Below are 144,179 nucleotides of genomic sequence, written 5' to 3' on the forward strand. Positions count from 1 at the left end.
AGCGGGTGAATGTAAATACAGACGATGGACTTGAACATACCGACGACTAACTATTTTATTGAGCAAAAACTCCAAGAACTGGCGAGCAGATCGTCACACTCTACCTTCTCTTTTCACACACACACACACACACACACACACACACACACACACACACACACACACACACACACAAACACGCACACACACACACACACACACACACACATTACCCTCCTCCTCAGAGGACACAACACCAAAACATTCAAAACAGAGAATGCACTTTCGGGTTGAGGGCGGTGTGATCGCCTTTCGCTTAGAGCGCCAGTTCAGCTTGCTGGGTGCAATTTTGACAACTCACTTCGAACCTGAGCTGAACTATTTTGAAACTTGACCGTTGGACGTGTGTAGGAACAGCTGACGGTCTGTAAACAAAGCAGCACACGTCGCGTTTTCAACATGGCTTTACACGCAATATGAGAATATAGCGAGTTAACTTGAAACAACACACACGGTTACAAGTAACAAAACACAACTAAACACATCATTTGCAAGCTAGAATAAACGAGGCAACAATTTTAATCGCACGTACTGACACTTGAGAAATGGAGGAAGAAACTGATCCATGATGCAATGATCCATGTTCTGACAGTCTTTACTGATCCTTCTTTTAACAAACGGCCGATGAAGTCTTCTTTGTAAGCATGCAGTTTCCAGAAGCACAGCACAAGGCTGGGCTATAATGCTGATGTATTTTTGCAAAAATAAACCTCAACCACTGACTCTTCACAGTTTCAGCTTTGGGTAGAGTCTGTGAATACTTCTGTACATGTGATTTTTTTTTAGGTTTTTTGTTTTTAATAAATGTGCAACAATTTCAAAAACTCTTTTTTCACATTGTCATTCTGGGGTGTAGAATTTTGAGGGAATAAATTAATTTAATCCATTTTGGAATAATAATAATTCCTTACATTTATATAGCGCTTTTCTGGGCACTCAAAGCGCTTTACACAATAGGGGGGAATCAGCTCATCCACCACCAGTGTGCAGCATCCACCTGGATGACGCGACGGCAGCCATTTTGCGCCAGACCGCACACGACACACCAGCAGATTGGTGGAGAGGAGACAGAGTGATGAAGCCAATTGGAATATGGGGATGGTTAGGAGGCCATGATGGACAGAGGCCAGTAGGCAGATTTGGCCAGGATGCCGGGGTTAAACCCCTACTGTTTTTTGAAGGACATCCTGCGATTTTTAACGACCACAGAGAGTCGGGACCTCATTTTAATGTCTCATCCGAAAGATGGCGCTCACTGAGCAGTATAGCGTCCCCATCACTATACTGGGGCATTAGGACCCACACAGACCACAGGTTGGGCACCCCCCTGCTGGCCTCACTAACACCACTTCCGACAGCAACCTAGCTTTCCCATGTGGTCTCCCATCCAGGTACTGACCGGGCGCAGCCCTGCTTAGCTTCAGTGGGTGACCATGTGAGAGTTGCAGAGAGCTAGCTGCCGGTTTAAGGCTGTAATAAGGCTGTAACATAAAAAAAGTAGAAAATGTGAAGCGCTAGGAATACTTTCCAGATGCACTGTATATAATATTTGATATTTCTTCAAAATGTAAACATTTCCATTTAGTGCATTTTGCAGAAACTGTCAGATGTTCAGAATCACAAAGGTTTTTATTTTACTTTTAGTGTGACTAAATTACCAGGGTTATTCCACCGATTGCTTTCTAACATCTACTGAAGTAAAACTGTGTGATGAGATAGCCAGAATGATAACTAAGCAGAAGCTTCTCTCCTATCTGGTTCCCAGCATGTCCCATTTTCCTGTAAATCTGAGTCTTTTTCTCTCTTTGCTAGCGAGCGACTGACAGCATTGAGTCAATTAAAAGCACACATCTCTGGCAACGAGGGAGGGACTGAAGTTCCCTAGTGAGAAGACAATATGGCTGTACTGAGAGACACACTCCCTCTGTGACTCCCTCAGACGGGAGTACGACAGCTGCGACCAAACTCCAGCTTCAGTGGAGATAACAAGCCTTATTAGATGCTCAGCACCCCTCCCCCATCAGCACTGTCACAGCCACATACAAAACACACACACACATGTTGGGCTGCCATGTTTATTTTTTAGTTCGAGACTTTTTATAGACATGATTTTTATACTGTGCAATATATATATATATATATATAATATATATATATATATATATATATATATATATATATATATATATATATATATATATATATTATATTATATTATATATATATATATATATATATATATATATATATATATATATATATATATACACACACACACACACACACACACACACACACACACACACACACATATACACTATAGTATGTACTATACATGAACAAAATATCACATAAGTAGTAGTGATATGGCTGTATATCATCACTGGTGGGAGGCATGCATTGGCACAAGGCCACAGGTCGAGTGGCTCAGTGTCCCACCACTACCAGTGTCATGCAGTGAGGTTTGTGGGGTCGGTGCTGCCTCACCTCGCTTCCTACGCTGTAATTGAACAAGAGAATTGCAAAACACAGCAATTTTTATCATAAAAATTAATTAAATCATTTGAATAATCACAGAAATTGCATTTATAGCACGGATCAGTGGACAAATATTTATTTTATCATTAGTATACTTCTCATAATGGCAGGTGAGGATGATGACAGGTGAGGCCCTTCCTCCCCTTACCACACATCCCTGACTGTTACGAGTGTGATGGGTAGAACCACACGAAATCTGCGGGCGCTGAACTCTGCAGATTTTACGCAGATTTTTAGCCCTTCATTAATTCTGTTTATTTACTTGAGTAAATGTGTGTAAATCTATATTTATTCAGTTTTTAATTTAATTACAGTAATATTATTGACTAATGTGAAAATGTTCATCTGATTTACGTACAATGCAGTCTGTAAAGTAATATTTTCTGTCTTTTAGTAGATATGTTATATGAAAGACTTGCTTTGTGTAACCACATAAAGTGAATCTATTTGGATTTGTGTTTTAAAAGTTAAATAAAAGTGATTATTTTTTATTTCACATATTAAGGTTTTAGTTGTGATACTCCCAAAATAATTCCGCAGAAATCCGCAGATTTTTACCAAAATTCTCCGCAGAAATAGCAAAAAACATCAGCAGATTCTGTTTAGCCCTAGTGATGGGTTTATACAACAGTTAGACGGCATAATTGTGTTTATAAAAAAGACAATCAAAGACGGAGAGTATCAAAAAATCTTTTTGTACGAGGAACTACTTTCTTCCACCATTCTTTCACATCTGCAGCTGATGGTTAGAACAGCAGAAACCGTTGCAACTTCATAGACGTCACTTTAGGATTTGAATGATTCTCTAGTGTAATGTCTAAAGTGATGACAAAACAACTAATTTTACTCACATTTTAGGATTATAATGCATGATATGACATCAGTCTAAAGAGATTTCCCAGTATTTTTCTCTTGCAATCGGGAGATCACAATAATTAACCCTAAAAAACAGTAAAAGCAAACAGCAAACAGCAAAGCAAACACTGGCAGATTACTATGGTATAAATACAGCACTACAACATACAAAAGAAAGAGATCGACTTAGAACGTCACTTACCTGTTCTGTAATGCTTTTATCAGCTGTAATTTGAAAATTTTCCTCCCCAAAGGATGTGTTAAACGGCCTCTGTTGCCATCTTGTGGTGGAAAGTCAACCCTCTTTGCTCTGCTCAATGACAGGCTGATGGCCGCTAATGTGCTCATTCATTTTCTTTTCGGCTTAGTCCCTTTATTAATCTGGGGTCGGCACAGCAGAATGAACTGACAACTTATTAAGTGTTGGTTTTACGCATCGGATGCCCTTCCAGCTGCAACCCATCACTGGGAAATTGCTAAATCTTCAAATAGCCCCTATCCTTATAAATAAACTGCACAGTTGCAATCTAAACAAATACATTCTTGCCGGAAAAAGCCTCAAAAGTACATTGTGTTGTCCAACAGTTACAATATTTGTCAAACTGTAGTGAGCCAATTGATCTGCTGTCACTCTATGTGGGCAGAGTAATACAGAAAAATGTGGAGTGCTGTTGTTGCAAAATATTGCACGGCTATCAGCCAATCAGATTTGAGAAACTGTCAGAACTGTTGTGTAAAGTGATATATTGTCTGAATTGATGTTGTACATGACAATACAAAAACCTCAAGTAAACTGCGGGTATATTTAGATGTATATTTAGGTAGAGGTGATTTTTCAATTTGAACAGTCAACAAAGCATAGATCGAGGTCAAAGATCAGCTGTCAGGGGCGGACTGGCCATCTGGCAATTCTGGCAAATGCCAGAAGGGCCAGACCAATTTTAAATGTGGGTCGGTCAGTTCTATCTATCTATCTATCTATCTATCTATCTATCTATCTATCTATCTATCTATCTATCTATCTATCTATCTATCTATCTATATCTATCTATCTATCTATCTATCTATCTATCTATCTATCTATCTATCTATCTATCTATCTATCTATCTATCATCTATCTATCTATCTATCTATCTATCTATCTATCTATCTATCTATCTATCTATCTATCTATATTGTTTTTACGTGCAGGCAACTTTTATCTCTTGCTAGAAGTGATGTTATGATGATAATAATAATAATAATAATAATAATAATAATAATAATAATAATAATAATAATACATGTTAAGCATTTGGCCCAATCGGCGACGGTCGCCTGATTTCAAGATGGGCCGACCCAATCCGAGGTTACTGGATGTAATCAAAATCTGGCAAGAATGTCATATTATTTCACCATCTGTACACCAAAATAAATAGTGAATGTGCATGTTCGTGGGTGGGGCTTTGTCAGTGTGGTAATGTGGGCTGAATTTTTGTCCTAGTCCGCCCCTCTCAGCTGTAAATAAACGAATAAACGGCAAAAACACTTTTGAATGACAAAATAAATACGATAACTGTTAATTAACATATATTTTGCACAGTGTGTCTTTTACAATAATCATCTATATTAAATATGTACAATAACCTCTTTACAGTCACACAAAAAAGAGAGCTAATTTAGCCACTTTACAGCATTATCTTCTCATTTATTTAGCAGTCAACAAATGATGAAAACATTCTCTTAGAAAAAAAAAATTAGCCTTGAAATGAATAAACATTTTAAAGTCTTAAAAACTATAATACAATATGCTCAATATATTCATTTGGTTTGTACAAAGAAAAGAAATGACAAAACAATATTTCTATTTTAATCACTGAAAGCAACATAAAGTATCAAGACACAGACACAAAGAACCAGAAAGAAGTTGTATCTCTGATACAATATGTCAGACTTTTTCTACCAGTAAAGTTTATGGACCTTACAGATGTGTTTCTTTTAATCATTCTGTAATGGAGTGAGCTAATTAGAGCAACTCTGCATGATAAAGAACGAACAGCATATGGTCTACGCTTGTGGGTTTTAAATCACAAGAATATCAATTGACAACACAGAAATAAAAACTATTTTAAAAAGATAATGTCCGGCTGCCGTAACACCTGAACCACACAGTACACATTAATTAGCTTACTTTACTGTACTTACAAAAGTGAGTAAACCCGTTACTTTAAACGTGACCTTACAAGTTGACTTTACTCAGAAAAGTGAACCCATTGTTACTTGGAAGTGTTGACTTAACATTCATTCATTCATTTTCCTTTGTCTTAGTCTCCATTTCAGAGGTCGCCATTGTGGAATGAACCACCAACTATTCCAGCATATGTTTTTTGCAGCAGATACCTTCCAGCTGCAACCCAGAATTGGGAAACACACTCGTTCAAACGCTCATACACTATAGACAATTTAGTTGATTCAATTGACCTATAGCGCATGTATTTGGACTGTGGTGTACTCGGAGGAAACCCACACGAATACCGGGAGAACATGCAAACTCCACATAGAAATGCCAACTGGCACAGCTGGGACTTGAACCAGCGACCTTCTTGCTGTGAGGTGACAGTGCTAACCACTGAGCCACCGTGCCACCCTCTTGACTTAATTTCTATAATTATGCACATAGTTCCTTAACTTGAAATGTTAGGTCACCCAGAAATGAAATTATGTCATTATTAATTCCTCGCCCTCATGTCGGTCCAAACTCCTGAAACCTTTTAAAATGGGCTATATGCACAGCTAGTGTTTTTCAGCCAAGGATGAAGTCCTGGTGAAAGCTTTATGTGATGATTTTCAATTTCATAAGGTTCCTTTTACAGCATTGATGTTGTATTGTAATTCAATATAATCAGTTAAATAGACTTATGTATTCATTTAGTTGTTAAAGCGTAAAAAGAGACGAAAGATTGTTTAATCGCAGGCGGTATCATTAGCGGCAGGCTAGCGCAGAAATTCCATTGAAAATACTGGGGTAAAATTACTTCCGGCTTAGTCCTTTTATTAATCTGGGGTCGCTACAGCGGAATGAACCAAAAACTTATCCAGCAAGTTTTTACACAGCAGAAGCCCTTCCAGCCGCAACCCATCTCCCCGGGAAACATCCACACACACATTTACACACTACGGACAATTTAGCCAACTCAATTCACCTGTACCGCATGTCTTTGGACTGCGGGGGAAACCAGAGCACCCGGAGGAAACCCACGTGAAGGCAGGGAGAACATGCAAACTCCACACAGAAACACCAACTGAGCCAAGGTTCAAACCAGCGACCCAGCGACCTTCTTGCTGTGAGGCGACAGCACTACCTACTGCGCCACTGCCTCGCCATTTTAAAGACATGGCAAGAAAAAAAATGTAATTTAATTTAGTGCTTCTTGCTTGGTCTGATACCCACTTTATATTGTATCTCAGCCAGGCAGTGAAGATTGCTGTTTTCTTTAAGAAATCAGATCTACACACTGCAATTTTGTATTAGATGACAATTCACCAGAAGCTCTGGGGCTGGCTGACTGAAATTAAAAGTCTATGTGCATATACCCCATTAAATTAAATCATTTTGATGAAATCTGACGGCTCTCTCATCCTCAACTGACAACAATTTTCCTGGCTAGTTCAAAGTCCAGAAAGATGCCAAAAAGCATTCTTAAAACTGACGATATGACTTCAGGAGTTAAATCTGTATATTTTCAAGCTACGAGAATACTTTTGTGTCCACATTTAACAAACTTTTATTCAACAGTTTCTTCCTCTAATTGTGAGTTAACACCATGTGAGGAATTAGGTATTTGCACTAGTTAATTGCATTAAAAAACAATGCGAGTCGGCAAATAGAAACGAATTAAAGAGGAATTGGCGTTTAGCACAAATTAAATATCATGGATGATGTGTTTGGTGCAAATATGCAGAATTCACATCAGTCATGTCTATCACACAAGTTTAAATAATAGAAATTAGGTTACATTAGTGTTTGTGGATGTGCGCAATATACTGACACTATTGGAAACTGTTGAATAAAGTGTTTTTTTCTGTGTGCACAACTAATCAAGTAAATTAAGTCAACTAATCACTTTAAAAGCAGCAGATTTACTCACTTTTTAAAGTAAATTAAACTAATCTAAGGTTTTGTTCATTAACATTAGCTTCCATCTAAATATGTAAATAAGATTTATGCACAAAACTGAATTATCACATAAAACATTGGTGAATAAAGCACTTTTTTTCATAATTAATGAGTCAAAGACAACAAAATCATCACTTTCAGATAAACTAGTGCCAAATTTAAAATTAAATAAATGAGATTTGCTGTGGGAAGACGCGCCATTGTGTGCCTTTTTCTTTTATAATCAATTACTTGCAACACAGGCTCAGGCTCATTGTGGATACGTGCCCCTGTCTACATTTCTGGAGAGCGCAAATTATGTAGCCAGAGGTACATCTTTAACCTCTCAAGGTGTTTTTTTTTTTACATGCATTTTTTATTTCTCTTTGCTATTTGGGCTCATTGGAACCTAACTAGAATAAAATTGTAAGTATCATCCTTTGATAAGATGTGTTTTTAGAAAAAATGATATCCATATATGTGGATTCGCGGTCCGAATTTACATAGAACACTTTTCCCTGACTGTTTTGTAATGTATATTTAACATAGAATTTTTTTTTAACATGTTTTGACTATCAGAGAGTAAAAACTAATTTTTTCCCCTATTTTGAGCTGGTAAAAATTGTGTTTGGCACATTCCATATGCTAAAAAACAGTTGCAGGATGACTGTAAGTCTGTAACAAAATATAAAACATTAATAATATTTAAAAAAAGCCACTTAAGAGCTAAAATGTGCTTTCCACGTATGTGGCCACTGAGTCCTAGGAGGTTAAAAACCTAACGCTACTGGGCGATATGACGCCACCGACGGCTTCTGTTTATTTTTGAGTTTGATGACAAATTGATGGCTTGCCTCCATATAAATGGCTTTCCTGGTGTTACCAGTGTGCCCAGTATCTCGCCACCTACATCACCAGACTTGTGATGCGGAGCAGAGGGAATCGCAACGATGGGGTTTGAGTCTGGAAAAGAATGATTTCAGAAACCAAGTAAAACAAACTATCACTACAGTATCACTATGATTTGGGTTTAGGTAAGAGATGGGCGGGTCAGTCATTTAGTCGAAAGCAATCTGGCCTGGTCAGCTGAAGTATATACTACACCCTCTGGGGTGTCCACAATGAGCCTGGGTTGATTACTTGCACCTCAGAAGACAAAATGCAATGAGCAAGCCATGGCTTTTGGAGGTGCAAGACCATTCAGGGAGGTAATAATACTGGACCACTTTGATGACAGACTTTGGCTGAGGGATTTTATAATGAGCAAAACAACATTTCACATGTTTTACAATGTGGTTGGTCCATTGGTTAGTCTAATAGTGTCATCTCATCACGCCAATTAAACGATCTGCTAAACAAAATCACATGACTTTTTTTGATGTGCATGTTAGAATTTATTTGGTAAATGTGTTTCCGGGCACATTTATGGGCACATTTTCTAATCGGAATTAAAGTTTATCCAATACTAAGCTTTTTATGCATATATTGGCGTGTTTTTATGTTATATTTCAGAATGTGCATAAAATAGGTGGATGGAAATATAGCTATAGGTACAGAAGCACTCAGATCAGTAGATTGTTTTTGTTTTGGCCAGGAATTTGGAACTTCTCATTTGCTACTGCATTTGTTTCCCAACCCTATTCTTGGCGGCAAACCAACAGTACATCCCTTAACTGACCCATTAACTTCAGATTTTGGAGTTTCTTCTAATGTTCTGATGAGCTGATTTAGGTGTGTTTGATTAGCTAAAGGTTGAAAATGTGCACTGTTGGCGTGCCTTCAAGAACAGGGTTGGGAAACAATGGCCCATGTTACAATGCAAATTGAACCAGTCATGAAAAGTTGATACGTTTCTAGACAATCACAAAATTCCTTTGCAAATTTTTGCTACCATAGTGTCCTGTACACTCCTATCATGTAAAGGTGAAATTATGAATATAAATGTGTCCAATGTATGTAGTGTACAAGAGTCTTTTTTAATGAGGTGTAAAACAATGTTGCGTAACCCTAGCTTAGATTGTCATTATGGCTCACTCAGTAGACCAAAGGCAGTTCACACATGGCAGAATGTGAAGGGACGTTGCCATTTTTCAATACATTGACACGACACAAAACATGGATACACAAGCAGGACCAAACAGACAACATAAATCTAAAGAGATTCCCATCTTGGTTTGATTTCAGTGTCAGCACAGTGTATTCACCCTGAATTATGGTGGAGCGTTGGGACTCCACTGCTGGCTGGCATGTAGGTAGTCATGTTTTCAGGAAGATAAAGTGAAGATTTAGTGACATTTATCCAGGCACCCAGCTCTGTTTGCTGTGGGTCTGCGGCGTGCCTGTAAATCCAAATCCTACGCCCATTCCTTGTGTCAGTGAGGAATCAAAATTGAAATCGATTTCCTCTCCAGAGTCCATAATGTCATGTAGGAGTATAGACTCCATGTCGCAGTCCAGGCTGCTGTAGAATACATCCATATCCAGGTCTGCTGGCAGGCGCTCGTGTTGGTAGAGCTGATGGGGGTGGTGGTGGTAGTTGTGGTAACCTGTCCCTGTCCCCTGAGGCTGGCGGTAGAGTCCGTATGCCAAACTGTGTTCATGTGGATCAGTGTAAACGTAGGAATGTGGTTGTGGATATGGGGTTGTAGCAAGGTGACAAGTGTCTTGAGCGATTCCCTGTACGCCTGCAGGGTTGAGTGCGGTGGAGGCTGGGAGATGCACAGTCACTGGGGGGCTGTATAGATAGGGGGATTTATGCATGTATGACTGCATGTGTCCGTCAGTGGGCTGAGAGTGGACCGATGTAGGCCGATGGTCCTGACTCAAGCTTTGAATGATATTGTGAAAAGGTTTGGAGGAAGTGTTTGGATTGCTGGGATGGAGACCTTGAGAGACCATCATTGAGTGCACCTCGTTCTCTTTCCCATGCATCATTTCCTTGACGAACTGCTGGGGTCCTGTGGTTAACAAATTCTGGATGGTGCTTGCACCTTGCATACTACCCGAGTTGTCCTCAGTAGTTGGTATGGAGGAACGGTGCATGCCTACATCAGGCAGGCCATAAACTGGCTGAGTCTCGCAACTGGAGCCTTGGCTCTTTATGTCACTGACGTAGTGGTAATGAGGGTTTTTATGACATGGGGATTGATGCTGCTTGTAGCCAATTGTTGCTCTGAGATCTGTAGGACAGTGGGATGCAGGGGAGTGGGCACTGGAGGGGCTAGGAAAGAGTCGTGGAGATGCTGAGCAGGATTTCCTCCGTTCTTCAGGCTCTCCCAATTCCCCCTCTCCAAGGATGGGTGACAGATGACCACTAAGTGTTGAAGTGGAAGAGCTGCCAAGTGAATGGAGATCCGTCCATGTGTCGAACTCATCCTTAACCACAATTCTACCTGTTCCAGAGTCTGGAGAGCTACAAAACTCCAGCAGTGTCTCTGTACTCTGCTCTCTTTTCCCAGTTGTCTTCTTACGGTTGGTTCGACCTTTACTCTTTAGTGGCTTGATGCCATTGTCCATGGAGACAGCTCGGCGGCGTTGAGATTTTCCCAGCTTTCCGCCCTCAGGATTCAGCATCCACCAGGAGCTCTTGCCAGTTCCCTCATTCTGCACACGGATGAAACGCGTGTGCAGGGACAGATTGTGTCGGATGGAGTTCTAAAGAGAGAAAATTTAAGGATTTTGGGTTAATTGGTTTCAAAACAAAATATTTAAACAGGCATAACTATTTAAAAAAATATACACGCTACTACTGTATGTAGAGCATAGTGATGGGAAGTTCGGATCATTTTACTGACTCGGTCCTTTGAGTCTGGTTCATCAAGATGAACATATCTTTTTACACTCATTTTGTTCAATTCCTTTAATTTGCCAAAATAACATTAAAATGTTATAAGATGCTTCTGAAGACATCTACAACTAGCCCAAACGTTGATCACACTACAAGTTATAACTAGAATACTACTGTACAATGAAATACAATGAAAATAATCCCTCATTGTTTACCTGGTGTTTTACCTATGATTAGCTCTGCTCACATCGTCTAGCATGTCTTCAAACTTGAGTGGTTCTTTCACCTGACACTGACAGTCTTATTGACCTTATTCTCTGCAGACGAGCGGGCGCTGCCATTTGAATCTTTTTGGCACGAGACTTCCAGTCTCATTCACTTCCATTCATTTTTAGACATTAAAAACTGCTTGTTTCGCTGTTTGATGTTGCAAACTGATATTTCCTTGTTATATTATTCTACTTGGTCTGTATAGTCATGCAAACATTTATTTGTAGAGCAAGTAGTTTGACCGTTTTTTGCCGTTTATTATTCCTTGTCATTTCTCCCATAGGCCAGTGGTTCTCAAAGTGGGGGTCGGGACCCCTTGAGGGGTCGCGGAACAATGAAGGGGGGTCGCCTGGTGATTTCCAAAAATCTACTTATTATTATTAGGCCATAAGAATGACCATATTTTATCCATAACCAACTGAAGAGAAAAAAACTGTCGTTTATAGTTACTATAGTAGCTTATTTACGTGTTCTATTGGATTGCGACCCCTGGGGTAATTACATTATATTAAAGACAATAGCATCAGATGCAGCAGATTGATTTTATAACACCAGGTTAAACTTTATGGCCCATTTACAGCACTCACTCGTTTTAAAAAATTAAACGAAGAATAGACTTTGGTCTATTGGTGTGTGTGTGTGTACGCCATTGCATGCAAGTTTTCTGTATTTATAAAAACCTTAGAGGATATTGGGGGTCTCGAGTCACTGGTATTGTTATTTTTGGGGTCGCTTGCTGAAAAGTTTGGGAACCCCTGCCATAGGCGACTGAAACGGAAGTCTCTATGACAATCGCGAAAACAGGCGCACTTCCGCATTTTAGAATAAGGTCAATATGAGCCAATGCACACAGGCTGAACCACCAAAGATTAGTTCACCTTTTGAGTCTTCGGGTTTTTGAGTCGTTTGCTCATCACGTGACAGCATTTAATGAGATGACTCAAACCTGAGGACTTGAGAAATTAACTGATCAAATCTGTTTCCGGCTCTAAATACATATGATTGGCTTCTGTCTTTCACATGATAAACAAACAACTCAAACTAAGGACTTGAGAGATGAACAGATCAAATCTTTTTTCCGGCTCTACATGCATTTGATTGGCCTCTGTCTTTCGTGATGAACGAACGACTTAAACCCGAAAAAGGACTCGAAAAATGGGACTCGAACGCCCCATAGCATTCGCTTGAAAAAACGAAATGCGGTCATAAGTACATCCGGCTACGTAAATCACAGTCTCCAGAAACGTCTGCGGGGCTACGTTTTCAGAATGAGCTTGGGTTGCATAATTTGAACAGAACATGAAGACAGAGTGGGACATATATTAGCTCCTCCCCTTTTTAAAACACAGCCAATTTTTATTTTATTTTAATACTGTTCTGCCAGTGACAGTGCTTGAGCTCAAAGAGATATAGCAGTAGTTTCAATATGCTTATTTCATGTGGCTACAGTTTTAAAAAACAAAAGTGAGACTGCTGTGGGAAGAAACCCAGAAGTAGAGGACCAGCAATGTAAACATTGCAACAACATACTGTAGACTACAAACCTCCAGCTGTTGCTGTAAGTTCAAAGTGCAGTTGTGGTGTAAATATCACTTTAATATCATTCAGTACAGTTTAATTTAATCACTTAAAAGCATTTTAGGCATAAAAACAAAATCATTCATTCAACATTCAGAATGACTTTTAGACCATCATCTTTATCGTTATCATGCTTATAGTGGGAACGGGCCTCATTGCCAGTGCTAATAGTTCACATATTAGCGGTGTTCTACTCTGACAATGACTTTGATTATTTGTTATGTTATTAATTGGTAGTTAACACATTGCTCAGTAATGAGATGTATTGAATGTTCATTTAGACAACATCAGTACAGCCCAGAGGTAAATCTAAGATATCACGCAGAGGCATTTCACGTCTTGTATAATTTTCTCCCGCCCCACCATTTCCCTGTCCAGTAGGGCTGAGCTGCTGGGAAAGTTAACTGGCATTGACACCATGTCTGCTCCTGTTAGACAAGAGAAGAGAGGCTGCGTCAAAGGCTATAAAGTCACTTTCTGCAGCTCAACTAAAACACTTCCAGGGACTTTTAATTAACCACAGACTCCAGTCAAGTTGATGGTACGCCCTGCCAGGGCAAATAAGCAAAATACATTCTTTTTGCCAAGGTAAAATGTTGCATTACAGAGCCCGTTACTCATTTATTACTGAAAAGTTTTGTTTATTTTGTTTGATTTTTTTATTCTTTTATGATACCTCTTCTGTTTGATTTGATTAAGAGTTTAATATCTCCTTATTCATTATATCCTTCATCTCCCAGTGCTTTTTAACAGCATTCTATATGTTGCTAAACAATGCAAACAGATGCTGAATGGATGCCCTTATAGAAAACAATGTTTACAATTGTGCAAACCACTTCTCTCATGCTGCATTCACAGCAGATGCAGATGAAGTGTCAAGCATGAATGATTTACATGTTACGTCAATGCAAAGACGTGAATAGACATCCTGTGTCGCGATTCGCATGAATGAGGCAGTGAGAATGACGAAATTCACTGGAGTTGGATCATCTGAACTTCAACAAACATTTGGGCTCTGTTAACCAATCAGGAGCTTTCTCTTGTAGGGGTGTGATTATGATGTAGCGCCTGTTGTTAGTGTCCCGAGGGGAAATCCTTTTGCTGACACCGGACAACAGATCATCAAACTGGGCTAGGCTCAGTCGAAAGCACCGCTGAAAGCTTCCATCATCCAGGTACAGTTTCTGGAGGAGTCTCACAGAACTGAAAGGGTCTATTGGGCTCAGAATGTATTCGTGCATGCCACGTTTGGTGTGAACACAGCATTAGGGATACAGCTGCTACTGGAAGTTAACAAGGATTATTTAATAAATTAGCCATTAAATTGTATTTTAATAACCTTTACCCTTGCCACAATGACAAATCTACCCATTTAAGTAATGTGAATTGAAGTACAGTAATTGTATTATTGTAATAATAATATAAATAATTCTCATTAGCTTCCTGCCAGAGCTGTATATCATCTAGATCAGTGGTTCTCAAACTGTGGTACTGTAACGGGGAGACTGACACGGAGGGATCCATTTTGCAGTATTTATTAAGTCACACTTAAACATCAACACCTCGCACGGTTGTGCGAACATACAACATACAACTCAACGATGATTAGCAGATAACAGAGGCAGAGTGATTACCAGGCTTGAGTCAAGGGCAGGCAGCGTGGTTCAGAGTCCGTAATACAGGCTTTAGTCAGGGGCAGGCAGCGAGAATCAGAGTCCGTGTAATCAGGCTTTAGGTCAAGGGCAGGCAGAAGACAGAGCAGAGTCGAGGAACGGGCTGAAGTGGTAAACGGGAGATCAGGCAGGATAGAACGCTCAGAAATGCTGGCCGGGGCTAAACAAGACTTCGCAATGAAGTGTGTGTGTGAGCTGCTTATATGTGGTACGTGGGTCATTAGTGAGATGAAGAACAGGTGTGCTGGGATCTGAGTGAGAAGGATGACGTAATGGTTAGAAGTCCGGAGATGGTGACCTCTGCTGGTCAGCGAGGGGAATGACTGGGACCGAGTCGGTGACAGGTACGTGTTGTCATAGTATTTCCAATAATTTTTTTTTCTTCCGGAGAAAATTTGATTTGTTTTATTCGGCTAGAATAAAAGCAATTTTAATTTTTTAAAAACTATTTTAGGGTAAAAACTATTAGCCCCATAAGCTATAATTTTTTTCAATAGTCTATAGAACAAACCATTGTTTTACAATGATTTGATTAATTACCCTTGCCTAATTAATCCAGTAAAACCTTTAAATCACACTTTAAGTAAAATACCAGTATCTAAAAAATATCTAGTAAAGTATTATACTGTCATCATAGCAAAGAAAAAAGAAATCAGTAATTAAACCAAGAAATTATTTATTGAAAATATTATGTTTAGAAATGTTTCCGTTAAGTCAGAAATCGGGCTAATAATTCTGACTTCAACTGTACATGCATTCTAACCCTCATTTCAAATGCACAAGAAATTGTCAAAAAAACGCCATAGCATATTTGGAAGGGAAGACTAGTTTATAATCCTTTTCACAGTCATTAAACTACAAGTTCTGCATCACTGAAGTATGGTGCACTTTCACTCGGCATCCGTTCCCATGGTGATGGTTGGTTTTGGGGCGCTGCTGAAAATATTTTCTGTGGTCAGTGTTCACATGCAAACCTCAAAACCCTTTTCTGGAACTGATCTTCAATTGCGTCTGCAATATGTTTGTGCGCTTAAATTAATTCCAGGGGAATAAATGTATGATTTAATTACTTAATTACTTAGTTACTTAAGTCCAAGGGTGATATCATTGTAAGATCCTTTCTGGAAAATTCTCATTTTATTTTTTGCTTGGGGGATAAAAACACACACCCTTGGGAAAGCCAAGAAGCACAGGATAAAGCAGTAATGTCCAGTCCTGCTCCTCTAGGGAAGAGTTTAAATTCAAAACAAACATTTAGGACAAACTTTCAAGTGTTTTGAAAAATATTCTGAGTTAAATGTTGCAGGATTTGACTCTTTTCTCACTTCACATAATAGTAAAAATGACCTTCTCCTAACACATCCTATAATTAGTCAGTTACTATGCATTCTACATGAGTTTTTTTACACGATGTACTCACTGAATCATGCGTTTTTGACTTGCTTGCTCTAGATTCTGTTGAAAATGGACAAACTCAAAAGGTTTCTCAAACCTTTTCTGGGTTTTAGAGGTTTAAAGGTTTCTAAACCCTGTTTACGCTTTTATTTTGTGTCATTCATTTCTGATGTGACTAATGAAATTCGATAATACAAATTAAATAAAGACGAAACATTGATGAATTATGGCATATTTGAAGAGCGATAGCTAATACCAAATCATTTCCCATCTTATATCTTGCAAACAAATGTATATTAGGTTAAGAATTGTTTAAATCGTCAGTCCCAATTCCTATTTTTGTGCATATTTGACTGGAATCTGATCACATTTAACAAGAGCCCCATCACACTTGGCGCAATGTATCCTTATGAATCCTGAATCAAAACTGCTGTGATTCATGTGTTGCCATTGCAGGTCACCAGAGATCACTCCCTGTATCCTTCTGAACCACAAATCCCACCCTATTCTGCATTCACACACCAGTTTCAAGTTCAGGACATTATCATTAATTACTTGGATTATATATACACCATTCACACATTTGTTGCTGAGTCTTGTCTAGTTGTTGCTGTCATAACCAAGCGGTTTCTATTGTTTTAGCCTTGCTTGTGTTTTTGACCCGTTGCACTGATTCTTTCATTTTGTTTGTTTGCCGCCTGTCTCCACCCTTTTGCCTGTTTAATGGATTATGCTTTAGATCAGTGGTAACCAAACTTGTTCCTGGAGGGCCGGTGTCCTGCAGATTTTAGCTCCAATTCTAATCAAACACACCTGAACAAGCTAATCAAGCTCTTACAAGGTATTCTTGAATCATCCAGGCAGGTGTGTTGAGGCAAGTTGGAGCTAAACCTTGCAGGGACACCGGCCCTCCAGGACCGAGATCGGTGTCCCCTGCTTTAGATTATCTGTGTATAACCATCTACTTGTGAAACTGTGCATGGATGGATTTGCTCTTCAGTGTTTGGACTTTCAGCAGTAAAGATTAAACCACACTGAACTTAACTAAACGAAACTTCAACTCTGAAAACTGGACTGACACAGTTCCAATTTACTAAAACTTCTATGTTAATTGTTATAGAAATAAGGATTAATTAAATAACAAGCTGTTTTTAATGTCTAAAAATCAATGGAAATGAATGAGATTGATAGTCTTGAGCCAAAAGGATTCCAATGGCTGCGCCTGCTCGTTTATGAAGAATAAGGTAAGTAAACAATGAGAGCAGGCTGGAATGTTTCAGAATGGTCGATTCCCCACATGTTCTTCCTCAGTTTTGTAGGAAATAAGAGAGATGGTTGATGCTAAAATGTAAAAAAAAATCTCTTTCTCCCCTCTCTCTCTGTGTTAAATGGGTTTCCATAGCCAGGACAGCTGGAGCTCTTTTCTTTGCTCTTAATTGCTGATGAATCTCTGTTTCTGCTCCTCCTTTTTTTTGCTCCAGGGAACGTGTCCCAGAGGTGCCGATACTTATGAGCCCCACCATGAGACTCTGCCATCCTGACACCATTTGCTACCCATCTGTCTGCTCCTGCCACACCTGGTCCCGTGTTTACAGGGCTGATCCCTTGATACTGCAGACCTCACTGACCTGCTCACTAGCCTTTTCAACCATTACAGAAACACAAGTGACTCAGCTGTACCGTCTTCTTATTTCAGATGTGAAGTGTGGTTTTGAACTTTAGACTCTGAACTCAATAACACCTCCACTCTGCTTCGCTTTAAATATTTAATCTTCTAGGCTGATCTGATGGGGCCTGGTGTAGACTGTTAGTCTAGACATACGATCAGGGTAAAAATGTTTTGCTAGCTAAAACATAAGGGAATTAATCTGAAGATAAACATAAATGTAAATAAAGCTCACACACAAATATATGAAGTGATTATTTTCCTGTATAAAAAATTAATAAACCCATTGTCCATTGACTGGTATGGTACGGTACAGGTCGGTACGGATCACTTTTATCAGGCTCGCGTTTCAACTGCAAAAAGGGTACCAGCGATCTCTCACAAAACAGATGCTTTATACACATAAATACTTGTGTATAAATGTTAATCACTAACCTTTCTATGAACATGATTTGATTATAACTGCAGATCAATGACAGTGCAAAATAACCTACTGTAATGTCTGCTAATATATAAACTAAATAAATAAATGCATCATCAACACATCCAGACCTTACAGTCTTCGATATGCTACCAATTACAGAATAACTACCCTTACAGTCTCCGATATGTTGCCAATTACAGAAGTACTACACACAGTATACATTTAGTCCTTATTTGGGTTCAAAAGCAACAGTCAACATACAGCCTACACTCAGTGCAAACCTCTTTAATTTTCTTTAATTTTCAGCAGCACATGTAACCTCTTGTTAGAAAGTAATTCCATCATTCAGAGTTCATAATAGTCCAAAAGGTGATGATAATAATAAACATGGCAGTTTGTTCATGGTTTAGATTGCTGAAACAATCATTTGCTCCTTTGTTTTTTCCAGCTTCTCCTTTGTTTTTTCGCGAGTCACTCTCTCGTTTGTCTGTTTCTGAAAGGATTGGATGTCAGATGCACTTTAATAATCATGCGCACGTTATTACCATGTAGATATAGACGCAAAAAAATGTGCGGCGAGCGATTGTGAGCTCCTAGGACATAGTGAAACTGATCGCACTTTTAGACTAGAGATCTCCACGGGACAACATTTTTAATCCCGCTCCCGTGTACTCCTGTCAGGTTTTAGTCCGAAACCGACCGCTGCCGCTTATATTCAGCATTTGTTGTCCTGCTGTCCGACCCGCACCGTTTTCTACCCGCCGCGACCGATTTATTCCCGCGCCAAAAGAAATCTGGTCAGGTCTGCAGGGCTGCAGACCTCTACTTTAGACGGCCTCATAAAGAACAAAAGGACAACAGGTCCAGTATCTTCTTGGCTTTGTGGCTGTTCATCAAGATGACGACAGGTTTGTTTGAGCTCGGGTCAACCAAGGCTCATTATTATATATTACGATGTAATGTTGAAAGGGTACCCAAAAAGTGGTACGGTACGATTCGCTTTTAGGTACCTTTCAACAGTGGAAATGGCCATAAAAGCGTACCGAACCATACTCAGTGCAAATGGGCAATTATAAGCGTCAGGTTGACTTCAGTTTAAAATGAGTAAACATCTTTGTAACTTTTAACTATTAAGTTGACTTAACTTTTTTTTTTTTTTTACAATTTTGCTAATGGTTCATTTGTTTTACTCACTTTATAAAAGTAAATTCAACTTATTTTTGTTTATTTATTTTATTTTATATACATATTTGCTTAGCAAAGATTAATTGCATCGAAAATGAAAGGTTGTTTTGACATAATATATTTGTTTAATGTGTTGATTCATTCATTCACACATTTTTTTTTTTTTGGCTCAGTCCCTTTATTAATCCGGGGTCGCCACAGCGGAATGAACCGCTGTGTTTAATAAGTAAATATGTGTTAAATACGTTAATGCTACGATTTCAGTATTCAAAAGTATTAAGTATTTGTAAAGTTGCTGCTACTGCTGTGGGATTAATCTTTGCCCAGTACTAATATATACAGTGAGTAAAATAATTATTGAACCAAAGTTGCTGTTGTTTTACAATAAAACAATTCAAATCAAATCACTTTTATTGTCACATCATCAGCAGCACGTGTGCTATGATGAGTGAAAAGCTTAGATTTAATTCACAAGGAAAACAAATCTAATTAGTTTCAACGTTAAGTTATGTGGAATAAACTCAACGAAATGTATGAACACCCATGCTTGTCTTTTTTATTTCCTTAAATTATTCAAAAATTTCAAGTGAATTATTTCCAATTTGTTGTTGATTTCAGAGTCAGACAAGAGAAAACAACAGCACGTTACCAACATGAATACACTGGAGAATCGAGTAGGAGAACTGGTACAGATATATCCGCACCTGTACTGCTCGCTGAGAAACTTTGAAAGCATCAAGCTAAGTCTGATAAACTTCTAAGCGTTGATCCATGGAATGGAGAATGCTGGAGAGTCACTGTTAATCTCTCACAGCCGCCATTGTTGTTGTGTTAGGGGTCCACTAGAGTGGCGTGACACATTTCAGGTCTGAAAACAGCATACCGTCCCTCAGCCTTTATTGAAATTATTTTTGTCCTCAAACAAAGAATAAAAAAGGCATTTGTTTGCCTTAATAGCCTACTCTTGTTGCTAGTAGATGTTGCAGCACAGTCACTATGATGCCTAAAGTGATCCGTCCAACTATAGAGTATCCATTTTAATAGGTCTATAAAAAGTATACAGTGTCTCTGTCATGAAAGACACTAATAAACTAGTGTGGTTAAAGATCTGGTGCCGAACGCATACAAAATAACCAAATAAATTCTACAAACCTTGTAAAAATGCATGAAAGACTAATAATATTACCAGACTTAAGAGAAGAAATGTGCTCAGTCCAGAGCCTGCCGAAGGGCTAATGAAAGTGGTGGGTGATTCTTGGCTTGCTGTGTGTTAATTGCCACGAGCAGCCTGTGTTTCCCGCAGGATCTGTGGGTGTGGGTGCTAGTCAGCGTGGGTTAGGTGGTTATAAATAGCGTCTCCATATTAGCTGAGCATCTGAGGAGCAGACAGGAGATCGGAAAAATCCAGAATCCTCTGCCAATTTGGCTCAGCCTCATGGATGCAGCCTGGGATCCCCCTGTCCGTAATCCACCCAAAATCAGCTCAAAATAAAACACGTCACAGCCATGTCACCGGGATATCTCCTTCCACTCTATTGAAGGACACAAGTAACAGATAAACCAGTGCAGATTGTTTGTATCCTCCTTGCATAATCTCATTCACAGCAATAAGAAACCTCATTCGCTTCACTGTAAAGGTCAGTGCTCTTCTAATCACAATTTAACACACATAATTGTCCATTTCATTCTGTAAAATTAAATAAGTGATCTGTGTGTGTGTGTGTGTGTTTAACAATGAAAGACTCTTATTTAGTATTGTTATTTGGACTACATTCTAACTGTAACGTTTTGAATGTTGTACACATATATAAAGTACAGCATCATGTTCTCTCAAAAGATCACTTCACTCAAAAATGAAAATCACCTCATCACTTATTCTTCCTTGTGTGGTTTTAAACTGTTTTGGGATTCTTTCTGTTGAACGCAAAAGAAGATATTTAGAAAAATGCAACTTGCTATCACCCATCAATTTGCATAATACAAAAAAAAAAAAGAAAATCAATGGTGCCAGTTATCAGCATTCTTCAAAATATCTTCTTTTGTGTTCAACATCTCACACAAGAAAATTATGACAAAATGTCAATTTTGATGAACTATCCCTTTAAAAATGTAAGTAGTCGTACTTAAAGTGTACTGGCAGCAAATAAACATTTACTGAGTGTCACTTAATTTTGATAGTCCTATTAAACATTCTACTGAGTAGTAGTCTACTGATTAGAACATTAGTATTATTTCCAGGCCCGTGCAGAGACCGTCCAAAGGGCATGTGCAGGATTAATTTTTTGAAGAGTGGGGGGGGGGGGGGGGGGTTGTTGCGCGCGTACTGAAGAGCGGTGTTGTCGCGCGCGGACTGAAGAGCGGTGTTATCGCGCGCGTACTGATCAGCTGTGTTGTCGCGCGCGTACTCAAGAGCGGTGTTGTTGCGCGCCTACTAAAGGGCGGGACCGAGGGTGTGCCGCGTCCCGGGGGCACTTTTGATCATTTTGGAAGGGCACTTTCTATCCAAGACTAAAAAGGGCATGTGCACTGCACAGGTTGGGCCCTATGTGTGCACGTGCCTGATTATGTCTGCTAGTGGTGTGAACCTAGACTGGTCTCACGGTTCAGTTCGGTTACGATTATCTTGGTGCATCATAGTGCATTGATGATGCTTTCCATACATAAATCCTTTTTTTTTTTTTTTTTTGCAAAACAAGAATGTTTTTAATTAAAACCTATAAATATATTCATATTTATGTATTTGTTGTCCTTTAATACAGCAGTCAGATATATGAACTTTACCTTTAATTTTACCTGCTCAAGAAAAACACTCTTTCTGAATGTGTCAAACAAAACTCCAATACATGCACAGAAGACAACACGAGCATTTAAAGCAAATAAACTCATGTCAATTTTATCCCGCTTGCTTTTTAAGCGCTGTCAGGCGAGGTCTTACACCCCCAGGCCCGTGCAGAGACCGTCCAAAGGGCATGTACAGGACTAATTTGGGGGGGTGGGGGGGGGGGGGGTTGCGGGGGGGGTTAGGGTTAGGATCTGCAGAGTGGATGCGCGCGTACTGAAGAGCGGTGTTATCGCGCGCGTACTGATCAGCTGTGTTGTTGCGCGCGTACTCAAGAGCGGTGTTGTCGCGCGCCTACTGAAGGGCGGGACCGAAGGTGTGCCGCGTCGCGGGGGCACTTTTGATCATTTTGGAAGGGCACTTTCTATCCAAGACTAAAAAGGGCATGTGCACTGCACAGGTTGAGCCCTATGTGTGCACGTGCCTGTACACCCCTATGATTGGTCATTGTCTTCACCAGCTACACAGAAACTGCTGCGATTGGCTTTAGAAATGAAAGTGCTGTTCACCGATGAGTGACGTGGGAAGAACAGCCGTGGTTACAATCTGTATGCGCACAATACGCAATTATCACAGGTAATCCATAATAAACACAGTGAAAAAAAAATCTCACCACAGGCACGCTTGTTTTTGGATCCACAAATATCGCTTTAACAGCCGAGAGTAGAGGAAAAGTTACCTCACAAATGTGTCTAAAGTGAGAGAGAGGCAGAGATGGATTTTTACAGCATTTCTCCCTAGTAGTGAAATAGCGGCTCGACTCTGCATCATAACTTTTCAATCCAGATGGATGGGGCATTAGTGCATCCAAAACGGTGAAAAGCCTTGAAGTAACGATTGATGACCAACTAAACTTCTCTGACCACATCTCTAGAACTGCTTGATCTTGCAGATTCGCACTCTATAACATCAGAAAGGTCCGACCCTTCCTATCTGAACATGCAGCTCAACTCCTTGTTCAAGCTCTTGTTCTCTCCAGACTGGACTATTGCAACTCTCTACTTGCCGGGCTTCCAGCCAACTCTATCAAACCTTTTCAGCTGCTTCAGAACGCAGCAGCACGAGTGGTCTTTAATGAACCTAAAAGAGCACATGTCAATCCCCTGCTCATCCGTTTGCACTGGCTGCCAGTTGCTGCTCACATCAAATTCAAAGCTCTGATGTTTGCTTAAAAAAAGCGACTTCTGGCTTTGCTCCTTCTTATCTGCTCTCACTTCTGCAGATGTATGTGCCCTCCAGAAACTTGCGTTCTGTGAATGAACGTCGCCTCGTGGTTCCAACCCAAAGAGGGAAGAAAACACTTTCCCGAACTCTCGCATTAAATCTGTCCAGTTGGTGGAATGAACTCCCTAACTGCATCAGAACAGCAGAGTCACTCGCTGTCTTCAAAAAACCGACTACAAACTCAACTATTTAGTCTCCACTTTCCTTCCTAATCTGCAATTCCCTCTCTGGTTCTACCGCTAACTACTACAAAAATAAAATAAAATTACTAATTGCTAATGTTTTGCTTCTTACACTCTCTTTACATACCTGAAACTTGCCTACAGCACTTGCTCGTATAGTTGTGTAAATTGCTTCCTTGTCCTCATTTGTAAGTCTGCTAAATGACTAAATGTAAATGTAAATGTGTGCTCTGTTTTCTTCAGTGTCAATGAAAGAGATTCATCTTGTCCCAACACAAATCGATTAACAAATAAGTTGTCCCCCAAAAAATCTCAAGAATTGTGTCGTTTCAGCTGATTTTAAACAAGTTGTTTGAACAAGCAGCAAAAAAAATAAAATAAAATTATATATATATGTATATATATATTTATTTATTTATTTATTTTATTTTTTTATGTATATTTATACATGAACTATTATTAACATGAAAGAGGTCTCCATTTCCACGTGGACACTGTCAGCTCTGGTTTTAAAGTCCACCATCCCATAAATAAATTAAGCTCAGACACATTAAAGGCCACATTCAGTCAGCATGTCAAGCCCCAGTCACGCTATATGCAGAGGGATAACCAACACACACACATATGCAAGCTTGGCACACTGGCACACTTGAAGCTGTAGTACTAAGCGACCGGTTGCTAAGGAGACCCATGGGAAAGGGAGGGTTCTTGTTGCTATAGCAGCCTCTTTTTTTTCCTCCCAACCAATTTGCCATCCGTGTGGAAGTGACATGGGTGAGTGTGGAGGGGAATCTGTGTGTTTGTGTGCGTGTGTGTGTGTGGAGGGGAGTGGGGGGTAGATTCAGTCATGCGTGATGGGAGAATGCAAAAGATTCAGATTGCTTGAATTCACTAATGGATGAGAGAAAAGTATGGTTTGGGGATTAATTCAGGTTTGGTTCATTTCAAAGAACTTTGGGAGTCGCAGGATAGAAACAATGATTAGAGAAAGTGTGATTACAGGAGTCTTTATTTTAACAATCAACAAATAATTAGAGAGCAAAACACTAGTTCTAAACTAATGAGCTGATTTGTGATGGTGGCATTATTTGGATGTACTTATATGTTTTTCAGCATTGCACATTAAAAATAAGGGTTCTATAAGAGGTGTTTCCCAGCACTGCCATAAGAGCCTTTCTGGTATGGAGCTAGAACAGTCTCAAAAATAATTCATTCATTCATTTTATTATCGGCTTAGTCTCTTTATTAATCTGGGGTCGCCACAGTGGATTGAACCGCCAACTTATCCAGCATATCTTTTACGCAGCGGATGCCCTTCCAGCCACAACCTAGCACTGGGAAACACCCATACTCTCTTGCATTCTCACACATACACTACAGACAATTTAGCTTACCCAATTTACCTATGCGCATGTCTTTGGACTTGTAGGGGAAACCGAAGCACCCGGAGGAAACCCACTCCAACATTGGAAGAACATGCAAACTCCACACAGAAACGCCAAATGACCTAGCCGAGGCTCGAACCAGCAACCTTCTTGCTATGAGGTGATTGTGCTACCCACTGCACCACGGTGACACCCCATGATAAATTCAAAACACAATTCTAATAAATAAATCCACAATACAATTCATGAATTCAGTTCTCTATTTCAGAGGTTGCCACAGCGGAATGGACCACCAACTATTCCAGCGTACGTTTTACACAGTGGATGCCCTTCCAGCTGCAACCGAGTATTGGGAAACACCCATACACACTCATTCACATGCACACTCATACACTATGGACAATTTAGCTTACCCAATTCACCTATAGTGCATGTCTTTGGACTGTGGGGGAAACCAGAGCACCCGGAGGAAACCTCAGGAAATAGGGAGGGGTGGGAGATGGGAGGGATGGCGCATAGAAGGGGGTAGAAAAGTTTGATTCAAGAGTTCTATACCCACAGCAACACGTGGAGAACATGCAAACTGGTATTCAAACCAGCGACCTTCTCACGTGAGGATCACGTGCTTATAAGGGTGTCACGATTTCGATTTTAATGCTTAATTTCGATTATCGAATCAAAAAAAAGAATCGTCGATGCTGCCACGCCCCCATGTCACGTCAGCTTGGCTTGCCAAGTGGGGAAAAAAAGACGCTTGTTGAAGTGCTTGTTCAACTGTGCAGACGCAGGAGACCCGTCGACAGAGCTTAAACCCTCTCCTCTTTCAATGAAGTCGCCGGTGTGTAAGCATTTTGGATTTCTAGTGAGTTATGTTGACAACGTTCGTGTTGTTGACAAAAAAAAAACACAGTTTGCAAGCTCTGCTATGTACGTATTAGGGTTCGTCCGATAGACAACAGCGGCATCGCGCTCCTCCACCCCGCCCCTGTTGCAAATTCGCTCGCGAAAAGTACACACTCAGGCCCTGTTTACACTAATATGTCTTTGTTTTTAAATTGCATTTTAGAACAACAATGTTTTGACATTGACAGTGGCGTGTAGCATTTCTGAGCAGCCCTCCTTCCTTACTACTTCTGAAAATGCACATTACGTGACCTCACACACTCAGACACAGACGCACTCACAGCCATGCGCTCGAGACAGCAGGTCCAGGCAGAGGATAAGTAGACTGCTTCAATCTTTCACTCACTTGTACTTAGTCATTTTAGCGAACACCTCAGATACTGTTGGCTGGTTCCTGTTGGTTGTGCGTCTTTTTTACCGACGCCATTATAACGACACAGATCATTCCGCCTATTCATGAGTCCCGCAGAAAAAGTGATTGACAGGTGGTAATTATGTGTGTAACTTGCCTTTATTCATTTACTGTATTACTTGTTTATGGGTAAAACAAAGACCATGCAGGTCAGGTAGTTTAAACGGTAGGCTACAAATAATTAATTTGTTATTAATTAATTAATTATTCATAATCGAAAATCGAATCGAACCGTGACCTTAGAATCGAAAATTTAATCTAATCGAGGATTTGGAGGATCGTGACACCCTTACGTGCTAATGATTGTTTTCACCTGTTCCCGCATTAGCTCATCAATCGATTATCCAATCAGATAATTCCTAACTCACTATAAATGACTAGAGTTTTTTTTTTCAATATATTTATTGCATTTTTTCCAGATATTACACAAACTTACAAATGTATATGAAAAATAGAAGTCCAGTCAGCAAAGAGATGACATGAAATACATAGCAATAAAAACAAGAAAACTGTAGAACTCTTAAATCAAACACTTTTCTACCCCCTTCTATACACCATCCATCCCATCTCCCACCCCTCCCTATTTTCTGAGGCCTTCAATAATTATTTAACGGTGAATCAAGACACTGATAAATAAATAATAAGCCATTTGAAAAAAAATATAAATAAAGTAAATAAAAAATAAAAAAAAATTAAAAATAAATAAATAAATAAATAAATAAATAAACAAACAAATACAAAAATATATGGGAAAAATCAAGAGGATGAAAATGTAAAATAAGAACTAGAAGTCTCTCTTTCTCCCTTTTGAAATTCAAGTCATCAGTTCCTGAAATGTTAAGGTTCTCAATGACTGACAGTATGGGACTCCATGTTTTGTTAAAGGAGTTCAGTGATCTTTTAAAACAATGTTTCAGTTTCTCAAGATAGATGCAATTAAGAACCTCTTTAATCCAGTGTCCTGATGATGGAGGGGACACATGTTTGACTAGAGTTTTTCTTATCTCAATATCTTCGTCTTGAAGACCCACCCCTACTTTCCCTCTTATCCAGATGGGCGACACGGCAGCCCAGTGATGAGCACTGTTGCCTCAAAGCAAGAATGTCTCAAGTTAAAGTCCCTAATAAACCAAATGACATTTCTGTGCAGAGTTTTGCGGTTTTCCTCGCGTTCTCTGGTTTCCTTCCACAGTCCAAATAACACGCACCCTAAAGGCTGATTTATACTTCTGCGTCAAGCGCACGCGTATGCTATGGCACGGCCTACATGTGGACGCATAGCCCTCACAAGTCGCAGCAACATGAGCACAAGCTCTGTGATTGGTCGGCTTGGTAGCGCTGACGAGTGTGGCAGGGACCGAGAGCCACGCGAGCTGGATGGAGCGATTGTTTACAAGTGTGGAGTCCCATGATGGAGCTCCAGATGGAAAGTTTTTTTTTTTTTTTGTTTACCTCATGGTTAATGTTGTTGCACGCCCGCCGGTTCCTGCCTCAAAATGAGTGAGTTTGAACGACTAGTACATTAAGGAAGTGCTCAGGTAAAACAAAACACCAGTAAAGAAACTCGACACAGAGGAACATTAACACCTCACTGCCAGTTAGCATTTCTGAAGTGTTTTTGCAGAGCAACACAAATAGCGCGCAAAAGTAAAAATGCATGGCAAAATGCAAGGCATGCGCCGTGCATGGGTCACGACGATCATTCGATGCAGAAGTATAAACCAGGCTTAAGTAAATTGAACACACAAAATTGATACCATAGTCAAGCATTAGCGAGTACTCCTCTCCTCAGTCATTCATATCTATCATAGCTAGAAATAAGCCAGGGGGAGTTAATCAAGATCTACCTGAGCTCAAACTCCCTTCTCGCCCTGCAAATAGAAGGGAGCCCAAGGCTCGAGGATCTCATAAGCTCAGGGCTCTCTCCCGGGACAGCAAGCTTTATTATCAATCATCAGCTAAGAGTGAACTCTTGAATTAAAATAAATTACAAAAACAAAAAAAAATACAATTTGATAATCCTTTTTACGCACTCAATGTGGTTCGGAATCCTATTTAAGTCTGTTTCAGTCTGACCACTCATATCAGATTTGGTGTGCTTTTTTTGTCTGCCACTTTCTTAAAATGTAAACATGTCAGACGTGTTTGTAGAAAACCTACAGAATATCTTTGGAGCTCATGTAAGTGCAAGTTGAGCAGAAAATTACAATATATTGCTGGCTTGTCAGGTCTACAAACTTCTTTGAATGTTGAGACCAGTGGAGACGGCAGCAGGGATTAAAGCTGTGTCTGCAAACTTGCTCCTCGCTGCCTCATAAAACATAATAATCCAGCAAAATGGCATCATGCTGTCATATTGTAAGATAAAATCTATACCGCAAGCTGTGTTGTTGTTGTTTGGCCTTCACCTACTAACATCATTGCCATAGAAATCAATACATCATGAGATCTTCGATGTAAATCTGATCTTGCTGAATGAAAGATCATCATCATCTCAGCTTTTGCCAGACAGATCTGCTTGAGATGCCAAGCATCCAAGTGCATCAACATTAAAGGGGACCTATAATGCAAAAATCACTTTTATAAGGGGTTTAAACACAGTTGTGTGGCAACAATCTGTGAATATAACCAGCTTCTAGTGGTTAAAATGTATTTATATTATTATTAATAATCACACTTGATAAAAACAGTCTGCAGAAACACTTTGATTGACATTCTCCAGTTGTTCGTGTCATCACATGAGGAAAGCCCCGCCCATTAGTGACCATCCCTCCCTCATTAGCATATGACGTTAGTCTTGTTTTTGAATCTGCCTATGTGTCTTATGTTGACACACAGGCATTTGTAGCCCCGCCCTCTTTTGAAAAGAGCACAATCTCATTTGAATTTAAAGCACCAATCACCAAAATGGCAAAATTAGGATCAAAACCTAAAAGGGGCAGTTTTAAAAAGCTATAAAACATTATTTGTGTGGTATTTTGAGCTGAAACCTCACATACACACTATGAGGACATCAGAGACTTATTTGACATCTTGTAATATGGGGCATAATAGGACCTCTTTTATTCATTCAACAGGTCTTCAAGACAACACTAGCAAACCTCTTGTCTGTGCTATAAATTCTTTACTTCATGTCTTATATTTTTCTTTGAATAAGCGGGATTTGAATGTGAGTTCCATCAGACTGTCCAATGATGTTGTTTTGAATAAAGTTTTAATAACAACTTAAATCAACTATGTTATACGGTCAAAAAACGCTTTTATCTTCCATGACACAACTCTTCTTTTTAGCCAGAAATGACATTACCATATCTTCTACATTAAATATGAATTTACTTATTGCAATATTTTAAAATTTGCTTATCACATAATTATTATTCATTCATTCATTGTCTTTTCGGCTTAGTCTCTTTATTAATCTGGCCTTGTTGATGCCAGAGGTCAGAGGAGAATGGCCAGACTGGTTCGAGCTGATAGAAAGCTAACAGTAACTCAATAACCACTCGTTACAACCAAGGTATGCAGAAGAGCATCTCTGAACACACAACACATCCAACCTTGAGGAGGATGGGCTACAACAGCAGAAGACCACACTTGGTGCCACTCTGGTCAGCTAGGAACAGGAAACTGAGGCTACAATTCACACAGGCTCACCGAAATTGGACAACAGAAGATTGGAAAAATGCTGGTGGTGGTGTAATGGTGTGTGGGAATAATTTCTTGGCACAGTTTGGGCCCATTAGTACCAACTGAGCATCTTGTTAATGCCAAAGCCTACCTGAGTATTGTTGCTGACTATGTCCACACCTTTAAGACCACAGTGTACACATCTTCTGATGGCTACTTCCAGCAGGTTTATGCACCATGTTATAAAGTGTGAATCATCTTAGACTGGTTTCTTGAACATGACAATGAGTTCACTTTACTTATATGGCCTTCACAGTCACCAGAGCTCAATCCAAAAGAGCGTCTTTGGGATGTGGTGCAATGGGAGATTTGCATCATGAATGTGCAGCCGACAAATCTGCAGCAACTCTGTGATGATATCATGTCAATATGGATTAAAATCTCTGAGGAATATTTCCAGTACCTTGTTGAATTAATGCCACGAAGGATTAAGGCAGTTCTGAGGGCAAAAGGGGGTCCAACCCGGTACTAGTAAGGTGTACCTAATAAAGTGGCCAGTTAGTGTTGTTACCTGGCTAACCTAATTAACCTAGTTAAGCCTTTAAATGTCACTTTAAGCTGAATACTAGTATCTTCAAAAAAAAATAGCGAGTAAAATCATATATAGGTCATCATGACAAAGATTTCTGTTAAACAGCAGTTGGGGAAAAAATATACAGAGGGGCTAATAATTCAGCTGTATATACATAAGCAAATGGATTTGAACTGATAACATGAAGATGCTTTAAAACTCACATATCAGATAACTCTGCAAGACAATAACTATCAAGAGGATATTTAAAAAGTGAGGAGAAGGAACGACATGACTCTTTCCTGATGCTAATGGTAGGAGCGCTGGAAAATTACAGATGTCCATCCCCCCACAAACTGCCAGCTATTTCCCGAAACAAAAAAACCCCAATTAAGTCACTTCGAGTTAGAGTCTGATAGTAAATGTGCACCAGAGAGAGAGAGAGTAGGGGGAGTCGAGAGTAAAGGCAGGCGCTTTCAGAGCGGGAGAAGAGAAACAAATGAGATGCATTCATCTCTGAGATCCTGGACACGAGACACTGAAATATTAATGTGCACTTCAGCTCAGTCTGCTGAGTCCGGTGTCTGCGGTAAAAGCTCTAATAAGATCCAGCATGAATGGCTGATACATGTCTGGAGAACATTTTGAGAGTGTTGAGACATCTTGTCGACAGTTACTTGAAAATGAAAGAGATGGTTAACCCAAAAATGAACATTTACTGAATAGTTGCTCTCATTCGTTCTTCTGTTGAACACAAAAGAAGATATTTTGAAGAAAGCTGAAATCCTGTAACCACTGGCATCCATAGAAGGGACAACAAATACTATGGAAGTCAATGGTTACCAGCAAAGGTTTCCCGCATTCTTTAAAATATCTTCTTTTGTGTTCAACTGAAGAAAAAGCTCATACAGGTTTGAAACTATAAAGGGTAAGTAAATCATGACAGAATTTTCATGTACTGATGAACTATCCCCTTAAAATCTACATGAACATGCTAATACAAATGATCATCTACAGCACATTAGTCTTGTGCTTCGTCCCAATTCACCTACTATCTACAACAGGGATCACCAAAGTTGTTCCTGGAGGGCCGGTGTCCTGCAGATTTTAGCTCCAACCCTAATCAAACACACCTGAACAAGCTAATCAAGCTCTTACTAGGTATGCTTTAAACACCCAGACAGGTGTGTTGAGGCAAGTTGTAGCTAATCCCTGCTGGGCACCGGACCTCCAGGAACGAGACTGGTGAGCCCTGATCTACAGTATCCCAAATACAAGGCTTAATTTGTGCTGGAACACGCCGGATCCGGAGTCGGTTGCTTTAACAAGGAGGATAAAGACCATGGCCTCTAGCGTCTGTCGCTAGAGCACGTTTAGAGGTCAGAGGAGTGAGGTTTACCTGCACAGCACTTACTAGCTGGCCTCCGTTACACTCACGCCCCTAAACCTCACTCCCATCCGGGTCACGGCACCAATGTAACCCCGCCGGTCATACGCCACTTAACCCTCTCCGAGCTGTTATCATACCAGCGACCTTCCACATGGGAGTCGGTTGCTCTAAAAAGGAGGCTAAAGACCATGACCTCTAGCGTCTGTTGCTAGAGCACCTTAATGCCGAGTTCAGACTGCATGATTTTCAAAGTAGTCTTGTCACAGATGTTTTCACACTGCTTGACTATCTGGGCTTGCGTTGCTTTGTTTACACTGCAAGATGGATCGGCGACAGGGACTTTCACATTGCATGACTTTACTATAGGAAGAATCACCGACAAGTTCGTCCAAACTACGTCTCACAGCCAAAAACACGTCGTATATCTTTTGTTATTAACTACATAATGAGAAAGAAGCCTTTAATGGGGTAGAAAATGTACATATTTGCTCACCTGGGTTTAAAGGAAGTTAACCATTTCTCCTCAACGTTGATAATAAAGTCATTTCTTTCTGTATGAAACGTCAAACAGACACGGTTGCTCCTCCTGAGTCTTGTCAAACCTACACTAGTTTTTTCTTAAATAAACCGAAAAAGAAATAAAAAATAAACTTTTAACTTCTCCCTCAGCCTCCCGCTGGCCTGCAGCAGTTATACACACACGCACACACAAGTGAATGCCGCTCTCTCATTGGCGATCGCTGATGTTATTTCCAGTCAAAATTCATTTCATACGGCATGATTTGAATCGGCGACAGCTCCAGATATTTAGCATGCCAAATATCTCGCTGGCATCGGCAACTCATTGGTGATTCTCTCAGATCGCGTCTTTAATAGTTTATACTGTGCGATTGTCACTCACGTGCACGAGCACCGATTTGCCTGTGATTTCAGGCATTTGTCAGCGATTTCTCAAAACCTGTCGGTGAGCCAAAATTGGGGCTAAAATCACGTAGTCTGAACTAGGCATTAGAGGAGTGAGGTTTACCTGCACAGCACTTACTAGCCGGCCCCTGTTACACCAGTACCTCTGAAATCTGATCCAGCACCTCATTTAACTGATTGCCCTCCCCAATCGCCCTAATCCCTTGTCTGGTGTTTATTTTCACTTTCTTTCGCGACTCTCTAACTCTCTTCACTTTCGTCAGCGACAACCAACACCCCCTTCCCCCTTTAAAAAAGTGACTTTTATTGAGATTTTTGTAGTTTGAATTAATTAAACATATAATAAATTATATATAGTGAAAATGCATTGGCAGCTTGTTACAAGGTTTTTGTACCATAATATACAACATTAACCCGGACAATATATCACTACAAACTTTAAAAAAATTTATTAGAGTAACTATTTTGAACTTTTCAAGGTTAAAAGTTGTTGGAAGGAAGATCAAGGTCTCATAATGCAATTCAAAAGGATAAATAAATGAGGAAAAATAAAAATATGAATCTCAAAATACAGAAAAGTGTGGGCCTCATTTTAAAAAATAATGTTGCACAAAAACTGTTCTAAGATACTTTCATTCATTCATTCATTCATTTTCTTGTCGGGTTAGTCCCTTTATAATTCGGGGTCGCCACAGCAGAATGAACCACCAACTTATCCAGCACGTTTTTATGCAGCAGATGCCCTTCCAGCCACAACCTATTTCTGGGAAACATTCACACACACACACACACACACACACTCATACACTACGGAATATTTCCCCTCCTCAATTCACCTGTACCACATGTCTTTGGACTGTGGGGGAAACCGGAGCACCCGGAGGAAACCCATGCAAACGCAGGGAGAACATGCAAACTCCACCCAGAAACGCCAACTGAGCCGAGGCTCAAACCAGCAACCCAGCGACCATCTTGCAGTGAGGCGACAGCACTACCTACTGCGCCACTGCTTCGCCCTTCTAAGATACTTTCGCTAAAGAAAATTTTGTAAAAGCCTGTAATTAATAGCATTACAATATGGAAAGGCATCCTCTTACATGGTTAAACTGGTCACACTGCACTTTTCTCCCCATTGACTTCCATTCATACGCATGCGTTTCTTGTTCTGATGCATTTGCAAGGTCATGCGACAAGTTTCGCAGTTCACTACGTTGGAAAGTTCAAGATTGGTGAACTCTGACCTGCAAATTCGCATCATGTGAATGCGTGAGACCAATAAAAACACAAAACATGACCTTTCTGGACAGAAATGTAAAATACAGACCAATCGCTCGCTTTCTTAACTGTCTAATCATCTTGTTTAATCCTGTCCCTTTTCGCAGTGAGGTACAACAGAATTTCACATGTTCAAACTCTAGTGTGACCGTGGCTTTAGACTTTGCCACAATTTTACAGTTATTTATTTGAAAAACCCCCCAGTACAATACCACATGCATTCTTTACAGTTCATTCCTGTAATATGCGCTGCATTGTGGGTCATTTTAAAGCTGTTACAGTAACGTACTGCATATTAGGAATTTACTAAAAGTACTGCCACTGAAGTTGAAGACAAACATGAGACAGTTAAAGACAAAATAGTCACTTAATTAAGTTCAATGCTAAATGCTAAAAATAAAGTTTTTGTACTGCAAGTGGAAAATGTAAATACATGACAGTAAAAGTACTGTAATAATTGTCATACTGAAAAACTAAAATGTGTTAAAAGACATTTTATCATAAAAAGAAGTTTTGGTAAGGTTCTGCTATTACATTTACATATAAGTTACATTAAAGAGGCAGTGCTGCCAGTAAGTTACCGCAAAAATACAATTAAATGTCTAACGTTGTATATGCAGGCGGCAAACTTGCTTTCTCATCTTAAGCCTGGTTTATACTTCTGCGTCAAGTGACCATCGTAACCCACGGCGCATGCAACGCGTGTAGCTGTGCATTTATACTTCTGCGCGCTGTCTCTGTCGGTTTGCATTAACACTTCCAAAATGCTAGTTGGCAGGGAGGTGTTAATGTTTCTCTGTGTCGAGTTTCTTCTCTGCTGTTTTGCTTTTCCTGAACACTTCCTGGATGTACAAGTGTCTCAAACGCGCTTATTTTGAGGCAGGAACCGGCGGACGTGCAACAACTGTAACTATGAGGTGACCACAAAACCAAACTTTCCATCAGGAGCTCCTTCACGGACTCCACACTTGTAAAGAATCGCTCCATTTGGCTCGCGTCCAGCTCGCGCCATTCGCGCGGCTCTCGGTCCCGCCCAGACTCGTCAGCGCTACCAAGCCGACCAATCACAGAGCTTGCGCTATGCGTCGTTGCGACGTGTAGTATAATTTTTGAGAGGTGCACGTCAGCGACGCCGACGGCCAGTGCGAAAGGCTACGCCTCAGCGCCGTAGCATCCGCTGGCATTTGACGCAGAAGTATAAATCAGCCTTAAGTCAACTATCATCCGTTTGGTGTGTTCACATGCGACTTTTTGGTCCATAAATGAATTGACAACACAGTTGGTTTACTTCAGCGCTGGTTGTTGGACATTGGCCAACATTGGTGAAGTCATCAGCACCTTTAGAAAATTATTTCCTGAGATAAACGGGGAAGTGTTCAATAATTAAAGATCCGATGAAGTGCTTTGAAATGTGCATTTTTATTTAATGTTTGACATAATCTAAACCAAAACAAGAAGAGAGGGTGGGACATAGTGTAGCTCCTCCTATTTAAAACAAAAACAGCCAATAGTATTTTGTTTTATCACAGGTCTGCCAGTGAAAGTGGTTGAGATCAACGTATCAAATGTGAAGCGTCTTGAAGGGGGCGGGGCATGTCAGATACTAGACAGCATTTGATTGGACAAGATTTGATGAGAAACTGGAGAATGAGGAGACTTGAATAAAAGCGTTGATCCATTTAGGCAGACAAACTGCAAACTGTAGATGTTTATATCAGTTTGATTTCTTTTAAACATGAGTTTTGTCACTGTTTTGGAGCACACTAGCTTATAGATATCTTTAAAACGAACATACTGATAGCAATAGTAAGTCCCATTTCTTGGGACTTTTAATTTACCATGTCCTTGCATCTATCCCTCATATCCTGAAGGGGTTACCTGTCGTTCTTTCCCAATTCTCTTCTCATCAAAATAAAGAAATAATCAGAAAACTCTCACACTCTTTGACCTTTAATGCAAGTTGACTGCCCCAGTAAAGCTGTCATACTGTCAGCCGAGTCGAGTGCACCAGCATCACACAGACGCTTACTCAAGACATGAACCCTAGACAGACTCCAAGGCGGAGAGAAAGAGAGAGTGAAAGTGAATCACTAATGAATCATTTGTCAGAAGATATAACGGTACCCAGATAAAGCACTTGGGTAATTGCCAATGAATATCTCTTTGGTATGGAATAAAAAGGCAAAAATCTGATTTAAAAGATAGTTCAAGCTAAAAATGAAAATGTACTCACTACTATTCACCCTCAAGTGGTTCCAAACCTTTTTGAGTGTACTTTTTTTCTACACTGTAAAACCTAACAGTAAAAAGATAGTTTAAAGGTGCCGTATGTAATCACGAAGTGTGCGCCGTATGTAGTCACGAAACACCAAAACACATTTTTTGAGCTGTTGACAGTCATATATGTGTCCCATGCTGCTAAAAACACTATTAGGACACATACAGTTGAAGTCAGAATTATTAGCCCCCCTGAATTATTAGCACCCCTATTTATTTTTTCCCCAATTACTGTTTAACGGAGATAAGATTTCTTCAACACATTTCTAAACATAATAGTTTTAATAACTTATCTCTAATAACAGATTTCTTTTATCTTTTCCATGATGACAGTAAATAATATTTTACTTGATGTTTTTCAAGACACTTCAATACAACTTAAAGTGACATTTACAGGCTTAACTAGGTTAATTAGGTTAACTAGGCAGGTTAGGGTAATTAGGCAAGTTATTGTATAATAATGGCTTGTTCTGTAGACTATCAAGAAAAAATATAGCTTAAAGGGGCTAATGATTTTGTCCTTAAAATGGCTTTTAAAAAATTTAAAACTGCTTTTATTGTAGCCGAAATAAAACAAGTAAGATTTTTTCCAAAACAAAAAATATTATCAGACATACTGTGAAAATGTCCTTGCTCTGTTAAACATCATTTGGGAAATGTTTTAAAAAGAAATTAAAAATCAAAGGGGGGCTAATAATTCTGACTTCAACAAAAGCGAAAATTGATTGTGTTTACGTTTATTCAAGCAAATTCGTTCTTCCGGTTTGTAAAGAAATTTTGAAGCTGCATCACGGCGATTAGATCCATGTGGGAATTCCAGCGTGTAGACTGATGTCTGGATGTCAATCCTATAGAAAATTGATGGGCAGAGTTGAAAAAGCTTGTGCGAGCAAGACACCCAACAAACCTGACTCAGTTACACCAGTTCTGTCAGGAGGAATGGGCCAAAATTTCTTCAAACTATTGTAAGAAGCTTGTGGAAGGACACCCAAAACATTTGACCAAAGTTATACAGTTTAAAAGCAAAGCTAAAAAAATACCAAAGAAATGTGTGTAAACTTTTGGCTGTCTAGAAATTAATAAAAATTTCTCAAAAAAAATTATTCTCTCATTATTCTAGCATTTAGCAAATGTAAATCATTTAGATAATCCTAACAGACCTAAAATAGTAAACGTTTTGTATGATTTACCATCAGACATTTTTAAAAAAATGGTTATGTTCCTTTTTTTTTAGAGTGTATGTAAACTTCTGGTTTTACCTGTACATGCACAAATATAATATTGCAAAACTTGCTATAGAAAATATACATTTAAATGAGAGAATTGTGAGGGGTCAACTCATATATGATTAGCACTGTAATTATCATTTTAGTTTCAACCATTCAAACCACATACGCAGTGATCAGATGGAGAATGGTGAAGTCTGAAAAGACCGCAGAAGGCAGGACTGTGGATGAAAAAGAGCAGAAGAGTTGTTCTGGAAAAACAGATTGAGAACAAACGAAAGAAGGAACAAAGAGTTGCATAACGGCAGAGATAAAGTGCATGGGTTCATGCGGGGATATCAGCCGGCTCCAAGCTCAGAGTTTACATGGACGGAATAGCAAGCATCCAGCCTTCAGACTGACCTACTTTCATCAAACGACACACGGATCCACTTGGGATGGCCACATCTCAACCGCGTGTACCTCCCATAGCACCTCAATTACCCCCGCTGAACACTGCGCAACTACTGAAATGACAGTTCTGTGGTGACTTTGCTTTGCTTTTTTTGCTTATATTTCTTCACCTCTTAATGAGCACTTGGTTTATTCAACACTTGCCTAGGAGACTTTAGATGCTGTCCAAAAGAAAAGCATCAAACTGTAGATGTTAATCTAACATCTACTGTGTGTCAAATCCCAAATTCAGGCCATGTTTACACCTCTTATTAAAGAAACACTCGATTTTAGAACCCATTTAGCAGATTAGCTTAGCATAAAGTATTGAATCGGATTAGACCATTAGCATTTCGCTCAAATATTTCTATTCAAAGCTCTACTCTTCTTTACATCGCGTACTTAGGCCAACGGAAAATGGATAGTTGCTATTTTGTAGGCCGATATGCCTTAGAACAATATGTAACCCCTGCGGTATAACACCAACCAACCCCCGCTCCAAGCTGGTATCGAATCGACGACTTTCCTCATGGGAGTCGGTTGCTCTACCAAGACGCTAAAGACCATGGCCTCTAGCTCTGTCACTAGAGCACCTTTAGAGGTCAGAGGAGTGAGGTTTACCTGCACAGCACTCATTAGCGGGCCTCCGTTACATATACTCTGCCGTACCATGGCTGTAGCATGGGTAATGATATTACACAGCACCTAAAAATAGTCCTCAGCAAGGTATTGTTGTAATATTTAATCCATTCCATGCATGATCAATAAAAAAAGTGAGGAGAGGATTTTCTTCAACGTTAAAAATCTTAGTAATATATTGGGTACAATTGAATAATACGATTCACAAAATTTTTCAGCCCTGGAGTTTCAAGCCTCAGACCGGCCCACCTCAGTTCACGACTGACTATATTAAAATAAGGTCATTTCTAATTCAGTTTCTAATTACACTATCACGTCTTTTTTTTAAGAGAACAGCTGCTGTAGAACTTCAAATGTTCAACAACCCTAACAGTATTGTATGTCGTAACAATAAAAATGAAAAAAATTACATACTCAGACGAGGATCAAACCCAGGACGGTGGCGTCATAATCTAATGTGCTAACCACTGGACCACAACAGTTTTATATTGAAATGTGACTCATCTGAGTTATATCATTAGTACCCTCCGGGCTGGTTATATAGAAAAAGAGCAGAGCTTCTGTAAAATAATGAATAAGAAGACTGTGGTCAACTAAATAAATTAATTAATTTAAAAAGTGTGACTGCAGAGAACAACAGATTCTGGAGCTAGGGACTCCGGCCCTCGCGGCCAAAAAACGGACCGGCCCACTGGGAATTCTCCCTGTCCTCCCGATTAGCCAATCCGGGCCTAAAGAGGTGTGCAACAATTTAATTTCCTAACTCCAGCTTTTTGTCACCGACTCGGTCCCGGTCATTGCCCTCGCTGGCCAGCAGAGACCACCATCTCCGGACTTTTAGCATTACATCATCCATTCACAATGATTGCACAGACACCTGATCTCAATCTGGTTAACGACCCACGTACCTCATAAGCCACACTCAAACACTCAGTCAGGGCGAAGTCTTGTTTAGCCCCGGCCAGCACTACTGAGCGTTTATCTCCAGCCTGATCTCTTGTGTACGACTCCAGCCTGCCTCTTACTTTGCTTCGCCTTCTGCCTGCCCACGACCCACGCTTGTTATACGGACTCTGACTCTCTCTGCCTGCCCACGAACCACGCCTGTTATACGGACTCTGATCCTTGCTGCCTGCACTCGACCCAAGCCTAAATAACGGACTCTGATTCTCGCTCTCTCCCCTCCACTCATGCCTGGTAAATCACTCTGTGTCTGTTCATCACCATTCTTGTTCCCTATACTACTACTGTGGATGTGTGCACTCCGGTGCATATTGTGTGTTTAAGTGAAGTTGTGAATAATGGATCCCTCTGTGTCAGTCTCCTCGTTACACTTTTATAAGCTACTGATATTACCAGGTATTGGTAGCTACTGATATTACTGATATTACCAGTTTAGTGGGGTTCGTCACTTGTCAATCATTCTCCCGTCCTCCATTGGCCGCACCCATACATACTTCCTCTTCTATGAATTCTCTGCACAGCATTTAAAAGCATACGACTTCTCAACTGCACATATACTGTGTTCAGTTTCAACCCATCACTGCTCACAAGAAGTTTAGCTGCAGAGCTCAAGTTAATTTTAGGCATTCAGGCCTTTGCATTTCTATCAGCTTCCTCTACTTCTGCAAAACTGCTTCATTAGTACGCAAGGCATATCACTCTCAAGAGAAGAAGTCTAGTTGATATATCACCTTTAAGCAATAGAAATACAATGGTTTAATGAAAAAAGACAAGAATAATAGAAGTATATATTTATTTTTTTCCAACAGTAACTAGCTAGGTAGCGCTGTGTAGTATCATTGTGCCTGTTGCAGGCATGGGTCAGCAACAAGTGCCTTGATTTTTACACCAAAAGGAGTATTTCCAATGGCTATATCAAGGTTTCACCCACTATAAAAAATTCATGACAAACTCAAGACAACCACACAGTCAGTGGCACACACTCGTTGAGGTGGAAGGCAAGAATGTTTATGCACCTCACGTCGTCACATGCCGCCACAAAATTATACCAAAGGAGAGAAGCCACGATATCAAAGCTACTAAAGCTTAATATTTCTTCAACCTCAAATACTTATCACTCAGACAGAATTAAACAAAATCATATCTAGATATATAGTTGAGGACATGCTGCCGTTGTCTCTCACATCATTAAAATAGTGTTGATTATGGAACTTTCGCATGGGAGAACACCACTACATGGACTCAACAATGAAACTTTTTAAGAAGTTTAAAGTAGGGGACACTAAATATAGACCTGAAATATGAGAGTGTCTCAGCAAAAACCAGAAAACCATATCCCACCTGTGGCCTCCTTGGATAGTAATGTGTGGAGAATATTCACACAGTAAGAGTGTTTGTAGTAAATGTGTGCTAGTACTTGCAGTCAAGGCCACACTATTGTCTTTAATAATGATCCAACAATAAAAATTTACTCAGCATTTATACTCCCTCAAGTGACTCCAAACCTTTATGATAGGGCTGGGAGATTATTCGAAGATTATTTTCATGTGAAACAGGCCTATAATTAGCTAGGTTTCTGGGGTCCAGTTGTTTTTACTTAATAATAGGCTTAATAACAGCTAGCTTGAAAGGATTTGGAACATGCCCTAAAGATAAAGAAGAGTTGATAAGGTTAAGATGATGTTCTCCTACTACAGGTATCTACTCTTTCAGTAATTTTGTTGGAATTGGGTGAGTGTGTATGGATGCCCAAAAAAAAAATTTGTGACAGAGCCCATATCAGCACTGCTTCCCAGGAATCATAATTAGCCTGGACCTTGGATAACCCTGCCGGTCTGAACAGTGTGTCAGTTTGCCAGCGGTAACTGCAAGTGGTGTGAGATATTACCTCACCCAGACATCCATCACCACAGACGGCTCATAACCCACAACACTCTGCCATGTCACAGACTCTAAATCAATCTGTGTGCAGTTCAGTACACTCTCCAAACACTGCCACAACTCTCACTTTCAGACACACTGGATACTGGAAATATCGGCAACAATAAGAGCAGAGCCACAGGTGAAAAGCAGCATTGCTGTGTGTTCTATGAATTGATGCAACATTTACAGCATCTCCAAATCTGCTGGAATTATCAAACTCCTGGTTAATATACAGTTGTCAGAACTATTAGCCCCCAGTATATTTTTCCCCCAGTTTCTGTTTTTTTCAACACATTTCTAAACATAGTAGTTTTAATAACTCAATTCTAGTAACTGATTTCTTTTATCTTTGCCATGATGACAGCAAATAATATTTTACTAGAAACTAGAAATCATCTTAAAGTGAAACTTATAGGCTAAGGTTAATTAGATTAATTAGGGTAATTAGACAAGTCATTGTATAATAATGGTTTGTTCCATAGACAAAAAAAAAAAAAAAAAAGCTTTAAAGGGCTAATAATATTGACCTTTAAATGGTTTTTAAAAATTAAAAATGGCTTTTATTCTAGCCGAAATAAAACAAATAAGACTTTCTCCAGAAGAAAAAATATTATCAGACATACTGTGAAAAATGCCTGGCTCTGTCATTTGGGAAAAAACTTGGGAAAAAAAATCAAAACAGGGGAATAATTTTGACTTCAACTGTACAGCATGTTTATAATTACTATTATGGCATATTACTGTAAAATTTAGTTTCCCAATTAGGTAAACATCTTGTATTAATATACATATGCAGTAAAGTTACAAAATAAAATACAAGGTACAAATTACAAAATAGTAATTAGCTAATAATTACATAATTAAAACTTTATTTAAATTTCTAATGCTTTGTCTGAAAAGTAACTTACTCAATATGTAGATTAATTACTAAATTATTTGCAAAATTTATTTAATACTACAGTAAATTACATACTAAAAATCCAGGTTTAAAAAAACCCAATTGAATTCGAAACTACATATGTATCAAAGCACAAACCTTTTCATAGATGACATATATATATATATATATATATATATTTAAAAATTGACTGTTTAAACTGCTCATCTAAAATCAGTTGAAAAAAACTAATATTACTATATAACACATTAATATATAACACAAACAATTGTGTTGGGACAACATGAGGTAATTTTGTGGAAGATAGCATTTTTTTTTACAGTATTATAAACACAGCTAAGCAGTGGCGCAGTAGGTAGTGCTGTCGCCTTATAGCAAAAAGGTCGCTGGTTCGAGCCTCGGCTCAGTTGGCGTTTCTCTGTGGAGTTTGCATGTTCTCCCTGCGTTTGTGTGGGTTTCCTCTGGGTGCTCCGGTTTCCCCCACAGTCCAAAGACATGTGGTACAGGTGAATTGGGTAGGCTAAATTGTCCATAGTGTATGAGTGTCTGTGTGAATGTGTGTGTGGATGTTTCCCAGAGATGGGTTGCGGCTGGAAGGGCAAAAACTTGATGGATAAGTTGGCGGTTCATTCTGCTGTGGTGACCCCAGATTAATAAAGGGACTAAGCCAACAAGAAATTGAATGAATGCATGAATTATACACACACACACATATATACACATTTATATACAGTATATACACATGCACACAGCGGGGAAATTAAACATATAACACGCCACCATTTTTCTCAGAAAATATATTCTAAGGATGCCATTGACTGGAAATTTTCCCCAAATGTTGGTAACAACCAAAGAAATACATATATGTGAAGAAAACGAGTCTAATTAGTTCTTCAGCAAACCTCTGCCCTTCTTCAGTGTAAATAAATATTGGCTGCTTCAGTCCAACATCTACATTAGCAGGAGGATGAAGATGAAACCAGGGTGGACATTTCAGCAAGATGATGATCCAGAACACAGCCAAGCAAACTCTCAAATGCTTTCAGAGAAAGAAAATCAAGCTGTGGAATGGCCCAGCCAATCACCTGACTTAAATCCAATAGAAAATACAAATTGAAGCTCAGATTTGATCAACGACACCCACAGAACCATCAAGATTATTACACTCAGTTGAAGTCTGAAAAACTCACACCTGAGCAACGCATGTGACTTCCTTCTCCACATGAGAGGTGTCTTTAAGCTGCCATCACCAAACGCCTTTTATATAAAGTATTAAACACATTTCAGTATTTCAGGACTTTCTCCTTGTGTCATGTTCGCGACTAATTACACCAATAAACACTAAAAATGACCACAGCTTACACTGAAAACATGTTGCAAGAAGAGTGCAATACTTCAAACAAAACGTTAAATTAAAGCAGACAAGAAATGCTCACTGGGGCAGCAGAGCAGAAAAATAAATAAATGTTAACAGCTTGATAAGAAAAATATTTTAAAGTGAGGTAGCTTTTAAAACTGTATACCTCAAGTCTCCAAAAGTAAAAGGTTTTTGAATCTCTGAGACCTTGACAAGTAAAACTATTAAAACAAACCAACACTTCATAAGAATCACAGAAAAAAAGACAGTTCAGTAAAAAATAAGAGGGTTTATTTTTAATAAAATAGTGACACACTGACATAAGTACAAGTTACAATGTTGAGTTAAATAAAGATTTTCATAAACATCTATTTTCTAAACTATTTGACATTTTAGTTGTCAAAAAATACATTTAGCGTCTGGCCCTGTAGGGTGGGTACAAACTATCCTTATAAAAGCTTGTGTCTAAGGCAGGGGTGTCCACACTCGGTCCTGGAGGGCCAGTGTCCTGGAGAGTTTAGTTCCAACCCTAATCAAACACACCTGAACAAGTTAATCAACCTCTTACTAGGTATGCTAGAAACTTCCAGGCAGGTGTGTTGAAGCAAGTTGGAGCTAAGATCAGCAGGACACCGGCCCTTCAGGACCGACTATGTACACCCCTGGTCTAAAGCCACCACCCAGAAACAGAGAAACCCCAAAAACAAGAAACCACAGGCCAGAGGAAACAACAGGCCAGAGAAAAACACCCAAGCTAGAAGGCCCAGGCTCTCAGAGAAAGACTTGAACACAGAGGACTCCAGGGAGCAGGCGGGCACCCAGACAAAATGGGTTAATCACACAGCTCAGACATTCTCATCTTTCTTTCTTTCTTTCTTTCTTTCTTTCTTTCTTTCTTTCTTTCTTTCTTTCTTTCTTTCTTTCTTTCTTTCTTTCTTTCTTTCTTTCTTTCTTTCTTTCTTTCGAGAGTCTAGTTAAGTTTAGTGTGCAGCAAAACTAGTAGTCAAACACGACTAGACTTTTTGCTGCTTTCAAAACTTGAACGGACCGATTCCACCCCACTCTAAGCCTCGCGAGGACAAAGAGCAGCCGCTAGCCACTTTTATTTACAGTACATCACATAAGGAACGCAAGTAACACTTCCATCTGAACTGGTGTAAACTAAATGCAACCCTAAAGAGACCATAGAAGGGTTAAATTGATTATATTTGGTTTGCTTGGTTTGGTCTTACAAAATCCGAGGTTTCCCATCATGACACTCTCTTAAACTCTTATGTTATTTTATTTACTCTTCTCTACACTTGTATGGATGTGTGTTTTTGCTAGGTGTTAGTTTCTGCTTAGATTAATCAATAAAGTGTCATTTTGTATGAAGAAAGGTGCCTGTGCATATTTATGAATCTAATGTCTTAAACTTCTTGCTACCCTGCTTAAACATAAATGGGTTTTTATTTTGATAGCAAAAGCCGTAATTAAAGTAAACTGTCTGTTTGAACGATTGCTGGGTGATTCATTTGTCTAGATTTAAAGAGTTGATTCTTTTGAAGCCCTGTTCAAATTAGTCTACAATTCCCTTTGAGCTAATTTGCTACAATGGTTAACATTTTGATCAAATAAATGCAGCATACATATCAAAGTTACTTCATTCTGAATCTGAAACCTTACAAAGTCTGAATAATCTATCATCTATCTATCTATCTATCTATCTATCTATCTATCTATCTATCTATCTATCTATCTATCTATCTATCTATCTATCTATCTATCTATCTATCTATCTATCTATCTATCTATCTATCTATCTATCTATCTATCTATCTATCTATCTATCTATCTATCCAACATCAACACTTGGAGACTGTCTGGTCTGCTGAGCTGAACATTTAGTTATGCAAGCTTTCATGGAGAGGCAGAGCAGAACAGACTGGCTGCAATTAAGATGAAATCTGCACTTGCTTGATAATAAGCCATGTCTGAATTATTAACAGGAGCTGTTCCCTGAGGATTCAGTCTCCAACTGAGCTCACCAGCGCACACACGCAAACGCACACTGTGTACATCCACACTAACACAGCACACAGCATAAAGAACCTCGAAAACATGGATATAAGACGCAAACACAAGCATGCACTGAAAATGTGCGTGGAAATGATCCATACTTTTTAGTCAGATCTTTAATCTCCTTCTATTGAAATTGTATTTACTCATAACTAAGATAGGGCTGCACGAATAATGATATTTCTTATGATATAACTTTTCCCAAGAAAAATATATTTTATTAGCTATGTTTTTAAGACATTTATTTATGTAAAAATAATAAAATAAACACTATGGGACCTACAGTATCATACACCAGATGTGTTTGGCGCAAATTGCTGTTATTTTCAGACCAGCGCAACTCTAGTTTTCATGTTTTGCAGCATGTTGTTTAAATAGCAAATCAATTTGCGTCACTTTGTAGACTCATGGGTGTGCTGGTCTATAAAGGAGGTTTCAAGAGTTCACACTTAGATATTGCTTGACAACTGTTAGCAGGTTTGGCATGCTGTCCCAGGAGAGAACCCTGAGCTCAGAGATAGTTCAGCCCAGGGCTCCCGCCAGGTCCATAGAGCATGTGAGGGGAGTACGAGATCAGGTGGTCCTCGAGAGCTCCCCTTTTGTAAAGGAGGAAAGAAGGAGAAAGGGGTGGTTTCTTCTGAAAACGAAGATAAGGGAATAAATCTAGCTAGGCTACTTATAGAGAGTTACGATAGATCTGATTGATGAGTGTAGATGAACTTATGAGTGTAGATGAGAGGCCAGCTGTGGTCAATTATATCACATGCTCCTTTAGAAATTAGTTTGAAAAACTTCACGTGGTTAAGGTGCAATATTGGCAGGTAGCTATTTTGAGGAACTGAAATATAGACCGAGCCATTGACCAACTAAATGCTGGTCTAAAGTCCAGCGCAGAGTGTGTTAGTTTGGTGCCTATGTGGGTCCAAACGCTTACACATTGCTTAATACACACAGGATGTACAGCAATACACAAATATCTTTACATATGACAAAAATTTAAAGATTAAAATGTTACATAAATTATTATTTTCTACAAAAAACCACTGCCTCCATGCCTTCTTCACCTCGGGGGCTTTTTTTTTAGTTTATTCATGACAATTTGCTTTCGCATAATGTTAATTATTATTAGCCTAATTATTTATTAAATAAATATTTGTATTTGTTTTAATAAAAACAAGTTTAGATTTGTCCACCTGTTGGGTTTTGGAGACGTCTGCATCACCATATGGGGCATAGGAATAGGACATGTGTTTGGATTTGTGTTTTTACACCACACTTATTTATTATTGCTGATTTATTAGTTTACTGGAAATTAGAACTGAATTTAGAAACAGTTTCAAAACAAATATTTGCACTTAACAAACTAAATTAAACATGTAGGCTAATGAATGTCTTCAGTGGAGTGTGTACAACACCATTTCCTTACTCCATGAAAGTAAAGGAGTAAAGAGTAAAAGTAAAGTAAAGAGGTCAAATGGTGGAGGCTCATTCTTTATTCTCGCGCTGCAGATGGTTTGTATAACTGTTTTCTTGTGAAACAAACAGTTTTTCCCACTTAAAAAATCCGCCATGTAAATATCAATTGGGCCACAGCCCAATGCAACTGACTCTTAAAGTTAATGGCAGATGACACTCTGATTGGTTTAATGCATGTTATGCTCAAAACACACCCATAACTCATTAAGAGAATAAGCAAACACTCTGTTAGACCCTGGGCCAGGGCGCAAACTGTATTTTTCCGTCCTTAAAATAGCAAAAGTGGATTTGGATACGTACTTAATACTTTTGTGCCATGTGCTTTAGACTTTGCACTTAGATCGCTAAAATAGGATTGAGTGAAACCTCAGCAGATTTTCTGCCTCTGATTGGTTGTTGTCATTTTGCTCAACTCCAGCCATTAGTGTTTATTTTCAGCTTCATGTTCATCTTTGGGTTTCTCCAGCAAATAGCAGAACAGCAATTACTGGGGAGGTGGGGATAAAGATATAAGCCCCCCATCTGATTGGTCAAATTTAGATAAATAACCAATGCATAAAATACATGTAATTTATTACACATGTCTGTGATACGCATATACAATGTTACAAATATCCATAAATGAGAAGTTTTAAATATTTTGTGCTTATAATTTTTTTCCCCTACATTTATTTATGCTTTTAGTACCATTGTGGGAGCCTGATCTTTCGCTCAACATATTTTAACCTCGAAAAGTGACTTTTATTAACTTTTTTAACAGTTTAAAGTGATATATTATCTACAATGGTGTTATATATTATGGAACAAAAACCTTGTAATAAACTGCCAGTACATTTTCTGTTATTTCACAGACTTTTTTCTCTATATTATTATTTATTTTACATTATATTATTTCAAAGTACTAAAATGTCAATAAAAGTCACTTTGTTAAACTATAGAGTTGAATTTTCATCATCAAAAGTCGACAAAGCAGATATTAACATCCCATAATGCAATTCACAACCGTAAATAAAAGGAAAAACACTTGTAAATCACAAAAAACACGGAAACTGCTTAACAGATATTTTACACTGTACTATTATCATGATTATGATTATTAAGCAATATATTGTGCTCATCTATGACTTATCAAAATGTCATAAAAGAGGTCAAAAATAAATCCCTGTGAATTTACACAGTGGCTCAGTGGTTAGCACTGCAAGAAGGTCAGCTCAAAGCAAGAAGGTCGCTTTTTCGAGTCACGGCTGGGCCAGTTGGCATTTCTGTATGGAGTTTGCGTGTGCAGCCCATGTTGCTGTGGGTTTCCACAGAATGCTCCGGTTTCCCACACAGCCCAAACACATGCGCTATAGGTGAAATGGATGAACTAAATTGGCCGTAGTGTATGAGTGTGTGTGTAAATGCGAGAGTGTATGGATGTTTCCCAGTACTGGGTTGTGGCTGGAAATGTATCCGCTGTGTAAAACATATGCTGGAATAGTTGGCGATTCATTCCACTGTGGAGACCCCTAATAAATAAGGGCCTTAGCCAAAGGAAAATGAATGAATGACTGAATTCACACACAAGAACATATTTTCAGAAAACTTTTAAGACATGTCCACTCCACATATCCATATTTTATATCAAATTAATATCAGACGATAGACATTTCAGTTTTTTTGTGTGTGTGTTTTTATATACAAAATGAGAACCTGTTTGCTTTATTTCACTGTCAGCTTTCCCTCTCTCATTGGCTCCTGATTCTTTGCCCCGCTGCCTTGCGCCATTAAAGACCTTAAAGACATGTTATAAATAACACTCGAGTCACTTCACATTACAGTCTGACTGACTGGCTGGCACCCGCACTGACCCGCCGAGCAATACCCTGGCAGCACATTACCAGCCATCACACTGACACACACACACACACATTTTAACATGACACTCTTTTGATGATAGATTAGCATTTGTTGATAAAAATGCACAGGAGGGATTTTAAAAACATTAATGAATAAAATAATGGGAAGAGAATCCTTATTTATTTAGTAGGCGATCATTTATGTGAAGATATCACAATATTCATCAATAGATTAGATAAACACTTCGTCACAGATTGAAAAGGAAGATAATAAAGTTTAAAATGAGTTGTTTTTTGTTGTTGTACAGACATTGTTGGGAGATTTGGCGGATATTTAACATCTATCTTCTTGTAGGTCAAATATTTTATGTCAAAAATGTTGAAATTTTATTCATGTTTTTGAGATAAATCTTACTAAAGCTGCTCAGATTTGACAAAAAAAAAACAGTAATACAGTGAAATAAAATATTTTTTTTTCTACATTTCAAATTCTATTTCTTTACTATTTTTAAAAAAGAGAGAGATAATTTATTCTTGTAGAGGCAAAACAGATTTTCAGCAGCTGATTTGGTGGTAAATTAATATAAATTAATATTGTTTTTTTTTTTAAATGAGTCATTCACTGTAAATAATTGTTAAAAAATAAATAAATAATCTGGTTGCTGTTGTTGCCAGATTTTAATGTTTAAAATATTGTAAACTGTAAAGGAAATTCATGTTTTTTACAGTAAACTTCCATGCTTCATTTATCCATACTGTTATATACTGTGGCAATGTTTTGAAGTACTAACATCTACACATCATACCTTCATTAATTCAATTCAATTCTTCTTTATTTCTACAGCAATTCTACATTGTAAATTGTTTCAAAGCAGCTTAACATTGAAGTTCTAGTAAATTGAAACTGCGTCAGATTTGAAGTTCAGTTTCAGTTCAGTGTGGTTGCATTTTCACTGCTGAAACTGCTTTAAAAGGACATTACAAAGACAAAACAAAATTATGAGCATGTGTGCATGAGAAAGTCCAAGTCGGAGCACTCACTTTGGTCCCCCGGGCTCTGCGCTGGTCGGGGAAATTCACAAAACAAATTCAATTCATTACAATTGGCTTAAGATTGGCAAGCAAAATTCGGGACATTGCAACCTGCAAAAGAACTTAAAAAAAAGTCTTTATATTAAAACATTTAAAAAAAAGTAAACCAAAACTTCACACTAAGGCTAATGATATCGTCTTCAACTGTAGTCTTGCTATGTGTTACTAGCGAATTGTTAATCTGTTTTACATGTTGGTACATATTGGTATCATGTCCTAGTTATAAGGCTTTGTTAGTAGTAGTAGTAGTAGTAGTAGTAGTAGTAGTAGTAGATTACTCAGGGCAAAGCAAAGACAGACACAAAGATGGCCTTTAACACATGGGTCAGGACACGTCTCAACAAGTTTTTAGAGATGTACGTATAATGGGCAGTCAGGAGAAGGCTGTTAATGCAGCTAAGTCTCCCTCAGGATTTAGGGGACACGCTTTGCTTATTTAAATGACATGAGCTTACATTCAGCCTAAACGATTAGGGCTGAGCAGACTGAGGGTCCATTGTGAGGATACTTTAGTCAATCTGTCTTCTTCTAATACAGTTCAAGTGGAAAACCACAGTTTTCATGCTGTAATGGGATGCACAGTGTGTCTGTAAAAATGTTCAGCAGTTGTCCTATACTCACACAGAAATCTGATACATGGAAATATATATACAAGGAGAGAAGATTTTTTTCACCACATTTCTAAACATGATAGTTTTAATAACTCTCTAAATCTCTAATAACTGATTTATTTTATCTTTACCATGATGACAGTAAATAATATATGACTAGATATTTTTCAAGAAATTCTATACAGCCTAAAGTGACATTTAAGTGGTTTACTATGTAAATAAGATTAACTAGGCAGGGTAATTAGGCAAGTTATTGTATAACGCTGGTTTGTTCTGTAGACTATTGAAAAAAAAATAGCTTCAAGGGACTTATAATTTTGACCTTAAAACTTATTAAAAAAATAAATAAAACTGCTTTTATTCTAGCCGAAATAAAACAAATAAGACTTTCTTCAGAAGAAAAAAATATTCACCCAACAATGAAGATTTCCTCATCATTTACTCACACTCAAGTGGTTCTAAACTGTAATAAATTTCTTTCTTCTTTTGAACACAAAACAAGATGTTCTGAAGAATGTTGAAAATCAATCGCCACTGACCTCCACAGCAGAAAAACAAATACTATGGAAGTCAATGACTCCTGTTGCTGCTTTCCAACAGTCTTCAAAAAACTTTAGCTGCGTCCCAAATCGCATACTTATGCACTATTCTATAGTAGTATAAATAGTGTAAGTAGTGTGTTCACACTGAAAACTCTAAAAATAATAAGTGCACTTTAACTACCCGGATGATGCACATATTCAGCCGCTAAAATTAAGTGTGTAATGATGGACACTTCACAAACTCAACGACCGCAGGTTTGCTTATGTAGCGGAAGGGGCGGAGCTATTGGACGCACATGTTGAATAACTTTATTTATTTTGGATGGTGAAAGCAAAATTCTCCTATGAGAGAGATTATAGCGCCTCCCGATGGTGAATGCAGCAATACTCACGGCAGGTATTATTTGATAATTCGGTCATTTATTTCACTGATTTGGCAACCGTCAAACGTCATCAGGGAAACGGTTTGAATTTCTGCTTAGTAAAAAAAACATTAGAGTGCCATTTGGGAGGCCACTATGTACTATCCTGTTGAGTGTGTAAGTGCATAAGTACATAGTGCATGAGTGCATAGTGTATGGTGTGCCATTTGGGACGCAGCTCTTGTCTTGTTTTCAGCAGAAGAAAGAAAGCCAAATAGGTTTGTAACAAGTGGAAGATAAGCGATTAATAAAAGAGTTTTCAGTTTTGGGTGAACTATCCCGTTAAGAAGCCAGCTACACAACACCATTTCCCAACTCAAAATGAAAAACTGTATGTGTTTGGTTGTCAGAGATGGCAAAAGTACACAAATCCTTTACTCTAGTAGAAGTACAGATACTCATGTTTAAAATGACTCTGGTAAACGTTGAAGTACTGACAACACTTTTGTACTCAAGTAAAAGTAAAGAAGTATGGCCTCAAAAATGTACTTAAGTAAAAAAGTACCCATTACTAATACACGTTTTAGTTTTACTAGGTAAATATCCGGTCTCCCACATTTGATTGTTTTAGAACTCAATGTACAAATCTTTTTTTTTTTACAGTATTAGATTGAAAGATCAGAGAAATCCTGTGCAGTATGAAGACAAAAGACTGTTCACCTTAAGCATTTGTAAGGCATATTTTTGAACTGGAATGTCTCTCTCTTGTTTACCTGTGATCTGATTGAGCAAAATGTGTCTTATAACCAAGTAAACAGGGCAACATCAGTCATGTTATATTCACCGTCTCCCTCTGTAGTCATCCTTGCCTTTCCCATAGTAATCATCATAAACTAGCCTGCATACGGCACGTGATAGCCTAGGTTGAAAAAGCCACACACTGCAGCACGCAGGCACAAAAAAATAGACAGACTGCATTAAAAAGGCACTTCAAATTGCGCAATGACAAAGAAATAATATAGATTGCACCACCAAACACTTAAAAATAAAAGTAACAAGTCCGATTTTAAAAATGTAAGGAGTAGAAAGTACAGATATTTGTGTAAAAATGTAAGGAGTAAAAGTAAAAAGTTGTCAGAAAAATAAGTAGTGGAGTAAAGTACTGATACCAGAAAAATCTACTTAAGTAGAGTAACAAAGTATTTGTACTTAGTTACTTCCCATCTCTTTTGGTTTTTTATGATAATAGATTGTGAAAATTATATTATAATCCATGTATATAGTGTGTGTACGGTCTGAGCAGTTGACAACCATTACAACAATGGTGAACTACAGGACTATACTGCCCTACAAAGGCAGCGAGCAGTAGCTACGCGAACACTAAAGCTGAGGGAAAAATGCCTTTAAAGTTTTTACACCAGCCAGTTTAACATGCAGATTAGGGATTTTATTTATCTCTGACGCAGGACAAAATTGAACCAAGAGACAGAATTGATGCCACAACACACACTTTAGACCTTAACCTTGGCTCAGTTTTGTCACTTTGCTTTTTGATGGCAGAATATGAGCACAAGAAGGGTTTCTTTATAAAGTGATGACGTTTAGTCATTTTCTCTGATGACTGGGGATCATTTTATAACATTGCTGTCATCTGTTTGGAAAACATTTTAGAATGAAAATAAGGGGGAAAAGAACAACAAAGGGTCAACACTAAAGATATAAAAGCACAATCATTCTTCCTAATACTGCTAAGACATAGGTCTCCATCCACAGTTTTGCTCCAACCCTAATCAAACAGCTGATCCAACGGTGTTCTACTAGAGACTATTAAGCAGGTGAGTTGGAGGTGGGTGGAGATAATGCAGAGCTGTGGCCCTCCAGGAATTGAGTTTGAGACTACTGTACTAAGGACTTGTGCATTGACTGACCATTTGAATAATCATTAACTTGTGTGTTGAAATAAAATGCATGTTTAAGTAGTGAAGGGCTGCACAAAATGAGCAAATCTTCCTAATGAAATCCATAAGGCCACATGAGATAATTTATGAATGAGAGTCAATCCATTTAAGTCACGTGATTATGACAACATACGCTTACTATTTCACATTCATATTCATTAGCAGTTCAAAATAAATCAGTTTAAATTCAAAGAGTACTGAACCTACTCAGACAGTACACTGGCTGTCATTTTTGGATCTAACCTAAAAATATTTAACGATAATGGCAATGCATTATTTATACTTTCTGAGAGAACTTACAGAACATCTGCATGAATAAATAAGTTGTAGAGGTATTTCTTTCCGCGCCGGAGTTTAATTGGAAGTGAGACTCTGCTTGTTTGGTTCAGGTTCAAGAGGCAGTGTTCACACGTAACGATTCAAATGAACCAAACTAACAGAGCAAGCAGAGTTCGTTTTAAATAACTGTGAACACACCCTCAGCCTTTTATATTTCAGGCGGTTACTGATGCATGGTATATTGAGCAACTCGAACACCATTCTGTATGCCTCTTACCTACAAACATTTCTTAATTATCCCAGATTGGGCACAATGCACATGTAATAGCTCAAGTTCAGAACTTTGAGGCATCCTGTAAGGTCATTTCTATTCTGAATGTTCAGACTTGGTAATTTTCTACAAACACTAAATAAAGGATGATTTCTATGTAAAAAAAATATTTTTAAGTTTTTTTTTTTTAAGGTAAGGGGTTTTAAAATAATTATTTAGGCTGAATTTAAACAAGCCAATTAAATTTAATAGCATTCAACTTAATTTATTTCTTTAAATTCAACATATATAAATTGTTTGTGACCACTTACCTTAAAAAAACTTAGTAAATCCAATGAATCATTTTGTTTCAGTGTTGGTGAAGTAATTAATAATATCTCTGTCTGTTATTAAAGTCAGGCGCATGTAACTGTGCATTATTAATGTTGTGTGTGCTTTAACTTTCCATCACTAATAATTATACATGCTATATTGAGCAAGACAAACACCATTCTGTATGCCTCTTTCCTACAAATATTTCTTAATTATGCCAGGTTAGGGACAATGCACATAAATTAGCTCAAGTTCAGACCTTTAAGGCATACTGTAAGGTCATTTCTTGTCTGAATGTTGTCATTTCCTCCAAAAACTAAATAAAAGATGATTTATATTTGTAATAAAAAAATAAATATAAATAAAAAAAATAAAAAATATAAATTAAAAAAATAAATTAAATAAATAATTATATATATATATATATATATATATATATATATATATATATATATATATATATATATATATATATATATATATATATATATATTTGTTAGACTTACTAAGTTTTTTTTAAGCAAGTGGTTACAAATACTATGTAGGCTAAATTAAAAAAAAAAACTAATTAAATTTAGTAGATTTTAGCTTAATTTGTTTGTTTAAATTCAGCATTTATAAATTGTTTGCGACCACTTGGCTAAAAGAAAAAAAAAAGTATATTCAATGCATCATTTTAATTTTCACTGTTCAAGTGATTAATAATCTCTCTGTCTGTTATTAAAGTCAGGTACATGTAACTAAGCATTAATAATGTTGTGTGTGCTTTAACTGTGCATCACTAATAATATGGTGTGAGGTTCAAACTGGCAAACAAAGGAAATTGCAAAAGTGCCTCAATGAATCAAGTGCTTGGAATGAATCAAACTGATTGCAGACTATTGCAACTAGACACATATTTTAGAGCAGGTCTGATAATGCATGATTACAATATGAGTGGGTTTCCCTCCTAAAATACCTTTATCATAATCAACCACTTAAAAAATGTATAGATTTACTAATATTAATCATAATTATCCATATTCTGTGCATGCTTGGTTTCCCACACTGCTCTTCTGTATAACAATGCTGGATATTATAATAAATATTATAATAAATAAAAATAATAATAAAATAAATGCTCTATAAAGATTAAAGTCTAAAACTATTTCCCACGTAAGAGAACAAAATCATATTTACATTACTTTCGGATTGACTCAATATTGAACGCCCTGAATATTCATTTTCCCGTAATTTACGCACATTCTACAAACATACAGTATAGTAAAACACCTATTTTTTACATTTCAAATAATAATATAAGAAGTGATTGATGTGGCTATGATTTTTTTAGAGAAAACCACATGCAAGTGTCACTTGTTCAACATACGTGAATTGTGCTTGAATGCATGCATGTATCATACAACACGATAGGCATACCTTCCATCCGGCAGAGCTGTTGCTGTCTCCTTTATCCTTGAAATATGGCACATATCGGACCATCCAGTCGTAGATCTGAGACAGGGTGAGCCTTTTGTCGGGTGTGCTCTCGATGGCCCGGGTGATGAGCTCCGCGTACGACTGGTTCCCCCACGCGTTCCGCCGGGAGGACGCCTTGGTTTTGCGCAGCGCGGCTCCGGTCAAGTCGTGAAATCCTCCGGCATCCAGCACCATCATCCTCCTCCTGCACGACGGTGAAGGAGCACGATCCGAATCCACTTGAAAAATGGAGAGATTGAGCGACAGATCCGCGTTCACGACATCACACGAGAAGTCATTCGTCCAGCTGCAGGAGCGAGCCGCGCTGCCCAATTCCGACTCCATATCCACCTGATGAGCCTCCGCTTCATCCTCCTCTATCATCATCTTCTGTGCTTAAGAAACCGATGGCAGGTAGATGTCGTCAGGTGATCAAGTATATTCTGAGAAACGCCTCAACGAGTCCACCTTACACAGGGCGGGAGAGAGGAGGATGCTGTAAATGAGAGCGCATCATGTTGAAGTGAGTCTGGCTTTTGCAGGAATAATGGGATGCATGTGTTCAGACAGCGGCTCATCTTCAATTTCCATCCCGGTTTTAACTCACTCTGACCGCAGCATCCTCCTCCTCCTCCTCATCATACTCCCATTGCCTGTTACATGCAGGCAGAACTGGAGCAGCAACAGATGACAAAAGCTTTATACTGTAGTTCCACTCAATGAGAACTATAAACTTCACAATGAACGTCGGGAAATGTTTGGAAAAGCCCCACACAGCAAAATATGGGGACCCAAAACAACTCTATGGGTGTTAATTTCAACACTTTGAAAGTGTCTCATGGGGTCCACTCAAAACAGAGTTAAATCAACACTTTCAAAAGGGTTGGCACATTGACACCGAAGTAAGGGTTAATTTTAACTCTGGGCAGAGTTAAAAAATGTAACTATATTTAACACCGCCTGGTGTAATATATTGTTATTTTATTCAACTCTCTTGAGTGTAAATATGGTAAAAAGGTCAAATAGACTGTAAATTACAAAAGAAAAAACATTTTATTTGAAAACATTCACCACTTCAACAATTCATTCAGTTTTTAAAATGCAACAATGTCAAATATGCTTTAAATGTTTTATTAGTACAGACAGTATCAACAAAATATGTGTGACCAGTGCTCAAAAAGGCTGTTTCAGTCCTTTGGTCCAAACTTGATGTTTCATCAGAGCAATTTGAAAGTTCAATATAGCGTCACTCATAGTTTTCTTCTGAACTCATAGTTTTCTTCTGAACGCATAGTTTTTTTCTGAAATTACATTTTAAACAACTTGGCGTGCAAATCTTTCACTTCTGGTGTTTCCTTGGTCCTCCATATCAAACACAGCAGTTTAAATGAAGGTATAAATGCTGTAAACTTGTGTGAAAACAAACTGGAGCTAGGAAATCTCATCAAGCATGTCCTGTGAATGAAGTGCTTCCCAGCCACAGGATGACCTTTTTATTCATGACGATGTAGTAGCTGCTGATCGCTCGTCTGGTGGTTCCTGATGCACGGATATAGGGTGAAGCTCATCTAAGAACTCTTCAAGACTCCAGCATGACTAAGAAAAATGTTTGAAAACAAATTGCAATCAAATTCTATGATATATTTAAAAGAACATTTAAAGTAAATAAAACATTCAAGAAATCTAAACTCACCTTTTGAAAATCTACATGATGATCCACATCTTGACTCTCCCTGCTGTTTGAGGTGACAGGATATGGAAAAGTAGAAAAAACACACACATCACTGTTGGATCTCCAAAAACAATTAGATTAACCACTATGAGTAGAACTGGAAAAACAGGCAGCTGTCTGTCCAGAATCCTGAATTTAACACAACACTTGGAGCAAAATTTAGAGGATCTTAAAATCTTTTATATCATTTAGTGATGCTGACTTCCCCAAAATATTGGCCACAGTGTAAAAAATATTCATAAACTTAAAGTTTTCTGTAAGCGTGTGTGTGTGTGTGTGCGTGCGTGTGTGTGTGCGCGTGCATGTTTCTTTACCAGATTCAACTTATTAGGCCCTTTCAGGTCCAGTATTGACGCCACCTTTCCTGGAGTCTAGCAGATGTTTCAGGTCCAAATATAATCTAAAATATTAGGATACGCAGAAGAGGAAAAGTGCAAAGCAAAGAGCAAAACATTATTTAAGTAACAGTTCACCCACAATACAAAACTTATCACCTTCATGTCATTTGTTATTCTCTAATGCTCTAATACCCTCTCAGCTTATTGTGAAACAAATACAGAACTTTATCAAACATACCTTCATTATTATCACCACATATGACCAAGAAGGTGTGCTTGGTCATTTCACCAACTCTGGAAATACACCATCCGTCTCTAATCAGCCACCGTCACAGGGTCTTGTGTTATTGTACAGAGAACTGTGGCTGTTAAAAAAACAACAAAAAATTAGTATCTAACACATATGCATAACCTTCAGATAAAAAGGAGAGATGAACATCACAAAGTATGCCTCACACTTTTTCAGATATCTTTTGATTCAGATGTTGATTATTGACAATAAATCTACAAATGAAACCTGTATCATCATTAGGCTGCTCAAATATGAATCAGTTGAATAATTTTACAGACAGGTGGCTGTTTACAACGCACTAAATTGTCTTTAATAAAAAGGAAATGTTGTGAACAGTACATGCTAAGTTTAGCCTATAGTTTTAAGCACAATATCATGCTGGAGAAAAAGCTTGACTAAGATGTTCCTGACTACAGAAATAGCCTAACGTTACTAACGTCAGACATCCCTAGTTGGGAAAAGTCATTTTCGGGGGATAGAGAGTTGATTTGCGGGAGGTAGCGGGAGAGATGGGTACCTGAAGAGCAATGGGATGAATTGCGCGCGACGTACCTAAAGAGCGGTGGGGGTGACTTGCGCGCGACGTACCTGAAGAGCGGTGGGGGTGACTTGCGCGCGATATACCTGAAGAGCTGGGAGGGATGCGGCGGAGAGGGGTGTGCAAAGTGTTTAATGACCAGGCGGGAGACGCGCGATTTCCGGGAGATTATCATTCATTTGCGGTCATCTACTTGGGCATCTGGGAGTCTCTGTGCATTTGCGGGATAACGTTAACGTTAGTCCCGCAACTTCCGGGAGACTTCTGTAACGTTAAATGTCTGAGAAAGTGCGAACGCGGTCATTTAAAGACATTAATGTTAACATTCCGACTTTAATGGTTGTCAACGCTTAATATAATTCAAGCGTAAGTTACGTTATCACGCGACTCTATGGACTAACGGTATATAGACGGCTAAGAATGAACCAGTTTAAAAGGGCCGCGGTGTTTAAAATAACCAAATTAACGTACACGAATAACAAACAATCATATGTTTTAGTCAGGAAGCCTTTTACAAGTAAGCATATGTTCATTTACTCACCAGATATGTTTAGAAACTCTCCAGAGCTTATGGAAACCGTCCTGTGTTGCCGTTAGCATCCGGGCAGAGTAGGCTAGGCGGCTCCGGGTATTCCCTCGCTAGTTTGCTTCGAATTAAAGGAGAAGTGTCGATTTTATTTTACAGATGGGTAACAACGCACAAAATGGCATAAAGCGAGACAGAATTGTGTTGAACATGTACATTTGATGTTTTTATGCACTATGTATGCGTGAGCATATATAAAAACATTCTTGAAAAGAAGTCAATAGTAATGCAGTTAAGCTAGATACACAAACGGCCATGAATGAACCGCAGAAGTTTAAAATTGTCACTCCATTCTAAAGTTATTAACTTAACAATATGTTTACAACTGTGTTTCCTTAGAGAAAGTCAGTAAAATACCAACATTTAGGTAGTTTGACTCACCAAATGGCGTCTGGAAAATTCTTCAGTGACTGGGGCTGCATGAATTCCCGGATGTTGGAAATAACACCACCAAGTGTTGAAAAGATAACTCCTTGATTTCGCACTGAATAAAATCAATTCTAACTCTTATTATATTCATTTATCAAAATCTAACTCTTTAACGTCAACACTTTACTCTGAAATGCTTCAACACCGAGAATTTAACTCTGATGAATTTGCTGTGCATGCATGTTGTGCTTTATTCCGTTTTGATTGTAGGCTAATATAGTATATATTTTGGAGATACATATTTTTTCCCCTCTTAAATAAAAGGTAGTAAAAAGACATCTCTCATGTGCTACTTTTGTGCATAATTTATTATTGATTTCAATAAATTGTTAGTCGAAAAAGAGGAACTGTTCACCTAAATATAAAAACATGTTGTATTTTTTTCTTGTCATTAATTTAATTATTTATATTTAATTATTATTATTATTATTTTTAGATTATTTAAATTATTTCAAGGATGTGTTCAGAGATGCTCTTCTGCAGACCTCGGTTGTAACAAGTGGTTATTTGAGTTACTGTGTCTTCCTATCAGCTGGAACTGGCCATTCTCCTCTGACCTCTGGCATCAACAAGGTATTTGCGCCCACAGAATTGCCGCTTACTGGATATTTTCTCTTTTTCAGACTATTCTCTGTAAACCCTAGAGATGATTGTGCGTGAAAATCCCAGTAGATGAGTATAGTTTCTCAACCCAGGCCAACAACCACGCCACATTCAAAGTCACTTAAATCACCTTTCTTCCCCATTCTGATGCTCGGTTTGAGGAGCAGATTGTCTTGACCATGTCTACATGCCTAAATGCATTGAGTTGCTGCCGAGTGATTGGCTGATTAGAAATTTGCGTTGACGAGCATTTAGACAGGTGTACCTAATAAAGTGGCCGGTGGGTGTATACAGCACAAGGTGAAAATGTCAGAATATGAGTGGAATTTGGAATTCTGTCAGTGTGACAGACAGATTTATACAAAAATAAAGATATTCTATGAATAAAAAGTGTATATATTCCCTGATCTGTATTTATAGAAACATCTAACAGATTAAGCAGGCCTATTGATTTTTTACTCTATAAATATTAATATAGATCATGATTAAACATTTGAAATTACAGTTAATTCCATAGGACGGCACTGACATTTGTAAAAGAAACTAAGGGCAGAGGATTTTTATGTGTGTGTATCAACTATTATTTTTTTGTAAATCATAAGTTTAGAAAAAAGTAAACATAAAACGAAACAAAAAGAAGTGACTGTCAGAATCCTGTTTAAACTGCAAATCCAGATTTGTGTAAATTATTGCATTAAATATTTATCATAAAAAAACATAAAATAAACATAAAAGGCCATACAAAGACATCTCTCCTGTAGTACTTTTGTGCGTAATTTATTATTCGTATAAAGAAATTGTTAGTCAAAAAGAGCTGCTAAAAGGAACAGTTCACCTAAATGTCAAAACATGTATTTTTTCTCGCCATAAATTTAATTTCTATTTTATTTAATAATTATTATATTTAAAAAAATGTACTACTACTACTATTAACTGTGTTTACTATGTTATTTTTAAACATATATGTATGTTCTTTTTTATGTAAACTTTAATGATGCTTTGGCAATGCATTTGTTACATTTTAATGCCAATAAAGCAATTATTGAATTCAATTCAATTGACACGGAGAGAGAGTTTATTATGAATCTTTTTATATATCCTTTTACTTTAAACTTAGTGAATACTTTGGCAAAATATTTAAAGCTTTTGTCAGGCCGATCATTTAAAAAAAAAATGTATTTCAATTTAAATTGGAAGAGAAAGAGAGAGATTTTGATTTTAGTGTCTGCTTAAATTACAGTATATACAGGGGCGGATTTAACCAATAAGCAAGGTAAGTGACTGCTTAGGGCCCCAGGAAAAACTTAAAATGTATTAATTTAAAAAATAGAAAATAAGATTGTGTGACAATATAAATATAAATAATATAAATAAAATCAGATAATAGTAGAAAGGGTGCATTTCAGGACTTGGGCCCAGCATAGGGCCCCAAAATCACCGAATATACAAGGTGAAAATGTCAGAATATGAGTGAAATTCTCACTGTGTAACATAGATTTATGCAAAAATGAACGCATGGGTACTATAAAACTTAATGTTTCGTGCTTACCAGCTGGCCCCTTACCTCTGTACGTTGGCAAACTTGAGATGCAGAGAGGAGCTGACCATGACAACAGGGTTCGAGCCTGTTGAAGAACGGTTCAAGAAAACAGAAGCCAAAAATTTAAATAAACAAGTAAATAATAAGGTTAGAATGTGGTAAAATCTGAAAACATGTTAAAAATCAGGCGAGGGCTTTTCTTTTTCTGGATTGTTTTTTAAAATTTTCGGTTGGGTTCAGGGAAGTGGGTGCACGGGTCAATTAATTCTTTTGAAAACACTACTGGTTGGGTTAAGGGATGGAGGAGGATGGTTCAGTCGATCAGTCAGTCAGTCGGTTAGTCCACATCGGCCTCTGGTGGATTTACGTGGGAACAGCAATCGCGAATGGAACAAATTTAAGATCTCAAAATGCATACACAGTGGCCTCTGGTGGATTTGCGGAAACAAAAACTGCCAAATAACTTACCTCCTGGGATGTATTTGGCACTCTCCAGAAATGTATATAGTGGTACGTTTACATAATGAGCCTGTTGAGCAATGTGGGACCCAGCATTTTTTACAGTGTAGAAAACAATTATTGAAACTCTTTGGTCAGTTTTGAACGAGATGCTAATGGAGATACCAAACCAATGTAAATAATTTTGAGAAATAAATATTGGAGTGTTCCTTAAGGACAATATAATTACCATCAAAGATCACCAATTGTGGATAAACAGATGAAATGTAAACCAGTTCTCATGACAGTCTCTGATCTGTATTTATTAAATATCTAACAGATCTATTTTTTACACTATAAATATTAATATAGACATAAAGATTAGGATTAAATATTTACATTTACAATCAATTCCATGGGCGTGCACTGACAGACTGTAAATATCTAGTAATGTTTTATGAACAAATTTTCGGGAGGAGCATGATCAGTCTTTGTCGAGGCTAATTCATCACAGACAATCATTCTATTTTCCAAGTAGCTCAAGACCAAACCCCTATATATAGTCAAACACGTCATACCTTTGTTTTCTTTTGACTTCAGCATCACTCCACCACCGTAACTCCACACTATTAAACCCTAGACCTATTTAAATCTGTGGGGGGAGCGTTCTGAAGGCGAGCTAGATACTGCGCTCGGGCCCTATCTCAATCCTGATAAGGGGAATAACCAGCCTAATTTCACGAGGAAACGTAAGTATTTTACGTTTTGTCAGTTTAGTTGCTAATTCGTACAAATTTGTACGAGTTCAGTCGTATGAAAATGTACGGTTAAAAAGGAGGCGTGGCACCCCACCCCACCCCTTACCCCAACCATCATTGGGTAACAAGCAAATCGTACTAAATTGTACGAACTAGATCCTACGAATTCATAAAAATTACCCACTAAATCAAAAAGTTACGAATTGCTGTGAGATTGCGTTGGAACAACACGAGTTAGGATGTCTTCCTGAGCTCAGAGTCCTTTCCCCGGACAGCACGCCAAATACGCATATTCTATTCAGTCAAATATCTGTGAGTGTGAACTCGTGGAATGACTCTTGTTCTAAATTGACATATTTTTTGGAATAAGCTATTTTGTATCAAGTATTATTATTTTTTTGTTGTTGTCTTTTGTAAATCATAGATTTAGAAATATGGAAACCCATGTGAATGACAACTGACCCAGCTGAGGCTTGAACCAGCGACTTTTTTGCTGTGAGGTGACAGCACTAACCACTGCACCGCATCGCCTTATTAAATGAATATTCATCATAATTAACATGTCAGCACCTTCTGTTATGTGCTTAGGGCTTTATTCTAGGTTTATATTAGACAACAGTTTATCAAGCATTTCTAACATAGTCAGAAACTGTTTGATCAACCATTTTCATTAATTGATTGCATAATTAATTCTCATAATTTTTAAAAAATATTCCCTGATAGCAGGTTTTTAAAGTCTTAAAAAACTTTTTAAAACACACGTATGTGTGTGTTTGTACTGATAAACTGCTGAAAATTAAAAAATAATAATAATAATTTTGGATGTTCCACACCATACCTGTCAACCATCCCGTTTTTCCCAGGTTTCTCTCGTATTTTACACTTTTATCCCGCTATCATCATGTAAAGGTATTTTCCTGTATTTCTCCCCTATTTTCTCTGAAGGGTGGCAAGAAACATTAAAGAGCCGAGCCTCCCTATACGCAATCCATACCGCCCAACCACCAGGGGCCGCCCCTTGCTCTTAAATGTGAGTCTGTTCTGGGTTGGGGGGTGGAATCCCTTATTATGGTGGGCATATCCCTTATTTTCACATCCCAATGTTGACAGGTATGTTCCACACACATTTTTTTAAGTGATTTTACACTGGATATGTGAATTTAGTCTTTTCTGTAATTCTACCATTTACCTTAAATTAACCATTAACCTGCAAAAAAAACTCCGTAAAAGTATAGAAAATATATCTATTATTTTATTTACAGTGCATAGATACTTCTTTTTCAAGCATGGTCAGTCATTTCACAGTCGTCCTCTGATGCACTCAGAGCATTCTTTGTGCTCGGGGTGAATAAGATCAGGGTTGTGTTGACTAAGCTTCAGACACGCAAATCCAGCCTGACTAATTACAACCCAAGCCTAAATGACAGACTGCAGTTTCCACAGCCGTTTCACAACAATGTTTAATATGTTATATTGCTCGCCATTTCATTGGGGGCTTCATTATGTTAGTGGTATAGTGGTTATATCCTGGCACCACTGTGTCCTTTATCAAGATATATTTCATTAAAATGAAACCAGTAATAAAACGCTGCTTCCTGTAAAATAAATCAGCTAAATGAACAATGGCCTTTGACGTATTCCTTATTATTGCGCTTTAATTTGGACAGCATAAAAGTGCACTAATATTTCAAGACTGAACTGTAATTAAAAGAGACTATAGGTAGCATATATATATATATATATATATATATATATATATATATATATATATATATATATATATATATATATATATAAATATAAATATATATATATATATATTAGGGGTGTCAAAATTAATTGTTTCTTCGGTGCACCGCGATGCAGACGCGGACAATAAGGTATCGGTTCAGAAATAATCATAACCGGTTATTATGTACTGACATCATTTATCTCCTATGCGCTCTGTCGCGAGGGAGGTGAGCGCCGGTATTTACAACACTCAGCCAACTCAGGGCCGGTCCGTGGCATAGGCACCATAGGCAAATGCTTGGACTAAGGGTGCTGTATATCTATGGGGGGCGCCAGAATGGAGCGCGGTTCAGTTGGTTTTGTTTTCGATATTCCTGACACACATTCATTGATAGACGGCAATAACTCAAAAACCTCTTACCCTAAAAAGATCTAAAGTGTGTTTCCTACAAAAATACAAAGCAGGTTATGTTTGACAGCTGTCTTTCTTTTTTTTTTGCTCGACATTACGAGCACTGCTCCGTTTAAGCCCTCGCAATATGTGTTTAGCAGGGAGAGCTCACGCTGAGAGGAGCTCTCAGTAAGGGGCCGTCGGAAAAGTGCTTCTTTTTTTCCGTTTTTTTTGTTTTTCTGCTCCGCTCAGCACGAGCTCTCCCTGTTGCGAGGGTTTAAGTGTGTGTGTGTGTGTGTGTTTGTTTCTTGCTGTCTATGTTTGTGTATGTGTTTGAATGAGAGACAGTGTGGTACTGTGTGGTTATACAGACACGTTGTTATAGCCTCCCCTCTAAAATATAACACTGTATATGGAAAGCATCGTCAATGCACTGTGATGCACCGAGATATCGAATTGAACCAAATCGAAGGCATGATAATCGTAACCAAACCGAACCATGAGACCAGTATAGGTTCACACCTCTAATATATATATATATATATATATATATATATATATATATATATATATATATATATATATATATATATATATATATATATATATATTATAAAAATGAATGTGTTTGATGCAATGACATGTTAAAAAATTACCATTATTCACTGTAAAAAAAAATCTGGGTTCCACACAATTCCTTCATGTTTTCCCAACACAAATTGATTAAGTTAATTATTTTTTACAAATTAAAGTGGATTGAACAAAAAAAAAAAAATAATAATTGCCCCCCCCCTCCCCCCCCCCAAAAAAAAAAATTTAAAAATTGTGTTGTTTTAACTCATTTGAAACAAGTAGTTTGTACAAGCAGCAAAAGTTTTTTTTTTTGAGTGTTGAATTTATTCATCCGATCTTCTGGACTCTTCTCTAGATACATTGTGTTCTAAGTTTTAAATAGAAAATTAAGTTATCGAAACTTTTTTTTTATTATTATTAGATGCTTTTATTATTATGCAGAGTGGACTGTTCCTTTAAGGACAACATAATTACCATCAAGAATCACCAATTGTGGATAAACAGATATAGTGTAAACCAGTTTTCTTTGCACAGTCATGACAGTTGAGTTTGCTATAAGGAACAGAGGACAGCCTTGATTACATTACAGAACAAATGCGAAAAAGGATAGAATTAAAGGATTGAAGGGTAGAAACACACTTAGACATTCCGAGTGTGACATAATTCACCGCAATCCAAATCCACATACAAGTTTGTCTTTGTCTCCACCCAACACGGCCACATTCGCCTTACACAATACACCCACAGAAACCCAGAAATGTGCGCAAATAACTGTGATCTCACACTCAGGATATTATCAAGCTCAACACAAGAGCACGTTAAAGCACTAGGGTGTCAACTGGGTGTTCTCTTTATAGCTTTCTACAATGCATCATGTGTTGCGCATCCTTTTGTCAAGGAAAAGCAGAAACACGGAGGTCACGGTCTTAACACGCTTCATTCCAGGCATTCCCAAGGGCAGGCAGAGCAAATCTAGGTTAATTACAGGGCAGAAACGCTCACTGTAGCCCATCACTTCTGCATAAACAAGCAGCCATCACATGGGCTTGATTTCATTCATTTCGTAACACGTCTGTATTATTCTTCAGAAAACCAGATCTTCAGAAATAGTCTTTTTTTCTGAAAATTCGGCCCTGACTTCATGGTGACCAAAGAACATTAATATTCATTCGAAATGCTAACAAAGATACAGAACATTGATTTGAAACATTCCTCAGAGGTTTGTGGCCCAAATTTGTTCATTCAAATCACCCTTCCAAAGACGCTCTAGTCTAGTGTATTGAGATCTGGTGACTATGAAGGGAATTTTAGTATAATGAAGTCATGTCAGTTTTAGATGATTTGTGCTTTAAACATTGCAATGAGTTCGAATGAGAGTTGAAAGCTGGAGCTTACACTCTCCGGCCACTTTATTAGGTACACCTGTCCAACTGCTCGTTAACGCAAATTTCTAATCAGCCAATCATATGGCAGCAACTCAACACATTTAGGCATGTAGACATGATCAAGATGATCTGTTATAATATGTTTTTCTATGTCTCGGCTGTGAAGGACCTGAGCTGTAGATGGAGGAGCTGAACACGCAGCAACATCGAAGGCTCGGGTTTTGAAGAGTCAAGAGGTAAAAAATAAATAAATAAAATGAAAATAAAAGAGTCTCTGATCCATAACCCACAGTAGGTGGCGGTAATGCTCTGTTAAGAATGCGAACCGGCAATAAACACCAGGAAGAAGAAGAAGAAGATGATCTGCTGCAGTTCAAACCGAGCATCAGAATGGGGAAGAAAGGTGATTTAAGTGACTTTGAACGTGGCATGGTTGTTGGTGCCAGACTGGCTGGTCTGAGTATTTCAGAAACTCCTCATCTACTGGGATTTTCACGCACAACTAGCTCTAGGTTTTACAGAGAATGGTCCGAAACAGAGTAAATATCCAGTGGCAGTTCTGCGGGCACAAAGGTGATGCCAGAGGTCAGAGGAGAATGGCCAGACTGGTTCCAGCTGATGGAAAGGCAACAGTAACTCAAATAACCACTCGCAACCAAGGTCTGCAGAAGAGCATCTCTGAACGCACAACATGTTGAACCTTGAGGCAGATGGGCTACAGCAGCAGAAGACCACACAGGGTGCACACTGAGTTTTAATTTAAAGCAAACAAATAAATGAACAATAATAACGAAGTGTGTTTCCTGGCAGGTGGACAAATCTAAACTTGTTTTTATTAAAACAAATATAAATACGCGTATAATAAATAATACTGCTAATAATAATAACAACAACATAATACAAATGCAAAATGTCATGAATGAACTGAAAAAAGCCACCGAGGTGAGGCATAGAGGCAGTGTTTTTTATGTAGAAAATAATCATTTTTGTAATATTTTAATCGTTTAATTTTTGTGTCATTTGTAAAAATATTTGTGTATTGCTTTACATCCTGTGTGTATTAAGTAATGTGTAAGCGTTTGGACCTGCATAGGCGCATAACTAACACGCTTTGCGCTGGACTTTAGAGTAGCTTTTACTAGGTCAATGGCTCAGTCTATTTTAGTTCTTCCAAATAGCAACGCACCAACAATGTGAACAATATGTGAAAATTAGGGTTGCACTGGTCTGAAAATAGCAACACTTCGGCCAAACACATCTTGTGCCTTATTGTGCCGGGTGTATGATAGGGACCTTAATCAGAAGCACATCAACATATTTGTTGGCTTTTTCTTGGCTGCTGCATGGAGGGCACCATAGTGACCAGCGTCTTCCAGTAGAACTTCCGTTGACAGCGTTTACAACAGATAATTTGGGTTTCAATAGCGTTTTTATTGTATTACAGAGTGTTTTTGTGACACACAACTGTGAAAGGTATGTGTTAAAGCTGTTATGATCTGTCAGATGAGGTTTAAGCGCAAGAGAAAAACATTATCCTAGTTCACGTGTCTGCCTTCCGAAATACAGTGTGTGTGTTTTCTCGGCCTGTCAGCTGTTAGCTCAGCGGCTCTTCAATACCCACACACACATGCTTGTTTTTTGTGAAAAGTGGGGACATTACATAGGTTTCCACTCATTTTATACTGTCCAAACCATATATTGTATTGCCCTCACCCCACCCCTAAACCCAACCATCACAGGAGAGTGTGTGCAGCTTTACTCTCTGATTAAACTCATTCTGTGTGATTTATAAGCATTTTGAGAAATGAGGACGTCACCAATGTCCTCATATTTCACCCCCTTTTTGTAATATCATACCCATGTCATTATACAGATTTGTGTCCTGATATGTCACAAAAACATGTACACACATACACACACACACACAAACCAGATTACTGGCATGCACTTAACAGGTATGCAAGCCAAGCAGTTTACTAAAATGAGCAATAAAAGTCTGTTATTGATACTCTGCTGGCTGATTTGCATGTTGATTTTAATCGCGAGCTGTTTATGTTTTATTTAGTGTGTTGTATTTAACCCAGTTTGTGTCATTTCAAAATGTCACTTTATTTTCATTTTGTCACAGATATTAAATCAGTGTGTTAGTGGAAGAGTACAGGCTACGTGTGTGTGTGTGTGTCAAACATTTTGGTGAATTACATTTGTTTGGGATGGTTATATATTTGAAAGAAAGAGAAAATGTTGACTTTAGCGATGACGAAGCTTCATTTCAATGGCACAGGATGGCTTCTGAAAACGAGGGGAAAACGCCTCACAGTAGTTGTTTTCCATCCTATTAGATCGCATTTTTTAAAATCTCGAAGTTGGCGCTGATCGACAACAGGATTAGTTCCAAGATGATAAAAGCAGGGAAAATAGGTAAAGTCTAGATCAGATATGCGGCCGGCCGGAAGTGTGATATGCACATTAATATAGCAGCATTTTTTTATGACGCTGTATAACAATAATTAATATTTTTATTTTATTAATATTTTTACTGTCACGGTTAGGTTTAGGGTTGGGGTAGGCGTTAAAAAATACAATTTATTGGGTAATTTAATAGATACCATAAATAATACTCTGTACATCTACTGTTTTTACATTACTGGGATGGTTGGGTTTAGGGTTGGGGTGGGGGTAGACGTTAATAAAATACAATAAGTGGGAAATTTAATAAATAATATAATTAATTCTTGTTAACTTCCGGCCGCAAACGTATCCGATCTAGCAACAACTGGTAAAATAGATTAAAACTATCATTTCAAAGCTGTCCAACTGACTGTTTATATGCATCAGCTGCCGACCGGAAGTTCTAAGCATTCTCCTTGAGCATACATGCAAAGCATAATGGGTAACTTTGCTTTCTAAGAAAAAAAGGTCTATACTGAAATAAAACGTCTCAGAAATCTCCATTACCTTGGCGAGAGAGACAACATGACAAATACCGTTTAAAACTAGTAACATTTTTGAAATACATATTTTTATTTTTTTCCCAGAGATGGGTTGCGGCTGGAAGGGCATCCGCTGCGTAAAAAACTTGCTGGATAAGTTGGCGGTTCATTCCGCTGTGGCGACCCCGGATTAATAAAGGGACTAAGCCGAAAAGAAAATGAATGAATGAATGAATATTTTTATTTAAAGATTTTAATTAGCATTTCATCAATTACAAAAAAAGAAAACAATCATCAAAAATATTCCAAATAAATGCAGTCTTAACACCTATTCACCGAATTAAAAATCTCAGTCTGTAGGTCATGTTCTCTACATGAGTCTTTTGGGATCAATCTTCTCCAGGTGAACGAGAGGTTTGAGCTGTTCTGCGAAGCTCCTCATGTCCTCAGACACAGTGTCCTGTCCCGCAGGAGCCAGAACGCTCAGCTCAACAAGATACGACAGAGAGAGCGGCTCCGTGTTATCCGTGTTTCCAGGAACCAGCACACGCGACAGTTTGCTCACCACCACCTTCATCACACCCTTCCGGAACACCTGACCCTTGGCCACGAACTCATGGTCCATGCGGAAGCCCATCTCATTGAGGAAGTCAGGCAAGCTGTGCGAGGCTGCCACGTCCACGCAGTTCCGCACCAGGGCATGACGGCTTTTGTCGCCCACCTCGGGCTGACCCAGATAGCGCAGGTGCCAGGGGACGGAGGGGTCGAGGAGCGAGCGGCGGGCACGCAGGATGAACGGGTTGCCCTGCTGACCTTTCAGGAGATACACCAACTCGTGATCAGCAAAGCTCTCAGGCTCCATGTTATCACACAGGCCCCGGAGGCGATGCAAGAGACTCTCCAGAGATTGGTCCAGTACACTGCCTGTGCCAAACAAACCAACAGAACACAGCCAAGTCAAGATGGATAGATAGATAGGGGGTGGGATGGATGGATGCATAGATTAGGGGCATAAATAGATAGATAGATAGATAGATAGATAGATAGATAGATAGATAGATAGATAGATAGATAGATAGATAGATAGATAGATAGATAGATAGATGGATGGATGGATGGATGGATGGATGGATGGATGGATGGATGGATGGATGGATGGATGGATGGATGGATGGATGGATGGATGGATGGAAGATTAGATGGATGGACGGACGGACGGACGGACAGATAGATAGATAGATAGATAGATAGATAGATAGATAGATAGATAGATAGATAGATAGATAGATGGATAGATAGATGGATGGATGGATGGATGGATGGATGGATGGACGGATGGGGGATGGATGGATGGATGGATGGATGGATGGATGGATGGAGGGAGGGACGGATGGAGGGACGGACGGACAGACAGACAGACAGATAGACAGACGGACGGACAGACGGACAGACAGACAGACAGATAGGGGAATGGATGGATGGATAGATAGATAGATAGATAGATAGATAGATAGATAGATAGATAGATAGATAGATAGATAGATAGATAGATAGATAGATAGATAGATAGATAGACAGACAGAAAGACAGACAGAAAGACAGACAGAAAGACAGACAGAAAGACAGACGGACGGACGGACGGACAGATAGATAGATAAATGGATAGATAGGGGAATGGATGGATGGATAGATAGATAGATAGATAGATAGATAGATAGATAGATAGATAGATAGATAGATAGATAGATAGATAGATAGATAGATAGATAGATAGATAGATAGATAGATAATTTAAGCCTGTTCCTATACATCAATAAAAATAAAATTGTAATTGTGACTAATTTGTCTCAAGTAATGTCACAATTTCTCGCAATGTGGTGTCAATTTCTTAGTTAATGCTTAATAAGTCACTAAAAAAAAGATGTAATTGTTTTAATAAATTTAGTTATTAAATAATACATTTCAGTTGTATTTTTTTACTTACATTAACTTATTAACTGTAATAAATGTCGATATCCCTCACTGTGGCTTTTTGTTTTAATGTATGAACTAAGATTTACTAATGAGACCATATTTTGAAAGTGTTATTGATTATACTTTATGAATTAGCTGTATAATTTTGTTAAAAATGTATTTACTCCGAACACACACAAATCTGGTAACGGTTTAAGTAGGAATGGTAATATATGACCAAATAAGCAAACTATATTATGCAAACAATAAGACTCAGCAAAAAGAACTCTCGTGTAGCACAGTGCATGCTATAATTGTATAATTTAAATTATAACAATTGTAAATTATAATACTACAAACACTACAATGAATACATTGTATACATACTATTATTATGCTAAACTATTCGTTTTATATAACGTTAGCACATTCATAAAGTAATACTGTAGTACATGTTTTTATTATACAGAATCCCAAATTAAAAGTCTTAAGGAATTAAAGAAGATTAGGGTGCGTTAAATAAAAATAGTTTAAAACGCTAGAAAATGTGTGTGTATTGTTTATAATTACATATTCACTTTAACATATTCAACGCTTTATTCAAATGACTTTGCTAATTAAAAAATTGAGATTGCTCATAATGGGTATTTAAAAACTAAGTTAAAACTATTTAATAAAGTGTAACAAATGATAAATAGGAATGAATGAATGGTAAAAGGAGTTGTGCTGATGGTGTTGTTTACCTTGCAGAAGATACTCCATCATGTTTATAGTTCCACCCGTGACGGGCATCACAGTAACCGGCGGAGCCTCCATCACTCTATTATTATTACTATTACTAGTATTATAATTCTGAACTTAAGTCTCTTAATACATTTACAGTCAACGATCAGTTGAAAGATTAACTTAAACTAGAACTTTAACTGCTGTAGAAAACATCCACAACAATAGACATGCTAAGACGTGTTAGAAGATATTATCAACAAAAAGCAGGCAGACGATGAATTAAAAATAGCATATATTGTACTTGTATCAAAAAGCAATAAACAAAACTAATGATTTGCGTAAAATACTACGAAAAAATAATGTGTCTCGATGAAACTGCGTCCATGTGAGTAAAGCGCATGCGCAGTATGGATAGCGAGTACTGCGCATGCGCATTGTGCAACGCTTGCTCTATTCTTTTAGGCGTGCATTTAGTGACACCTACTGGACTGAAGTGAACTCTTTATCATATAAAATGGGTATTAAAATTGAGTATTATTAGCCTATTATTAATAGCAGGAGAACATCAATTATGGTTGCGAAAAGCCGATTGCCCTGTTGATCAAATTCAAGTCAAGGTGTTTGCTTGCAGAAAAACTAATGGCTCTAAGAGGTGGGTGTGATTTTGCCAATGCAATCATGGAGTGACATCTATCCTGGAACATGTCCTACATGAAGAAATAATTAGGCTATTCCTAAAATACAATATATTTTTTTTTATGGAGTAATGGAAATCACTATTTTAAAATGGAAAATTATGTGTAAACAAAAATGCAATGGTGGGTTATCGGTGTTCATTTTTTAAAACTTTAAACAATACATTCAAAATTAATTGGTTAATTAAATACAAGAAAGAAAAAGACAGTAAATGGTATACTTTTCCATATGGCGCAGTAGGTAATGCTGTCGCCTCACAGCAAGAAGGTTGTTGGTTCGAGCCTCGTCTGGGTCAGTTGGCGTTTTTGTTTGGATTTTGCATGTTGAATGTCCCTCCCTGTAGGGACTAAGCCAAAAAGAAAATGAACGAATGAATGAATGAATGAATGAATGAAGTTATATTTTGTGTCAAAATTTAGTCAATGAGGGAAGTTACTTTAAGTATATTATACGTTTCAGTGCACTGGCAGGACTTTTTTTATTAATATTGTTATTATTATCATCATCATCATCATCATTTATTATTATTATATTGTTATTTTATTATTTATTTTTTCTAGCATTTTCTTAGTTATGTGCATTTCTCATAAATACCTAGTTTTATAAGCTCACGTTAAGCATATTTTCCAAAAATTATATTGTTTTAATAATTGTTATTATTTCATATCATATTATTTCCAAATAGCTTAAACATGCATATTTACCATTTACATGCAGTACGTACGTATGAACCAATGGTATGAACCATGAACGCAAAGCAGTCGAGTAACTTTTATTGTGGAAAACATTAAATGCACTGTGACGTTTATTTTGAAAATAAATCGACATGTGGAGACCTTTATTTTGAAGTTTCGTGCCATCTTAGGGCTGCATGACATCGCTGGCTGTTGAAGATGAGCTCAACTGTAATGCTTCCTGTCGACATCTAATGAATGTAATTTACTATTATGTGTCTTTTACTTACGTTTGGATGCAGTAGTGTTTGTAATCGAGACAGTTATGGTGTTGTTACCAGCTCCAAAGGTGTGTCTCCGAGTGCTGTGTTTTTCTGTCAGTCCTTATTTATTTACACACATTATCAGTCTGACACCTTCAGATAGGCGAATAAATGCCTCAAACACATTAGATAAGTTGGTCTTTTAAAGATGTGTCGTTTTAAAGTTGTTCGTTCCTGTGCTGTTTGTCATAAACAGTGTTAAATGCTAACAGTAAGTTAGCCCAAGTTAGCAGAGCCAACGTTAGTGTTTTTATATTTAAATTTCCTCTTTTAAGTGTAAATGCTGCAGCCATTTTGAAAATGTTTGTTCTGTGACATTTAAAGCTTACATACAGCTTATAAAATGTATTTTGTTTGTGGCTAATTTATTTTTATAATTATTATAATTTTATTATTATTATTATTATTATTATTTGTATCACAATAGATTGCTCTTCAGAAAGTTTATAAATTATAGAATATTATTAACACAACGTTTTTTTTTTGGTAAAATCGTGTATTTGACTTTAGTGTAATTTGTTTAAGGCAAAACAAAAACAAGGTACTGTCAGGAAAACATTGATTGCTTAAGTTGACATGCTGTGTTTATTGTTAATTTAAAATAAAGGTTAAGATAATAAGTTAAACAAATTTTTGATAAATGTCTCAAAATGTTTGTCAGCCAGAAATCAAATTTTCTGAAATATTTTTGTGTTCAATCATTTACATTTTACATTTAGTCATTTAGCAGACGCTTTTATTCAAAGCGACTTACAAATGAGGACAAGGAAGCAATTTACACAAGTATAAGAGCAAAAATGAATAATCAGCAATAGAAAGGTATCAAAGTTATTAAAATTAGTTAGTTATTAAAGGATGTATAACAAAAAGTCAACTTTTCCTTGTACTATTTAAAATTGTGACATATTGAATGTTTTACACAATGGTCTCTGTTTTGAACAGATTGGTAGCTGAAGACATTCATTATATGTGTCACTTGGAGAACGATGATAATGGCAGATGACAAGGATGTGCTTCGAGATGTTTGGTTTGGAAGGATACCCGCCTGTTTCACACTGTCTCCAGACGAAACCACAGAGAGAGAGGCAGAACCCTACTATGTAAGTTAAAGGAATGCTTGACTTTTGTTTTGTGGAATAGGCCCATTTTACAACTCCGCCATGAGTTAAACAGTTAAGATTTTATAATGGGCTATATGCTCAGCTAGTGTTTTTTAGCCAATGATGAACTTCCAGTAAAAGCTTTTTCATTTTGGTAAGGTTCTTACAGCGTTGATGTTGTAATGTAATTCAAATATAATCAGTTGAATAGACATAAGTGTTCATTTGGTTGTTAAATTGTAAAAAAGAGAAGGAAAACGGAAAATATGTATATATATATATGTATATATGTATATGTATGTATGTATGTATGTATATATATATATATATATATATATATATATATATATATATATATATATATATATATGTATATATATGTATATATATATATATATATATATATATATATATATATATATATATATATATATATGTATATATATGTATATATATATATATATATATATATATATATATATATATATATATGTATGTATATGTATGTGTGTATGTATATATATATATATATATATATATATATATATATATATATATATATATATATATATATATATATATATTATTAACAGTTAATTAGTTTGTATCACTATATTAGTTGCAACTATTATTACCTTAAATTACCAGTACTTTATGGTTTAAAAACACTATTTAACAATAATAAAATTACTATAGTATTTAATGTGGGAAATCTTTAATAAAAATGTATTAGAAAATTAAGCAAATAAATACTATTCAGTCGCTGTAGTAAACTATTAATATAGTGTTATGCATTTATTACATGTAAAATGATTTGTATTACATCTAAAGATGTATTATAGTCTATACATATTTACATATTACATTTCCTTCAATATAATGAATCCATTATGTAAATTAAACTTGACTAATTTAGATCGTTTATATATCTCTGAAAAATGTTTCAGCAATGCCAGCAAACGAGTATCTGCTATATTGACTCTGTCAGATAAATAATGACTAAACACCTTTGATGACTGATAGAAAACCGTTCAGTCTGTTATATTTAATGGTGATTGGAAACAGTGTTCCCCATTTGCCCGTCACGATCGCCAAGTAGTATAGTATAGTATAGTATAGTATAGTATATGAAGTAGTAATGACTGTTGTCTATTTTGTATGCAATTTATTAACAATATATATGAAAATATATTGATGACGATGTCCAAGAAGACGGTAATAACATTAACATCTGTCTTAACCATATATGGTTTGCACACTGAACTGAGCTAAACTGAACTGAACTTAAACACTAAAAACTGAACTACCCTGATCCAGTTACTATGACCATTTATGTGTAGCTGCTTTGACACAATCTACATTGTAAAAGCGCTATACAAATAAAGCTGAATTGAATTGAATTGAATTGAATTTTCGTATGTAAAGCTTGACTCTTCTGTAGTTATATTATTTAATAAGAAATAAAAAGTTGACCTTTTCCAGGTCAATATGGCTAGTAATTATACTCTTATTCTAGCATAATAATCAGGAAACTTAGCTGCTGTACCATGGCTCCAGCAGGTGCATGTATAATACATTGTGCTGTTTTTTCTCATCTATTTGTAGCAAATGTGACAGGATGCCTACAAAATGGGTAAATATGCTGCTGTTTAGTGATTTACTATAGCTAAGTAACTGTTTAATATAAACCACAAACCGGGACTCCTGTTGTGTGATTGAAGCGTCCTCGTTTATAGTTGTGTACACTTATAACAGCGTTTATGAATTACATAACTCAAAGAGTACAGTTCAAAAAGCTACAAAAAATACAAAGTTATCCACTAACTGCTTTTTGAGGTGCAGTTTGATCACAGCAAGTTGAAACAGAGATTTATTCCCAGTTTCTTTGCAAATCCTATCCTACAAACATGATTATATGCGTTTAAACTGAGACATAGTAGTGACTGTCAATCAATATCGGTGGGTGGGAAAAATTATACTGCTATGTCACGTTGCAGTGGGTCTCAAAATTGCTAGAATTTGGATCCTATTTTAAAATCAGGATATTAAGAAAAAGACACTTGTTGTGTTTATATTACTCCAATATGACTGTGGACACACTATACCTACACACAGTTTTGTCCAAACGGCATCCGAAAGTTAATTTTGTATGATAGATGCCCTTTAAACAGGAAAATTATCAAAACTCTTTTGTGAATTTTTAATATTGAGATGCTAATGGTCTAATCTGATTCAATGAACTATGCTAAGCTAAGCTAACTGTGCTCTCAAAAGATCAAAAACTGATAAAACACAACAGTTAACTCTATGGGAGTAGTAAAATGAGCCTATTTCTAAAAAAGTTAATTGTGTTCCTGTAATATGACACTTTGTTAGTGTTGTAAAATGGGTATTTTCAAGTCACCTGACCTGTGCTGTTTTTTTTTTTTCTTTCTGTCAATCTGTCAGCTGCTCCTCCCACGGGTCAGTTACCTGACACTAGTCACTGATAAAGTCAAGAAACATTTTCTCAAAGTCATGAAGGCAGAGGATGTGGAGGAAATGTGGTTTGAACACGAGGGAACGCCTCTTAAATGGTAGGTTGAGTTGAAAAAATGTTGCAAAACACCTGGTTTTATGCGGAGTAGCTTTGACACTTTCGATTTCACATTCATGCAGGTTGCAAATGCTTTTATTCAGAGCCTGTTACTGTGCTTCTAATAAATAATTCAATACATGACATGCATACATATTACTAAATATTGATGCTTTATGTGATTATAAAAATATCAATATCGCTCAGTGCACATTTTGGCTTTTTACACAACTGTCAATAAAGTTTATGATCCAACTCAGTTTTTGACAACTTTAAGGAGTATATTTGCAAAAAAAGATACATTTTTAGTCAATTTCGTATCTTATTTATGTTTAATAAAGAGTACAATTCATGAAAGATGGAATTATTATTATTATTATTATTATTTATTTATTTTTACAATTTTCAGAATTTCTTTTTTTTTTTTTTTGAAAAGTACAAATGTACAAATCTAAATTAAAGATCTCAATAGTTAATTGTGTAAAATGTGAAAAAACATATAAAAAATTTCACTTTTAATCGTGAGAGAAGTATTTTTTTATTAACAGAAAATGCTATCTGATTTTCTTCTGGCCTGATAGCTTTGAGGGGCACAAAATAATAAAAGATTCTTGATATAGCTCTATTGTTTAATGTTTTTCTATGTACTATAATAATAAAACTGCTACAACTTGTAAAAACAATATAATTAATGCATTAATTATCTTACTTTACACACTAGTAGTAGAGTATATTCTAGAAATGCGCAATTCGGAATAAACTGATAATTACAGTTTTTCTGTTTAAAATAGAAACCCCAATTCTCCTACGCTTCGCAATAGGTAACTTAAAAATCAGTCATTTTCTAGAGTTTCTGACATATTTATTAGCTCCAAATGCTAATAAAGTTGTAATACACAAGTATAAAATATTATATTTTATTTTTTTAATTCTCACGTTGAATGATTCTACTACTCACTCAAAGACGTTGTTTCATTACTGGATGAATCAGCAGTTTTAAAGAATCTCTTAGAAAAATAATTCAGTGACAAATGCATTTTTTATGGTTGCTGATTACCAACTATTGGCATAACTATTGGCTACAACCTTCTTTGAAGCATTAAGTTGCATCAAGTTGCTTTCAAATGGAGATTAACCACAATCATAGAGATCATCCTGATGGGATAAGATTAGGCCAGCAAATCCAGAAAATATTTTTGTTGTAACTTTACTGACTGGGTCAAAAGTAACAATGTGCAACTTTTGTTATATTAGAGTTGTTCTGCATTGATACAAAATAACACTTGATTTTGACAGACCACACTTGTGAGTTAGTTACTATATCAAATATGTGTTTCTGCTAAAAATATCTTTTAAAATGAGGTTTTTATGAAAAATAGTACTTTTGTTCCCACTCTCCTCTACCATCAAATGAAGTACAACAGTTCTTGCTTTGTTGTCAGAGTGTTTGGTTTAATTCGGTTGTTTACCACAAGGTGGCAGGATAATACAAGTCTTTTTAGATCAGATCTCTGCTTGCTTGGTTAATGAGAGCCATTTGATTCCTACCATAGTAACTAGCACACTATAAATGTGTTATTTTTGGTTTTAAGGCACTATCCCATTGGTGTGTTGTTCGACCTCCATGCTTCAAACTCCGCTCTGCCCTGGAATATCACAGTGCACTTCAAGGTGTGTAGATTGCCTCGTTTACTGTATGTGTCATGCTTAAATTGAATAAGCCCCAGTTGTAATTTACTCTGTTTTGTAGAACTTCCCAGAACAAGACTTGCTTCACTGCTCAACAAACTCTGTGATAGAAGCACATTTCATGTCTTGCATTAAAGAGGCCGATGCACTCAAACATAAAGGCCAGGTCATCAACGATATGCAGAAGAAAGACCATAAACAACTGTGGATGGGTCTGCAGAATGGTAAGGACAAATATTTGACAAATATTTTTGCCGACACTAGTGAGTCAATCAATCAATCAGTTCAGTTCAATTCAATCCATCTTTTATTTCTATAGCATTTTTTGTGTCAAAGTAGCTTAACATAGAAATTCTAGTAAGTTGAAACTGTGTCCGTCCAGTTTTCAGAGTTGAAGTTCAGTTTAATTCAGTTCAGTGTGGTTTAAATTTCACCACTGAAAGGCCAAGAAGCAAATCCATCGGTACACAGCTCCACAAGTCCCAAACCAAGCAAGCCAATTGACGAAAGTGAAGGAACAGTAAAAACAAATCCTACAACACAACTAGGAAGCAAACAATGCAAAAATAATACAAGAAATGTCAATAAAATACAGGCAAACATTAAAAAAGAAGTGTGTCAATTTTAGTTAATGTATTTAATAAAACGAACAAATTGTGAGCAATACATTTATTATAGTATTTATAAATCATTTTTAGTGTTAGTTAATGAAAATAACTTAATTGTTGTTTTAACTAGCAGTGCATTAATTAACATTATCAAGCACAAATTATCGCGATGTCATTCGGTATGGATAATAATTATATATTTTTTAACAATCCGTTTAGGAATATTAGGATTTTTTTGTTATTTAACCACTTTATTTTAATTTATCAACATTACTGAGCCAAATAGTTTTAATATTCTAAAACAAAAATGTTTAAACTAAATAGCTCATCTCTTTATAATAAAATAAACATAATTGTGAAAGAGAAACTTGATAAATAAAATTTATGGTGTGAACAATACTGATACACTAAACCTCAAACTGAGCTTTTAAGTAAAGGAACCAACCATCATTATTCAAATACATTACAAACTGTGAAGTTGGATGACTATATTATCCTCTATGCAAAAAAACCTTTCAGATGAGGTGCTAGTGACTGAGATGCACAAGAAAAGAAACCAAAGAGCCACTTTGGCGACATCCTTACAGTGCATTCGGAAAGCATTCATAGCCCTTCACGTTTTCCACATTTTTTCATGTGACAGCCTTATTTCAAAATGGATTAAAGTCATTTATTTCATCAAAATTCTTCTTTCAATACCCCATAATGTTGTTGTGAAGTCACTCCATTGATATTTTGGTGGTGTGCTTTGGGTCATTGTCCTGCTGGAAGATGAACCATCACCCCAGTCTGAGGTCAAGAGCACTCTGAAGCAGGTTTTCATTCAGGATGTCTCTGTACATTGCTGCATTCATCTTTCCCTCTATCCTGACTAGTTTTCCAGTTCCTGTTGCTGAAAAACATCCCCACAGCATGATGCTGCCACCACCATGCTTCGCTGTAGAGATGGTAAGGAGTGGTGCCTGGTTTTCTCCATATCTAACGCCTGGCATTCACTCCAAAGAGTTCAGTTTTAGTTTCATCAGACCAGAAAGTTTAGTTTTTTATGGTCTAAGAGTCTTTCAGATGCCTTTTGACAAATTCCAATATGGCCATTCTACCATACAGGCCTGATTGGTGGATTGCAGCTCAGATGGTTGTCCTTCTGTAAGGTTCTCCTTTCTCCACAGAAGAATGTTGGAGCTCAGACAGAGTGACCATTGGGTTATTGATCACCTTCCTGACTAAGGCTCTTCTCCCCCGATTACTCAGCTTAGATGGCCGGCCAGCTCTACGAAGAGTCCTGGTGGTTTCAAACATCTTCCACTAACAGATGATGGAGGCCACTGTGCTCATTGGAATTTCCAGAGCAGCAAAAATGTTTCTGTAACCTTCCCCAGCCTTGTGCCTTGAGACAATCCTGTCTCTAAAGTCTACAGACAATTCCTTTGTCTTTATGCTTGGTTTGTGCTTTGACATGCACTGTCAAACCTGGGACCTTATATAGACAGGTGTATGCCTTTTCAAATCATGTCCAATCAACTGAATTTACCACAGCTGAACTCCAATGAATTTGCTGAAACATCTCAAATATGATCAGTGGAAACAGAATGAACCTGAGCTCAATTTAGAGCTTCACGGCAAAGGCTATGAATACTTCTGTACATGAGATTTTACAGATTTTTTTATTTTAAATAAATTTTCAATAATTAAAAAAATAATAATAATTCACATTGTCATTATGGGGTATTGTGTGTAGAATTTTAAGGAAATAAATGAATTTAATCCATTTTGGAATAATGCTGTAACATAAACAAATGTGGAAAAAGTGAAGCGCTATGAATACTTTCCTGTTGCACTGTACATGCTTTTTTATTTACACTGCAGTGTTTGGTACGCTGTGTTTGTCTGAGGTAATTAATCTGCCATTATTTCTGAAATGTGTACATTCCATACAAAGTGTAAAGAAGATTGGTTAGTTCTACCTGCATGAATTGCGGTGCACTTGTACGGAACCCCGGAAGGGACGTAGTGGAGGAGAAAAAAAATTGGCTGGGTGAAAAAAAAAATGGGTGAAAGAAAAAAATGGGTGGGAGGAAAATATATATTTCTAAGTTTTTGCGTTCTCTCGCAAAGATGTTTTGCGTTCCCTCGCAAAGATGTTTTGCGTTCCCTCGCAAAGTTTTGCGTTCCCTCGCAAAGATGTTTTGCGTTATCTTGCAAAGATGTTTTGCGTTCCCTCGCAAAGTTTTGCTTTATCTCACAAAGATGTTTTGCGTTCCCTCGCAAAGTTTTGCGTTATCTCACAAAGATGTTTTGCGTTCCCTCGCAAAGTTTTGCGTTACCTCGCAAAGATGTTTTGCGTTCCCTCGCAAAGTTTTGCGTTATCTCACAAAGATGTTTTGCGTTCCCTCGCAAAGTTTTGCGTTATCTCACAAAGATGTTTTGCGTTCCCTCGCAAAGTTTTGCGTTACATCGCAAAGATGTTTTGTGTTCCCTCGCAAAGTTTTGCGTTATCTCACAAAGATGTTTTGCGTTCCCTCGCAAAGTTTTGCGTTCCCTCGCAAAGATGTTTTGCGTTCCCTCGCAAAGATGTTTTGCGTTCCCTCGCAAAGTTTTGCGTTATCTCACAAAGATGTTTTGCGTTCCCTCGCAAAGTTTTGCGTTCCCTCGCAAAGATGTTTTGCGTTCTCTCGCAAAACTGTTCCTCCACAAACACTTCCTCCCACACGTAAACCCTCCCGTTTTTGCTGAAATTCTCCCATATTTTACCATTCTACCCCACTTTCTTTAAATTACTGTGCGCTGATCGTCGCCTTTCACTTTGCAAACTCTGAACCAGTAAATGCATGTATAAGCGCTGACGGACAGACGCGCTTCGTACAATAAACTGATCCCAGATCAGCGTCTGTGTGCGCCATTTAAAGGGACTCTTCTGTTTTCAAACAAGTAAGCAGCAAATGAATCTCACGTTTTGTTTAGTTTGATAACAGAGGTGTCTCTGTAAGAATGCACAGATCTATAATGAAAGCAGTCCATTACTTTAGAAACTGTTTGTGCTCATTTAAGAGAAAATAAGCTGTTTAAAATAAAACATGCAGGACGGAGATGTTTCATATTATTAGTGTATTTGTCTGTTCAAACATACACCCGCTCCTCTGTAAATGGCGTGTACAGACGCTGATCTGGGATCAGTTTATTGTATGGAGCGCGTCTGTCCGTCAGCGCTTATACATGCATTCACTGGTTCAGAGGTAGCATATGAAAGTCGACGATCGACACACAGTAATGTAAAGAAAGTGGGGTAGAATGGTAAAATACGGGAGAATTTCGGCAAAAACAGGAGGGTTTACGTGAGTGCAGTGAACAGGAAGTGTTTGTGGAGAAATTGTTAATAATTGAGTCAATATAAATGTTTGTGGTCCTCAGTCTTTAATCATAATATGGCCAGATTTTTTTGACATGTACTCATTTACACAATCAGAAAATGTTTGTAATGTTTAAAAATTAGTGTGTGTGAGAAGTAGTGTGTGCGTTTCAGACTGCACTTAAGCACTGGTTTCAGTAGTTAATTTAAAGGTGAAAATGTGAAGCTCTGCCGATAAACCGAGAGCGGGGTAAGTTTCAGAAGCAGAGATGATGTTTTGACAACACGCCGTCCCAGCTGCCCTCTCTTCTAATGAGTGTGTGTGAGCAGAGAAAGTAACAATTTCTAAGCGGATGTTAATTTTCACCTGCGCGTGTGAGAATGCAGCCAGCGTGCTGAACACTGCGCATCTGCACAGGACTCTCATGCCTGTTCTTCTCGTTTATGTTGAGAAGTTGTAATGACCACATGCGTACCACAGATGAATGTGGTTGTCAGTGCAACTTTTCTTGCTTAACCCAGTTCTGTTCACACACAGTCAGGTTATTTAAAATTCACGCTGATCAATCTAATTTATTTCCAAAATTGAGAGAAAAAAAAAAGCTACTTACAGTAGTTCCCTTTTAGTGTAAATAGAACCAAATAAACAACAACATATTTGTTCATAACATATTATAGATGTATTTAAAATTGCCCTGCAAGAAATCATAGTAAGGTACTTTTGAAGACAAAAGTTTTAGCCTTCCTGTGAAATGATTATTTTCAAATATTTCCCAAATGATGTTTAATAAAGCAAGGATTTTTTTTCCCAGTATTTCCTATTATATTTTTTTCTTTTGGAGAAACTAATTTATTTTTGTTTGTTTAGAATAAAAAAATTATTTTGTAGCCACTATTCTATGTGGCTACAAATGTGGCTGTTCTATGTCTTTGAGGAAAACGTTCTCTGACTCGCTTCTCCAAAACACCTCAAAGTGGCTCAATAATATTTAAATCTGGGGACTGTGCAGTCCATGGGAGATGTTTAATTTCACTTTCATGTTAAAAAATATAAATATAAAATTATTATAACAAAATTATAATAAATATTATTATTATAACAAATATTAAATATATAAATACATATATAAAAAAAAGACTACACATTTAACAGAAGGGCTAATCATTTTGTCTTTATTTGTGTTTTTCAGATCTGAAAAAAACAGCAAATAAGCACAAGCTCAAATTAAACTTTAACCCATAGGGCCCTATCATACTCCCAGTGCAAAATGTGTTTGGCGTGATTTGTTGCTATTTTCAGACCATCGCAACCCTAATTTTCATTTTTTGCACCAAATATATAAATATCAAATCCCTTTGTGCCACTTTAAGGTGTGCTGGTCTATAATGGAGGTGTGTTAAGGCGCATTGTTGTCTCATTGCTATATTGAAGAACTAAAACAGACTGTGCTATTGACCAGCTAAAAGCAGCTACACACAGGATGTACAGCAATAAACAAATATCTTTACATATGAAAACAATAAAAGGATTAAAAATGTTACAAAATTATTATTTTCTAAATAAATATTAAGACCACTACCTCAGGGGGCTCTTTTAGTTTATTCATGATATTCTGCTACATATAATGTTTTTATTATTATCAGTATGATTTATTATATGCATATTTATTTTTGTTTTAATAAAAACTAGTTTAGATTTGTCCACCTGTCGGGTTTTGGAGACGTATGCGTCACTATGTGAACAAATCTATGCGCTTAACAAACTAAATTAAATATGTAGGCTAATTGATGTCTTCAGTGGAGTGCGTACAACGCAGTTTCCTTTTCTATGAAAGTAAAGGAGTAATGAGTGAAAGTAAGGTAAAGAGAAAGTAAAGGGGTCGAATGGACGAGACTCGTTTTTTATCCCCACGCTGCAGATGGTCTGTTTGACTGTTTTCTCGCTAGTGAAGCATTCAGTTTTTCCTCTTACAAAGTCCGCCATATAAATAACAAATGCACCATGGCGGGACGCAACTGACTCTTAAAGGGAATGGGGGAGATAAGACTCTGATTGGTTTACTGCACGTTATGCTCAAAACACAGCCATAACTCATTAAGTGAAAAAGCACACACTCTGTTAGACCATGGTGCAGAGCGTATTTTTTCGTCCTTCAAATAGCAAAAGTGGATTCGGACACGACCTTAATGCTTTTGCACCATGAGCTTTAGACTTTGCGCCTAGATCATTGATATAGAGCCCATAGTCTTTTTATATAAAACCCCATATCTGCTACTCTATTGACTCCATAAACTGGATACTAATCTTTAAGACAACTAGAAAGTGTCTCTCCTAATAAACCACAAGAGAGTAAACTTTGAAGCATCTTGACAAACAACAACAAAACACAACATCTCTTTTGATTGTAGTCTGTTTAAAATGACTGAACGTAATGAGTCCTTGCTGGCAGTAATATTGCTTGGTTCAAAAATGCAAAATACAAGAAAATGACAACTTGTACTGTCCCACGGAAGAAAGTTGTGTTGTGCTGTGTAAAAGATGTGCAACATGAAACATAAATTACTGTCATCAATTAAACCCACTTTTCTTTTTTTCAGATAAATTTGACCAGTTCTGGGCCATGAATCGCAAACTCATGGAGTATCCCACCGAAGAGGGAGGCTTTCGGTATATCCCCTTTAGAATATATCAGGTATTTGCTCATTATTTTCACTATTCACTTCATTGTCTTGTACAGCTCTCTGTAAATTAAGTAATACGTCACTTTTAGCTCCACGCACGTGTTTAAAGGTCCCATGAAGTGCTTTGAAATTGGTCCACACTCTGGTTCGTTTGACATCATAGTACAATACGTTTAGCTAGTGTGAACTGTCTTCTGAACTTGGGTGCGCACCTGTGAATCGTACCAGAGTCTGAAAGAGGTGGTCTGGGGCACGGTTCATGCGAATTTTGGAGCGGTTCACTTCTGAGGTGAATGCAATCATACCAAATAACAGAAGTGAACCGCCTACTGTGTTTCATAACGTTCGTTCGTGTGTGTGTGTGTGTCGTTTCGTACCTTGGTGACACGCGCAGGACTGAGCCAGGGCAAACACAGATACACAGTGATGTCTGCTTGTCTCCTCCAAAAACTTCTGCAGACACTGTGTGATGCTCTGAATGTTTGTAACATTTTTGCGGCAGATGGACGCGAGTCGCTTTCTGTATGTCCAAAACCAAAAGCTTCAGTTAAAGCAGAATGACCGCGATGTGCGGACGTCTTTCCATTTCGGCACTTGCTCTCGTGACCGTCACCTAGCAATGGCCATAAACAAAACAGCAGCTCGATGACGCAAGCGTACCGTAGTTCAGAAGGAAAAAAGACAGTGTGAACACAAACCAACCGATGAGGTGGCAAGGAGGGACAATCAAACTTATGTACGGTCCAGGCAAATGAACCAAGTGTGAAAGCACCCTAAATGCTTCCACTTTTTCAATGCTGAGATAACGTGAAGTAGTCAAATTGTGTTTAAAATCATTAAAATAAACCGCAATAGGATTTTGTTGGTCATTCAATCGTGTGTTACTTCTATGTTCAGGAATACGCATCTTAAGACAGTGCTTTGATTTACTAATATATGTCAAACCACAAAGACATTTGATCATATAAGTTACATTTTTAGTGTTGCAAGATATATTTCTCATAATCTTAAATGGTTTCCCATGGTGACTAAAGGTCTGACATTTAGTTGTAAAATTGCATTTTGTACATTGTCCACATCTAAAGTTCCCCCAGAGACTAAAAGATGATTACTTAAACGTTCCAAACTTTGGTCAGCTCTCACTAACATTTGTCGTAGATTAGGGGCAACAACAACTCATAACAGGATGTGAACTTAAAAGTCCCACAGTCCCTATAAATATTTCATTTGGTCGAGCACTTGCTTAAAATGTTTTTTTAGATGTGCACACACTGACTGCAGTAATTCTTACACAAGACTCAGTTCAGGATTAATCAAGTTGTCCATTTTATTATGATTTTAGTGGAAAAAAAACAAACAAATATTGGACAGGAAGTACAGAATTGTGTATTGTGGAATCAATGCATGCCATTGTTATGTTGCAGGTCAATGATTCCTGCTTTGAAAGTTTTTTGGCCTGTATCTTGCTGTAGATCAGTGGTCACCAAACTTGTTCCTGGAGGGCTGGTGTCCTGCAGATTTTAGCTCCAACCTTAATCAAACACACCTGAACAAGCTAATAGAGGTCTTACTAGGTATACTTGAAACACCCAGACAGGTGTGTAAAGGCAAGTTGGAGCTAAACCCTGCAGGGACACCGGCCCTCCAGGATCGAGATTGGTGACCCCTGCTGTAGATCATAGCCAATGTACACTCAACGGCCACTTTATTAGGTACATCTTACTAGCACCAGTTTGGACCTGCTTTTGCCTTAAGAACTGCCTTAATCCTTTGTGGCAGAGATTCAACAAGGTACTGGAAACATTCCTCAGAGATTTTGGTTTATATTGACATGATAGCATCACACAATTGCTGCAGATTTGTCGGCTACACATCCATGATGCGAATCTCCCGTTCCTCCACATGTCAAAAGTGCTCTATTGGATTGAGAGCTGGTGACTTTAAAGGCCGTTTGAGTACAGTGAACTCAATGTTATGTTCAAGAAACCAGTCTGAGATGATTGGTGCTTTATGACATTGCACGTTATCCTGCTGGAAGTAGTCATCAGAACATAGGTACAATGGGGTCATAAAGGGATGGGCATGGTCAGAATCAATACTCAGGTAAGTTGTGTCATTGACATGATGCTCAGTTGGTACTAATGGGCCCAAATTGTGCTAAGAAAATAATCCTCCACAACATTACACCACCACCACCAGCCTGAACCTCTGACACAAGGCAGAATGAATCCATGCTTTCATGTTGTTGACGCCAAATTCTGACCCTACCATCTGAATGTTGCAGTAGAAATTGAGATTCATCAGACCAGGCAACGTTTTTCCAATCTTCTATTGTCCAATTTTGGTGAGCCTGTGTGAATAGTACCGTCAGTTTTATGTTCTTAGTGGACAGGAGTTGCACCCGGTGTGGTCTTCTGCTGCTGTAACCCAACTGCCTTAAGGTTCAGTGTGTTGTGCATGTAGAGATGCTCTTCTGAATACCTTGGTTGTATAAGAAGTGGTTAGTTGAGTTAATGTGGCCTTTCTATCAGCTGAAACTAGTCTGGCCATTCTTCTCTGGCATCAACAAGGCATTTGCGCCCACAGAACTGCCGCTCACTGGATGTTTTCCCTTTTTCAGACCATTCTCTGTAAACCTTAAGAGATGGTTGTGCGTGAAAATCAGCAGTTTCTGAAATGCTCAGACCAGCCTGTCTGGCACCAACAACCATGTCACATTCAAAGTCACTTAAATCACGTTTCTTCCCCATTCTGATGCTTGGTTTGAACTGCAGCAGATCGTCTTGATCTGTCTACATGCCTAAATGCATTGAGTTGCTGCCATGTGCAATTGTGTACCTAATAAAGTGGCCAGTAATTCCAAACAAAACACATTTCACACTGCGGGACTTTGAGTCACCTACTGATGAGGTCAACGATGAATTGCTACTTCTGTCAGATTGCATCTTTGAAAACGCATGCTATGCGGTTGGCACTAAAATAAATAAACAAGAACAGTTTTGCCTCTGATTTTGCTACTAGCATTGAAGCGACAGTTTTATTTTTTTAATATTCAAATGATTTAACAGGTTTTTTTGACTATTCAAATTGGCAGTTTGATTATTTGAATGATGTGGCTTTTTGATATTTTATTAGCTCTACACTCTTTTGACTTGCATTGTTGACTAAATGCATGCATCTATGCATATATATTGATTCAAAGGTACCAAGTCACTCAATGTGTTTTATACTACTCATTGCTTTAATTATATGTATATTTTAAAGAGTAGAGTCAGCCTCGGATCAAGGCCTGAGACCTGAGAGCATCTCTTTTCTCTGGCCTCTTGCTTTTGGAGAAAGGCTAATGATGTCTGTTGTGTGGTTCATGTGCTGGTTTGCCAGCTAGGGTGTCAGGGGAGTTGAAAAGAAAGTGTCCGGCACCCAGAGTATCACACTTCTCATCAGTATCAGAAGCCTTTTGGATAATGCTGAGGTCAATAATTAATGCTGGCGTTTAAAAATGCAACGAAGTAGCTGTCACTTCTCACACTCTCTCTTCTCCGACTCTAGAGATGATCTCGGTGGAAGTGCGCAGTGAGTCAGTTTTTCTGGTAACCCGATCGAGAGCATAGCATTCTGAGACACCTTCTCTTCCTGAGACCCGAGGGTGTCGGTGTCAGCTGGTCTACCTGAGCCGTTGTGTCACCAGTTTCCTTTTCACCGCACCTTGATTGGCTCCTATTGTTCGCCAGGCCGCTGTTTGTCACCGCAGGTCCAGATCTTTCAGGATGATACCCTCCATCACTGACCACATGCAAGTTGTGTGTGAAAACTGGATCCTGTCCAGCATTCGACACCTTGCCTGCTCGCTCAAGGCCAAAGGAAAGACTATGCCTTGACTACCGGCTGTTAATCCACTCAATATCTCATTCAGCAGTTGACGTTATTCCTGACCAGTGTGTGGCGTTAAAACAGCTGCTAACTGACATGATATTAACAAATGAATTGGGTGTTTCAAGTTCTCTATAATGTGAGTGAATATTGGGTATAAACATTAAAGGGCAACTGTCATGCAAAATTAGCTTTCGGAAGCTGTTTGGACAGAACCGTGCGTAGATATAAGCCCCTTTCACACATACAGACCTTTGCCGGCAATTTTCCGGAAAGGTTGTATGTGTGAACAGGTCCTTTTTGAAAATACCGGTAAATTCGTTCTGGCTATTTTCCGGAAAGAGAAGTTGTAACATTACCGGCAATTTGCCGGAATGCTGCGCTGTGTGAACGCAGAAGGAAGATTCCCGTAATAAGCGCGTGCACGTCTAGAACGTGCTGACGTGAGACGTCTGCTTTAGCCAATCACAACAGTCAGACGCATTTACATCCGCTCGGTTTGTGAGGATAAAAGCCTTTGAATATTTTTCCAGACACATTTAGCTGCTAGAAGTTAGTCAGATCACGTTTATATGTTCTTCTTTATGCCAACTGTGTAAATAATCATCGATGAGATGCTTATGATAAGCCGTTGTTTGTTTACGTTCGTGTGCCTGTGAAACAGCCTGTGAGCGCCAGCACACGTACATATTATGAACATCTCGACATGCAAAAGTGATCCTGAGAAAGTTGTTCACAATATTGATCATCCACAGAGTTTGTAATTTAGTCAAATGTTTACAAATACAAGCGCAGCCGTTTAAAGCTCATTTGTGGTGAATGATGTCAGAATTTACCGGTATTTTGGAATGAATGTGTGAATGCTCTATTCCGGAAAATTTCCGTAACGTCCTCGCCTGTGTGAACAGCGGTTTTTTCAATATACCGGTAAAGTCTTTCCGGAAATTTTCCGGATATTTACCGGTATCACTGTGTGAAAGGGGCTATAGTGTGTCCACAATAGGCATGGTATAATAACCTAGAATAAAGGTATTACGATATTGTGATTACTTCTCCAAAATAAGTTCTTTTAACATATCTGGGTAAAAAAAACAGCAACTTTCTTCCACCATTGAACATAATATATTTTATCTTAAGAAACATTTATAATATTTTGGACCAGTAGTATTGTTCCTTTTCTGCTGGAGATATGGTTGCCCTAAAAACTAACTAAAATAGTTGTGAAAAGCATTTTTTTAAAGCATAAAAACAAACTTACATACTGTATAACTTATGCTGAGTTCAGACTGCATGATTTTCAAAGTAGTCTTGTCACAGATGTTTTCACACTGCATGACTATCTGGGCTTGCGTTTCGTCGCTGCTTTGTTTACACTGCAAGATGGATCGGCGACAGGGACTTTTACATTACATGACTTTACCATAGAAAGAATCGCCGACAAGTTCGTTCAAACTACGTCTCACAGCCTAAAACACGTCGTATATCTTTTGTTATTAACTACATAATGAGAAAGAAGCCTTTAATGGGGTAGAACATGTACATATTTGCTCACCTGGGTTTAAAGGGAATTAGCCATTTCTCCTCAACTTAAGTTTATAATAAAGTTATTTCTTTCTGTATGAAACGTCAAACAGACACGGGCGCTCCTGAGTCCTGTCAATACTCCACTAGTTTTTTCTCCATTTCTCGAGTCCAAATAAACCGAAAATAAGCGCTTTTAACTTCTCCCAAGTGAAAGCTGCTCTCTCATTGGCTGTAGGCGATCGCTGATGTTATTTTCAGTCAAAACTCATTTCACACGGCATGATTTGAATCGCCGACAGCTCCAGATATTCAGCATGCCAAATATCTCGCAGGCATCGGCGACTCATCGGCGATTCTATCAGATCGCGTTTTAGATAGTTCATACTGTGTGATTTTCGCTCACGTGCACGAGCACCGATTTGCTTGTGATTTCAGGCATTTGTCGGCGGTTTCTCAAAACCTGTCGGCGAGCCAAAATCGGGGCTAAAATCTCGTAGTCTGAGCTAGGCATAAGGAATGGTATAACAGAAAGCATTGGCTGATTTAAAACCTTGAATTTTCCAAACCGCGGTAAACCTTGAAACCGGTTATCATCACATGCCTTGTCTACAGTCATATTGGAGTGACCTAAATGCAGAGTCTGTTTTTTTAAAATCCTTACTGTAAAATAGGATCAAAATCTCTGCAATTTTTAGACCCACTACAACATGATGATATTGATTGACAGGCACATATGACAATATTTCAGTATTAATGCGTATAAACGTGTATATGACAGGATTTGCAAAGAAACTGGGAACTTAAGATCTGTTCCAACTCTCTGTGATCAAACTGCACCATAAGAGGCAGTAAGGGATACACTTTGTATTTGTTTTATACCATTTCGAAATATACTTTTGAGCTACGTAATTCATTACTGCACTGAGGCAAAAACAGCTAATTCCTTCTGACCCAAAATTTACATTTTCAAAAAAGTATAATAAGTGATGGTATGTTTGACATATTTTAACACTGTAGTCAGGCAGTTGGTCCGCAATCTGCTCAATGAGGGGATCTCAGCCCACTTCAAAATGAACTCTTGTGGTGAGAAAGCAATATGACCAAGATAAGAGCAGGCTGTATCACACTGTATGATGATGCTGTTACATTTATGACAAGCTATTACATACACTGTGTGAAAAGAAGCTGTTTTTCTAATGTCTCTCAGGATTAATCATTGTAGAGACCTTCATATGAGAAAGTTTGGTCCGTTTAGAAATGTTGCCTTCAGTTGGAGAACTGAAACAAAAAGAAAATTGCAACAGTTAAGCATTTTTAGGTCCTCTTTCAAAACAAAGCAAATAGCTATTCAGCGAGTGTACAACTAGCCTTCAAAAACACTCTTAAAGAAATAGTTCACCCAAAAAAATAAAAATGACTCTATTATTTACTCACCCAGTATCTTCTATTTAATTTTGTAAAATAAAACTGTTGATTTAGATTTTGTTAGTGGATACATTTTTAGAACTGCGCACAATGTATTTTTATGATCTAGCTTATGTCTTGTTTTTGTCCTTTTTTTAGACTATGAGTGACAGACCATTCATCCAGACGCTCTTCCGACCAGTGTCTTCTGAAGGCCAAGCGCTTACACTGGGAGACCTGCTGAAGGAGCTGTTTCCTGCTGCCATTGAGGGTAAGTCGTGACCCACAGAGACAGAAATAATTCCCACACACACATACCATTTGAACAAAACGTGTCTGGTGTTTAGAATTATCTTGAACATTAGAGGAAAACAAATCTTTCACATCTAGAGATCAACAGTAGAGATGAGAAAAGCGAAAAGAAAGAAAGACAAATCAGGGTTGCCTGAATGAAATCCACAGCCAAAACAGGAGCAGTCTCGGTTTCTCCTGAGAGGAAGTAGATAAGCAGACAATAGCAGTGACACACAGAGCACCTGCATGACGGAGCACATCTGTGCTGCTTCCAGCTCAATTCAAAATCTGCTTGCTTTGTCTGAACAGACCTGCTGCTTTGCTTGAAGAGAAAGTGGCACTTTGTGCTTCACTATTTGTTATCGTTCTGCCTCTTCCAAATATGGGGGGTTTGCTTTGATAACAGAGCAGAAGGAAACACACTTCTTCTTACTCAGCCTAGGAAATGCCTCATCAGTTCCAAAAAGCTCTCAAACCATTATTTGCTTATCATGATCAGGGCTCGAAATTGCGACCATTTTGGTCGCATATGCGCCTGAAAATGAATCGATGCGACCTCATAATATATTTGGGAGCATTAGTGCGACCTGTTTTGATTTTTTTTAAAAACGTGCTGAATCGTTCTTCCCTGCCGCTATATTGGTTCATATAAGCTGTCAATCACTCAAGGTATTCCGCTGTCAGGTGACGGAGGGAGCTTTTATGACCACGGGAAATGCAAACGGCTGAAGAGTGAAAACTTAAAGCACACAGGTTTGCAAACCCCACCTAAAGTTGAGGCGCAGATGAGAGCGATCATAACACGTGGTGAATATTGATCCGCCAGCTGAGATCAATCGAGTACGTGCTTTTCGGAGAAGGAAGGTGCCCGAATCTCGATGCGTTGCATTCACTGCGTGTTCGGCGCAAATGTCCGCTAAAAGTCAAATTTAATACTGTACATATCATCGCCAAAGAAGCTCGCCTTTACTAAGTTTACACTGAAACTGCGGTTCATAACAAACAGCGGTATTGCGCCAGTGCTCAACCTGCTCATAAATTGGGTCGGCTGACTCGCCTGCTTTTCCACAAACACAGAAAAATGAAGATCAGCTCAGACTAAACATTTAAATTGACACAAACTGAAACCAAAACTTTTCAAGATTGATAGAAGTGAGACTTTACTTACTTTTGTCTATTCTTTCTTGAGGTGTATATTATTTTTTCTATTTATTTACTGATGACTGGTTTGCAGCTTTCAGCCTTGAATTGAATTATTTATTATAATCTTTTGTTTGTTTTGTAGCAGAAATATTATTTATTAAACTGACATGCATATATATATATGCTGTTTAGCAGTACAAAATAAACATTTCTTACTGCAGTGCTTCATTTTTGTTTGATGCAAACTATACATTTATTTTTCATAAAGTAACAGACTTTTTATAGCAGATAACTTACATTCAAGCACATTCAAGGCAGCATGATGATGAGAAATGTAATTCATTGTTACTATTATTGTCATTTTCATCATCATTAATATTCTATAATTATTAGACATACACATTTTGGAATTATTGCACACAAATATTAATGTCATCTCAGCATTAGTTAGATAGTTCTTTCTGGTTTTTGTTAGTCCTAATTGATGTTGTTTTAAAATACAATAAATCTTAAAATACAATTTGCATTGGTGCTCATTCATTTTTGGTGGGTGCTCCTAAATTTTTTCTGGTGCTCCTAAATTTTTGAAGTTGGGAGCACCGGTGCTACCAAGTAAAAAAGTTAATTTCGAGCCCTGATGATGTTCGCTAGATTAAGTTTTTTTAACTTAATCCTCATTTATGATTCACTCTTTACCATAAAACCAGTCTGAGGGCTCATTCTGACACACTGAACATGTGAACGAGATGCTGCACTTCTCTGACCAAGCTTTACATCTTTAAATCTTCTAAACGCAATTTTTTTTTTGTTGTTGTTTTGTACCACACTAGCTTACAGATATCCTTGAAGATGAGCATACTGATACTAACATCTAACACTAAAAAACATTTTAATTTTACTGGACCTTTAATAACACAGCAGAGGGAAACATACTTCTTTTATTTGCTTATCACAGTGTTGGCTAGATTCATGTTTTTAGGGAAATGCTCATTTATAATTCACTCTTTACCACAAAACCAGTCTTAGGGCTCTTTCCGACACATCGAGCACTGAATAGTCTGCCAATAGGGTAAGCAAAATAATCTTATCACAAATCGAAAAACAAGAATATTTTGCTTACCTAATTGGCAGATTATTTTGCTTGTTTTGAGAAAAAAACTCACTTCATTTTGGCATACTATTTCTTAAAACAAGACAATATGTTTTGCTTGTCTAGAAAATGCTTCTTGATTTAAGAATTTGAAGATATTTGGACTAGAAACAAGACAAAAAAGCTAGGTAAGAAAAGCATTTTTTGCAGTGAAGGTACTGGAAATGTTCCTCAGAGCTTTTGGTTTTGACATGATAGCATTATGCAGTTGCTGCATATTTGTCGGCTACACATCCATGATGCGAATCTTTCGTTCCACCACATCTCAGAGGTGCTCTATTGAATTAAGATCTGGTGACTGTGGGGGCCATTTGAGTACAGCGAACTCAATTGTTATTGTTCAAGAAATCAGTCGGAGATGATTTGTGCTTTATGATATGGCGCATTATCTTGCTGCAAGTAATTTGTAACATGATGCTCAATTGGTACTAATGACCACAAAGTTTGCCATGAAAATATCCACACACCATTAAACCGCCACCACCAGCCTGAACCTTTGATACAAAGAAGAATGGATCCATGCCTTTATTTTGTTGATGCCAAATTCTGACCCTACCATCTGAATGCCGCAGCAGAAATCGAGAGTCATTAGACCAGCCATGTTTTTCCAATCTTCTATTAGGTTTTGGTGAGCCTGAGCGAATAGTAGCCTCAGTTTCAGGTTCTTAGTGGACAGGAGCACCCGGTGTGGTCTTCTGCTGCTGTAGCCCATCTGCCTCAAGGTTCAGCGTGTTGTGCATGTAGAGATGCTCTTCTGCATACTTTGGTTGTAAAACAAGTGGTTATTTGAGTTAATGTGGCCTTTCTATCAGCTAGAACTAGTCTGGCCATTCTTCTCTGGCATCAACAAGGCATTTTGTGCCCACAGAACTGCTGCTCACTGGATATTTTCCCTTTTTCAGACCATTCTCTGTAAACCCTAGAGATGGTTGTGCATGAAAATCAGCAGTTTCTGAAATGCTCAGACCAGCCTGTCTAGCACCAACAACCATGTCACATTCAAAGTCACTCAGATCACCTTTCTTCCCCATTCTGATGCTCAGTTTAAACTTGTTCGTCTTGACCATGTCTGCATGCCTAAATGCATTTACTTGCTTCCATGTGATTGGCTGATTAGAAATGTGCGCTAACGAGCAGATGGACAGGTGTACCTAATAAAGTGGCCGGTGAGTGTATAAAAATCTCAGTTTCGAAAAGTTGACACTTGATATAAACATTTTCTGATATAAATGCCTTGCAGACGAGGATCTCTGCATTTTAACAAAAGGCTTTGATGGTGTTTAAATGCCGCAGATTATTTACAGTACAGTAATGGTTCCAATGAAATGGGGATTCCCACAAATAAAAATAAAAAGCATATGCAATCAAGAATCCTTTAGCCAGAGTATCTTGACATATTTTAGCTGTCTGTGCTTCACACACACGCACACACCCAGCCGAATGGAATCTGTTGCTAGATTTGAATCCTTTTAGCGTAAAAACTGAAGACCTGCTTAAACCTACGCTTTTCACAACAAGATAAAGACTTTATTTATCGAAACGGCAAATACACAATAATTTCCCCATGTTCTGCTTTAGAAGTCGGTCAGACTAGAAAGAGGTTTTATAGTGAAATAGGGTGTGCGGTGGTATTATTTCAAATAAATGAATTGCAGAGAAAACCCCCCGCCCATCAGCCCTTCATGTCAGCCCACGCCATGAGTGGGGAAACCTCCAGCTGGCCTGCCCACCTCCATCTCTCCTCGCACCCGAAGACACACACTTTAACAGTGCTTTTTGTGGCTTTCTTGCCTTCATAATGTGGTAAAATGGGTTAGTGACTCAATTATGATTTGAACTCTAGAGAAAATGCATTTTGAAGTTAAAAATCAAACGACTTTTGTAACACTTTCAGATTATGTAGAGTGTATATAATGTGAGATACAGGATTGTGTTCTTTTATGTATTAATTCATTTAATTTAAGCATTGACCTTTTTTTTTTTTTTTTTTTTTTTAACTGCATGCGAGAAAGTTTATATTGATTTTTGAATTAAATGGTTAGTACAGCCAGAAATGAGAATTGTTATTTAATATTGTGTCATCCTGTTAAACACAAAAGAAGATATTTTGAACAATGTTGGCAAGCTGCATCCATTGACTTCCATTGCATTTGTTTTTCCTGCTATGAATGTCAATGGCTGCTTGTTTCTAACATTCATCAAAATATATTAGTTTGGGTTCAAAAGAAGAGAGCTTCATTAAAGATTAGAAACAATTGAAGGTGAGTAAATGGTGATGAAATGGTTTTTTGGCGAATTGTCTCTTTATTTTTTAATAAAAATGTAATTTAATTTAATAAATAAAAATAATAAAGCATATGATAAATGTTAAAAAATAAAACATTAAAACTATGACAAAAATAGAAAATATCTTTAATATTAATTAAAATATTTCATTTAATTAGCATCTCTCTCTCTTTCAAGACTCAGTCTAAAATTGCATTTTTATAACTGCTTGGCAAAGATCAATCTTATCCAAAATAAAAGTTTGTTTTGCTGTATGTGTGTGTATTTTATATAACAGTTCTGTGGTTCTTGAATCTGATTGGCTAATAGCTGTGCAGTATTCTGCAATAGCAGCACTCGTACATCTGCTCTACCCTTGTGTATTACTCCAGACACAAAGAGTGACAGCAGATCAATAGAATCACTACAGGTTGACAAATATTGCTGCTGTTGGACAACTTTTGAGGGTTTTTTTTACGCAAGAATATTTGTTTAGATTGCAACTGCAGTTTATTTCTAAGGATAGTGCCTATTTTAAATATTCATGATTTCGGAGATACAGCGTGTCGGCGGCCATCAATCTGTCATTGGGCAGAGCAAAGACAGTTGACGCTCCGCCACAAGATGGCGAGAGAGACCACATAATAAGCTCTTAGGTGACAAAAACTCAGCATAATTCTAAACTACAGCAGATCAAATCATTACAGAACAGGTAAATGACATTCTAAGTCGATCTCTCTTTTCTGTATGTGTGGTGTTGCATTTGTACCAAAGTAATCTGGTAGTGTTTGCTTTTCTTTGGCTTCTTCGGGGTTTATTATTTTGATTTCCTGATCGCAACTGAGAATTACTGGCTAATCTCTGTAGACTGATGGCATTTCATTCCGTTCAGCCCTATAATCCTAAAATGTGTGCCAAAATCACCTGTTTTGTCTTCACTTTAGACATTACGCTACAGAAGCATTCAAATACTAGTTCTAAAGTTACGTTTGTGAAGTAGCAACGGTTTCTGCTGTTTTGACATCAGCTGCAAATGTGAATAAATGGCGGAAAAAGTATGTCCTCATGCAAAAGGAATTTTGAGTTTTTCTGTGATTTCGACTTTCTTTTTATATACTTGATTAGGCCGTCAAACTGTTGTATAAACGCAACACCACACAAGTAGCAGTGCAATATGGCTGTATATTGTCACTAGTGGAACCTGCGGCCTCAAGCCAACACACGCCTGTAAAAACAAAATTAAACAAAAAGTAGTCACATACTGTAGCTATTTAAATGTACTATAGAACTCAAAGTTATTATTATTTGTTTCCTATTTTCCATTTCAAATATTCCCAAAGATGTTTAACAGAGCAAGGAATTTTTCACAGTATTTCCTGTATTTATTTTTTTCTTCTTATTTGTTTTTATTTCTGCTAGAATTAAAGCAGTGTTTGCTCTAACTTCGGTACCAAGTAATAATAATAATAATAATAATAAAATAACAAAATAAAATAAAATAAAGATATGCCTACCAAGTTTTCGCATGTTTTTTTAGGGACAATTAAAAATTAAATTATATATATATATATATATATATATATATATATATATATATATATATATATATATATATATATATATATATATATATATATATATATATATATATATATATATATAGCCTTTAATGAATGCCATCTTACCTTTTTTCATTTAGTAAATAATGTCTTTTCTTTCTGGACCAAAAACTGAAGAGTGCCTGCCTGAAAAACTACCCCGGATTTTGAAATTTTGCAAGCCCTGCTTCTGAACAGAGATGATTGCTTTATATTTTAAACAGCTATAATTTTTACAGTAAAATCGTAACTTTTATTTATGTTTACGGTCAACTTTAATCGACACACGTACACACAGCCTATTAAATATAGTATCTGTAAGTTCAATTGTACTGTTTTGACTTTAATTAAAATTTTAATTATTCTTATGGAGTTATAAAAACCTTGTTGTTTTCATGTTAATCAATCCATAGTAATTAACAGATTCATTTTTTGTTCAATATTTTGACATTTTATAATATGCAGTGTATTTATATAAAAATTATGGTCACCGAGATTTTAAATGTGACAGAAACATTTTATATAAATGCTGCATTTACATCAAAGAATCTTAAAAAGATAAACATATCGGTTGAAGTAATCATTTTTCTGTTATAAAATGCTTCTAAGAATCAGAATTAAAGGGTTGATTCACCCAAAAAACACCCTTCGCTTGTTTCAAAACCTGTTTTTCATCTGTTGAGCACAAAAGAAGATATTTAGAAAAATGTTGGAAACCTCTAACCATTGACTTGCAGAGTATCTACTTTCTTACAATGGAAGTCAATTAGCTTTAGGCTTTCTTCAAAATATTGTTTTGTGTTCAACATAATAAAACAACTTATAAAGCTTTAAAGTAACTTAAAATCACATAAAATCACTTGAGGGTAGGTAAATAGTGAGTAAAAATGTACATTTTTAGGTAAACCAATCTTTTAATAATGGAAAGCCAGTAATAATTAATCACAACAGAACAGTGAATCAGCATTTAATGATAGTGAAAACAATAATTCAGCGTAGAATAAATGAAATATTAAATATCTGTTAGTTGTCCTTAACTAATTTGTACTTACACGGAAATTAATAATTAGTTACAATGTATTAGTTGTGTAAATATATGTATTTACTGTGTACTTATGCTTGATTAAATACCTGTATGTAACTACATCTGTAATTAACTTCTGTAATTACATTTGTAAATACACTGTTGACCATACCTTACACCTCAACACAACCTTAAACCTACCCATACCACCAAACCTGTCCATAACCCAACTCCTATACCAACTCACGAGCACCACAAGTGTTCTCAAATACATTATGAACACAGTAAGTACGATGTATTTATTTTTTGATGCACGTACATAGTAGTTAAGGACACTTTATATATATATATATATATATATATATATATATATATATATATATATATATATATATATATAATTTTTAAATTTCTTCACAATTTTACTGTATTTTTGATCAGAAAAAAATAAATACAGCATTGCTGAGCAGAATAGACTTTTTTAATTAGTATGTGGACTGTATGAGTTTATTAATAATTCCATAACAGTACAGAAAATCAGGTTTGAATGCAGTTTTTTGTTACTTTTTCTCTCTTTTTTTTTTTAAAACCGGTTTGTGAATGGTAAGGTCCTTTTACAATGTTAGTACAACGAAAGTGACGTCCAGACCGGACTCAGAACGTGGGCGTTTGTCATAACTGCCGAAAGAAATCTAGTTGTGTTCATTTGCTATATAAATTAGTGTTTAAATTCCCCTTGTTTCATTCTGAGAGTGACACTGGGGACGCTCCCACCTTACACCCTTACATACTCTACGGGGGCAGAAACACACAGACACACACACACACTGAGAAGAAGAATTTCAGGAAACGACTTACCTCCTTCTTCTCATCACAACACTATTACCGTGTGACATCAAAATCAGGGTCAGATGAGCAGAGAAGTTCTTACTTCGATTTAGTTTATGTCCAGTTTGACCGTCACAGTTTGACAGAATGAAAGAAACACAGATCTGTGGTTTTAAGATGTATCGTAACTCTTATCATGTTACATGTTTTTTTGTTTTTTTTTGTAATCATTAATTCCAATAACCCTGCATTTGAGTTCCGTTATTACGTGGACATCTGGTTTCATGAGAGCGTGTGTGTTTGCATTGGAAGCGGTCATCAGTTTAGTCATATTCACTTTAAGAAGATACTCTCGGCATGATTTCGGCTTCCATGTTCTTGGTATTTGTGGGAGGCGTGAGTTTTTTCTTTTCTTCACTTTTTCCTGTTGAGCAAAAGTCCATTCTGACATACCTGAAAAACTACAGAACCTTCCAGCTGTCGTCTTTTTTTTTTTTGAGGAGATGATGCAATGAACAGCTACTGTGTTTCTTTTTTTTATCACAAAGCTGACTATATTATTCAACATCATGGATTATTAAAGCTGTTTACAATCAATTTTACAAAGATATTGGTAACACTTTGGAATAATGGTTTAGTAGTTAATATGTTTACTAATATTAAGTGTGAATAAACTTGTATAGCATTTATTAATCATGGCTCAATGCATTATTAAAATCCAAAGTTGTTTGTTGACATTAGTTTATATACTGTGAGTTAATATTAATTAATGTTATTTAACTTAAATAACATTTAAAAAAATGAATAAATACAGTTATAAATGTATTACTAATTGTTTGTTTACGTTGCTAAATACATTAACTGTATTTAATGAAGTGTTACCAAGTCCTTTCAAAGGCAAAGAAAGTATATTTAATATAATTAAATTCAATGTTTTAAGTAACTTGTGTAAATATAATGTCACTATGGGTGAAATAATTTTACGTAGTCATTCAGAGCACAGAGAATATGGTCATGTGCATTTTTTTATTTGGAAGGATTAAACTTTTAGATTTCTAATGTATTTTTGTGTTTTGGCACTGCTTTGTAATGCCATTGGTATTTTGTTGGTATAAAAACTGACTGATCTCACAAGAAAACATAAGTATTTTATGTTTTGTCAGTTTAGTGGCTAATTTGTGCGATAAAATGTACGATTTTTAAAAGGAGTCGTGGCACTAGGGTTGGGTCGATAGACGATGACATCGTCAATCGCCGATGGTCAACTGATAACATGCTGCTGAGTCGGCATCACGATCCTCCGCTCCGCCCTTGTTGCAAACCCGCTCGTGGAAAATACACACTTAAGCCCTGTTTACACTAATACGTCTTAGTGTTAAAATGGCATTTTAGAACGAAAATTATCCATATCCCCACCCTGTTTTACCTAGCATTTCTGAACAGCCCTTCGTCCGCTAAAAGCACACATTACATGACCACACACACACACAGAAAGGCAGAGCCACACACACAGACAGCCACACACTGTCATGCGCTCCTCTGAGTTTATCAAGGATGTACTGCTGGATCGCGTCTCACTATAGTTGTTAAGCGTGAAATTTTTTTTGAGAGGTGTTCATCAACCCTGGCGAGGGCTGTGCGACCGCACAAAGGCTTTCATCAAAGTAGTTTTAAAACTATTGAACAACATCCATACTTATCTTTGGACAATAAAAAACACACTTTTTTGATCCACTTAAAATACCAGTAGGCATAATTCATTCATTCATTCATTGATTCATTTTTCGGCTTAGTCCCTCTATTAATTCGGAGTCGCCACAACGGAATAAAGCAGCAACTTGTCCAGCATGTTTTTCCAGCCGCAACCCATCTCTGGGAAACATCCACACACACTCATACACTATGGACAATTTAGCTTACCCAATTCACCTGTACCACATGACTTTAGACTGTGGGGAAAACCGGAGCACCCGGAGGAAACCCACGCAAACACAGGGAGAACATGCAAACTCCACACAGAAACGCTAACTGACCCAGCCAAGGCTCGAACCAGCGACCTTCTTGCTTTGAGGCAAAAGCACTACCTACTGTGCCACTGCGTCCCAGTAGGCATCACAAAAATTATTTAAATAATAATAATAATCATAAAACAAACATACAAACTACAACCCATATAAACAGTCCCTTCCAACAGTGGTTTGTTCAAATTTCCCATATAATGTACAGTTGAAGTCAGAATTATTAGCCCACCTGTTTAATTTTTTTATCCAATTTCTGTTGAACGGAGAGATTTTTTTCAACACCTTTCTAATAGTTTTAATAACTAATTTCTAATAACTGATATATTTTATCTTTGCCATGATGACAGTTGATAATATTTTACTAGATCTTTTTCAAGGCACTTCTACACAGCTTAAATTGACATTTAAAGGTTTAACTAGGTTAATTAGGTTAACTAGGCAGGTTATGGTAATTAGGCAAGTTATTGTATAATGACGGTTTGTTCTGTAGACTATTAAAAAAAATTAGCTTAAAGGAGCTAATAATATTGTCCCTAAAATGTTTTTTAAAAAATAAAAACTGCTTTTATTCTAGCTGAAATAAAACAATAAGAAAATAAATTTAAAAAAAAATTAAAAAAAAAACATCAGACATACTGTGAAAATTTCCTTGCTTTGTTAAGCATTTAGGAAATATAAATAAAAAAAAAAAATTCAAGGGGGGCTAATAATTCTGACTTCAACTGTACATGTGATGATTGGTATGGGGACTTTTATATTAAAAAATGTATCAGAACTACCAAAAAACAAGAAGAAGAAAAGAGAAAAAAGCTTGTGTATTTTGACCTTATCGACAGCTCTTCCTAATGAAAGCGTAAATGATGCATGAATCTAGTTAAGGATAATTGAGCTGACAGCGGGGCAGAGGGAAAGCAGAGGCCGTGCCTTTTTGACCACTCATTTAACAAACAAAAGAACGCATTATTATGAGTGGTTCCTTCCTGCGCCCACGTTATCTGTGTCCCAAACGCTCTCCAGCCCAGAGCTACAACTCATCAGACTCATGATAAATGGACTACATGGAATCGACGAGATGAATTGCTTTTGTGTGTCTGTCTGAAAGCAGGGTGTTCGCTTCAGCTGTTTGAATCCATCAGGGAAACTTTGAGATTCACGCAGGGTTCAGTGTTGGTTACCTTGAAGCTTCTAAAGAGCCAAACTGCTTTTGCTCATCTTCCTTATTTGCAAATGAGCCAGTAGGTCACAGTGCAGTTCAGTTGTGCGAGAAGGTCATCTAGCGCACATGCTGATGCCTGAATCATCACTTGCTGTCAAACCGAAACTCCTTCCCTCCAACTGCATTAGCCATTTAACCTCTGCAGGTCAACAGGGTAATGTTACTGCCTCTAGCGTTTCCTTCAATTTTCCAGTCGTGTTGCTGGCTACATTGTGAACTTGGTCAATTCAGCCTGTGCAGGAGATGATGAAGCACTGGAGAATAGCAGTAATGATCAAGGCTCTGCTGACAATTCCTCAAGATTATGCTCACTTCTAGAATGTCTAAAAACAAAAACATTAGACTTGACATGGTGAGTTCACTCATAAGTATAAATTGGCCAATGCTATCTAACAGGAAGAACAGGGGGGTATTCCAGAAAGCTGGGTTAACTTACCATCTGCTAAACCCTAAACTCTCGGTTGATTTACCCAAAACCTGCTTACCGCGAGTATGTTGGTTCCAAAACAGGTGACAAGAGTTAGTTAAATCAACCTGCTGAAGATAACCGCGGGTTAATGCGCGTGCATGGCACACACCTGAAGGCATTTTCAGTAGATCGCCGAATTCACGAGTCACCATAGAAAGTCACGGTGAGAAAAAAAGGGCAACGCACTTTACAGAGGCGAAGCTGGAGGTTTTAAACACAGAGATTACACATCTGCTTCAACGAAGGAAAGAAATAAAGAATAAGAAATAGATAAGAAAATAAAAAATAAATAATAAGAAAATTTATTAGTTCATTAAATTACACATGCCACCCTCCATTTTATTGTAATGATAAATTAAACTACTCTTTAACATCCTTTTTGAGTATGTTGTGTAACCATTCATGCATTTATTTTTCTAGCCATTAATTTCTTAAGGCCACAATATGTGTATTGACTAATAAGGCTTATAGAAATTGTAATCTTTCTGGAGCTAGAACTCTGTCCAAAGTCATTAAACACAGAAACATTATCATAAAAGGTAATATTTAATTACTGGAGCTCTTTATTTAACACTCTAGAATATTCTTTCTGACATGCAGCTAATAGAAAGAGGCCTGTCTAACTGCTGTGTCCTATAATAAAGGCTTTTCATTGGTTGAGTTTTTGACTTAAACCACACACTCTGTCACTGTTGTAAGTGATTGTTGTCAGATAGCTTTAGGTTCTTTTTATTTTGCATGCAGACGAAGTTCCTTCTGCCTCAACTAACAAGCAGTGTAAGAATTTTCTGCACTTTTCCATATTTGAATATTACTCTTGGATTACAAAATCTTTTATCTACATATTTAAATTCTAAAGTAGCTGTATAAGGTCCATCTTCAAAGATAAAGTCACATGAGCATCAACTTAAGGTGAGAAATGTATATGAAAAATATGTTACACGTTGAAAGGTGCGTGTATAAAGCAGTGTAAAATATCATTCATTTTATTCCAGGAAATGAAGAAATGAACAGACCAAACTATTTGATTAAACATAGTTTTTTGAGTAATTATATTTTTTTAGCACTCTTCCATCTGTTTTGTCTGCTTGGGTCACTGAGATTTCCTCTGGGTCAGGCTGCAGGTAGGGTGTCATCGTATAAGGCAGAAAAGGGTATCTTTTGTCTTCCAGCAAGTAACAATGTAGTGCCCAGTAATGATTCTATTGTATAATACAAATATAATAAAAATAAACATTGTGTTAAGCAACATTTGCTTTATAGTTTTTTTTTACTATATGTGTGTTATACACTTGAATCATTACTTCCTGAAAATCAGCCATTTAGCCTCAACATAGTGATGAGGTGGGGTGTGTGATGAGCTGGTAAGTGGAAGCAGTAATGAGTTTAATAGTTGAAACACCAAAAGATTAAGGATAGAAAATTAAGTTGTACCTGCACACTTATACTTTGGACAAATTTTATATTATCAGTGTCCTCTAGTGACTGATGGAGCTTTAAAATCGGCTGCAATTAATGCACACAATAGCATTTAGAAACCCTGAAAAAAATATTATATTAAAAATGTAGGTGTGTGTGTGTGAATGTTTATATAAGAACGACGTCCTACATCTTAAATTAAAGATATATTTTCCTACAAAAGACAAAGCTGCCACTTATAATATTATACAGAAAAATGTGAGGGTGCAGAAGGAGAGAAAAAACACAAGATCTGTAAGTGAGATTCGAACTCGCTCCGTTGTGAGCTCTGTTGTTCTTTATCGACGCACTGTCCACTACGCTATTCCCGTGCTCTGAATCATCTGTGTAATGATACGCAGTAATGTATGACCAAGGAACTGTACAAAAGTGTAAAAACAGTTCAGTGCCAGGCGTACTGTACAGGTGGTCCTACTGCCACATTGTACAGTTGCCTAAAATGCCCTGACACGAATACAAAGAGCTGCACTGAATGTTTTTATGGTAAGCGCAGACCCGGGGTTTGTCACATTTGATTTCAAAAAGGTTTGTTAAATACATTAACATTATGAATTTGGTTATGAAAAAAACTATGCACTTATAACCCTCTCACAACGAAAAAACTTGTATCTGTGTGTCCACATCCATAAATATTCTCATCAAAAGAGCACGCAATGCTCAGTAAACTCTCTGAAACAGACAAACTCTGGAACATAGCAACTTACTCTCTGAACATAACCTGCTCCGGAGCAGGTTATCTTCAGAGAGTAAGTTGCTATGGCTACTTAACATACCCAGAAGTTACCTCCGATTTTGGAACCAAAGTTGAGGTTATCCACCTACTTACTATCAAACTTACCCGGGTATGTCACATAACCTGCTTTCTGGAACAGCCCCCAGAAAATTATTATTATTATTAATATTATTATTATTATTATTATTGCTCTTGTTATTATGATGATAATCACAATGATGATAATTAATATTATTATTGCTATTATTGCTATTGTTATTATGATTATGATTATTATTAATATTAGTATTGCTAATATTGCTATTTTTATTATTATTATTGCTTTTGTTATTGTAAATATTATTATTTATTATTATTATTATTATTATTATTATTATTATTATTATTATTGTTGTTGCTATTATTGCTATTGTTATAATGATTAATATTATTTAAACACAGCCATGTCACCCTGCAGCCCAAGACCGGGTACTCACTGAAGCTAAGCAGGGCTGAGCCTGGTCAGTACCTGGATGGGAGACCACTAGGGAACATTAGGTTGCTGTTGGAAGTGGTGTTAATGAGGCCAGCAGGGGGCGCTCAACCTGTGGTCTGCGTGAGTCCTAATGTCCCAGTAAAAGTGAAGGGGACACTATACTGTCAGTGGGCGCCATCTTTCGGGTGAGACGTTAAACCGAGGTTCTGACTCTCTGTGGTCATTAAAAATCCTATGGCACTTCTCGTGAAAGAGCAGGGGTGTAACCCCGGTGTCCTGGCCAAAGTCCCTCTATCAGCCCTTACGATCATGGCCTCCCAATCATCCTCTTCAACCGAATTGGCTCTATCACTCTCTCCACTCCTCCAATAGCTGGTGTGTGGTGAGCGCACTGGCGCCGTTGTCCTGTGGCTCATGATTGTGAAGTGCTTTGGGTGTATGGCCATACACAATAAATGCACTATATAAATACACATTACATTACATTACATTACATTACATGTTATTATTGCTATTATTGTTATTATTATGATGATGATGCTGATTATTATTATTATTATTAATAATATTATTATTGCTATTGTTAATAATATTATTATTGCTATTGTTATTGTTAATATAATAATAATAATAATAATTATTATTATAATTATTATAATTATTATTGTTATTATTAATATGTTTATTATTATTATTATTATTATTATTGATAAAACTATTAATAGTCATACTATTAACAGTAGTATATTTGTTATTATTATTATTATTATTATTATTGCTATTGTTATAATGATGATGATTATTATTATTAATGTTATTATTGCTATTGTTATTTTTATGATGATGATGATGATTTTTATTATTATTATCATTATTGCTATTGTTATTATGATTAATGATGCTTATTATTATTATTATTATTATTATTATTATTATTGCTATTATTATTATTTTTATTAATACAATAATTATAATAATAATAATAATAATAATAATAATAATAATAATAAATACTATTATTATTGTTATTGCTATTTTTATTATGATTATTATTATTAATATTATTATTATTTGTAGTAATATTAATAGTAGTATTTTGTTGTTATTCTTGTTATTATTATTATTACTCAGGGCCAAAATTGAGATAAAAATTTAATTATCAAATCAATCATCAAAGCAATTATCAAATCAAATCAAGATTTTTAGCCACATATGGTGACCCATATTTGAAACTTATGTTACGTATTTGTGCTTTTATTACGTATGGATCAAGTCTATAGAAGCCATTATATTGCCAGTTCCCTTGACTCCTCATTGTGTCCTTTTTTTCTCACATTCATTTCAGATGAGCCAAAGAAATTCCAGGTTATGATTCACGGCATTGAACCCCTGCTAGAGACGCCCATCCAGTGGCTAAGTGAACACTTGAGCCACCCCGACAACTTTCTCCACATCAGCATCATCCCTGCACCGAGTGACTGATTCCAGATGATCCAACTGGGATGATGGAGAAGCACGGGTAAAACAAAGGCAGAGACAGTCTGATGGCACACCATTCCTTCCTGTTTTTCTCATTCTCATCCCTGCAGTGGCCTTATTGGGAGTGATGGTCATCCAAACAGAATCACAAAACGACGACACTTTTAAGAAAGAATTCATTTAGAGCTCTCAGACGGGGGTCCCGTGTTCTTTGCTGCCTTTAAAAAAAAAAATTCTTACATTCATACATTTGCACAAGCTTGATGTGATTGTACACCCACATTAACCCTCCCGCTCTCTAATTTGTGAGCGACCTACGTTTAGACTCAGATCTGTTAATTATTAGCCGGGATCCCGTTTGGTGTTTAATGAGGCCACTAAACTGCTGTACTTAGTGCTAAAGGGGCTTGATTATCAATGGTTTTTAGGGATGCAGTCGGGTCAGATGACGTGTGAAATGAATGGATTTCTTGCATAAAACTTTAATCAAGAAAGAAAAAACAGGTATTTGAGGTGACAAAGTTTGGTGACTTCATATATACCGGATCAAATGTGTCAGTGTGTCTGGTTTTGGCAGCCTTGCAGGGGGTCACACAGCTCAGTGGAGGTGATGATGATGCCACGGGGTGATTAGTCACAGGGGATAACAGCACAAACGAAGGCTCTCTTTCCCGGACTCCATTAAGGATATGGTTTACTTTCTTCTAATGATTTTTTTCTGCTAGTTTTGTTCATTCTGAGCCAAATTTTAATCATCGAAATGGACACGCTGCATAAGAAGTAAGTCAGAAGCTACACTTATTTTCCAACGAATTAACCTTACAGTGTTTTTTTCTTTAACCGTTTATTTACAACCTGTAGGCAGACTGGCTGTCTGTGTTTAGGGGGGATGTGGGGGACTGTAGATCAGTGCAGCAGACGACACACAGCTGAGAGTGATTATTCGTTTAGAGGAATCGGTGAGTGTTTCACCCCCAGACCGAGACAGAGAGACAGCGGGCAGAAACCGCAGAGCTTACGCCACCACCAGGCGGATTCTCGGCAGACTGTTCTCGAGACAATGCTGTTTGTGTACAAACTTTCAGTCGTTTATATCATTCCTCGTGCGACTCTGAGTAAGTACAGAAATAGAGATGCTGCAACTATGTCACTATTAATAACGCGGTTAACACAACGATGGTTCAAATGTGCATTTGCGTTCTTTTCATGCTGTTCTGTCTTTGCTAGGTTAATTTAAACTGCATTTAATTAAAACGATATTTTATAACTACGCCGTGTCTCATGTTTTGTGTTCGTGGATTGGAAACAGAGCTCTGTCAAGGGATGCGGTTAATCATTTTAGAGAATAAAATTATCATCTCATCCGATAAAATGACGAAATGCTGGATTTCTTCAATTATTTAGTCACTTAAACACAGCCCCTTTCATGAAATCATCACAATGCAATACAATACAATACAATACAATACAATGCAATACAATACAATACAATACAGTACAATACAATACAATAAAATACAATACAATACAATGCAATGCAATGCAATGCAATATAATATAATACAATACAATACATCCATTCACCACCTTTACTTTTTCAATAATACGTTTTACTTGGATGTGCATTACAATACAAGGTAAATAAAATTTGCTAGTAGGCTAGTTCTGTTTTTTTTTTTGTTGCAATTTTTACTTTCTGAGGGCTTCTGTATGGTGGGCGATACGTCTTTTTTAAAGCTAGGTCAAACAAACTCATAATACTGCATCTATTTTTGTCATAGGTTTTATACATATTTAAAAACTGTAACTTGTTTTTATTACTTGTGTGCTCCAATAATAAAAACAAAATGTGATTTTAGTAAAAAATTATAATTAAAAAGTTACTGCCGTGATCAGAAAATGAACAGTAACTCATCTAATCCTTTTCACACAAACGGGAAACGTGAGTCTACTGAAAGCTTACAATGCCTGCTTTTAAATGACATAACTCAACTGTAAAACTATATTCTCTGTTTATTTAATATCTTGGAAAGCACGGAGAATAAAATAAAGAGTCCAAAAGGACAACCTGAAAATCCTAGATTTATCACAATACCCAAGGAGCGCTATCCTGCTGAAGATTTTGCCCTCTCCTGTGGTTTGTAATGTAATGGGCTGGACAAATGTCTTGTCTTTGCAGATCTCTCGCACGCCTCCATACTGAATGTAACCACAAACCATGATTTTTCCTTCACCAAACTTGACTGATTTCTTTGAGAATCTTGGGTCCATGCGGATTCCAGTAGGTCTTATGCAGTATTTGTGACGATTAAGATGCAGTTCAAAAGATGATTTATAGGAAAATTTGACCTTCTGCCACTTCTCCAAATTATCAACTAAAAGTCAAGTTATTATTTGTTGCTCTTACAGCTGGGATCGACAACAAGACTTTGGTCAGATAGTAAATATTGTCTTGTGAAAGCAAATTAAACCAAGATTAATTCCTGTTTCGTAACAAAGCAAATTATGTGCGAAAACACCTTTAAAAATGTTAATGTAAACCGATGGCATGTTGATCATGCTTATTTTCTGATGTAGATTCTAAATGTTTGATATCCATACCGTATGCATTTCATTTCAAGAAATATCCAGAAGTGTCCAGAAAGAAATCGTAAAACTGAATTAAAGCGGTGTATTATGTATGCCACATCTACATGTGGTGCTGTAAACAAACACCAGCAGAGCCGCAGGACACATATTGCGTTTACTATGGGCAATACGATGTATTGCCATTAGAGTTAGCAGTGCAACACGGAAGAGTTGTATTGCCTGTAAACACACTCCCTGATCTGATATGGAAGACACCGAGGAACAAAGTCGTTTTTACAGTTATTTTTGCTGCACAAAAGTCTTCTTGGTGCTTCGTATGATTACAGATGAACCACTGAAGTCACGTGGGATGTTTTGACATTCCTTTACTGGTCGTTGAACATCTTAGAACTGTTGCTGTCTATGAATGATGAGGGAGCTCTCGGATTTTTTATCAAAATGTACAATGTTTATTTTACTAAAACGCATTGTTGTTCTTTAGGTTAACAATGAATCCATGCTAATTAATCTAAAGTTAATCCACTGGGGGGAAAAAAGTGCAATGGTAATCTTCAAAGTCTGACTGTTTACATCAACATACTAAAATAAAACTATAACCTAAAGTTCGTTGACGAACTTTGATGTTGGCTTGAGAAAGTTAAACGTTTATGGCATTGTTAGGTGGTTGCTAAATGGCAATGCCATTCTTAGAAATGAGTTATTAAAACTATTATTTTTAGAAATGTTTTGAAATCTTCTTTCTATTAAACAGATATTAGGGGAAAAAATATACCAGGGAGCTAAACATTTAGGAGGGCTTATAATTCTGATTTCATGTGTGAACACACCCTCATCCAGGCCCCCTGTTTATTCCAGCGTAGCGGTCTTCTGCTGGGGGGCAGGGGCGAGCGCCATTAGTTTTCTCAGGGACAGGAAGACGGGTGGGAGGCGTCTCTGCTGTGTGGCGGCGAGTGGACATCAAAGCGGTCCCGAGCACTCTTCATGTGTTCATTAAATAAAGAGCTATCCTAGATTCCAGTAAACCCGTCACTTAAAAGATCAGAGGAGGCACTCTCCTCCTCTGCGTCTTCCTCTGTCATCTCTCCTGCAAACATTCGTTGTGGTGCATGCAGTAAAGAGAGAGAGAAAAAAACTCATTTCCTTCATTTCTTGGTTTCCTCCTTCCCTGGGAAGTAGGTGAAGACTTGACCGACTCGAAGACCCTCTTTGAAGTTAATTTAATGAGGAAGCGGACAGAGTTCATGTCTCTCTCTTTTGCCCAGACTTACTCTTGTGTCGTCCACTCCCCCTATGCTTGCTGATTGGGATATAAAGTAGAACTCCGAGGCCGTAACTCAAGGCAAGGACTATTAAGTTATACGAGGTGTCAGAAGACAACTTTCCCCTCCGTCCGATCAGAATGGCCTTCCCAAACCTGGAGTACACCTGGAACTGAGCTGCCGAGAAAGGGAGGAGGAGGGATCGAGCGACAGGGAACAAACAACGAAACTCTCTCTTCTCCAACATGGGCTGCCCTCTAATTTTCTTCAGAACCCCCTTCAACCACTCGCTCACACGGAGCCAACCTGTCATTAACCCCGGCCCTAATGGACAGGTGCTGAGGGACCCCGAGGTGCTCTGATCATTTAGGGGACGATGATGATTATGACCCCCCACGCCACCTAGTCTTTCAGCTTGTTTTTTTCTTTTTTTTTCCACAAATGTGTACGTTTTTACAATTTTTACTGATTTGTTTTGGTTTGTAATAGAGAGAAAAAAAGTTTTCACTCTAGTAAATATCATTCATCCATTAATTTTTCATCGGCTTTGTCCCTGCAAGAACACTTTCTTTGCCATTCCAGATGACTTTATAAGTTATTTGAGTCATTGCAGAGATGTATGGATGCAGTCGTCCAAGCTCATGGGAGTCATACACAATATTAACTCTTTTTTTTTTTTAACTGCACCATGACTTTACTGAACAGTATTTTTGTTAAATGACAAGACTTTTGTCTAAGCAAAGTCAGACCTTACTCTCCTAATTAAATCTCTACAAATCAAGGCATAATTATATTTTATTTTGGTAAAATAAGTGTAATCTAAAAGCCTTTGCCTTTCATTTAGACCACTTCTGTTATAAATTAATTACAGTTTTTCTCAGTCACTTTGGTGCATTTCTCACTACACTATTTACATTTGCACAACAGTTAAAGCATTTCTCAAAACATTTAGTCATTTGTGCACATCCTAGTAGCAGTTTCTCATTCTTTTCAACAAATTGCGAATGCTTTTGGACATGCATCAATTGCTTTCATACAACTCTCTGCTGTTTAGAACATTATCATCTGCTTATGTCATGTCAGTCAAAATAAACTATATAAAACGAATAATCCTCATTTCATTACTTGAGTCATTACATACAAAAATGTTGAACTAGTTGTTAAAATCTAACAAGCAAATTTTTTTAAACAAATTTAAATCTTTATTTTCCTGAAAATGTCTTTAAAATTGAACAATTCGATGAATGATTTACAGACCTGTGTATGTTGTAGGCTCAGTTCCAATATGTACTGCAATATTGTGTACAGTTGTGCACAGCTCTACCTAAAGGGAGTTTATGTTTGTCGTAAATAAGGGTGTGTTAATTCTTTTGCTGGGAATAAATTAGGATTGCAAAGAGCAAATGCAGAGTAAAAATGTGAAACATACATATTCAGTGTCTTGTACTCAGATTCCTCACTAAATGCAGTGATGTCTGACTTTATTGTAGTTTTCAAATGGCTGTGCAAATAGTATACAGTGCTGTCTTGAGCATTTTCAGGACTTGTCACCAAAATCAGACTTTTTTTTGCGTTGAAAAAATGTAGAGAGTATTCATGATGAAAACATGACAAAGCCATTTGACTATCTTGTTCATAAACAATGGTGTCAGGACTTTCATTTTGATGACACTGACACTTTGATTGACATGAATACTTGCTTTTGAGAAATGAACTATCCATTTTGAGCATGTGACGTGCTTTTGCAGGTTATCAGCTAGCTTTTGCAGTTTGTACTAATTGTTGTGAGAAAATCATTAAATGTGCAAAAATGCACTAGTGTTGTGAGAAACGCACCAAAGCGACTGAGAAAAACTGAAGTCAAGTTATTGTTTGTTGTTCCTAAAACTTGGATAGGCGACAAGTCTTTTGTCGGGTTGTGTACTCTGACAAATGTTTTGCACAGCGGATCCCTTCCAGCCACATTTTAAAAACTGCATACCTGACTGGATTACATCATAACATAAATGAAAACCTAAAATGAGGGGATTTCAGAGGAATTTATGAGTAAAAATAAGTTCTGTAGTCAATATTAACTGACGCATTAATGTATAAATTACACACAGCCATATGGAAAAAAAGATTTGATGTAATCTCTGCAGCACACTATTCACACTTTTCTTGTCTCTTGATGATGTTTGGCAGTAAGTTGTATTAAGCTGTAAATAATCAGATAATATTAAAAACGGTGTAAAAAGGTGGTATTGTTCTTTTCAGTTTTAAACCACTAAAGCAAAACAAACAAAAAAATCTCTCAGCAGATTCAACACAATCTCACGACAATTCGTAACTTTTTCATTTAGTGGCTAATTCGTACAAATTCGTACGATCTAATTTGTACATTTTAGTACGATTTGCGTATCCCCCAATGACGGTTGGGTTTAGGGGTGGGGTTAGGTGCCACGCCTCCTTTTTAAAATCGTACATTTTCTTACGACTGAACTCGTACGAATTCGTACGAATTAGCCACTAAACTGCCAAAACGTAAAATACTTACGTTTTCTCGTGAGATCAGGCTGGCAGATTATGAATAATCTCAAAAACCAAAAAAAGCCATCGTATTATTTAAAATAATTTTTCATCTCTTTTAAATGCAACGCTATCTCAGAGCAGTTCCTAACTTTTATTTAGTGGCTAATTCATATGAGTTTGTACAATATCATTGATATAATTTAGCATGATTTGTTCATCCCCTAATTACAGTTGAGTTTAGGGGTGGGGCTTGGTGCCACGCCTCCTTTTTATAAAAATCATACATTTTCGGATGACTGAATTAACCACTAAACTGATAAAAGGTAAAATAGTTACGTTTCCTCATGAGATCCGGCTGTAGGTTGCATAATGTCGGTTGAATACTTTTCTCCCAGTGCATATTTGGGCATACTCACACTATGCTAGCCGAACCGTGCCCTGGCCCGTTTCCCGGATCATTTGAGAAGTGCTCTGAATCAGGCTCAGGCACGGTTCACTTGGCCAGCCCTGGCCCGGTTGGATTAGGTGTGCCAGAGCGCGGTTCACTTGGGCTTTGGCATGATACACTTGTAGTGTGTTTGAAAAGTGTGCCTGAGATAGAAAGTGAAGAGGAGACGTGACTTTAACGGGATTATTTCATATGGATTAATTAATCATTGTTACTGTTCAATGAACTCAAACTGTCGTAGATTATTAAAGACGCAAACCCCTCACTGCACGACAGCTGCACCTTCAGCAAACCTCCTAATTCCTGCAGCACAATGACTTTATGATTGTTTATGAGCGTCAAAAGTGGCTGATCTGTTCGGCGAAATTTTTACTGCCTAGCACCGCATCCCAAACTACTAAAACGATATAACTAATGAAATCTCTACTGTGCTGAGCGAACAGCGCATCTTCTATGACGTAAGCGTGCACAGGCCCGAATGTAATGTGAGTGCGGGCCGTCTGGGGAGACGGGAGGGTGGACAACGTGCTTTGGCCCGGTTCAAGGCAACTGTACATAGTGTGAGTGGACCTATGCTTATTTTACTTATAACATTTTTTATCATTATGACCATATCAGGACATTTGGATTTGTCCAATCACGTTGTTTTTGTCATAGTTCTGAAAGCAGATTTGTTTCTGTAACTGTGTGTTTCCCCTTTTAGTTTCAGTGATTCAGACATCATAGTACAGCGGGAAATGGAGAAAGCCAATTATCATCTATAATCCCAATGCTCACATGGGGCCTGTAAATGCAGAATTTTGGGAAGAGCTGAAAGGGATTCCTTTTGTTGTAGTCAGCGTTCTCAGAACTAGAGTAGGAAGAGGAATGGCATGAGCCGAAACGCATATGTTAAGCAATGAAAATACAGTGCCATTGGCTGTGAAAGCTGGTTGTCAGAAGTGGGTGTTTAGAATGTAATCAGATACATTAGTGTTTGTGTCTGGATTTGATTTGAAGTGATTATTTTTAGAAAAAGCTACTTGAGTAAATGTGGCTCTGTCAGAATTTTGTAAAGAGAACATAATGAATGACTCTTTCATGCTACGTAAGTCTACAATATTATTCAGTATTGGTGGGACCTCAGAAAACATAATAAAACACATACAGTATACAGTCAGAATTATAAGCTCCCCTGTTTATTTTTTCCCCTTTTTTCTGGTTAACGGAGAGAAGATTTCTTCAGCACATTTCTAAACATAATAGTTTTAATAACTCATTTCTAAAAACTAATTATTCTATCTTTGCCATGATGTCAGTAAATAATATTTGCCTAGATATTTTTAAGACACTTCTATACAGCTTAAAGTGACATTTAAAGGCTTAACTAGATTAATTAGGTTAACTAGGCAGGTTAGGGTAATTAGGCAAGTTATTGTATAACGATGGTTTGTTATTTAGACTATACAAAAATATATAGCTTAAAGGGGCTAATAATTTTGACCTTAAAATGGCTTTTAAAAAACTAAAAACTGCTTTTATTCTAACCGAAATAAACAAATAAGACTTTCTCCAGAATAAAAAATATTATCAGACATACTGTGAAAATTTCCTTGCTCTGTTAAGCATTTAAATATTTAAAAAATAATAAACATTTCAAATGGGGGCTAATAGTTCTGACTTTAACTGTAAAGTTATCAAAATAAGTAGCCCTCCTGTATTTATTTAATTTTATTTATTTATTTTTTAGTTTTTATTTTACAAATATTTCCCAAATGATTTTAAGAGAGCAAGGAATTTTTTTAAAAATTGCACAATTTTCTTACAATATTTTTTATTCTGGAGAAAGTCTTATTTGTTTTATTTCGGCTAGAATATTTTTTTAAATCATTTTAAGGTCAATATTATTAGCTCACTTAAGCAATATTTTTTCCGGCTTACTACAGAACAAACTATTATGTTTAGAAATGTGTTGAAAAAATGTTTGTTAAACAATAATTGGGGGGGGGTTGTACAGGGCGGCTAATAATTCAGGAGGGCTTATAAACTGTATGTTTTAACACGACAAGAATTTACTTAATTTTTTAAAGCTAAAAACTGTTTTAAAATATATTATGCATGCTTGAAGTCGGTGATGTCACTTTGTATCAAAACTGCTGTCAGTTGTCAATGCGTTAATTAGATTGATTACGTATGGGAAAAATAACTCTTTAAAATTTTTTTGCGGTTCACACACCCGCCCCTCCCCCAGACCTGTTTAGTCATCTAACATTTCACACAGTTGTTTGGTGGTGAACAAAATGCAGGAGAACGACTTATGAGCAGGGCCAGGCGGAATCTGCAGGGTTTTTTTTGTGCTATTTCTGCACAAAATTTTGTACCAAATCTATGGATTTATGCAGCATGAATTTGACAGTATTGTAATTAAAAACTTGACTTAAAATAAAAAATAACTTCTATTGATCCAATTAGAATTACTTGTTTCGTATAAAGAAAGTCTCTCGTAATATATCTACTAAAAGACAAAATATTTCTTTACAAACTTTATTGTACATAAATCATCTAAACATTTGCCTATCATTCATTAATGTTGCCTAAACTATTAATAAAGCTGAATAAATATAGTACAGTGTGACACAGTGGCTCAGTAATTAGCAGCAAGAAGATCATCGGTTTACTCATGTTTTCCAAGGTTTAACAACTTCTGACTATAACAACTTACAGTAATCTAGTCTAGATGTCATAAAAGCATGAATTAGCTTGTCTGGTCTAAGATTGGTAGCATGCTTCAACTGAGCATGCACAACAGCACTTCAAACACCAGGAAAAAAAAGAGGTACACAAAATGAACTTGAAACATACAAATAGGAAAAAACAAAGAACCAAGATAAAAAACAAACAGTCAGATACAAGTATAGGTGTGTGTGTGTGTGCGAGTGTAAGAGTACCAAGTGGACAACTCAAAGTACATAAATAAGAAAACAAAACAAAAAATATATATATACAAACTGCATAATGGTAGAAAACATAATATTATAAGTCATAAATATCATCATTATCTTTAATGTCTTTTTTACGCCAAAAACAATATAAAATCTCCAATTTGTTTCGTATATGCATGAATTAGGCAAACCATTGATTCGATTGGCAGTCCACACAAAGCTTTTTACTTCATCGCTGAATGAATCAGTAGTTTAAACAAATCGCATGAATAAATAACTCATTGACTTTTACTCAATATGAAATGTTTTATGTCTCCAATCTGTTTTGTATCTGAATGAATCTGGTTTTGAACGAATCAGACAAACCAACGATTCGGTTGGCAGCTCACTCAAAGAGCTTTTCAATTCATCACTGAATGAATCAGAAGTTTAAATGAATCTAATAAATAAATAACTCATTGACTTCTGCTTAATACGAAATGTGCCTCCAATTTGTTTTTATTTTAAATAAATCAGTGCTTTGAACGAATCAGGCGAACCAACGGTTCGATTGGCAATTCACACAAAGATCTATTTACTTTATTGCTGAATGAATCAGTAGTTTAAATTAATCGACTGACTAAATGACTCACTGATTACTGACTTTTGCTCAATATCAAATGTTGTGTCTCTTATTCATTTCGTATCTGAATAAATCTGCATTTTGAACGAATCAGGCGAACCAACAATTCGTTTGTCAGTTCACAGAAATATATTTACTGCATTGCTAAATGAGTCAGTAGTTTAAACGAATCACATGCTTAAATAACTCAATAGCCCCTTTTACACAGTGATACTGGTAAATATCCGGAAAATTTCCGGAACGACTTTACCGGTATATTCAAAAAAGCGCTGTTCACACAGGCGAGGACGTTACGGAATTTTTCCAGAAAAGACCGTTCACACATCCATTCCACAATACCGGTAAATTCTGACATCATTCACCACAAATGAGCCTTAAACGGCTGTGCTTGTATTTGTAAACATTTGACTACATCACAAACTCTGTGGATGATCAGTATTGTGAACAACTTCGATGAAAACATATGGAGAATCACTTTTGCATGTCGAGATGTTCATAATATGTGCGTGTGCTGGCGTTTCACAGGCACACGCAAAACTTGAAAGGTAAACAAACAGCGGCTTATCATAAGCATCTTATCGATGATTATTTACACAGTTGGCATTAAAAAGAACATATCTGACTAACTTCTAGCAGCTAAATGCGTCTGGGAAAATATTCAAAGGCTTTTATTCTCATAAACCGCGCAGACGTAAACGTGTCTGACTGTTCTGATTGGCTAAAGCAGACGTCTTACGTCAGCATGTTCTAGACGTGCACGCGCTCTTTCCGGCAATCTTCCTTCTGCGTTCACACAGTGCAGCATTCAAGCAAATTACCTGTAATGTTACAACTTCTCTTTCCAGAAAATAGCCAGAACGAATTTACCGGTATTTTCAAAAAGGACCTGTTCACACATACAATCTTTCCGAAAAATTGCCGGTAATTTTCCGGAAAGGTCTGCATGTGTAAAAGGGGCTATTGACTGGTGGTGACATTTACCACCACCTAGTGGGAGTTTTACTTAAGTAGAGGATCTCTTTATTCATTCATATTTTTATATTATTAGACAAATAACAACAATAACACAGACGGTTTTAAAACGTGACTCATTTGCAACGTATTTAATTAGATTACAAATCGAATCAATTGCAGTCTCATGAAGAAGCGCTAAATGCCTGTACACTTTTGCAGTCTGCCATTGTTGTTTTGTTTGTCAGTAGTCACGCATGCCTATAGACTAAACAAAAAATATGTATGATGTCATCAATTTCACACAAAAAAAATAATAAAAAAAATTATATATATATATATATATATATATATATATATATATATATATATATATATATATATATATATATATATATATATATATATATATATATATTTGTATTTTGCTGGCAATAACTGCTGGCAGTATCGCTCTCAATAACTTTGCACTTTGAATCTAAGTAGTTTGTTGTTTTCAGTCCCAATGTTGCCATGAAAACAAACAGCTAAAAACACATAGTTTTTCCTCTTATAGTTGAAAAAGGAGTCATGTAAACACGCCATAAGCGAACAATAAAAACCCCTCTTGTGGTGGAAGCTGGTCACAACAGCGTATGAAGGATTTCACATTTAATTGGCTGGAATTCGTATGCGTTTCATTATCACAGTGACGTAATGTGCATGTGTATGGTGTGATATATTTACAAGTCTGTTGTGGCGGTATTGCTAACACTGTCATCATTTGTGTGGTGTGGAATTTGACGCTTTGGATTTGGTGACTGCTTCTTTTGTCTGCCTAGTCATGGATCTATTCATCGGAAGTTGCAAATGAAGCATCTCGTAATTGTGGGGCTTGCTGTGTTCCCAATTCTTACTCTGGAGCCATGCGTAGAGTCAGAGCCAGAATCTTTAAGGAATGGTTAAACACTGGTTATTTGTTGGTTGCTGTTTTTTAATACATCTTAATTTTCTGATGAATAAATTGAAGAGGAGTAATGTTTAATTTTAATGAATCTGTTTAAAAGTTACAAGTAACGTCTGACAGAATGCCAAACATATGCCTTTATAAAGACTGTCATAGGTAGGACACTTTTTCCAAATAACTACAGTCACATATTGTGAATATCAACAGTTTAAAGCAGGGGTCACCAATCTCGGTTCTGGAGGGCCGGTGTCCCTGCAGGGTTTAGCTCCAACTTGCCTCAACACACCTGCCTGGATGTTTTAAGTATACCTAGTAAGACCTTGATTAGCTTGTTCAGGTGTGTTTGATTAGGGTTGGAGCTAAAATCTGCAGGACACCGGCCCTTCGGGAACACGTTTGGTGACCACTGCTTTAAAGCAACATTTATATATATTTTTAAAGAGTTTAAATCAGCTTTAGAAATGTAAGAGGCAAGTGTGTGTAGTATTGATGCTAATCAATGCAGTATTGAGGCTAATCCTTTACTGTAAAGTGTAAAATGTTTATTTTGAGACGTTATTTTTGAGGTAATTGCCACAGTACGTACTATACCACATCAGGTGCCACTCCTGTCAGCTAAAAGCAGGAAACTGAGGCTACAGTTTGCACAGGCTCACCAAAATTGGGCAATGGAAAATTGAAAAAACTTTGCCTGATCTGATGAGTCGATTTCAGAATTTGGGGTCAGAATTTGGCGTCTACAACATGAAATCATGGATCCGTCTTACCTTGTATTAACGATTAAGGCTCCTGGTGGTGGTTTAATGGTGTGGGGGATATTTTTTTTGGAACACTTTGGGCCCATGCCAATTGACCACAGCCTACCTTTATGACCACAGTGTACCCATCTTCTCATGGCTACTTCAAGCAGGATAACGCGTGATGTCATACAGCGTGTCATACATGACAATGAGTTCACTGTACTCAAATGGCCTCCACAGTCACTAGTTCTCAATCCAATAGAGCATCGTTGAGATGTGGTGGAACGGGAGATTCACATCATGGATGTGCATTCGACAAATATGCATCGTCTGCATGATGCTTTTATGTCAAGATGGAGCAAAATCTCTTAGGAATATTTCTAGTACCTTGTTGAATTTATGCTGCAAAGGATTAAGACAGTTCTGATGGGCGTCCAACTCGGTACTTTTAAGGTGTGCCTAATAAAGTTACCGGTGAGTGTATTTAAGATGATTATATGATTTATATTGTTTGATAATAAAATAGTTTGATTATTAATGTAGGGATTTACACTAAGATGAAACTTAAATTATTACACACTCTAGTAACAAATGGAAACAGTATAGTGATAAGGTTCCTTCATGAGCTTTTAATAAATCATCAAGGTTAAACATAAAAGTAATTCATCGTAATTATAATCTGCTTGTTACGCTTGACGTCATGCAAAGCGGCTTCCGGGTCCAAGCGCTCTATCAAACTGAATGCGGAGACTCTTCAAATGGTAATAATAAACGTTTACAAAGCAATGAAATGCTTTCGAAAATCACAATCGTTATACAGTTGAAGTCAGAATGATTAGCCCTGTTTATTTTTTCCCCCCAATTTCTGTTTAACGGAGAGAAGGTTTTTTCAACACATTTCTAAACATAATAGTTTTAATAACTCATCTCTAATAACTAATTTATTTTATCTTTGCCATGATGACTGTATATAATATTTGACTAGATATTTTTCAAGACACTTCTATACAGCTTAAAGTGACATTTAAAAGCTTAACTAGGTTAACTAGGCAAGTTAGGATAATTAGCCAAGTTATTGTATAACAATGGTTTGTTCTGTGGACTATCGCATAAAATATATAGCTTAAGGGGCTAATAATTTTGACCTTAAAATGGGTTTTAAAAAATTAAAAACTGCTTTTATTCTAGCCGAAATAAATCAAATAAGACTTTTTCCAGAAGAAAAAATATTATCAGACAAACAGTGAAAATTTCCTTGCTCTGCTAAACAAAATCTGGAAAATATTCAAAAAAGAAAAAAAAGAAAATAAATCAAAGGGGGGCTAATAATTCTGACTTCAACTGTATATCCATGTCTAATATCAGATGGCCAGAAAGTGATACATTTTTAATAAATTGGTCAAATTTAGGTATTTGTGATGCAGCAAGTCCAAAAACTCTTGTGTACACTATCATTTTGTTTAACATCCACTTTAAAGTGTGATATGACTAAAAAGTGGCCATAAACAAACATTTTCTAAATTCAAATGACTAGCGGCTCAACAATATTCCATACGTCACCACTTAACAAGCGGAACAATGCTGTAGTAAAATACTTGAATTAATATTTTGTGGTAATACTATAATTGATGTGATAACTATAGTGAGATAAATAACCCAATAATGTAGTTTTTTTCGACTATAGTGTATATTATACTACAATACACCATCGTTTATTGTTGTAAAAACTAAAGTATACTACAGTATTCATTACAGTGGTCAGTTCACTATAATTGATTGCTGCAGCATTTATTAACAGTGTTGTAAATGCTATAATAAATACACTTTACTACAATTTACTATAGTATTCTGCGAAAAAATTATAGTATTTACTATAAATAACTAGTATTTTCTTTTTTTATGTGTGGCCCACTATTTTAAAAGCAGTTTATGATTAATTTTACAATTACAGTTCCATAATCTATTATTAATTAGACATTTTTGCTTAAAATATTGATCCCCATTTGCTACATACAGTTGAAGTCAGAATTATTAGCGCTCCTGTTTATTTTTTTCCTTATTTCTGTTTAATGGAGGAAAGATTGTTTCAACACATTTCTAAGCGTAATAATTTTAAAAACCTATTTCTAATAACTTATTTATTTTATCTTTGCCATGATGACAGTAAATAATATTTTACTTGATATTTTTAGACACTTCTATACAGCTTAAAGTGAGATTTAAAGGCTTAACTAGGTTGATTAGGTGAACTAGGCAGGTTAGGGTAATTAGGAAAGTTATTGTATAATGATGGTTTGTTCTGTAGACTAAAGGGGCTAATAATTTTGTCCCAAAGTTGTTTTTTTAAAAATTAAAAACTGCTTTTATTCTAGCCGAAAACAAAACAAATAAGACTTTCTCTAGAAGAAAAAATATTATCAGACATACTGTGAAAATTTCCTTGCTCTGTTAAACATCATTTGGGAAATATTTAAAATAGAAAAAAAAATTAAAAGGGGCCTAATAATTCTGACTTCAACTGTAAATCTGTATCATATTAAAAACATTAGATTTTAGATTAAATTAGCATACTAAACTTTGGTTTTCTGGCTGAGATTGCATCAAGAGCTGGCCAAATTTCTACAAAGTGAAACGCCGGATGTTTTAAGAAAGTGCTGTGGTCTTTTTTTTTATGAAGTGGTTCACTTTTACTTCAATGTTCCCCTTTGTGTATATAAAGAAAGAACACAACCGACAAAGATGCATTAGATCAGTGAAGATTTATATTATAATTTACATTTTGTCAAAGCTGTACTTAAATAGCTACGTAAACCAGTATGTAAACAAAGACAGTCTCTTATTTTCTTAATTTAAAGCTGAAGATGAGGTGTAGACTTTGGTCATACTTTAGGACAGAGAGCGTTTGAGATTGTACTGCCTCGCTGACATTTTGTCCTACTAACATCGCTGGACAAAAACAAAACAAAAAGTACAAACATAAGACGAAAGAAATAAAACCAGTGCATACAAAAGGCCGAGGTGACGTGAAGAGTCCACAGACATCACCACGGACCTGCAGAACAGACAGTTTACACACATCTCTGAAACTCTGAAAGATTTCACTTTGGTTAGCAGTTCCACATTCTCGTTTCTTTATCATTTTGGTTTTCAGTAATGTGCCGCACATAAGTACGAAAATGCAGAGTCAGTGTCAATCTCACAGCCTGTGTGCGACAGCTAGACAGACTGCTGTTCTTTGGACCGCATGTAGACCTGCACATTGGGACATTTGGTTTCCTCTTCAAGTAGCAAAACAAATATCACAATACAAGCACACATCTCTCAACACACGCACACACACACACTCACTCGCTCACATTTGAGGTAACAGTTGTTGGTAATATATAATATGCCCTTTTTGTATTCATTAAATTGTGGTAGAGCTCAACATTAAAAGAATAACTGTCATGTAAAACACGTACACATAGATATGCAACCTCTCCTAGGGTACAAAAAGAAATGCCTTCAACAAAAAAGTTCTACCTCGGACATCGGCCTACATTAAAAATCAACCTGAATGTGGTAAGCTCTTTGCAGTTGCACATGAAATCACAGTCAATCGGGACGCTATTTACAAAAAGGAAAGAGAAGAAGAAATATACAAGACAGCAAATTACAATGAATCAACCAGTCATTGTAAACATTATTTCCATGTATCGGTCGTGAAGGAGGACATGTTGAACAATAAATTAAATAGATTACAAACTGAAATGAACACTAGAGCAAATAATATTAACAATAATAATAATAGTTATAATAATAAAAGAATATGATTGTCTTTATCATTTGTGTAGGACATACTGGACCACTGATGATCAATGTCTGTTAGCCCTGAGTACGGAAGTCCCTGAATATATAGGCCTGAGCCTATTTTTTTTTTGTTTCGTTTTGATAAGAACAACTTATGAATGTTCAGTCAGTCAACTGGTCAGGAAGCCTCTAGGTATCCATGGCCTCCTCTGTCTCCTTTTTCACCTTGATGGGTAGGAGTTGGATCGGGCTGCTGCGATGAACTTTGATGACAGAAGCTTCACTGTCATGCTCATTCAGATGATACGCGGATAATGCAGGCGCTCGGGGGTGCAGGTCCCCTCCAGTGCTACCTTTGTGATAAGACGCCTTAAAATCCATCTCCTGCCAGAGCAGGCCAAATATCTGCTTCTCCACCATGCCCTCCACATCAAACCCTTCCATTTCTTCTAGCCGGTCGGCATTATCGCTGATGTCAAAGCGTTCAATTTCCTCGTTGACTCGGTTGAGTTCGTCCAAGCTGCAGCTTGGAGAAGGAGAGACTGCGAGGCAGTAGCCCTTGAGGTGGAACCGTAGGCTGCTGAGGTGAATGTAGTTGTGGTGGCAATGTGGGCATTGGTGTGGACGTTCTCGCGTGTGCAGCCGCTTGTGCAGCTTGAGGTGGACAAACTGTGTGAACTTGGCTGGGCAGATCTTGCACTGGTAGGGCTTTTCCCCAGAATGTAATCGCAAATGGGTTTTCAGGTTGCTAGTGCTGCTGAAACGCTTGTGACACACCTGTGAAGTGAAAGCAGAGTTTTAGGATCTCAATCTTATCTAAGAAGGAATCTTAAAGAAACCATCTCATTTTACCCCTTTCCTAGAGTTAAATATTTGAGTGTTATCATTTTTGAAAACATTCAATCAATCTCCAGGTCACTATTAGCCTAGCATGAATCGCTAAATCAAAAGAGACTATTAGCATCTCATAAAAAAGTTCTGATAGTTTTCCGATTTAAATATTGAATCCTCTGTAGTTAGTTGTAAAATTGGCCTATTTCCAAGTGTAGTGCTCGTTTAAAAATATGTTTGAAGTTATTAGTATTGATGTTGTTTACCTGGCACTCGTGGGGTTTCTCTCCTGTGTGGACCAAATAGTGTTTCTGCAGGTGGGCGAGCTGAGTGAAACCTTTATTGCAGGTCTGACACTTAAAGGGTCGTTCCCCACTATGGACACGCAGGTGCACCTGAGAATAAAGGTTCAGGTAGGTGAGCTACTGTAAGTACTGCTAAGGGTATGTGTAGTTTTAATAAAAGGGAGACAGAGTTGTCTTGCTTACCTTAAGATTAGAAAGTTGACCAAAAGTCTTGGTGCAAACATTGCACTCATACTTGATCTTCCCATTCTGCTTCTTAAGTGGGTAATCAAGACTTTTGTAGCCTGTGGAACCTCGTTTCATCTTGCTCAGATTGATGGCCTCATCCTCTGAGCGGCTGGTGCTCAGAATTGCAGAGGTAGGCTTGGTGGGAATGCATCCCGTAGAGGCCGCAGAGCCGGCTGTTGGAGATCCACCAGCAGGAGCGTAAGGGTGTCCATGCCCATGCAGGGGTTTGTCTTTCAGAGAAGTGGCTGCAGAAAAGGCACTGGTGGCTGCTGGAAGCAGAATGTCCCTGGGGGCCGGAGAGTCAGGTGGAAGCATAAACTGACGACTGCCCTCGGATGAAAGCATGGAAGGTGGGAATGGTACATGAGGAGGTACCAAGCTGCTGTAAAATGGATACATGTGTGGAAATATACCCCCCAATGTAGATGGCCCACTCAAACTACTAACAGGGTAGTGGTGCATGAGGTAGCGCGAGTAGTGCGGGTTTGGGTAAAATGGCATGGAGCCTGCTGGTGAGTATCCTGGGTAGTGGTTCAGGCCACGATTGTAGAGTGCTGGAGAGAAAGGGAGAAATGCTTCTCTTGGCTCAATTGATGCTGATGTCGGACTGCTTCCTGGACTTCTCTCAGGGCTGCTGTGTGCTGACGGGCTGGGTGTCACCGAACACTGTGTGTGAGAGCGTGTGGGGAGGCCGAATACTGTGGTGCTCTTTAAAAAGTCCTCGTTTAGGGAAGGGCGGGGTGGATAGACAGCACTGGGGTATAGAGGTCGGTCTGGGCTTTTGGGACAGCGGGGACGGGTGGGAAGTGGTCTGCTGGGTTCTTGCAGCACATCTTTCAAAATCTCCGAAACACTGTGTTCTCTTTTCACTGGGTGCTTGACTTCGGTTGCTTGCTGCTTGGCTTCAATCAGGCTCTGCTCTGTTTGTACACACACAATAAAACAAAAGGTAAATATATATTTATTTTTCAAATACAGTCATTGACTTCATATTCCTTGCCAAGAAAAAGAAAAACAATTCAATTCTCGTCCAATTGAGCAGTTCTATTGTCCTAGAAAACTCATAGCCCTTCTTAAACCAAATTTCAACAAAGCTCCCCAGTGGTTCACTTAGTGTGACAGTTTGACAAATTATCTCGTGTTAGGGTCTACAGACAGGATGTGAGGCCTGACAGCCGCCCCGGTCAGGGTGGGATGGATGCACTGATACTATCTAATGGGGTTCACTGAGTGGGTGTGGGGGGACTGATGGGATCCTGCTAATAGGGATGTACATGCCAAGATCTCTCCTTTTAAGAGTCCACCGAGAATGTGAATGAGATTTTATTTAATGATCGATCTTAAATGGGTTCCCAAATTTCTACCAAGCTTAAAAGCTTTCACGGAACTCACATTAGGAAAACATCAAATGTGAATCAAACGTGAACGTTAGAATTCTCAAGCTTGGGCTAAATAAACTCATTATAAACCACCCTGACCGTTCAACCCACCCGCATTTGTTGAAAGGTGGAAAGCTAATTAGAAAATTACTTTCCCATATATCTTAAATACTTCACTGTTGATCTCCTTCAAAAGGATGTAAACAATTAAATAGCTTCCTGCTTCCTGTTCACTGAACTTTCACAGGGTTAATTGTGTAGAATTCAAGTGTGAATAAGAGTCTGCGCAAGATAAGTGTACCCTAAAAGATGCACCATACTCTCTATTCCCTAACCTTCTGTCCCGGCAGCTACGAGTAAACAAACTGAGAGGTTATCAGTTCCCCCTCCCACCTCTCTTCCACAGATAGTACCAGTTCTGTTCCTCCCTAGAGAGCTTGCCAAAAACAAACAGCCGGCGATCACAGAGATATCAATCTGTCAGCACAGCCCTGCCGCCAGGAAGTTCAACTAGTCAATGGAGAAGTTTTTTTTTTCTTTCTCTCTCTCTCTCGCACACGCTCTTACTAGCCTCTCCTTGCTCTTAAAGTGGCAAACAAATGAAGAAGTTCCTCCCACACGTCCTGAGGCAGGATGACAAAGGAATGAAAGGACTCAAGATACATGTTGGCTGTCTGCGCTGTCATTTTACACCCGACAGGGCCAGTAAAATTGAAAGTCAATGTCTAAACCAGTTTCATGTGGGAGGCTGTCAGTCATATCAGCCCATTCTATTAGATTGAGTCATGCATTAGGTTTCCTTAGACCTGCAACTGTTTTGCTTTGAGATGCGGAGGCTATTATTCTTTCTTCAGGCTACAGGTAGAGGAGCAGCAAACAACAGTGGGTAGGTGTAATTATAGACTTGTCTTAAGAGTGTGTGTGAGCTGAGCTCAAGGGGTCGACTACATCCAGTGCCCCCAGGGTATGCGCATGACTCTGGGGAGAGGAGTCACACTGACTGGCCTGTTCGCCTACCTATAATCTCCCCCTCCGTATCAATCTTTTTTCTGTCTCGTCACTTTAGCTTTGAGACTTTTATTGCTGGTTTAGTATGCTTGGCCAAAACAAAACTTAGTCCGCACTTTCATGTTTAAAGAGCGTCCTCAAACAACAATACCTTCAACATTACACTCCTATTCTGTGTAATTGGTTTAAACAAAAACATCTTAAGGAAGAGGGCAGAGAATAGAAGCAGTTCAAAGAAATTTGATCTTAACAGAGATGAAAGACAAGTTGGTGTGTTTGCACAAAGCTAACAGGGTCTATCTCCATAGAGGAGAAGAGATGTCTTCCTTGACTTAAATGAAGATAACTAGGAACTGTCTAGGTTCTATGACAAATAGATATCAGATATACTGTAAGCATTTTTGTGAACTTACTGAGTTTTTGCATCATAATCTCTCCAGAGGCAGGGTAGTTGAGACGGCGGGCAAACTCAGGGCAGTACCACACCAGTAGCTCCTGGTCTGCAGGAATGGCCTTCACCGTGTAGAAATAGATGTTCATGCCGTTTTGACAGGCGGCAAGGTTCTGCTCCTGCTGGGAATGCGCTGGATTCACATAGCGCATCCAGTTACTCTTTTCCTCGTCCAATCCGTCCACAAAATGATGGAATTCTCCATCTGAGTATATCTAAAAATTAAATGAAGAAAATTAACATTCAAAAATCGTCCTACGTCTTTGTTTCAATCCTCTATTCTCTAGTCCTCCAGGGTGGTTCTCATGCCTTTGAGGCAGACGAGTGGGGTTTGCTCTTATAAAGTCACTCAATGAGTCAGCAAACACCCCCACACTAATATTCACAATCTCTGAGTATCTCCATTCAGAGCTCTGATGCGGGCTTAGGTCTTGACTGAAGTTTGGTAGGGGGACGCCTGTCTCAATATGTTGTTTACACTAAGACTGCAAGTTCCAGGAACACTTTCAAGACGTCACAAACAAGGTTTCCCTCTGAAACATCAACACTACGCTTCCTTTAGCGCTTTTTCTCAATGCTTCGAGTTCTCACTAATGACTCTGTAATCACCTGCTCTGCGAAGGACTGACAGTAACACAGGAAAGAATGATATCACTGCTGTTTCTAGTAGGTAAAGACCAGAGTTGTTCCACTTGGGGATCTTCGATTTGGCAGCAACATGGAAGTGACAGAAAATAAACAAGCGGGTTGACTTTGCACTTTCTCCGTGACGACAGCTGTAGACAACAGCTGCAAGTCACAAAGGAGTGAGGGAAACGGATCGTTTTTAATGGTAGTGACACAACAACTGTGATGCTGCATCTTGATTTCTCTTATCACTCCTCAAATGCATTGTGACACAGATGATCTATCAAAGCCGACATATTCATAAAAAGGCTAAATTCACAGTAGCAGATCTGCAGAGTCATACAGCGCTTCCTGTCCCAAACGCTCAGAGCGCTGCACAGTCAAATAAAGATATCAGTACATGGAACGAATCGCTGCTGTCTCAGTCATTCAACGCCAGTGCAGTTCCCAAAACAGCAGATCTTTACTCAGCAGTTTCTGATCGCTCTGAGAACATAAACTGACTGCTTCTACATAACCCTCCAGCCCATGATGTCACATAGGAAGTCAGTCAGTGGAACAGGAAGTGACCCAGTATGTATTTCTTTCTTCTTCTTTTATCTGCTGCTACTTGAAATGTTCAGAAACAAAACAACTCACCCGCCAGAAGTACTTCCTGTTCGCATCTTTGGGGACATTTTCTGCAGTGTAACTTTCTCCCACAAGGGGGCCAAAGCGCGTGCCTTTAGGGATGTATTCTCTGCTTACTACACCAATAACCTGTTCGAACAAAAGGGGAAAACAGGTGGTTAGGAAACGAGGAGTTTACAGAGTCTCATGTGCACTTTCAGATCATTTTCGGAGATGTGATTTCTGCAGTGCTAACAAGGCATACTGAGTATGTGCGAGTGAGAGGTAATTAATTGACAGTCAGCCAGATGTGCGCACTTGAAAGACATGGAGCCATGCCTCTCTTCAGCCCTCACCTCTTCTGACAACCACAGGAAGCTTAAAGGTCATCAAGGTTGTGTCCTAAGGCTGAGAGAGACCAATCGTTTGTCCCACTTCACCTCTTATTAACCGAACAGACACTTCTTCCAAGGAAAACACCAAAGCTTAAAAGCATAGTTCAGACCAAAACTGAAAATTCTGTTGTCATCTGCTCACCCTTCAAAACCTGTTTGACGTTCTGCTGAACTGAAAAGATTTTTCTGATGAATACCTGTAACCTAAGACTTCCAAAGTATTTGTTTTTCCAACTACAGGAATCATACAAACCTTTCCTACTATCAAGATATCTGCTTTTGTGCTCAACAACTGCGCCACAAACCACCTACTACGCAGTAGGTACTGCATTTAAATTTAAATGTACTACTCGACTGTTAGAAAAGAATGTTCTATACATTATGAATGCAACTCGGACGTACTACATCCACCATTTTGTCATGATTACATGACCTACAGTACCCATGTGAGTTGTATTGACTCACTTTTATTCATGAATTCTCTTGTGAGGCATTATGGAATAGCGCATAGGATGCTCACTTCAGAATCTAACCGGAAGTAGTCCGGCACACTTCAGAATCTCACCGGAAGTAGTCCAGCACACTTCAGAATCTAACCGGAAGTAGTCCGGCACACTTCAGAATCTCACCGAAAGTAATCCGGCACACTTCAGAATCTCACCGGAAGTAGTCCGGCACACTTCAGAATCTCGCCGGAAGTAGTCCGGCACACTTCAGAATCTCTCCGGAAGTAGTCCGGCACACTTCAGAATCTCACCGGAAGTAGTCCGACACACTTCAGAATCTAACCGGAAGTAGTCCGGCACACTTCAGAATCTCACCGGAAGTAGTCCGGCACACTTCAGAATCTCACCGGAAGTAGTTCGGCACACTTCCGAATCTCGCATACTGATTTCAAATTCTATGAAATCGGACATTATACTCAACTCGCTTAATGATTTTAGCATACTATATAGTATGGAAGTATTCACAAATTCTGACGCAGCCAGAAAGTTTTAGAACAGGGCATTTCAATTTTTAAGTGAACTATCCTTTTAACTTTGATTAGAATACCGAATCACACAATTACAGCAAAACAGTCGTGTTTAGGAAACACAAACGTTTAGTTTCAATTGAATCTTGACAATTGAGTCAAAAGATTGGATCTCCTATCCAACTCTCTTACTCAAACTCCTCCGAAGACTGATTACTTTTTCAACTCTCCTCATCAATACTCTCTGATCAAGGTAATCTTCCTCTGTGAGCACATGACTTCACTCACTCTCTTCCTGTTTGAACCTCAGGTGTTTCTTGAAGAAAGAAGGTTAACTCTTTATCACCTCATAAGTGCGTGCTCGTAAAAAAAAAAAAGGGTTCGCTTTTTTTCCCCTCACAGGAAGAGATAAGACAGACAGAGCGCATGATGAAAAAATCTATAACCCTGTTCCTATTGATCTATAAACACTTTCAAAATAACTGAGGCTTAATCCAATTCAAAGCTCCTGCCGTCATTAGCGCCAAGAAAGGTGGAAAGTAGTGTTTGTGGATTGTCATGGACACAGACATGGCAGTCTGCTTCAGATAAAACAGCTTTGATAGATGGCAAAGAGCTCAACTTTTGCACTCTTGAGGAGCTTGTCATGTGGTGCTCTGATCTATGGATGTTTGCGTTAGCCGAGTAAGAAATTAAGCACACAGACACAGACAGGGACTTTTTTTTTTTGTTCCACAAAACAAGTTTAAAATCTGGGCTGACAGAGCAGATAAAAAAAAGAAAAGATTAATGCATCAGCATAGGTGGGGCTTAATGGAAATCCTGTTCAAACAGAAATCACAACCATCCAAAGTTTGAAAGCGCTAGGCAGTTTTGTAGATTTACAATCAGCACACTCATACAGGCAGACAACAATTATTAGCAGATGGCCCGCAGGACTGCCGTTGTAACCCAATGAGTCTTGTGGCACATTTCAAAAAGGAAGCCTCGAGGCCATGAGTACATCATGCGTAATATGTGACGGCGCGCGAGCATGGTGTCATACCTCTTTGGAGTCTGCCGGGTGCTTAAAAGCCAGGTTTCTAGGTAAAGACGCCTCAGCCCGGGTGAGGTCCGTGTTCTCCAGTGGTCCTTCCCAGGTGTGGTCTTTCACAATGTATGTGCATTTCTCCTCGAACTCGTCCTCCGTCCATTTTGTCATGTCTACATCCTCTACATCCATCTTGAGCTCCTCATTGTCAGCGGTGTAGGGTGCTGCCTCAGTAGTCAACATAGCCGAGTTTTGATAAGGAGCCTGAGGAAAGGAAAAAGGCACATGTTGGTTTATCAGATAGTCTGCGATTACTCATTTAAAGGCTGAGTTATTTAACTTTCAAACTTTCTTAATGACCAGAAAAGAGAAGAAAACACTGATTTATTTGTGATTACCCATTTAAAGCTTGAAATATGTAAACTGGTGTTTACTTTTGAGTAACACGTGAAGTTGCTATTCACATTTAACTAAGACTGAATAGACTTTAATAAGACTTAAGGCTCAATAAACTACTAATTAGCAGCGTAATAATAGTAAGGTAGACGTTTGGGTAACACTTTAGATAAAGTCAAAATTCATGCTATTTACTACTGCCTTTTTACCTGCCTATTGTTAAGATATGAACTGTATATTGGTATATATAACTGTAATGAGGTATATATAACTATACTACTGTATGTTTATTTGTATTTATAACTGTATATAGCTATAAAGTATAATCTTATACTGCATCCCTAATCCTACCTAAAACCTAAACCCAGGATCTAACTATTCATAATACAGAGCTAATTAGTAGTTTATATAAAAGGTTAGTGTCAGTAAATGGTTTGTTAATACCATGAATTGTGACCTAAACTAAAGTGTTACTGATGTTTGGGTATTAGGTAGGTTTAGGGATGGAGAATAAGATCCTACTTTATGGCTACATACTGTACTGTATATTATAGGCTTATACTGCATCCCTTATCCTATCCAATATCTAAACTCAACAACTACTTTACTAACTATTAATAATAAAGAGGTAATTAGTAGTTTATTAGGCTTGTAGTGTTAGTAAATGCTTCGTTAATACTGTGAATTGTGACCTAAACTAAAATGTTACTGACATTTTTGAATTAGGATTAGTAATTGAGAATAAGATCATACTTTTTAGCTACTAATAAACGGGTAATATTTAAATAATAGACAAGTAATAAGCTAGTAATAAGTAGTGTTACCAAAACTGTCTTTATGATATTGATATATTATTTTGTACTAAAGGAAAAATTATTTTTTGAGTTTAAATATTTCTTCAGAAAATCTGATTTTTTTTTCTATAAACATAAAAAAATCATGTTTGTTCAAACGACTTATTTAAAATAAGCTAAAAGAACACAACTTTTGAGTTTTTTTAGGACAACCTAATTGTTTTGTGTTTAATCCACTAAAATATGTAAAAACTAATAAGTTAACTTAATTCCTTCATGTTTTCCCAACACAAATTGATTGTGTGGAACCCAGCATTTTTACATTTGAGCATTTACAGTGCACATAAACCCCAGTGTTGCTTTAAATAATGGTCCACATAAATTCATGTTTCCTAAACAAATATCTCAAATTGAACTATTTTTCCAACAAAAACGGAACTTGTTTGTTTACAAAACAAATAATAACTTCCCTTCCACATAGAGAAAAATCGTTCCTTCAAGAAACTAAAAGACAACTGGTATTTTGATCTTTCTTTTCAATTCCTACTCTTTATTTGTGTCTATCATCTATCCCTCGCACCTCTTTCCCCTCTCCCTGTTTTCCTCCCTGAGTGAAAAAATAGTTACAAATGGAGGAAAACAGAGGAAGGAAGTCCCGTCTACATCTGAATGTAGCTAAAATTGGAATCAGAGTGGCAGAGCAAAAAGAACCATCAATCCGTCCCAGAGAATGAGTGTGAGAAAACCAGAGACAACCAGAAAAACATAGTTTTTTTCCCCGCATAGCATTACATTCAGTGTTTAACCAATATTTACAAGCCAAAACATTAAGAAGTATGCTAATAATCAAAACTAACGTCCTGAGAATGTTTGATAACACTTTAGTTTAGGTCACAATTCATGCTATTAACTACTGGAGTATTAGCAGATGATCAAACCAGTCTTTATAAAAGCTCACAATGTTGTTGTGGATGAAAATACCACAGATTAATAAGGAGTTATTATTGGTTATTATTCATTATTATAAAAGATCAGATTAGATATTAAAACTAGAACTGCCAAGCTGGTAATTCAATATCAACTGTTCATTTGTAGTTTTAAAGTAAGATCCCTAATTGTACCAAAAACATAAACCCACGTTCTACCTTACTAACCATCCATAAACAGCTAATTAGTCGTTTATTAAGTTAGTAGTGTTAGTTAATGAGTTGTTAATAGCATTAAGTATGACCTAAACTAAAGTGTGACCAAATGTTTTATTAAAGTATACCTAATTACAGATTTGTAGTTCACTTTTGTAAAATTATAAAAACAAAAAAAAAACTCTTTATATAAATAAATAGAAGTTCATGTTTTGAAAAAAAAAAAAGTCTGCAAAACTTTTATTTGGGTTGAATTTAAACAAACAAATTAAATTTAGTAATGTTCAACTTAATTTGTTTGTTTAAGTTCAGTCCAAATAATGTGTTTACAACCACTCAACATAAATAAATTAAGTAAATCTAAAGAATCATATTTGATTTTTTTTTCAGTGTTCAGTAATGAAAAATGTCTACAAAACAAATTTGAGTCATAGTTTTTATTTCACTTGTATTTTATACTAAGTTTTTACACACACACACACACACACACAAAAAGATTAGAAAATAGTTTTTTTTTGTTAGAAAGTAGTGCGTAGGACATCTGTAGAAGCAAAACTCATAGTGAAACTCAAAACTCAAACATTAATAAACATGGAAATCAGATGTATGCATATTAAACTTATGTATAAGTAAGTATGTTTATATGTTTCTATTTGTAAAAAATACATAAATACATACATATATATTTACATTTTTTAATATATGTACTTTTAAGTTTCTTTTAAGTTTATTTTTAAATCCTAAAATAAATAAGTTACTTAAAAAATAACTCGATTTATATTTAATTCCGACTAGTCAGTGAACACAAAAGATGCATTGTTTTAAATAATTTAATGTAATCAGAAATGCTTGTCGAAACCAAGAATTTAACAAAAAATAAAAAATAAAACTATAGCATACTTAATTAACAACCACCTAACATCACTAAATCGCCACTAAAACCAGTAAATATCTGATAGAAAAACTAAAACAATTAGCTCTAATAAACCCATACGCATAAATTCAGAGTAAGTGTCACTTACCAGGACGCTCTGGTCCCAGCCACACATAGAGGCTGTGTGTGATCTCTCCCCTGAGTGTGTGAGTGTGTGTATGGGACAGGTGCAGCTCACAATTCGCCTGTCTTGTCCCACTGCTAGTCCAGATGGTAAGTGACTTCTCCTGCAAGTGCCTGAGATTGACTGACTGCCTGAGCATGTTTGTCTGACTTGTTGAAGGCACTTGGCCCTGCCCACAAATCTAGTCCCACCTTAGTGTCGCAGACTCCACCCCCAAGAGTACATGATCTAACAATTACTCCACCACCCCACACACATACACACACAGGCACTGAGGAGGAATGACATAATTTACTTGAACACAATTTTGGCATGAATCTCCACACATTCATTTTTAAAAGTATTTCCCCCTTTTTATAACAGTTTTATTCCTTTATAAAAAAAAGTAAACACATTTTAGTTGATGTGTTAATTACACCATTGCCACACACACACACATACACAAGAGAAATAACATAATTAACTTGTATTATGCTTTAATTAGCTGTAACCACACTAAATGTCTCTCCTCTTATCCCTTTTATAAAATCTCAAGAATTTTATAAATTTTTTTTATGTCAACAAGAATAGTTTTATGGAAAAAAAAACATTTTAGTTGATGTGACAATTACATTTGTGCCACACACACACACACACACACACACACACACACACACACACACACACACACACACACACACACACACACACACACACACACACACGCACACACACACACACACACTAAAGAGAAACAACATAATTAATTTTAAAGATTGTGAATTCCCTAAAATTCCCAAAGGTTCATTTAAATTGACTTTTTTCTGTTTTATATAATTTTTTAATCCTTTTTCATTATGTGGTCACGCAGTAAAAATCCTGGTTGTACATTTTTAGGCTGAATCAAATGAACCTCGAGTCCTTAAACACTAAAAACTGAACTACTCTGTTCCAATTTACTACGACCATTTCTGTGAAGCTGCTTTGACACAATCTACATTGTAAAAGCGCTATACAAATAAAGCTGAATTGAATTGAAAAATCCATTGAACATATTATGTAAAACTGACTCAAAACAGCTTGCGTAACTTATAAAATTAAGTTAAACATGATTAACATGTTTAACAAATAACATTGAACTAAAAACATATGCTGTCAATGACGCCACTGCCATTCACACACAAACACACTGAAGAGAAAGAGCATAATTAACTTTAAAAAAAGCTATAAAATATTTAAAAGAACAAGAACAGTTTGTGTTTAAGAAATCAATTTTACACACACACACACACACACACACACACACACACACACACACACACACACACACACACACACACACACTCACACACACACACACACACACACATTTTAAAACCTGATAAGTTTACTTAAACTGTTTGAGAAAATCAACTGAGGTTTGGAAACAACACAAATATGAGAGAGAGAGAGAGGTATATACATATATATTGTGTTGATATTATTAAACATTTAAAGTATTAGTAACGTAAACATTTTAAGTTGAGATTATTAGATCAGTATGAGTTCAGTTCAGAGCAAATTAGGTCCAAACAACTATGAAGCTACTCAAATGGCTTGATATTAGAGTTAAGCTAGCGCAAACAAAAATAGTAATTAATTGATAGCTCATCAGGTTTGAGTTCTGCTTAATACGTCACCATCACTCTTTTTAATTAAGTCAAAGTAAAAAAAAATTTTAAATGACAAGTTAAACTACCTTATTTCATTTAGTGATTTACACCGTTAGATTTTACAGTGCAGAAATAACTTAACTGTGTTAAACGTTATTTTACCTTTTTTATGTTGATTTGTTTTTAAAAAAATAAATCAAGTTTACTTGATATAGTGAGACAACACTGACACACACTCTGTAGAAAAAACAACACACTGTAAAACCTGATATGTTAAGTAGAAATTAATACAAATATAATATTAGATAAATATAAGTTAACTCAAACTGTTTGAGGAAATCTTTTGTGCCAAACTAAGTTTTGAAACAAAGTGGTTTGAGTACTTTAAACTTGTATAAATGTATACAGTCATACATATATATATATATTATTTGTGTTGATATTGTTAAACATTTATAGTATTAGTAACTTAAACATTTTAAGTTGAGTTATTAAATCAGTATGAGTTCAGAGCAAATTAAGTCCAAACAACTATATAGATACTCAAATGGTTGGAGTAAAAAAATATAATCAGTTAATTCGTAACTCATTAGGTTTGAATTCTGCTTAATGTAATAAGCTTATGCTTCACCATCACTCTTTTTCAATAAGTCAAAGTAATTTTATTTAAATTGCAAGGTAAACTAACTTATTTCATTAGTAATTTTCACTGTTAGGTTTTACAGTGCATAAATAACTTAAAAATATTGCGTTAAAGTTTTTTTTTTTAACCTTTTTTATTGTTGACAAAAAAGTTAATAGTTAATCTAGCAAAACAGCACACACACACACACACACACACACACAAACACACACACACACACACACACACACACACACACACACACACATCAAATTGAAATAACAAAACTTAAGATTTTCCAGTAACCACCCTTAATCGTTAATTTAAATTTGTATTTTTTATTGAATAGACAAAAATATATTTTTAAAAAATCCTAACGTATGCCACAAGATACAGAAATCCCCAAAGATGGATATTTGAATACCGCTATCATTTACTCAAAAAACATTTGTTTAGAACACAGTCCCCCTCGCACCACTAATGTGACCAAAATAGTCTTTGAATTGTTGAGACGCACAACACACAACTGTTTTGACCCAAAGCCCCGGAGGTAGGGTCTTGTTTGAAGAGGAAAGTGAACATGTTGATGCGTCTTCCCCTCGCTCTCATCCTGTGAAGGAAGGACGTCCTGTGACGGTGACTCAATGACTAATGCCGTTTACTGGGAGCTGACTGACGTCCCTGTTCCTCTTTTACCCCCAATTCACACTCTTTCCCACCATATACGTATCTTCTCTGGGGTATTATTCATTCTTAAGAGCATTCATATTAACTCATACAAAGCCTTTTTTTTGTTGTTGTGCTACTTATTATAAGTCAGTGGATCGTCCTAATTATGTGATTTTGGACTACAAAAATTTGGTCAGAATAACTTGTTTTGGTTTTTATCATTGGTATCATTGGTTTTTGATATTAAGTAAGAATCATGTTCAATAAAGAATATTTAGTAAAGTTATTACTTTATCAAACTTTCGTTTTTGCATTGCTAAGAACTTTATTTGGCCAACTTTAAAAGTGATTTCATCAAAATATTCAGATTTGTTTTTAAACAAATAGTTATATATTGGCAAAATTGGGTCCTATCCTAACAAACAATACATCAAGCTTATGTATAAATCTCAATTTCTATAAAAATAATAAATTAAATTGGAGCAATTCCATCCAAATGTCAACATTGCCATGAAAAATTAGTTTTCACCAAAATGGCAAAACCATTTCTAAGTTGTTTGTGTAGGATTGTATTTTACAGTGCTAAAAACAGACGACGTCTCTGTCAATGATTTTAAAGGGTCACGAAACACCAAAACACATTTTTTTTTCAGCTGTTGACAGTCATATATGTGTCCCACGCTGCTAAAAACACTATTAGGACACATTTATTTCACAAAAAAGAAAAGCAAAAATTGGCAGTCTTTGCATTATTTTAGCAAATTCGTTCTTTTGGTTTAAAACAAATTTTCGAAGCTGCGTCACAGCAATTAGATCCTTGTGTGTATTCCAGTGTGGAGAGTGGATGTCTGTACCTGGGAGTACATTGTGACGTCTCTGAGTGTGCAGCATTTATTCATGAAAAAGACTTGGTTCAAATCAATCAGCGCGCTCATTTGTGAATGCGGTGCAACTTCATTAATATGCATGATAGCTTCGAAGACGTTCAGACGCCAGTGAGATGACACGTTGTGTTGCCAAAACAAGTGAAAGAAGAATTGTTTGGAGACATGTGTTGTCATTGTTGTGTTTATAAATTTGCTGCAACAAAGGTTTTGTTTTCATTTCTCGCTATGAGAGTGCAGCTGGACTCACATGTGCATTACAGTGCACGCAGCATGCGGCAGAAATACATTTTTAAAGAACATTTTTTACCTGAGAGCTTTTTGCATCTGAAAACGGTGAAATACGGATTTGCCGCTCGTCTTCTTTTAAAAAAAGACGCGGTTCCAGTTGGTGTTGATTGTTCTGTCTTTACAGATTTGGTAAGAATGTAATCAGTGTCGTTGTTTATGTTTAGTCAGATGACAAAGTTACAATCATCAGCAGTACTCTTTCTGTGTTTAAAGACACATCTTAGTCAAAATGATTTCTAACTTACTAAAGTTTACAGTACGTTAATATCACTACAATATTATGGACTGAAAGATCCGTTGTAAATGCAGCTCTTCGAGTGTAAACTTATAAACACCGCAATCAAACTATTACCATCGTGTAGGATTTTCGCCGCATTATGTGACAGGATAGTCTATACACACATGGCTTTCTGACACTATATACCCAGTGCATCTGAGAAATAGGGAGGTTTTGTTTTCTCCCATTTGTCGTGTTGTATCAAACATCCTATTAAAACTACACTCTTCCAGCAGTTTCTCGCATCATATATCTCGTTTGTCATGGGAGCATGCATGAAATTCCTGAATGAAAGTGCCAAACTGCAGTTAAAGTCCACTATTTAATTATTTGGCAAATATTTTGATTACTGATTTCCATGTAAATGCAGTCAGTCTTTCTCCCCTGCGTCTGTGTGTTTGTTTTGCCACTGCAAAAATCAGTGCTTGCCAGAAACTCCCATTTTTATGCAGTTTTGATGCACCTTAAATCTTACCCCTTCCTAACACTCCCCCCCCTAAACACGCCCACTTTCCTGACTTTTTCCAAACTAGAGTTGTGAAAGCACCCTGCTGAAATGGGGGTTTTGTAGCCCTTTAAACGATATTATTTGATTTATCAAAGTCTCCACAGTGTCAATTCATCATCTGTCACATCCATAACGAAGAGATTTAACATCTATAATTAAAAAAAATTCATAAATGCAAAAATATCAAATAAAATAAATAATTTTCATTATAGAAAGCCAACTTGTATACTTTTGATTAGTTTATGTATTTGGGGTTGTGCGGTTTAATTCACAAACTTCTACAAAGTATGTTGTATACTGTAAACTCATCTGTTTATTTCTATCATTTCAAATATAAAGCACTTTGATATCTCACTGATCCCATAACTCTGTGGTTAGCCGTTTTGGAAAAATATGAACAGATGTTTTAATATACAACATATACATTCTCTCAGAGTTTGTTTCGAGTCTCTGAAATTGCTCACATGACAGGTTTTGTGGTCCAGGATCACATATTGTGTGATTAAATCAACATTACTTTAACTTAGAAACCTCTGAAAATTACATTACTCTTAATTGTAAAATATAATCATGCTTACTTCCCGAAAAGTTGCTTTGAAATGATATGAAAATCACTATTTAGATCATCTTAAATTGAACATTCACTGTACATGAAATGAAAATGAAAAGAAAAGCAAAGGATTCTCGCCTGTCCTTCAGCAGACATACGCAAAAACACTCATTACGCACAAAAACACTCTCACCCACCCGAAATTCAGCTGGTGACAAAGAGCTGACCACATCAGTCGCAGCCTACTATTTCCTGGCAGCAGAGACCCAGAAGACTGCTGTAGCCCCAAGGGCTGCCCAGAACCCGCTCAGCCCACAAGCCACCCCAATCTGCTCCACAGCTGTTTACACTGAAACCCACACAATCAGACGACCAGGAAGGACCGGCAGCAAATGCTGAGATTCACCTTCAAACAAAAGCACGGAAATGGGGACCTGTGAGCAAGCTGGATACAAGACAAGAGGGTGACACTTTAGAATAATGGTCCATTAGTTTATGTTTGTTCATGTATTTACTAACAGTAATATGAAGCATCTATTCAACTTTTACTAGTTCAACTAACACACTTAAAAAAAAAAACTTATGGTTTAATTTAAGATGAAACAACACAGTTCTTGTATATGTATTATGATCAATCCACTTCAATTTGTGAAAGAATTAAGTCAACTTGATGGTTTTGCGTTGAGACAACATGAAGAAACTGGATTAGTGGTTACACAGTAAGAAATTCAGGGTTTCAAAGAATTCATTGATGTTGTCCTAACACAAATCGGTTAAGTTAATGTGACAAATTAAAGTGGATTGAACCTAAAACAATGAAGAGGTCTCCAAAAAATCTCAAGAATTGTGTAACTTCAGCTCATTTTAAACAAGTCGTTTGAACA

At 37.2% G+C, this 144,179-nt stretch overlaps 4 protein-coding genes and 1 long non-coding RNA gene across 6 annotated transcripts; 1 reads left to right on the top strand and 4 right to left on the bottom strand.

Annotated features, from left to right (window-relative positions):
- Positions 1-5,099: 5,099 nt before the first annotated feature.
- Positions 5,100-56,656, bottom strand: foxo6a (forkhead box O6 a). The gene is made up of 2 exons (XM_684949.7): positions 56,212-56,656; positions 5,100-11,222 (listed from the first exon to the last, which is right to left on the bottom strand). The coding sequence occupies exons 1-2, from the start codon at positions 56,635-56,637 to the stop codon at positions 9,864-9,866; spliced, it is 1,785 nt and encodes a 594-aa protein (XP_690041.2). The 5' UTR covers positions 56,638-56,656; the 3' UTR covers positions 5,100-9,863.
- A 628-nt stretch (positions 56,657-57,284) lies between these two features.
- Positions 57,285-60,175, bottom strand: LOC137487874 (uncharacterized). The gene is made up of 6 exons (XR_011006642.2): positions 60,118-60,175; positions 59,692-59,797; positions 58,559-58,685; positions 58,297-58,382; positions 57,944-57,986; positions 57,285-57,846 (listed from the first exon to the last, which is right to left on the bottom strand). It is a non-coding gene; the product is annotated as an uncharacterized lncRNA (long non-coding RNA).
- A 10,565-nt stretch (positions 60,176-70,740) lies between these two features.
- On the bottom strand, positions 70,741-73,552 carry med18 (mediator of RNA polymerase II transcription, subunit 18 homolog (yeast)). The gene is given in 2 exon segments (NM_200335.1): positions 70,741-71,441; positions 73,214-73,552. Coding segments are annotated over 2 exon segments (627 nt in total). The 5' UTR covers positions 73,287-73,552; the 3' UTR covers positions 70,741-70,887.
- A 1,187-nt stretch (positions 73,553-74,739) lies between these two features.
- On the top strand, positions 74,740-111,131 carry atg5 (ATG5 autophagy related 5 homolog (S. cerevisiae)). Of its 2 annotated transcripts, none has more exons than NM_205618.2 (8): positions 74,740-74,826; positions 75,832-75,989; positions 78,438-78,565; positions 80,157-80,235; positions 80,315-80,477; positions 86,806-86,900; positions 93,847-93,958; positions 109,728-111,131. In NM_205618.2, exons 2-8 carry the CDS (start codon positions 75,876-75,878, stop codon positions 109,862-109,864), a joined length of 828 nt encoding a protein of 275 aa, NP_991181.2. In that variant the 5' UTR covers positions 74,740-74,826; positions 75,832-75,875; the 3' UTR covers positions 109,865-111,131. The 2 variants fall into 2 exon arrangements, with proteins under 2 accessions (NP_991181.2, NP_001009914.2); NM_001009914.2 differs by having other exon boundaries at positions 74,776-74,915.
- A 14,461-nt stretch (positions 111,132-125,592) lies between these two features.
- prdm1a (PR domain containing 1a, with ZNF domain) lies at positions 125,593-137,967 on the bottom strand. Its single transcript, NM_199515.2, is given in 7 exon segments — positions 125,593-127,414; positions 127,735-127,863; positions 127,957-128,921; positions 130,802-131,054; positions 132,106-132,225; positions 134,489-134,737; positions 137,828-137,967. Coding segments are annotated over 7 exon segments (2,331 nt in total). The 5' UTR covers positions 137,855-137,967; the 3' UTR covers positions 125,593-126,826.
- Positions 137,968-144,179: the final 6,212 nt, after the last annotated feature.

This window comes from Danio rerio, chromosome 16 (genome assembly GCF_049306965.1).
Source record: "Danio rerio strain Tuebingen ecotype United States chromosome 16, GRCz12tu, whole genome shotgun sequence".
Classification (NCBI taxonomy): domain Eukaryota; kingdom Metazoa; phylum Chordata; class Actinopteri; order Cypriniformes; family Danionidae; genus Danio; species Danio rerio.

Bases quoted from the DNA above. Each gene is read 5' to 3' on its own strand.
- foxo6a (XM_684949.7), bottom strand. From the start codon at position 56,637: ATGATGATAGAGGAGGATGAAGCGGAGGCTCATCAGGTGGATATGGAG. The intron at 11,223-56,211 runs GTATGCCTATCG...TTCTCTCTTTAG, and splicing joins ACAGCTCTGCCGGATGGAAG to AACTCCATCCGACACAATCT.
- atg5 (NM_205618.2), top strand. From the start codon at position 75,876: ATGATAATGGCAGATGACAAGGATGTGCTTCGAGATGTTTGGTTTGGA. The intron at 80,236-80,314 runs GTGTGTAGATTG...TCTGTTTTGTAG, and splicing joins ATATCACAGTGCACTTCAAG to AACTTCCCAGAACAAGACTT. The intron at 80,478-86,805 runs GTAAGGACAAAT...TCTTTTTTTCAG, and splicing joins GTGGATGGGTCTGCAGAATG to ATAAATTTGACCAGTTCTGG.